General features: G+C 26.8%; 12 protein-coding genes across 20 annotated transcripts; 7 read left to right on the top strand and 5 right to left on the bottom strand.

The window, feature by feature from the left end:
- The first annotated feature begins 742 nt into the window (after positions 1-742).
- On the top strand, positions 743-7,084 carry LOC127289717 (gustatory receptor for sugar taste 43a-like). The gene is made up of 8 exons (XM_051317825.1): positions 743-827; positions 1,386-1,590; positions 1,903-2,119; positions 2,359-2,674; positions 2,929-3,030; positions 3,349-3,626; positions 5,300-5,458; positions 5,572-7,084. Exons 1-8 carry the CDS (start codon positions 743-745, stop codon positions 5,713-5,715), a joined length of 1,506 nt encoding a protein of 501 aa, XP_051173782.1. The 3' UTR covers positions 5,716-7,084.
- LOC127289737 (vigilin) lies at positions 6,109-20,942 on the bottom strand. 2 transcript variants are annotated; one of them, XM_051317852.1, is made up of 23 exons: positions 20,865-20,942; positions 20,581-20,650; positions 17,604-17,809; positions 17,298-17,513; positions 17,018-17,224; positions 15,864-16,079; positions 15,595-15,778; positions 15,178-15,492; positions 14,945-15,054; positions 14,678-14,834; positions 14,386-14,561; positions 14,163-14,294; positions 13,949-14,095; positions 12,666-12,824; positions 12,444-12,578; positions 12,108-12,326; positions 11,896-12,031; positions 11,611-11,759; positions 11,405-11,533; positions 11,202-11,312; positions 10,847-11,044; positions 10,541-10,759; positions 6,109-8,234 (listed from the first exon to the last, which is right to left on the bottom strand). In XM_051317852.1, the coding sequence occupies exons 3-23, from the start codon at positions 17,766-17,768 to the stop codon at positions 8,007-8,009; spliced, it is 3,708 nt and encodes a 1,235-aa protein (XP_051173809.1). In that variant the 5' UTR covers positions 17,769-17,809; positions 20,581-20,650; positions 20,865-20,942; the 3' UTR covers positions 6,109-8,006. The 2 variants fall into 2 exon arrangements, with proteins under 2 accessions (XP_051173809.1, XP_051173808.1); XM_051317851.1 differs by having other exon boundaries at positions 11,611-11,762; positions 20,865-20,941.
- A 1,276-nt stretch (positions 20,943-22,218) lies between these two features.
- On the top strand, positions 22,219-27,732 carry LOC127289738 (translocation protein SEC62). The gene is made up of 5 exons (XM_051317853.1): positions 22,219-22,367; positions 24,652-25,158; positions 26,522-26,869; positions 26,992-27,095; positions 27,167-27,732. Exons 1-5 carry the CDS (start codon positions 22,332-22,334, stop codon positions 27,330-27,332), a joined length of 1,161 nt encoding a protein of 386 aa, XP_051173810.1. The 5' UTR covers positions 22,219-22,331; the 3' UTR covers positions 27,333-27,732.
- A 7,167-nt stretch (positions 27,733-34,899) lies between these two features.
- On the top strand, positions 34,900-50,397 carry LOC127289741 (uncharacterized). 5 transcript variants are annotated; one of them, XM_051317857.1, is made up of 8 exons: positions 34,901-35,154; positions 36,901-37,099; positions 39,574-40,150; positions 44,124-44,357; positions 46,677-46,834; positions 47,258-47,670; positions 49,026-49,103; positions 50,115-50,397. In XM_051317857.1, exons 3-8 carry the CDS (start codon positions 39,695-39,697, stop codon positions 50,252-50,254), a joined length of 1,479 nt encoding a protein of 492 aa, XP_051173814.1. In that variant the 5' UTR covers positions 34,901-35,154; positions 36,901-37,099; positions 39,574-39,694; the 3' UTR covers positions 50,255-50,397. The 5 variants fall into 5 exon arrangements, with proteins under 5 accessions (XP_051173818.1, XP_051173814.1, XP_051173813.1 ...); XM_051317856.1 differs by lacking the exon at positions 36,901-37,099; XM_051317858.1 differs by lacking the exons at positions 34,901-35,154; positions 36,901-37,099 and adding an exon at positions 37,438-37,457.
- Positions 50,278-55,352, bottom strand: LOC127289742 (prohibitin-2). 2 transcript variants are annotated; one of them, XM_051317862.1, is made up of 6 exons: positions 55,061-55,352; positions 53,692-53,954; positions 53,235-53,552; positions 51,385-51,462; positions 51,173-51,269; positions 50,278-50,696 (listed from the first exon to the last, which is right to left on the bottom strand). In XM_051317862.1, the coding sequence occupies exons 1-6, from the start codon at positions 55,188-55,190 to the stop codon at positions 50,566-50,568; spliced, it is 1,017 nt and encodes a 338-aa protein (XP_051173819.1). In that variant the 5' UTR covers positions 55,191-55,352; the 3' UTR covers positions 50,278-50,565. The 2 variants fall into 2 exon arrangements, with proteins under 2 accessions (XP_051173819.1, XP_051173820.1); XM_051317863.1 differs by having other exon boundaries at positions 50,278-50,791.
- Positions 55,353-55,559: 207 nt separating this feature from the next.
- On the top strand, positions 55,560-63,678 carry LOC127289743 (zinc finger protein 567-like). Its single transcript, XM_051317864.1, has 7 exons — positions 55,560-55,680; positions 56,703-56,790; positions 56,865-56,978; positions 57,829-57,945; positions 58,099-58,216; positions 58,327-60,641; positions 62,653-63,678. The coding sequence occupies exons 2-7, from the start codon at positions 56,713-56,715 to the stop codon at positions 63,322-63,324; spliced, it is 3,414 nt and encodes a 1,137-aa protein (XP_051173821.1). The 5' UTR covers positions 55,560-55,680; positions 56,703-56,712; the 3' UTR covers positions 63,325-63,678.
- A 3,699-nt stretch (positions 63,679-67,377) lies between these two features.
- On the top strand, positions 67,378-67,883 carry LOC127289719 (odorant receptor Or1-like). The gene is made up of 3 exons (XM_051317826.1): positions 67,378-67,526; positions 67,598-67,753; positions 67,827-67,883. The coding sequence occupies exons 1-3, from the start codon at positions 67,458-67,460 to the stop codon at positions 67,881-67,883; spliced, it is 282 nt and encodes a 93-aa protein (XP_051173783.1). The 5' UTR covers positions 67,378-67,457.
- Positions 67,884-68,127: 244 nt separating this feature from the next.
- LOC127289744 (AP-1 complex subunit mu-1-like) lies at positions 68,128-73,421 on the top strand. Its single transcript, XM_051317865.1, has 2 exons — positions 68,128-68,294; positions 72,060-73,421. Exon 2 carries the CDS (start codon positions 72,078-72,080, stop codon positions 73,344-73,346), a length of 1,269 nt encoding a protein of 422 aa, XP_051173822.1. The 5' UTR covers positions 68,128-68,294; positions 72,060-72,077; the 3' UTR covers positions 73,347-73,421.
- A 2,491-nt stretch (positions 73,422-75,912) lies between these two features.
- LOC127289691 (NADH dehydrogenase [ubiquinone] 1 alpha subcomplex subunit 8) lies at positions 75,913-78,889 on the bottom strand. Its single transcript, XM_051317786.1, has 3 exons — positions 78,623-78,889; positions 77,987-78,165; positions 75,913-76,314 (listed from the first exon to the last, which is right to left on the bottom strand). The coding sequence occupies exons 1-3, from the start codon at positions 78,749-78,751 to the stop codon at positions 76,098-76,100; spliced, it is 525 nt and encodes a 174-aa protein (XP_051173743.1). The 5' UTR covers positions 78,752-78,889; the 3' UTR covers positions 75,913-76,097.
- Positions 78,890-79,526: 637 nt separating this feature from the next.
- LOC127289677 (alpha-1,3-mannosyl-glycoprotein 2-beta-N-acetylglucosaminyltransferase) lies at positions 79,527-86,146 on the bottom strand. 2 transcript variants are annotated; one of them, XM_051317762.1, is made up of 9 exons: positions 85,866-86,146; positions 84,864-84,991; positions 82,478-82,669; positions 82,031-82,388; positions 81,732-81,960; positions 81,563-81,667; positions 81,382-81,472; positions 81,129-81,299; positions 79,527-80,843 (listed from the first exon to the last, which is right to left on the bottom strand). In XM_051317762.1, the coding sequence occupies exons 2-9, from the start codon at positions 84,966-84,968 to the stop codon at positions 80,730-80,732; spliced, it is 1,365 nt and encodes a 454-aa protein (XP_051173719.1). In that variant the 5' UTR covers positions 84,969-84,991; positions 85,866-86,146; the 3' UTR covers positions 79,527-80,729. The 2 variants fall into 2 exon arrangements, with proteins under 2 accessions (XP_051173719.1, XP_051173721.1); XM_051317764.1 differs by lacking the exon at positions 85,866-86,146 and adding an exon at positions 85,471-85,578.
- Positions 86,147-86,644: 498 nt separating this feature from the next.
- On the top strand, positions 86,645-92,540 carry LOC127289679 (inositol polyphosphate 5-phosphatase K-like). Of its 2 annotated transcripts, none has more exons than XM_051317767.1 (9): positions 86,645-87,046; positions 87,847-87,960; positions 88,045-88,122; positions 88,259-88,406; positions 89,924-90,099; positions 90,215-90,439; positions 90,517-90,670; positions 90,778-90,973; positions 91,863-92,540. In XM_051317767.1, the coding sequence occupies exons 1-9, from the start codon at positions 87,021-87,023 to the stop codon at positions 92,033-92,035; spliced, it is 1,290 nt and encodes a 429-aa protein (XP_051173724.1). In that variant the 5' UTR covers positions 86,645-87,020; the 3' UTR covers positions 92,036-92,540. The 2 variants fall into 2 exon arrangements, with proteins under 2 accessions (XP_051173724.1, XP_051173723.1); XM_051317766.1 differs by having other exon boundaries at positions 86,646-87,046; positions 91,860-92,540.
- An 84-nt stretch (positions 92,541-92,624) lies between these two features.
- LOC127289678 (G-protein coupled receptor Mth2-like) lies at positions 92,625-102,127 on the bottom strand. The gene is made up of 6 exons (XM_051317765.1): positions 101,847-102,127; positions 97,727-98,058; positions 96,811-96,977; positions 94,889-95,122; positions 94,449-94,709; positions 92,625-93,148 (listed from the first exon to the last, which is right to left on the bottom strand). Exons 1-6 carry the CDS (start codon positions 101,952-101,954, stop codon positions 92,643-92,645), a joined length of 1,608 nt encoding a protein of 535 aa, XP_051173722.1. The 5' UTR covers positions 101,955-102,127; the 3' UTR covers positions 92,625-92,642.
- Between the last annotated feature and the right edge of the window lie 41,152 nt (positions 102,128-143,279).

Genomic DNA, 143,279 nt, shown 5'->3' on the forward strand with positions numbered 1-143,279 from the left:
ATTAATTTTTAATATTTTTTTTTTGTAAAAACAAAATTTTATTTATTATTATTATTATTTATTTAAAACTATATTTTAATTAGTTAATCATTTAATTAATTTTTTTTATTTATATATTTACACATAAATAGGTATATTAGTAAAAATAAAAATATTAAAAAAAAAATTTCAATGTAAAAATAAAGAATGAAAAATACAAGTATTCCAATTTTGTAACAAAAGAGAAAAATTGTTTTTTAACAAATATGCAAAAAAAAAAAAAAAAATGAGAAAAAAAAGTTCAAGTGCTTCTTGTAAAATGATTTCTCGTTTTTTTTTTTAATTAAGGATAATAATCAGTGAAATTATTGGAATATATTGTCAACATCTATAATTTTCTCTCTTATCTGACGGGGACAAATGGATTTTCAACCCTTTCCATATATATATATATATATATATATATATATATATATATATTGTAAATAAAACACGACAATGTTGAGACTTGCAGTTACTCTATAGCCTTTTTATAGGTAACAACCACTTTTAAAATTATTCTCAATTATAGAAAATTTTCAAAAAAAAACTTTGAAAAATTATTTTTTTATATTTCTATAAATTTTTTGATTTATAATAAGAAAAAAAAATTAATATTACGTTTAAAAAAGAAATCGATTATCATTTTTTTTCGAAAAAAAATTATTGTAAATTTTTTTCCTACTAATATTAAATTAAATAATTAAAAAAAAAAATTAAAATTATGTATCCATTATCGGAATATATTGGTGATGTTCCATATAAATTACGAAGAATTTCCGATACAAAATCAGCATCATTGGAAAAAAGTAAGTGTTGAGTCTATTTTTTTCTATTAATACAGATCCCTACTTTACCTACAGTCGGTAAATTAACACAGATAGCAAAACAGTTCGCTGATTTAGTGATCTAGCAATCCCTACTTTATCGACAGTTGGTAGTGATGAAATCTACATTGTCTGCAGTTGGTAATGTAGGGATCTGTATTACCGATTATATAAAACAGTTCACTGCTTTACTTGATCTAGTGGAAAATCATATTAGATCCCTACCTTACCGACAGTTGGCAGTGAAGGAATCTACATTACATGCAGTCGATAATGTAGCGATCTGTATTACCGATTGTATACACTTAAAAATTAGTCCCCTGCTCGAAACCCAATTGTAAAACCAAAAACTTAACAAGAAAACCCCTTTATTTTTTTTTTTTCCTTTTTACATTGTATTTGTTCGAAATCAGTTGGAAATTTTGTGTATTTTCTCTTTATTATATTTTACAAGGAAAATTTAATGCTATTTTTATATTTTTATCATTCAAAAACGATAAATAATAAAAATTCACAATAAAAATGTTTTTTTTTTTGCAGAAAATTTCAATATACGAACAATTAATGTAAAAGATAAAAATCAAAATTACAATCAAAATATCAGTGGAATAAAATCTGATATTTATCTAGCGCTTATGCCACTTTATTATGTGGCAAAGATATGTGGCCTTTATCCAGTTGAGATAAAATCACGTGGGGGTGGAATTTATACGTCAAAATTATACAAACCTGCTGTTATTTATGGGTAAAATTTTTCAACAAAAAAAATTACCATTTGTCGGTAATATAGATTTCTAATTTACCTCAAAATCTAAATTCACAGTTTATCTTCAAATCAATCTATCTGTTTAAAATTCTTACTTTACCGACCAAGGATAAATCATTATCATAGGTCGGTAATGTAGTTTTCTATTTTACCGATTATCGGTAATTAATCAGTTTTGTTTTTTTAAATAGTATATACTTTACCATTGTCATTACCATTGGTCGGTAATGTAGTTTTCTAGTTTACCGATTATCGATAATTAATAACTTTTGTATTTAAAAAAAAAAATAGTGTATCATTAGCGGCAGCTTTTATAGCATCTCAAGCATGGGGACTATGGCGAGATTTGAGAAATGGTTGGAAAAATAGTACAAGACTATCGTCACAAACTGCATTAACTGTAACATGTACCGATGTAACGGCAATCGTTACTGTTATGATTACTGCAATTTCAAATGCACCCTTTCGATGGAATTATTTGCAAAAAGCAATAAAAATATTGGCAGAGGTATATATATTTTTTTTTTAATTTTTACTAGAAATAAAAAAAAACAAACCTCATTACAAGGACACCCATCGAAGTAACAAACCTGAAAGTTGTTGCTTAACCTAAATCTATTAAATTAATAAAAATAATATAAAATAATAATTAAATATTAAATTATTATTTTATAATAATAATAATAATAATAATAATTTAATATTAAAAAGAAAATAATTGAATATAAAAAATAATATTTTTTTCAGATTGATGAAAAAATTGGAAATTTAGAAATGAAAAGACTTCAACGTATTACAATAATGTTAATATTTTGTCCATTAATTTATTTAATAGTTATTTCCGTTTTGGATTTTAAAGCATGGAAATTGTCTGATAGCAGAAAACCCCAGTTACTACCGGATAAAGGACAAATAAATTATTTACCACTTTATTTTATGTACATTATAATAACAGTGTTTGAAGCTCAATACGCCTTAATTACATTCAATGTGGGCGAACGATTTTCACGACTTAATCGATTTAGTAGAAAAATATTAAAATGTAACAAAATTCTTGAAGTAGGTGTGTATAATTGTTTATTATTTAATTATATATTAATTTTCTTTACAATTTTTTTTTTCACATTTTTCCTAACAAGTTTTAAAATTAATTTTTTTCATAATTTCTCATAGAAAAAATTTTTTTTTTTTTTTTTCAATATTAAATTTCCAACAATTTGAAAAATAGGATATTCATTTTTCTACAAGTCTTAAGTATAAAATATTTATTTCTCAATGTGTTTTCTACTCGTTAAAATTGAAAAAAAAAATATTTAGCTACAGAATTTAAGCAGCAAGAGCATCTTATAACAATTCCTACAATTTCGTCTGATTTAAGTCGTACCAAAAAAATAAAAACACACGAGGGAATTGCTGCAGGTAATATGTGTAAATAATAACAATAACAATAACAATAACAAAAACAATAACAATAATAATAATAATGCAATATACACCCAAAAAAAAGATTTTTTTGATTCAAAGAAATCAGTTTCATTAATTCAAAGATATCAATTTTTTTGATTCAATGAAACCAATTTCTTCGACAAATTTTTCTTTGATACAAAGAAAATTTATTTGTTTCAAACAAATTATTTTTGATTCAAAAAAAAAAATTATCTTCGTTTCAAAGTAATTTTTTAATTATGATTTCTTTAAAGCAAAGAAATCTTTTTTTAAAGTTAATGAATATTTTAGGAAATCATGCATTAATTGATTCAATATCGACACTAACGACATTACATGGAAATCTTTGTGATTCAACATCATTGATTAATATTGCATTTGGAATTCCATTGCTTACCTGCGTTTTGGGTTGTATGCTGCATTTAATTAATACCTGCTATTTTTTGTATACTGAAATAAAAGAGGAGGATTACAGTGGATATTTCCTTATAACACAACCGTTATGGGTCATTTTTCACATTGTGATGCTATTTCTTCTTGTTCAACCTTGTTACATGGCAATAGTGAAGGTTTATTTAATTAAAAAAAAAAAAAAAAAAAATTTCACTCATAGGGTCACTAATTTTGCGGAATCCGTGATTTAGTTTCGCAGAATTATTAAAGTAATTTTTCTGAATCCGCGATCTAATTTTACTAAATTCGTAATTTATTTCCAAATCCGTGATTTTAATTTACTAAATCCGTGACCTAGTTGCGTGGAATCCGTAATTGAATTTTGCTGAATCCGTGACTTAGTTACATGGAATCCGTGATATGGTTTTGCTAAATCCGTGAGCTAGCTTCGTAGAATCCGTGACTTAGTTGCGTGGAATACGCGATTTAATTTTGATAAATCCGTGACTCAATTACGTGGAATCCGTAATTTAATTTAACTAAATCCGTGAATTAGTTTTGCGGAATTCGTGATCTAATTGTGCTAGATACATGATCCAGTTTTGTAAAATCCGCGTTCTAATTTTTCTGAATCCGTGACTTAGTTATAAGGAATCCGTGATCTAGTTTTTCTAAATCCCTAACCTAGTTTCATAGAATCCGTGAATTAATTACGCGAAATCAGCGAATTTAATTTTACTAAATCCGTGACTCCATTAAGTGGAGATCCGCGATTTTATTTTGCTGAATTCGTGATTTTATTTCTCTTAATCCGTGAACTAGTTTCGCAGAATCCGTGAGTTAATTTCTTTAATTCCGTGAACTAATTTCGTTGAATCCGTGATCTAATTTTACTAAATTCGTGGTTCAGTTATGTGGTATCCGTGAATTTGTTTTGTTAAATCCGCGATCTAATATTACTAAATTCGAAACCTAATTTTTCTAAATCCGTGACTTTGTTAAGTGGAATCAGTAATATAATTTCACTGAATCCCTGACATAATTTCGTTAAATCCGTGAACTAGTATTCCGGAATGCGTGATCTAATTTTGCTAAATCCGTGACCCAGTCTCGTAGAATGCGTGACTCAGTTGCATGGAATACGCGATTTTATTTTGATAAATCCGTGACTCAATTACGTGGAATCCGTGATTTAATTTTACTAAATCCGTGAACTAGTATTCCGGAATCCGTGATCTAATTTTGCTAAATCCGTGACCTAGTCTCGTAGGATGCGTGACTTAGTTGCATGGAATACGCGATTTAATTTTGATAAATCCGTGACTCAATTACGTGGAATCCGTGATTTAATTTTACTAAATCCGTGAACTAGTATTCCGGAATCCGTGATCTAATTTTGCTAAATCCGTGACCTAGTCTCGTAGGATGCGTGACTTAGTTGCGTGGAATACGCGATTTAATTTTGATAAATCCGTGACTCAATTACGTGGAATCCGTGATTTAATTTTACTAAATCCGTGAACTAGTTGTGCGAAATCCGTGATCTAATTTTGCCAGATCAATGACCCAATTTCGTGAAATCTGCGATTTAATTTTGCTGAATTCGTGATTTTATTTCTCTTAATCCGTGAACTAGTTTCGCAGAATCCGTGAGTTAATTTCTTTAATTCCGTGAACTAATTTCGCTGAATCCGTGATCTAATTTTGCTAAATCCATTACCATACTTTCGCGGAATCCGTGACTTTGTTTAGTGGAATTTTTGATCTAATTTCGTGGAATCAGTGAAGAAATTTTGTGGAATCCATGATCTAATTTTTTCTCTTCTTTTTGTTTTTTTTTTTTTAACAGTCCAGAGAAACAACATTGCTAGTCAGTCAATTATTGACACTAAAATGGGATCCAGACGTGCAAAAACAATTGGAAATATTTTCCCTTCAATTGCTTCATCGTCCATTAAATTTCTCAGCGTGTGGATTATTTTCAATAGATCGTGGTTTAGTCACATCGGTAAATTTTTTTTTTTTTTCAATTCTAACTTCTATCAAAAAAAAAAATATTAATTTTTTAATAAATAAATAAACGATTTTTTTTGAATTACAAAAAAAAATATTATTTTACAGATTGCAGGTGCTGTGGCAACTTATCTCGTGATACTTGTACAATTTCAAAATGAAAACGATTGTTCTCAAGGGACAAAGGATTTAAAAAATGCGACGGATATTATTTTTAAAAATTTATCATTAGCTAAAATTCCAAAAACATAATTACTTTGTTTAAAAAAAAAAATCTTTGTTTTTTTTTTTTTTTTGAAAGAAATGTTTCGATTTTTTTTTTTTTTTTTTTTTTTTTTTTTTTTGATAAAATTTCTGTATTATGACAGTGTTTCACTTATTGTGTACAGAGAATATTACTTGGTAATTACAGTTGTAATAGTATGTATAATATTTCAATAATAATATAATAATAATAATAATATATAGTTATATATATAATAATATATCTATATAACTCATTTTGAAAAAAAGATAATAATATTCATCATGCATAGCTTCTATCAAACTCTTGGCCGAGACTAAGCGCGTTAAAAGTTTCATGTATAATCAGGTTTATTCCTGTTTTATTTTTTTTATTTTTCATTTTTTTTTTTTTTATAATCAAAAAAAAAAAAAATTCTAAAGCCAAAAAAATAAAAACAAGCGATTGGATTAGACGTATATAATATCGTCACCACCAACTAGATTTTATAAAAAATTGCTGGTAATCTAAAAAATATAAGTGGATTTTTTTTTCTCTATATTTATATATGTATCCGATGACAAAAAACATTTTTCGGACTCATTCTCACTTTTTTTCAGTCATTCCGACAATATTTTTTTTTTTTTAAATTCTTTCACTCCTTTAACTTTTTTCTCTCACTCATCATTTCCATAATTTTTTTTTTTTTTTATAACATAACCAGTTGATTTTACATTTGTTCCTTTACTTTTTATGGCGACATTTTTTTTCAGCAACAAATTAGCAGTCTCTACCATTTTTTTTTTTTTTTTAAATTCAAACACAATTAATTATTATTTTCGATAATATTATTATCATCATTATCATCATCAGTATCATACAAATAATTCTAATATTCGCATTCCTCCAACAATTGAAAATGAGCTGTCTTGAAGAAAATAGACAAGGCACTTGAACCGAATAAGTTTTCTTTTTCTTTTTCTCATCATCATTTTTCAATCTTATCTAGTTGGCCTCGGAAAATTTTTATATAAATAAAGTGATGTTGGTGGTAGGTGAAGGGGAGTTTTTTTTTAATTTTTAAACGAGAAAAAAAATTGCTTAAAATTATATTATTTCGCAAAAAGGAGAGTTTATTTTCTCTAAATATTCTCAAACTTAAAAAAAAATTTTACCAAAAAAAACACAAAATCATTTTTTTTTTTCGAGAAACATTTTTGTAACTCAATTTTATTCACAATAGTAAAAAGAAAAAAAATTTCAAAACAAAATTTACAATTTTTTTTTAATTTTTTAAAAAGTGTCCAAGAAACAATTGTAAAATTTTATAATAAAAGGACAAACAAAAAAAATCCGAAAAACACGACTTTGAAAGTCAATTGATTGTTTTTTTTTTTTTTTGAAAAAAAATATTCTCCCCTCAAAAAAAAGAAAACGGAGATTAAAAAAAAAAAGTTTTTCTTTTTCCCTCTCCTTTTGAAGATTTATCATTTATGAACAACACCGGGTCGCTCAATTATTCAACAACAATAAAAGGAAAAAAAATGCAATTTATGTACAAAAATATAAATAAATTAACAAAACAAAAAAAAAAACATTGAAACGAGAAAGCAAAAGGCAAAAAAAAAGTGACATAGACAAAAAAAGAGAGAGATATATATATATATAATATATGTAAAAAAAAAGGTGAATATTATGCCGGGCTAATTATATTATTATTGTATTAATAATAAAAATAATATATAGATAAAAAGTTCAGCTTTGTTTGCGACTCATAATTTCAAATTTAGAGCGCGTAATTAAATATATACCCTATAATAATGAAGCCACAGTCTTTTTTAAGTACAACACATATATCTGAATCTAAGACTATTATTTTTGTTTTAGATCCAGATATTGGGGTACGTGATGTAAACTGTAAATATAAACATCGTCGTCGTCGTCTTCGTCATCTTCATTTTTTTTTTTACTTCTTCTTCTTCTTCTTTTTCTTCTTAACTCTGTGTAGCAAAACCATTGTCAAAGTCCGAGAGAATTGGCCAAGTCGTATTGCAGCAGCTTTCAGTAATGGAGGAGGGAAAAGGGAAATCACTTTTATTAGCAGCAAAAGTGCGATTACCCATATTTTTATATATTTATATTAAAAAATTGATCATTTCTTATTCTTTTTCATTTTTTCTTTGTTCTTGTTAGAGGAAAGTTTCTTTTTTTCATTTTTTTTTCATATATTTTTTGTGAAATTTCTTTTTTTTTTCATGGAGAAGAAAACAAAAATTCTTTTCTTTTGTCTCTCGATTATTTTACTTTTTTGCATTTTTTTTTAACGTTTTCCCCAGGCACCATCGGGAACAGTGGCAGGAACATGAGTGAAACCACCAAATTGGGGAAATTCTTCGACACTTGCGGTATTTGGAGCACTTTGCTGTTGTTGTTCCCATGGACCGCCTTTTACAATAAATCCTGAATCATTTTCACTGCCACTACCTTCGTCACGTTGTGGTGTTCTTAGACTATTGGTGTATTCATAGGTGTGTGATACCTCTTGCATCTTTTTTTTTTTTTTTGAAGAGAAAGAAAAAAGGAAGAAAAATTTTTTATATTAGAAATATTTAAATTACCAAAAAATGAATAATTAGCTATTGGTTTGAATAGATATTTAAATTAAGGTTGTCCAGCAACTTCGGAAGCAAAAAAAAAAAAATTTCAGGGTCTAAAATAATTTTTTATTAAGTTCACCTTTAACTTATTAATTATTATTTAACGAATAATAATTCTATTTTTTTGTTATATAAATAAACAATTACTTTTTAATACTTATATAAATTAAATTATTTAAATATTTTTCAATTAAAATTCTTCCAAAAAAATTTAATTATTAAAATTTCAATCAAATTTTACAAAATTACTATATTTAAAATTCTGTTATTTAAAATATCATCGAAAATTGAATTATTTCCAAAATTTTGACTTTAAATGTTTTAAAATTTAAAATAAAAGAAAAATTTACGAGTAAAAATTGAGAATTTGAGGTCAGTTTTTAAAAGTAAGTTTACAAATTACCGGGGCGCATGATTATCTCATAAAAAACATTAGTTAAAAATATTATTTATTTATTTTTTTTTAAAACAAACTTTTACGCAACAGAATTCTTATCCATCGAATTTTTATTGTACATAATTCTTAAAACGCCGATTTTTTATTTTTCCGAAATTACAAATGGCCGACAAAACAAACAATTTGTTCGGAGAAATAAAAGTTCGGCGTTTTAAAAATTTTACTAAATAAAAATTCGTTGGCTAAAAATTCTGTTAATTGAAAATTCTTTTAAAAAAGAAATTCTGACAAATGTTAATTCGAAAAATGAAAATTTGTCTAAAAAATAATTATATCTAACAAAGAAATTCTGACAAATGTTAATTCGAAAAATGAAAATTTGTCTAAAAAATAATTATATCTAATAAAGAAATTCTGACAAATGTTAATTCGAAAAATCAAAATTCGTCTAAAAACTAATTATATCTAATAAAATTGTTGAAAATGGAAATTCTAACTAATGATTTTTATGGGATAAACATGTGCCCTGAAATTACCAAAAAAAAAGATAATTTGAACAGAAATATTTAAATAATTTAAATTTACAATTTAAAAAGCCAAAAACCCTTGGGTTATTATTGGATTCACTGAATAGGTCCCTACAATAACGGCATTACTATTTGCCTGCTTGAATATCAGTCTGACACTAGATCATTTTTATCACAGCTCGTAGTTTTTGTTTTTTTTTAGAATGGGTATATTTCTTTCTAGCTGCATGGCAGTCTTTTTTTAAGACAAGCCACTGTATTGTTTCACCAGTACAGAGATCATTTCCTAGTTTTTCTTTTCTGCCGACGAGGCATGAAGTGGTTGCAAAGCATCCACAATTACACGCCTCGCCTCCCACACCCTATTAAAGAAACTGGCGTCGTCACATAATTGAGTTTGTGGATAAACCGCGACTCTTTTAGAAACTCAGCCAGTTTCTCCTCATATTTAGTCTTCTGAGGTTCCAGGAGGAACTATTACTATTACAATTGAGAGTCTCGATCAAAGAACCGGTTATAAATTTTAAAAACTCGAAATCGTTTGCCCTTGAATTAAAAAAAAGTTTAAAATTTTAGTTTTCTGCAATTATTTATTTTTATAAAAAATATGTGAAATTACCTGACAGAAAAAAGGATTTAAAATCTTAATTTACGTGATTTTTAGTTTAAGAAATTATAACTGTTTCTTTGATCGGGACTCTACAAAATAATGGCATTAACTATTTGCCTACTTGAAGATTAGTCTGACACTATGTCATTTTTATCACAGTTCGTAGATTTTGTATTTTTTAGAATGGGTATATTTCTTTCTAGCTGCATGGCAGTCTTTTTTGAAGACAAGCCACTATATTGTTTCACCAGTACAGAGATCATTTTCTAGTTTTTCTTTTCTGCCGACGAGGCATGAAGTGGTTGCAAAGCATCCACAATTACACGCCTCACCTCCCACACCCTATTTAAGAAACTGGCGTCGTCACCGAATTGAGTTCGTGGATAAACCGCGACTCTTTTTAGAAACTCAGCCAGTTTCTCCCTTTATTTAGTCTTCTGAGGTTCCAGGAGGAACTATTATTGTTCTTTTCAAATTTTTTTCTAGAAAAATTTTAATCAAATTGATTTTAATTGTTTTAAAGGCAAAAAAAAAAATTCAAGTCGCTGGACATCCTGTAACTAAATTTGTGCATTTTTTTTTAAATAAATGAATTTTAAATATGATTAACATAAAAATTAAATTTAAAGTTTCTTTTGAATTTTCGAGATTTTTTATACTTACATATTCCTCCTCCAATTTAAGAAGATAATCCTTGGCATCGAGAACATTATCTTCATTACCAATAATAGTGACCATTTCTGGATCGGGATCAGTTTTACGTGGAATTTTAATGTCAACTTTATAGTCATCCATTATTTTCCTTATATTACGTCCCTTTGATCCTATCAGTCTCGAGTGTACTGCCGAACTTATGCGAATTTCTTCCTTCATTAATCCATCCTAAAATTTATAATAATTTACATTAAAATAATAAATGTAATAATTATTTTTACTGTTATTTTTAATTTAATTAAGTAAATTTCATACTAATTCATTGACAATCTTGAGAATATCATCTCGAGCGTCGTAAGTGTTTGCCTCGTATCCAGTGATGGTAATAATTCTCTCATCAGTTTCGCCTTTACGACGGAAATTAATTTGCACATCGTGATCGGTGCGAATTTTTGTTATTACCGCTCCCTTTCGACCAATTATTTTTGGATGATACTCGGGATCGACTTCAATCTTTAATTTAATGAAATTTATTTAACGAAAATTTTAAATAAATAAAATATAATTATTTGGTTTGCGAAAAAAAAAGAGTTAATAATGTAAACCAAAAATTATATTTTTACTGAAACAAAAAAAAATGTATGTAAGGTAGTACAAAGAAAAAAATTACCTTTAATTCAAATGATTTCAATATTTTATCCTCTTTCTCGGCTTTGAGAATTTCACATTTTTCCAAAATCGCCTGTTTCGCACTCTCAACATTAGCTGGAGTGCCACAAATCTGTAATTTAAAATAGAAATTTTTGATTTCATCAATATTTAAAATGTTTTTTTTTTACGGAAATAGAAAAAAAAATATTTTTTAGTTTCTACCTCGATATAGTCGAGTCTCTCCTCGGCCGGTGAAAGTTTAATGTGAACATCGTAAGTTTCCATCAATTCTCGAACGTCCTTTCCTTTTTGTCCAATAATTGAACGATGAAAATCGAATGGAACCTCAACCTGTAAAAAAAGAAATTTTTTATTAAAATTTTTCTTAGGAAAATTAACAAAATTTTTATCAAATTAAATAAACTTACTTCAATTATTGTTGGCACGAGATCAAGAAGAGCTTGTTTTGCATTTGCAGCATTTTCCGGCAAACCAGTAATTCGAATAATATCGCCTGGTGAAACAACTGGTGCTTCATCGCCATTCTCTCCATTAACTTGTTCCACTGGTTTATCATCTACTGTAAATCGAAAACAATTTTTTCTAATTCTTAATCACTAAGGTAGGTATTTTTAAATATTATTTTTCCAAAATTTATGAAAAGTAATTTTTACTCTTTTGATAATTTTTTAATTTTAATATATTTTTCTTACCATATGTATCACGATCGGGAATTTTAATTTGCACATCATATTCAGCTGTGACGCTTTGTATTTTGCAACCTTTGGCACCCATTACAGTTCGATGATATTTTCTCGGAATAATGCATTCAATTGTGATCATTGATTCCTAAAACAGTTTTAAAATCTTTTAAAACTGTATTTTGGAAGAAAAAAAAAATGTAGAAAATTGTACAAATTTTTACCAGATTTTCAACGATTTCTCGCATGCGTTGTTTCGCTGCTTCAATACACTCGTGAGAGCCTTTAAGAGTGACGCGATTACTCTCGACACCGGGTCGTGGAAATGAAATTTGCACACCACCAAATTCATCGGCAATTTTATGCAATACTCCACCTCTCCTTGCAACAAAATGTCGATGATGTTTCAAATCAATGAGAATTTCGCCCTCAATTATATTGTCCTAAAGAAGAGAAAGCAAAAAATAATCTTTATTTTTAAATTTAAATTAAAATTCAAAAGTTGAATTCAAAATAAAGAAAATTTTTTTTTTGTTAAGAGGTAAAAAAAATTAATTTACTATTTCACTGATGCAGGCCTCCAATTCAGCTTTTGCCTTTTCGACAGCTTCTTTTTTACCCATAATTGTAATCATTTCTTTATCTTCATCTTTATCAGTCGGGAAGATAATTCGAACTCCTGTGGATTCTCGAATCTACAAAAGTTTTGTTCTTCTAGTATTTTTTCATAGTTAAAAAACGTTTGGAAAACAAAATTTTTATATATAAAAATAAAATTTTACCCTTTTGATATTAGCACCGTTTTTTCCTATAATAAATTTATGGTGTTGAGCCTTGGCATGTATTTCTACAGTATAACTCGAGAGCAATTTTTCATTTGTCAACTCTAAAAGTTGTTGTTTTGCTTTCTCGACATCCTCTTTTGGTCCTCTAATGCTTACCTATTTTAAAAAAAAAAAAGATAAATTTTATTCTAATTTATCCCTACTCAGCTGAACTTAATTCTCCTACTTCCCACGAGGTGTCCAAATTGACGCTATTTAACGATAACTAGTTTTGCACAACAGTGAATTAATCTACTAACAATATATATTTTTTTTATTTCAGATGATCCTGTCTACGTCTACAAAAAATCACTATTTATAATGACTCGAAAAATAATTGTTTGCAACATCAATAGCAATTATTTTTAAATACGAAAATATAAATTATTCTTCAAAGGATAAAAAAATTTTTTTTTGAAAACCTTAAAAGACAATTTAACAATTTTACCATTTAAAAAAATGGTAATTCAACGGAACTACTGGTGCCATTAAAAAAAAAAAACTGGGATCAGTAGCCAAGTGATTTTTAGAAAACCTCAAAAGACAATTTTTAAAAAGTGGATTAAAAAAATTTGACTTATGATTTTTTAGTGTTTAATTAACATTTTTTTAGTTTTAGTAATTTTCTTGTTTGTTGAGTTGCTACAGTTGCTAAACCTTTTTTTATTTTTTTCACGCATAAAATCATCAAAATCTCTTTCAGTTTTATTTAAAATTTCTATATCTTTTTTACTTAATTCACAATCTTCTTATTCGTAATCTGTTACCTCTATTTTAGTTTCATCAAAAATATCCATAAACCCCCAATTTTTCTTTTTAATTTTAGATTTATCTATATTCTTGTTCTAATTCGCATAAAATCATCAAAATCTCTTTTAGTTTTATTTAAAATTTCTCTATCTTCTTCACTTAATTCACAATCTTCTTCTTCTTCGTAATCTGTTACTTCTATTTCAGTTTCATCAAAAATATCCATAAAACCCCAATTTTTTTTTTTTTAATTTCAAATTTATTTTTTATTTATTCTAATTTTTCCCCCATCTTTATTTTTATCATGCAAATAAAGAAGGGGAAATTCAAATTAGAAATTTCCCTGTTTTCCTTATCGTCATGAGAGTTATTTTATGAAATGCTTTATAATATTAGACACATTGTGTAATTTTACACCATCGTAATTTTTCTTCTTATCTTTATGTAACAAAAAACGTCCATTAAATTGATAAAATAAAATAAATATTTACCTTATCACTTTTACTATCCGAAGATGGGAATTTAATAGTAACACCTCCGCAGTCTTCCATTATCGATTGAATTAATTTGCCACCTGTTCCAATAAGCGTATTATAAAATTTCGGCGGAATTGATATTTCATCGGTAACTGTTGCAGTCTGTAAAAAAATATATATTTTTTAATAATTTCAATTACCATTTAAAAATAAAAAAAAAAATTCTTACCATTTCGTTCTGAATTTTTTGAATTTTATCCCTAGCCTCTTCGACATTTTCCTTTTTACCGGTAATTGTAATTACATCACTTTTCTCACCTTCCGCTGGTAAATCAATTTTCGTCTGTGTCTCTTCGCGAATCTAAAAAAAAAAATTTTTAATAAAAATTATTAGAAAATAAAATTAAAGAAACGTTTGCATTAAATATTAAAAAAAATAAATAAATAATTACCTTACGAATGTTGACGCCACCTTTGCCAATGATAAATTTATGAAATTGCTTAAAAATTGGCACCTCAAGAACATAACTATTTTCACGCATTTCCTTAACAAGTTTCATTAAATATTTTTGACATTTGTCAACGTCTTGTTTTGGGCCGCGAATTTTCACAGCGCCGGCCTTATCTCCTGAAAGAAATTTTCAAAAACTCTAGTAAATCCAAAAAAAAAAACTAACAAAAAAAATTTTTATTTTCAATTAGAAACAAAAAATAAATACGTAAAATTAAAATTTTTAAATGTACCTTGTCCAGGAATGATGATTTGCACTTGATTGAATTTATCTCGTATTTCCTTAATATTATCACCTTTAGAGCCAATTATTTTACGATAGAAACGCGGCTCAATTGCAACATCTTTTTCAACTTCATTCTCCAATTTGTCCACCATTTCCAATAATTCCTGAAAAAAAAATTTTTTAAAGAAAATTCGAAATTCAAAAAAAAAAAAAAATAGAAATGGAAATAATTTGAAAGAAATGCAACAAAAAAAAATAATTTTAGAAAATTTACCTTCTCGGCCTCTTGAACTCCATTATGATTGCCCTCAATTCGTATCAAATTGACACCGGCATTCTCGGAAATTGTAATAACAACTCCCATTTCAGTCTTCAAACGATTTACTGTAATTAAAAAAAAAGAAAAAAATATTTACCTACTTTTTCTTATTTATTAACTATAATTATTATTATAATAATTATTATAATTTTATAATTTAAAATAATTAAAATTTAATTTTCAATTACCATTTGCACCATTTTTGCCAATGATATGCTTATAATATTTTGGATGTATATTGAGTTCCCTGAATGTTAATTTGGCAACAAAATCTTCAACCATTGAATGAATTGTTTTTTTAACTCTTTCAACCTCCTCTGGTGGGCCTTCAATTTTAATACGACTTTCTTTATCGTTAAATTCAACATTCACTTTACCCATGTCCTGAGTTATTTTTTTGATATTTGCTCCTTTAGGTCCAATAATATATTTATGTATCCATGCCGGTGCATCAACAGCATCATTACACATACTATTTGCTTTCTCATAGACTTTACTCAATGCTAATTGAAAAAAAAAAAAAAAAGAAAATAAATTACTTTCCCCACGAAATATTTCACAAATGAAAAATTAGAGAAAATTAAAATTATTATTAATTTTCTCACCAACTCCAAGTTTATCCTGAGGGCCACGAAGAGTAATTGTTCCCACTGAGGAATCGGCCGCAGGTATTTCAACACTAACTCCAGTTAATTGAAGAATTTCATTAATGGTACTTCCCTTGGGACCAAGTACATATTTATGTTGAGATTTGGGAACTTCAACGGAAACTGATGCGCATCGTTTCTCCTTTAGGAAAAATGAGAATTTTACGGTATAGAATGGTAAAAAAACAAAAAATTAAAAATTTTGTAAGGTGAAGAATTTTAAATACCATATCAGCAAAAATTGCCTCAATTCTCTCTCTGGCAAGTGCAACACCTTCGGTTTCGCCTGCAATTGTGATTTCATCTTTTTGAACCGACGGCGGTGGAACATTGATGAGAGCTCCAGTTTCCGCGATGAGCTTCGTTAAATTTTCATTGTGAGCACCCACAACAAAGGGATGATACATTTTTGGCACTGATACTCTAACAAATGCTTTCCTTGACTGAAGCAAAAAAAAAAAGGAAAAATAAATTTAAAAGAAAATTTAATACTTTCTATAAGCCAACGTTTATAAAAAGTAATTTTTATATTCCAGACAAGCTAAAACATTTTACTCTCATTTTTTCATTCTATAAACAAAAATATTTTTTTTTAATTTTTAGAGGGTCTGGATTATACAAATCACATTTAAAAAAACGCAGAAGTTAGATCTATTTACTTGATTTTTAAACATTATATTTTGTTGTAGAATTGAATTTTAATTTTTTTTGACACAACTTTTACGGTCTTCAATACGCTAAGAAAGAATGTGATCAGTAATTGTTTTAAATAATTTGAATTGTATAACAAAATATCATTCCAATGAATCCAAGAACGTTAAAAAATATTAATTTTTGCCAAAGAAATAAAAAAAAAAATAGTAAAAACATTGAAAATTAGGTTCTTTTTAGATATCTAATTGAAAAATTAATATATTCTCTTTGTCAAGGTGTCATTTCTTTCAGAATTTTACTAGCTTTTAGAAAATAAGAAAAAAAATTTGTATTAATATTTTTGAAGATTTAAACCATTTTATAGTCATCGAAAAAGCAGATGTCGCATAATTTCCCATCGGTAGTGTAATTCAGTTTTAAATTAAGTTGTAATTAATTTCAAATTTTCTATATATATATATGTCCTGTTTACGCAACGGATAACGAATCATCGTATCCAATTTCTTTTTTTGTCAAGAAATATTTTTTGGGCGCCTTATATATGCGAGATATAATTCTCACAACATATTTATCAGCAAAAAGAAGAAGATAAACTCAAGGTCTATCAAAAAAAAAAAAAAATGTCCTGTTAACGCAACGGATAACGAATCTAGTTCGTAGTCCAATAAAATTGCATTTTCTCTCATTTGCAAAAAAATTCTTTCATTATCATCTTTCTCCCCCTCACCTGCTCATCGGAAATAACACGAATATCATGTTCGGCTTTTTCAATTCCCTCTTTTGTTCCCGTAATCGTGACAACGTCCGATTGATCTTGATATGCAGGAACAGTAATTTTTGTCGACGTTACTTTTTCCAAGTCCTTTAGTCTCTGTCTCTGTTTACCAAGAATCCATCGATGATGCTCTTTTGGAATATTAATTTGCTTCGTTGACTGCGATAAATGAAAATATATTATAAAATCATTTCAAATAATTCAAAATCAATTTAAATTTTACTCTTCTCACCTGAGTTTGGAAATTGGTCAAAATTCGACGTCTCGCTTCTTGGACCTGAGATTGTTTGCCAGTCACTAAAAAAGTTAATGACTGATCCTTGGACGATGCAATTTCAATATGAGCACCCGATTCCTTGGTGATTAATTGGCAAGTGCGAACGGATTCACCTTCTCCAAATTTATCGCTATGATCAAATTTTCTCTCCTCGATTGGCACACGAAAAACCTAGAACACCCCCCCAAAATAAAAAAGAAACCGAATAAAAATTTGCGATTCGAAAAGAGAAAAGAGAAATGATTTGCAACTAATATTTACGTGAGTAACAACTGAACACTCGACACGCATTCGATTGTTGCCTTGTGGCGGGGGTTTTGGGCTGCTTGTTGTTGATCCTGTTGATTCCGGGAGTTCAGGGAAAGTCTCGTCATAAGTTGGAGGCTCATAGGCCGGTCCCTCTTCCATTACTGATGGCTGCTGCATTTTCGGATTGTCCTTTGTCGTGCCAAGTCCTTACAGTAGCACTATTTAAAAAAAAAAAAATTATTTTCTCTTTACCCCCATTATTAGAACAATAAATTATAATTTTATCCTATTTTTATTTAAAAATTTATTAAATATTAAAATAAATATTAAATAAAAAATATTTAATAATCAAAATTAATTAAATGAATTATAAATAAACAATTAAAATTAAAAAAAAAAATATTTTCGTGTCTTGATTAAAAAAAATAATAATCGTCTCAATTTACACTTTAAAATTAGAATATAATAACAATCATTGACGAAAAATTTTTCTTATCTCGCGAAATTAAGGATAAATTCTTTTGGATATTTAGTTTCGGTAAAAGGTCAAAGGTGTTGGATTCGCATTAAAAAAAGAAATAAAAAAAAAAAAAGTTACAAAACGCAATCTAATCGTCGTCACCCGACCGATAACAAATTAAATTCACTCGTTTGAAGAGAGAAAAAGGGGGGGTGGGGCAAAAAAAGTGTATTTTAAATTTATTTTAATGATCTTGATAATTTTAAGGTCTTTAAAAAAGTAAATTACATTTAAATCTTTATTTTTACTATTTTATCGAATAAAAAATAGAAAATTATGTTATTTTCACATAATTATCATGACTTGCGTTGTTATTTAAAGATACGTAAAATTTAATCTAGATTTAAATATAATGATTTGCTTTTTTTTAAAGTTCTCAATGGTGATATGAAATTTTAATTTAAAAATTTTCAATGAAAATTATTTAAAAAATTTTCTATTATAATTTTAAATATTTAATTACTTAAATTTTAATACAACTTTTAAAATTTTAATTAAAATTATTTAAAAATTTTGCTTATATAATTATTAAATAAATTTTAATTAAAATTTGAAGTATTTAAAATTTTTTCAAAATTTTTTAATTAAAAATTTCTAATTCTGATAAAAACCTAATACACCCAGAGAAATGTTTTATTTGAATCAAATACAATATATTTGAATTAAATAAACGTGTATTTGTCTCAGAGCCTATTAGGCCATTTATTTGGGGTAAATAAAATTTTCTATTTAAATCAAATGAATATTTTTAATTGATTTAAATAAATTTTCTATTTAAATTAAATAATTATTTATTTAAATTAAATGGAAATTTATTTAAATCAATTAAAAATTTATTAAAATTAAATAAAAATTCATATTTAAATCAAATAAAAATTCATATTTAAATCAAATAAATATTTATTTGGCTCTGAGATAAATATATCATTTCTCTGGGTGTAAGTTGTTTTTCCGTAAGGGTGAAAATCGTTAGATCAGATCCATCGACTTTCAAACTTATGGAAAAGCGACATACTAGGTTTTTACTTTGAACAGAGCAGAATTAAAAAATTTAAAAAAAATTTTTAAATAAAATTTGAAGTATTAAAATTTTTTTTTTTAAATTTTCAATTAAAAATTTCCAATTAAAAAGCAAAAAAAAAACCATTTTAATTAAAATTTTTTATTCTAGAATTGGGTATATTTCTTTCTAGCCGCATGTTATTCTCTGAAAAAAAAATTTCAATTAAAAATTTTTAAATATTTAAATAGAAAAAAAAATTTCAATGAAACATTTAAATTCTTACATTTTTTAAAGAAAATTTTAAATAAATTTATTTATTTATTTATTTCAATTTAGACGGGTAGTAATTACACTGCCCATTAGTACAGAGTACTGAATATTACAGAAAAAGAAATACAGTAATTATTGTGTGGCCGCACTAGCATTATTATTATCGTGGTATATCAAGTATTGTAACTCTCGGACGAAGGTGTTGATTGAAACACCGAAAAAATTAAGGTTACTATTATGTTGATATTATTATACTATTATGTTAAATTAAAATGTTATTGAAAAAAAAACAAAAAAAAAGTTAATTAAAAATAAAATTTTTAAACGGTAATTATATTTTTCACCAAAAAAAAAAATTCAATTTACCGAAAAAAGTTCAAAATAATTAACATTATAATTATAACAAATGGGATGAAAAAAAAATTTACATTTTTTCTCAAAATTGAAAAAAAAATCTAAATAAATCAACATTTAATTTACATGAAGAAATTTTGAATTTAAAATTTTCGAAAACAAAAAAAAAAAAAACCGAATTAAAATTTTCCACGAGAAAAAAAAAGTGACCCTCCCAAAAATAAAATCTGATGAACCTTCCCCTTCTCTAAATTTTTTTTTTTTTCCGAGTAGATAAGTAAAAAGAAAAATGGCCAAATAACGGAAAATTTACATTATTTCTTTTTATGGAATATTTGAAAAAATACGATTTAAAGAAAGGAAAAAAAACACATATATGTATATATGCACATGAAGAATAATGTTTAATTAATCATATTCAATAATCGAATAAAATGCCAGCATGTCAATGACCAATGGTTGGAGAGGAGACAAGACAAGTAACCACCATATGGAATGGAATGTGTGTTTCACTTGGTTCTCTTTGACACGTCACGAGATCGCTAACCTCTTTTTTCTCATCCCAAAAAAAAAAAAAAAAAAAAAAAAAAATTTCCCCCTTTTTTCCCTTCAACAATTGAAAAATCTCTCCATTCTTAATTTTCACGATTCATTCACAACGTAATAAAAATTTTGCTCAATAATAATAAAATCATTCTGTCAATTTTCAAGGCGATGTACATGTGTATATATATATATATATGTGTGTGTGTGTGTGTAGTGACCTTACCGAGGGGCAGGGAAAGAACGAGAAAAAAAAATGCAGTAATAAAAAAAATAGACGAAAAAAAATTAATACTTACTGTACCGTAATACTAGAATCCGGCCAAGAAATAAACTTCTATCACGTCGCCAGTTTCCTTAATAATCCACCTGAAACATGTTAACGAGAAAAAAAAAAAATTCAACTATTAATTGAGAAAAAAAAATCACTGACTAATAACACACAGTGAGCACTAATTTAATTTTATTAATTATAAAGCGGAAAAAAAGGGGGAAAAAAAAAGACCGAGAGAAAAGACACTCGAATAATTTTTCTTTTTTTTTTTTTTTACCAATGAAAATTTAAGACTACGACTTCACTTACCGGTAACGCAAAGTGAAATGAGGCAAATTTAGCGGATTGGTCAGATTGGTCTCAATTTTTTGGGGAAAAAATAGTAGTCACTATAATTCTCCTCTTATCCTTAAGTTTAGGGGAAAAGAGATGGGTTGGTGATTTTAATCTTTCAACTGTTCTCTCACTTCTCTTTCATTTGATTGGTTGTTATATTAAAGGCCAACGGACAATATAGTTTCGCATGCTTTAGAAAAGGACAGAGAGATTTGTGTCATTTTCTATCTTATTTCACGAAACTATTGTGCGTTGACTTTTATTAAGGCTGAGATATCACACGAAAATTGGCAATTATTTCACTAATTTTAATTTTACTACTACTAATTTTTGTTCACAAATTTTCAAATTTTTTCTTTACAGTTTGACGCCATTTTGAAAATGCCAAAACGCCATACAAAATAATTTTATTAATTCGTGGCATAAACTAATAAGATTATTATAGAAATTTCACGACTTTTTCAAAATGTCGTCAAACCGGAAGGAGAGCATTATTATTAAAATAAATTTTAGATAAATTTATTGGTTATAGGAATTATTATTGTTAAAATATTAAATTTTTGGGTTATGTTATAAATTTATAAATCTTTATACTTTATATATTAGAGATAATCACTCAATGCCTTAATTTTTTATTTTGCTTCACCATAATTATTGGTTTTTTGCTTTTTTTAATTATTATTCATCATTAATATAAAACAACCTTTTTGTAACGGTCCGTTACATTTTCTTACATCTTCTTCCGTCTGCATCTGAAACAAAAAAAATGAAACAATTATTATTATTATTAAAATAATAAATTTTAGATTATGTTATTATCAATTTTAGGTTAATTTATTAGTTATGAATGGGGATTATTATTATTATTAAAATATTAAATATTTGGTTATTTTATTTTATTACTTTAAACTTTATATATCAAAGGTAACCATTCAATTCCTTAATTTTCTATTTTTTTCACCATAATTATTGGTTTTTTGTTTTTTATATTTATTATTCATCATTAATATAAAACAATCTTTTTGTAACGGCCCGTTACTTTTTTTGACATCCTATTCCATGTGCATCTGTAACAAAAAAAAGGAACAATTTTTATTATTAAAATAATAAATTTTAGGTTATAATTTATTGGTTGTGGATGGAAATTATTATTATTATTATTATTATTTAAATAATAAATGCATCGCTCGCCAAAAACCAAAAAGGTATGTAAGCACCTTAAATATGAAATTGTCCTCCAACAAGCAGCCATATTGGATTCCCTCCCCAAACACCTAATTTTCTAGCAGACAACAATTTTGCAACTTTCATTTCCAACCCTGAACTACACAGTTATTTTCTAATCCACCTAACGGAACATTGAGCAACTAGTACATAAATTTTCTCATGTTGGAAATAAAACTGAAAATCGCATGCGTGAAGTTCAGTTAAATTTACAACATGGTGGAACGTAGGAAAAACAGAAAACGTAAAGACGTGAGTATTAATAACGACATATGGAATTAAAAAAATACATTGAAATTTTTTAATAATCATCCGAATTATAAATGAATTAATAATTTTTTTCATTTAAATTTTATTTTTTTATAATTTTCTACAATTGTCGTTTTAAGTTTTATGATTATAAAAAAAAGACTGTTGTCATTCTCGAACTAAAGGAGAAAAATTGACAGATCTCTTTCTCTCTCTCTCTCTCTCTACTCTCATTCTAGTTTTGGGAATTTTTATGATGACGTAGACAAAAAATTGATTCTTAATAGATTTTTTTTTCTATTCTTAATCGAAACAATATTTGGAAGTATATTAATAAAAAAAAATTTATCGTTTAATGTCATTCTCGTTACGTAGTAATTTTTATTTTCTTTACTTTTTTTTCTCCCCGTAACATAAAGAGAGATAGCAAATAGTAAAAAAAAAAAAAAAAAAAAAAGAAAACACCTGTTCCTGTTTATTTTCCACGTTTATAATATGTAATTAAAAAAAAATTATTATTTAATTGTTGGAAATTTTTGTAAAATTAAAAAATTTAATTTAAGAATCAAAAATTAATTTTGCGATATATATATTTTTTTTTTAAATAAATGTTATTGATGAGTATAATAGAAAAACGGTTTTTTTTTAAATGTTAGTCACATTTGTTTTGAAGATTTAATTGCAAAGAGCAAATTTTTTTATTTGTTATTTTTTTTTATTGCGGAAAAACGTGACAAACATCAAGGTTGAACTAATAATTTTTTTTCGATCGTAAATTTTACTTATTGTAATGGAACATATTGTATTTTTTTTCTGTTTCTAATTTATTAATTATTCATTTATTGATTTGATTATTTTTTAATGCTGATTTTATTAATAATTTTTGTGTATTTTTATTTGCCAATAATTATCAAATTAATGAAATGTAATTTTTTTTTTTCAAATAAAATTTTAATTTTTTTAAAAAAAAATTTATAGAAAAATTATTAATTTTAATTAAAATTTATATAAAAATTATTTATTTTAATTAAAATTTATAGAAAAATTATTAATTTTAATTAAAATTTATAGAAAAATTATTAATTTTAATTAAAATAAAAATGTTTAAAGAAAATTTTAAATATATTTTTTCTTTAAATAAATAAATTTTAAATTTTCTATAAATTAAAATTTCTATATTTAAAATTTTCCAATAATAATAAAAATAAAAATTTTTTAATAATTTTTAAAATTAATTGAAAAAAATTTGTTTGTAGGTAAATAAAATTGAAAATTTTAATAATAAAATGTTTTAAAAAATTATTAATTTTAATTAAAATAAAATTTTTCAAATAAATTTAAAATTTACTTTTAAATAAATTTTCTATTTTATTTAAAATTAATGTTTTTTTTTTCTTAATTTTATATAAAAAATTTTCAATTTTTAATTGCAATAAATTTTTTAAAAGTATTTTTGAAAATTATATTCAAAAAATTTTTATTTTTATAATTATTGAAAATTTGAAATATAGAAATTTTAATTATAGAAATTTAAAAATTTATTTATTTATTTCTATAAAAAAAATATTTTGAAATTTTATTACAAAATTTTAAAATAAAAATGTTTGAATGTAAATTTTAAAATTAATTAAAAATTTTTTAAAAATTTTATTTACAAAATTTACAATTAAAAAAATATTTCTATTTTAATTAAAATTGAAAATTTTGTAAATAAAATTTTTAAAAATTTATTAATTTTAATTGAAATTAAAAAAAAATTTAATTAATTTTAAAATTTACAATCAAACATTTTTATTTTAATTAAAATTAATGAATTTTTTAAAAATTTTATTACTAAAATTTTAATTAAAATAAAAATGTTTAAATAAAATTTAAAATGTTTTTTTTTTATAAAAATAAGTAAATAAATTTTAAATTTTCTATAAATTAAAATTTCTGTATTTAAAATTTTCCAATAATAATAAAAATTAAAATTTTTTAATAATTTTTAAAATTAATTGAAAAACATTTGTTTGTAGGTAATTAAAATTGAAAATTTTAATAATAAAATGTTTTAAAAAATTATTAATTTTGATTGAAATTATAAAAAAAATTTTTAAATTTATTCAAACTTTTTTTATTTTAATTAAAATTGATGAATTTTTTAAAAATTTTATTATTAAAATTTTTAATTCAAGTAATAATAATAATAATAATAATAATAATAATAATAATTTTAAATAAATTTAAAAAAAACAAATATTTAAATCCAACAAGTGTTAATATAACGGTAACTGTTTCCCCACAGGATGGAAGTAATCCAGAGTCAACGGTACCGGAAAAAGCATCTAAAGAAGAATACGCAGTGGCAAAATGGATACGCAACAATGTACCATCGAAAAAAACAAAATTTGATCGCAATCATATTGTTGAATATTTCACTGGTGCACGCGCTGTTGATGCATTACTTGACAATTCACCATGGAGTAAAACATTATTTGAAAATCGTCAACAAGTCGTTGATTTTCTTGATTTAATGTTAAGACACAAATTTTTTCATCGTGCGAAAAAAGTCATTATCACCGAGGATGAACTTTGTAAAATTCGTGGTATTAAAAAAAAATCAAAAGAAACAAAAGATGATAAAAAATCATTAGATAAAGAAAAGGAGAAGGAAAAAGAAAAGGAAAAAGATAAGGAAAAGGAGAAAGATAAGGAAAAAGATTTGGAAAAAGAAAAGACTAAAGATGATAAAGATGAAAAGGAGACAAAGGACATTGAAGAAAAACCCGAGGAGAAAAAAAAGAAACCGAAGGTATATATTTTTATAAAATATAATATTCCTTCGGTAAAAAAAAAAAATGTGGTTTTCGAAATTTTTTGGGGTAAAAAAAATAAAGGGTACAGGTGGTTAAGTATGCAAAAGTAAAAAAAAAAAAACCTCTTTGATATTTGGTTCATATTCGTCAAATACTGAATTTTAGGGCCCATTTTCATCGTGTGGATAAATTTTTAATGTTCCGATAGGTTAAAGGCAGTTTAATTCTGCGTCTGCGCAGAATGTTCGTTTCTGCGTAGACGCAGAATAACTGCCTTTAACTTCTCGGAAGATTAAAAATTTATCCACACGATGAAGAAAGGTGTTAATTAACTAAAACTGGTTTTAATAGACGAATAATTGCACTGGGTTACAAAAAAAATGGTCATGTTGTGTTTAATGAATATTTGGGTGTCAATGAACAAAAAAATACAAAAACAAATTTTTTAATTTGTTCAGTTTCCTAAAAAATGGGGGGTTCAAAAAATGGCCTTTTTGACACTTTTTGAAGTACTGTAAAAACGTGAGGGCATAGAAAGCTTTAATAGATCTCAAAAGAAAGCTTAAACCTTCAACTTTATGACCCAAAACTGAAATTTCTTATTTAACGCATAACTCCTAATGTATCATTCAAAACTATTAACTTAGAAAAGTTTTTTGAAATGCTGATTACAAATTTGAGGTTAGATTTTAAAAATTCAATGTGGCGGACGAATTTTCAAATTCTTTCTTTACAGTTTGACGCCATTTTGAAAATGCCAAAACGCCATATACAAAATAATTTTATTAATTCGTGGCATAAACTAATAAGATTATTATAGAAATTTCACGACTTTTCAAAATGTCGTCAAACCGGAAGGAGAGCATTATTATTAAAATAAATTTTAGGTAAATTTATTGGTTATAGGAATTATTATTGTTAAAATATTAAATTTTTGGGTTATGTTATAAATTTATAAATCTTTATACTTTATATATTAGAGATAATCACTTAATGCCTTCATTTTTTATTTTGCTTCACCATAATTATTGGTTTTTTGCTTTTTTTTAATTATTATTCATCATTAATATAAAACAAACTTTTTGTAACGGTCCGTTACATTTTCTTACATCTTCTTCCGTCTGCATCTGAAACAAAAAAAAATGAAACAATTATTACCTATTATTAAAATAATAAATTTTAGATTATGTTATTATCAATTTTAGGTTAATTTATTGGTTATGAATAGGGATTATTATTATTATTATTATTATTATTATTGTTAAAATATCAGCAATCGAAAAAACTTTTCTATGGTATAATTAATACCATTCAATTTACAGTGTTGCTGTAAATTTTCGTATTTTTTTTTTTTTTAAGGTTCGTCTTGAAATGCACATGAATCAATATTTTGCTGATTGTTGCGATGCCTATGTTTGGATTTATGAACCAATACCAGTTTATTATTGGTTCTTTGGTACACTTTTGGTACTTGGTGCAATAGGGGTTTGTCTATTTCCATTGTGGCCACTAACAGTGCGTCATGGAGTATGGTATTTAAGTATAGCGGCAGCTGGATTTTTGGTATTTATTTTGGCGCTAATGGTATTACGTATAATGGTCTTTTGTCTTCTTTGGCTACTCACATTTGGCAGGCATCATCTTTGGCTATTGCCAAATCTCGTTGAGGACGTTGGCTTCTTTGCCTCGTTCTGGCCTCTCTATCAGGTAAAATTTAGTTGAAAAATAAAAATTGTCAAATTCAATTTTAATCGTAGCTTAAATCTGTTTTTTTTTTGAATCTGTACTGATTTTTTTTAAATTATCAAAATTTTTGTAAAATTTTTCAGTATGAATACTGTGGTCCATCGAATGCTGATAAAAAATCGTATAAAAAGAAAAAAAAGAAGAAAGACAAGGATTCTGATAGTGAGGATACTCCTTTAATGCAAGCGTAAGTTTCTTTTTACTAAATTATTTTCATTTAAAAAAAAATGCAAAATTAATTTTCCCTACTACTTACAGAGAGGAAAAATCGGAATCATCGGATTCAGCAAAAGAAGTGGAATTAATGCAACAAGAGTCAAATGAAAGCACTCAAGGAATTGAAACAATAGTAAGCCAAGAGGGTAGTGAAGAAGGTTCCGAAAGTGATAAATCCAATTCAGGCGGAGATTTTGTAATGCTTTGAGATTAGTGCCTAATTGACAGAGAAAAAAAAAAAAATTTTTTTTCTTTTTTTTTTAAATAAATTAGTTATTTATCTCTCTTTTAATGCCCAAATGCCAATAACGCCAACAAGTCCAAGAAACAAATTATGAACGCATAAAATATATTTTTTATCAAGTCGTAAATTTTCTTTTTTTATCAATTTTTTTTGAGATCTTGTTGCAAAAAAAGGGAAAAGAGGAAAGTGGAGAAAAAAAAAAAATACAAAAGTCTGTGACAGTAGAAAAAAAAATTTCGAAAGTACGATGTGTACAATTTAGTGAAAAAAAAACTCATATCTACGGCCGTCGTGTTAAGAATCGCGACAAATCTATTTTTCCGTCCCCACACATCTCCTCCTTTCCTGGAAAAAACTATTTTTCTGACAAATAAAATTTTTTTTTTATTTATTTTAAAGACAAAAATATATATTTAATTTAAAAAATCGTTATTGCATTAATTTAATTTTTTATGACGGTTTTTATCCATGTTTTCCGATGAAGAAATATATATTAAAAAAAAAAAAAATATTTAAATTCCATATTTATAGTCTTCTTTGGAGAATCATTGGACAACGACGGCCACAGATTTTTACTACATGTTTTTTTTTTTTTTTTTATATAGTACAATATAGTTTTGATTATTTATATTTTTACTGCGAGAATTATGAAAAAGAGACAATTATGTTATTTGCAAAAATTGTCAAAAATAAAAAAAAAATAAAAAATTTGCAAAAAAAAACCTTACATTGATTCATATACAGTGTAATAAAGAATATATGTATAAAAAAAAAAATAAAGTTTTCTCAAATATCGTTTTATTTTTGGTAAAGAAAATAAGAAATTGAAGAGAGATTTAAAAAGAAAAAAATTTTTTTTTTAAATATGTCTTCAAAAAAAAAAAAAAAAAAAAATTTTCTGCACCTTCCTTTTCCTTACAACTAATTTAAAAACCTGCGAGTACGGGTTTCAGATATCTGACTTGGAAGTATATATAATGAATTTTTAACATTGTTCAGGAGTTCTTATTGAGGTGCTCTAAGCGCAAATAAAGACTGAAACGATGACAAAAACAAATTTTTGAGATAATCAATTACTGTGCTGGCCGCAACGTGAAGTTGGCAAAAAGGTATATACCTAAGCTCCCAAAAATTTTAGGTTATGTTTAGCAGCAGTTTTAATATACTCCTAGTTTTTTTTTTAAATTTGATGACAAAATCAAAAATTTATTGAATATTTTGGATTTAAAACATTAATAGTTTGTATAAAAAGTTTTATTTTCATTTAAAAAATCAAAAATATAACCTCTCTAAAATTTTTTGGAGATTATACCCACATAGCACACGACTTCTTGCTGTGAAGTTACTGTAAGGATATCTGTAGGGTTTGTAAGGTTACCGTGTAAGTCTACAGTAAACTTGAGGTCATCTTAAAACTCCCGCCATTACAGTAAGCTTACACAGTAAGGTTGTGGTAAGCTTACATGGTAAGGTTGTTGTAAGGTTGCTGTAAGGTTACTGTAAAAATAGAGTAATATGGAAATATATTAAAAACAATTATATTATAATATATATTATATTATACATTTTTTTTATAAAAAATTATATATTTCGTAAAGTACTTCATGAACCCCAATATAGTTTGTTAAATAAAATTTACTGCGCAGCCGTATGTGCCATAGAAAACTACTGCGCATAAATATTAATAAAATGTATTTATTAATAACGTTCTATGTTTACAGTAACCTTACGGGAAGCTTACAACAACCTTACCGTGTAAGCTTACCACAACCTTACCATGTAAACTTACCACGACCTTACTGTGTAAGCTTATAGCTTTACTGCGTGTAAGCTTACAGTAACCGCACAGCAAGAAGTTGTGTGCTATGTGGGTAGGTTGTACCTTTTATGTCATCACAAAAAAAAAAAAATTATGAATAATCAGGATTTACCCAAGAAGCACGTAATATAACCTCAATATCAAAGTAATATTACATGTAAGATTCGTAATATAACGTTGTAATATTACAGTAATCTTAAAATGTCCGCCTCAAGGTAATATTACCGGTAATGTTACTGTAATATTACGTGCTAATATTAAGGTAATATTGCAGTAATATTATACCGTAATATTAAGGTAATATTACAAGAGAATATTACAGTAATATTATGGGAACATTTCTTTACGAAAAAAATCTACCCATCCAGGGAATCGAACCCCGAACTCAAAGCACACGAGTCCAGAGTTTTACCAACAAGCCAAATTGACTTATAATATATATTTACGTTTTTTATGCTTTATGAATAACTCAAATCAGTCTGTAATATTACCGTTAATATTACTGTAATATTACCGTTAATATTACAGTAATATTCCCGGTAATATTACCTTGAGGCGGACATTTTAAGATCACTGTAAGATTACTGTAATATTACAGCGTTATATTACGAATCTCACGTGTAATATTACCTTGATATTGAGGATATATTAATAGGTATACGTATTACTTAGGAACATAACCTATAAAAAAAAATTTTACATACGTATTAACACAAAAATTTCTTTTTATAGGTTATGTAATTTTTTTTCCTTTCTAACAGAGGTAAAATTTAAAAATATATGACTTTTGTAATCTTTCGCGTGTCCAATGATAATTTTTTTTTTTTTTTGTTTTCATTTTAAATATTGTTACGACTAACATTGTTGGAGGCCCTTCCCCCCCCCACCCCTTTCAAGATATGACGTTGAAAATCCTCTTTGAGGAACCCAAGAGGGTTAGAATCGCATACGAAGCAAAAGTTAACTGCCCATATTTCATCTGAGACGTACAATAAATATTGTTCTCTCTCCGCCAAGGGCACGGATATGCGTTTTACGTGCCAATGTATATATATATATATATATAAAATTCTTTTTTCATTATTTTATATATATATATATATATATATACTCACAAATACCAACGCATTATATATATTTCCTTGTGGGTAATAACAATATCGACCAAGAATTTGAAACAAGCGTATTACCTCGCGGGGCTTCGCGCCGCTCGCGGTTCAAGAAAAGATCCTCTCCTCATGATAAATTACAAATTTTCCTCGCATTTTATATCCTGTTTGTATATATATACATATATGTATAGAATGTTTAGCACACTCGCGAATTGAAGTTGGAAAAAAAAATTTTTTTTTTATTAATTTTTAAATTTCTTTTTTTTTGGAAATAATTTTTATTTTAAAAAACGCCTGTAAAAATTTCACCCCCTGCAGAGAAAATTTTTTTTTTTGTTTTAAATTTATAAAATTTTCTATATTAATGCTAAATTTTTTTTTTCAAAAACATTTATTTTTATTGAAAATAATTTTCTTCGATATATATATATATATATATATATATATAAGCAAAAATAAAAACCCGTTTGGGAGAATTGAATTAATATTTACTCCTCCCACATATATGTATACATATATCAAAGCTGAGAAAACCGTTAAGTAATAAAAAGGAAGAAAAAAATTGGTTATTTTTAAAGAATATTTTTTTAAAGTTTTAAAAAAGTTGAAAAAAGTTGAAAAAAAAATAAATTAAAAATAAAGGTAATTTAATACAGAGGTAATATTTTGGAAACTTTTGTTTATAATTTATAATGAAAACAAAAAAAAAAAAATTATAAACAAAAGTTTCCAAAATATTACCTTTGTATTTAAATTAACTTTATTTTTTATTTTTTTGAAACTTTTTTCAACTTTTTTAAAACTAAAAAAATATTCTTTAAAAATAACCAATTTTTTTTGTAATAACAAATATATATAATAAAGAGGGAGGGATATATATATATATATATATATATATATATATATATATATATATATATATATAATGAAGGGGAGGGGGAAAGCCGAAAATAAGGAAAAAAAAGCCCGACAAATTTCGATGAGTGTGGTTTGTGGCTTCAACGAAGAGATTTGCAAAAAAAAAAACATGTCCTCCCTCTCCCCCCACCCTCTTCTTCTTCGTCTTCATCTTCTTCTTCTTCTTACTCCACGTCGTTTATTTATTCTTATTTTTTCTTTCTTTTATTTATTTATTTTTTTTTTTTTTTGAGACCTGCAAAGTTTCGTTCCCTTTTCATCCTCAGAATTATCCTCTAACCGCTTATTTCAAACTAAAATAGCTTTTTTGCCCACAGGACATTTAAGACTGTTATTAACATTTTCTAAATGATTTCTTTTTTTTCTTCTATTCGAAATATCTAATTATTTTACAAGAGTTAAATTTTTAAGATTTTAGTTTTTTATTTCATGATTTTTAGAAATTTCAATTGAATATTCAATAGAAATTTTAATGGAATATTCCATAGGAATTTTAATGAAATATTCCGCATAGGAATTTTAATGGAATATTCAATAGAAATTTTAATAGAATATTCCATAGGAATTTTAATGAAATATTCCATAGGAATTTTAATAAAATACTCCAAAGAAATTGAAATGAAATATTTTTAGAAAAAAAGATCCGTAAGAATTGAAACATAATTATTAAGAAGGAAATATTCCGTAGGCATTAAAAAAAAATGAAATATTACAAGAGAATATTCCAAAGGAATTACTATAGAATATTCCAAAATTAAAACTAAAGAATATTCCAATGAAGTTACTAAAGAATATTTAATCACAAATATTCCATAGATATATAAGTCAGTAAAATGGAATATTTTGTCAGGAATGTGATTCAAATAATATTTAAAGAAAAATTAATATTGAAATATTTCAAATGAATATTTCATTGGAATTTTAAAATGTAATATTATAAAGAAATATTCCATGGAAATTAAATTATATTATATACCCTAGGAATAAAAAAACAAAATATTTTAATGAAATATTTTATTAAAATTTGTAATATTTTAAGTAAATATATTCCCATAGGAATTAAAAGGGAATATTTATTAAAAAAATATTCCATAGGAATTAAATGGGAATATTTTTTAAAAAAATATTCCAAGTTAAAATAAAGTACAAGAAGTATAACAAAAAATTATAGTGGAATATTTAAATTAATATAATAAAGAGATTGGAATATTCGTAATAAAATTTATTGAAATATTTCAAAGGTAATATTCTATAGGAATTTAATTGGAATATTTCAGAAAAAATTCTATAGAGAAATTTAATTGGAATATTTGTCAGGAATGTGAATGGAAGTATTTCAAAAGAATATATCTTTAAATGAAATATTGCGATAGAATATAAATTGTATATTCCAAAGGGAATATTCCATAGAAATTAAAATAAAATATTCCAAAGGAATATCTAATTAAAATATTACGAAAGAATATAATTCGTATATTTCGAAATGGAATACATATATTTCATAGAAATTAAAATGAAATATTCCAAAGGAATATCCAAATGGAATATTACGAAAGGATATAATTTTGAATATTCCAAAAGGAATATATTAATGGGAATATTTCATATAGGGAATTAAAATGAAAAATAATGTCATTGGAATATTACAATGGAATATTTTTTTTTTTTTAATTTTTTTTTTTGTTAAAGGGAATTTTTATTTTATTGCATGATATTGGATTTTTGAGTTTTAAAAGAGAGCCCTTTAAAAGAGATTCTTGTCTTAGGCACTGAAAATTCTGCAGCCGGCTCTGTTATGAGGGGCAAGTGGGGTTGCGGGGTAAGGTGCGCCGAAGACCGGACCCGGCAACGCATTTACATAACGAGACGTATGTATGTTGTACAATAAACCCGAAAAAAAAAATTCTGAACAATGGTTCGTCGTACGAAAAGTCACCATCGAGTATATTCGAACCGATAATGTTTATAATAATGTTATTCTTCTTTAAATTTATTTTTTTAAATAATAATAATAATAATAATAATATATCCTCAAAAAAAATTTAAAAAAAAAAATTTTTTTTTAACATAGTAAAATTTTTGTAATATCCTTTAAAACTATTAAACATTATTAATATTTTTAAAATATTATTGAAATATTCTTAGATATTAGGAAAGTATTTAGGAAACATTTTTTTTTAGGATATTCTTGGATATTACGAATATATTTTATAATATTATTAGGATATTCTTAGATATTACAAACATAATTTGTAATATTATTGGAATATCTTTAGGTATTTGTAAAACAACTTGAAAACTAAATTTTGTACATGATATTAAAAAAATATATCTTATTATATCTTTAGATATTACCAAATATTTAAAAAAAAAATTCTTGTAGTATTCTTAGATATTACATTTAATATTTTTGCAACTATAGTATCCTTAGGGATTATCTAATTTCATAAATAAAGTTTAATGTCGTAAAATATCGTAATTTTTTTTTGTATTATCTATAGATATTACCTAATATTTAATGATATTACTTAATATCTAAGAATGTTACCTAATATTTAATGATATTACCTAATATCGAAAGGTATTGAATATTACCCAAATAATTTTATAATACAATTTACAATGATATTTTAGAAATTTGATGGAATATCCTTAAATATCACTAAATAGTTTTGAATATTATGAAAACATCCATAGATATTATCGAATAGCCTTGAATATTATTAAAAATATCCTAAGATACTCTAAAATAAACCTTCGATATTGATGAAATATTCTTTTCGAGAAAAAAAATTTCATAAATATTCTGGAATATTCTTAGATATTCCAAGAATACCTTTGAATATTATCGAAATATCCTTCAGATATTACTAAATAACATTAAATATTATTTAAGTATTCCTAGATATTACTAAAAAAAAATTAAATATTCCAGAATATTCTTAGATATTCCCAAAATAACTAAATATTATTGAAATATCCTTCGATATTATAAAATAGTATTAAATAATAATAGTTTTAAATATTGTTTTTAAATTATCTTCGCAGATATTACATTCAGATATTCAAATATTTTTGGAATATCCTTAGATATTACCAAAATATCTAAATATGGAAATATTCTTTTTTTTAAATTTCATAAATATTTCGCAATATTCTCAAATATTCTCGGAATATCAACAAATATTACAAGAATAATTTTGAATATTATTTTGGAATATTCATAACTATTATGGAATATCCTCAAATATTACAAGAATAATTTTGAATATTATTTTGGAATATTCATAACTATTATGGAATATCCTCAAATATTACAAGAATAATTTTGAATATAATTGTAATATCCATAAAAAAAAAAATTGCAAAAAAATATTTTGGAATATTAATAGTTATTAAAAAAAAAATAATTTTGGGGGAATAAAATAATTAAAATGAGGGGGGGGAGTAAAATTTTTTTTACGTGAATTTTTTTTTTTTATATACCCTTATGGTTTTTTGGATAAGGTGAACCGTCCCTGTGTTAACCGGTGGTCCTCTCTCGATGGTCCACACTCTTAAGAAGTCCCTCCTCCGTAACCGCTTTTCCCCTTTTGACGTCACTCCCACCTTCGTAGAGTGTCTTGTTCGTTCTTTAAGGGGGGCTTTTGCTTCTTGAGTTCTGCACATAAGATAAAACTGAACTCTTCAGTTTACTGCAAACCGTTGCTTTTAACTTGTTTCTCTGTATCCGTGCTGAGAGTTTTATTCATTATTTTTATTATTATTATTATTATTATTATTATTATTATTATACTTTCACGGGGCTAGTAGTTCTTATAGACAAGTAATTTTTTTTCTCTCTCCTTAAAGTGACTATTACATGACAAAAAAAAAAAATTTTTACAAAGTGATTATTATATGTGTCTTCATTTTTTTTTGGTTCTATAAATAAATGGTACGTGTTTTTTTTTTAAAATGGAATTTTGAAAATAAATTTTTTATTAATATATTTTAATAGAAAAGAAAAAAAAAATTTTTTTTTGAAAATTTAAATATTAGAAATCAATTTTTTTTTTTTGAAATTTATTTGTATATAGATAGGAAATATTTCATATATGTATATTCTGTGAATATTCCAGGAATATCTGGTGAATATTATAGTGGTAATATCCTGTAAATATTTTACGAATATCATTTTAAATATTTCCAAAAAATAACTCTTAAATATTCCAAGATAATATCTCGATAATATTTACTGGTAATATCTTATAAATATTACAGTAATATCTTGTAAATATTTCAAGGTAATATCTTAAAAATAATCCAAGTATATTTTTTAAATATTTCAAAATAATATCTCGATAATATTCCAAGGAAATATATAAATATTACAACACTATATATCTCGTAAATATTTAATGGTAATATCAGAAAATATTTCAGGAAAATCTATTAAATTTTTCAAGGTAATATCTTATAAATATATCAAGGTAATATCTTACAAATAATACAGGTAATATCCTGTAAATATTTTCCGGTAATATCCTCTAAATATTCCTTTAATAACTTATTAATATTTCAAGATATTATTTAAAAGTAATATCCGTATAAATATTACAGTAATATCTTGTAAATAATTAAAAGGTAATATCATATACATATTTCATTAATATCTGAGAAAAAATTTTAAGGTAATATCTAGGTTATATCCTAAAAATTTCAAACGAAATATTATATATAAATTATTCAAAATAGTATCAGAATATTAACAGTATATTATAACAAAAGAATATTCCAAATTGAAATTCCAAATTCAATGCAATATTTTAATATTACTTTTTTAAAAATTAGTCGTTGCCTTCCAAAAGGAATATTTAAAAAAAATACTCCAAAAAAAATAGTACAAATATTCCACGATATTTTAAATATTCTTCGAAAATATTACAATTATTATTATTCAAGGATATTCGAAATATTCCACAGGGATATTCCATATGGAATATCAATTTTTTTTAAATGACCTGATTACAAATATTAAAAAGGGATATTACAATTATTCTACAAGAATATCCTCAAATACTCCACAAGGATATTCCAAATGGAATATCAATTTTTAATTTACAAAAGAATATTACAAGTAATAAAAAGGGATATTACAATTATTCTACAAGAATATTCCCAAATACTCTACAAGGATATTCCAAATATTCCGAAATGAATATTCCAAATGGAATATCAATTTTTTAATTTACAGAAGAATATTACATATAATAAAAAGGGATATTAGAATTATTCTTTAAAAATATTACCAAAATACTTAACAAGGATATTCCAAATATTCACAATGGAATATCAATTTTTTTAATTTACAGAAGAAAATTACAAATATTAAAAAGGGATATATTAGAATTATTCTTCAAGAATACTATCAAAATACTCCACAAGGATATTCCAAATATTCCACAATGAATATTCCAAATTGAATATCAAATAATTTTTTTCCAATTTTTTTTAATGTAGAATTATTATAGAATAATGAAAAAGAACGTAAACATTCCTATAGAATATTTCTTATTATTATTATCATTATTTTTTTTCCAAGAATGCAATGACGATCTAAGAATGATAAAATTATATACATTACAATTATTATTATTATTATTATCGTAGTATATAATAATATTTTGTATATATTAAATAGACAAACATACATACATACATAGACGTGATCTCTTGGGTGGATACTCGCGACGATTCACATGAGAAAGTCTCTCCCCATAGAAGCAGATTCACTGTTCGTTGACCATCAGGATAATTCTCGAGACATAATCACACTCGCCAGGAAATCCGTTCGCTCTAAAAGAAGATCTTGATGAAGGAGTTTTCAGTGACACTATATAGTAAAGTACCAAAGGAAACTTCTTATCTTGTATATATATATATTTACTTTTAGAAAAATGCCTCCTCGCTGTGTGCATACAAAAATTTACAATATATATATATACATTGTACAAGAAAAAACAAAACTAACAGGATATTTAATTTTTTTACAGTGAAAATATCAACAAAAAAAACCGGAAGAGTAAAAATAAAAAATAATTTCATAAATTTTCAAAAAAAAACAAAAAAATTGAATAGAAATTTGAAAATTTTTCAATATTATGTGGAATATTTTAGTGACATTCCATGGAATATTCTATTTTTTGAGGAGCGTGGAAACCACATTTTAACGGAAAAAATTGTGTCTCTAGTAGCAGGGTATATTTTAATAACATTCCTGAAATATTCCTTTGGAATATTAGGAATATTCCATTGGAATATTAGGAATATTCCAAATAAATATTAGGAATATTCCAAAATAATATTAGGAATATTACGTCCATATCCCGGGAATATAAAAATGTCTATCTTTTAGAAATTTTATTTTGGAATATTCCAAAAGAATATTAGGAATATTCCAAAGGAATATTACGTCCATATCCCGGGAATATAAAAATGTCTATCTTTTAGAAATTTTATTTTGGAATATTCCTTTGGAATATTGTAGGAATACTGTATGAATATTCCTTTAGAATATTGTAGGAATACTGTATAAATATTCCTTTGGAATATTAAAAAAAAGATTCCTAGGAATGTTGTATGATTATTGTATTAATATGCCTTTATATTAATGAAGGAATATTCCTTCGGAATATTGTAAGAACATTATTTGGAGTATTGTAGGAATATTTCTTCGGAATATTATAAAAAAAAATTTTTGGAATATTTTAGGAATACTATATAAACATTACTTTTGTATTAATGTAGAAATATTCTTTTGGAATATTAAAAAAACATTTCTCGGAATATTTCATGATTATTGTTCGAATATTCCTCGAAATATATTATAATTATTGTATAAATATTCCATTGGAATAATGTAGGAATATTTTTTGGAATATTTCAACAGAATTATTTAATTATTTTTATTATTATTATTATTATTATTACTATGAATATGGGACAATCTCAAGTGATACATTAGGGTCGATATCAAAGGACATTTTTTGTGGTTTCTTCAGAAACGTCAAATCACTTTTTATTCTCAACTTCAATGGGGTAAACAGGTAAATAGACTGCTTATTATCGTCACGTAAGATGTAACGCGTTCCAGGCACGCGCACTCGGAAGAAAATATTTTATCAGATATATAAATTCGCATATAATATGTGTAAAAAAATATTTTTAATAAATTTTCATCCCCCTTTTTTCTGTATAAATTTTTTTCTTCTATTAATTAATTAAGGAACAATAAAAAATATAATAATAATAATAATAATTAAATATTATTAAATTATTTCAGTGGAATATTTTCTACGATATTAATAAATTATTCTAATGTAACATTATCTGTGATATTACCAAAATATTCCAAAGGAATATTAGTAAAATATTCCCCACGATATTAATAAAATATTCCACCAAAATATTCCTTACTATATTACCAAAATATTCCAAAGGAATATTAGTAAGATATTCCCTATATTAGTGAAATATTCCACCGAAATATTTCCTGGAATATTACCAAAATATTCCTTACTATATTACCAAAAATAATCCAAAGGAATATTAGTAAAATATTCCCTGCGATATTACCAAAATATTCCAAAGGAATATTAGTAAAATATTCCTTATGATATTACGAAAATAATCTAAAGGAATATTAGGAAAATATTCCTTACGATATTACCAAAATAATCCAAAACAATATTAGTAAATTATTCCAACGAAATATTCCCTGCGATATTACCAAAATATTCCAAAGGAATATTAGTAAAATATTCCTCACGATATTAATAAAATATTACACCGAAATATTCCCTGCAATATTAGCAAAATATTCCATACTATATTACCAAAATATTCCCTATATTACTAAAATATTCCACCGAACTATTTTCTGGAATATTGCTAAAATATTCCTTACTATATTACTAAAATAATCCAAAGGAATATTAGTAACATATTTTTTACGATATTACCAAAATAATCCAAAAGAATATTAGTAAATTATTCCAACGAAATATTCTAAAGGAATATTAGTAAAATATTCCTTAAGATATTACCAAAATAATATTATTTAGTAGAGAATATTAGTTAATATTCCCTACGATAATACTAATATATTCCAACGAAACATTTCCTGCGCGATATTACCAAAATTTTCTAAAAGTATATTAATAAAATATTACAATGGGATATTACTAGAAATATTCTAATGGAATATTTCCAACGATATTCCAAAATAAATTTCCCTACCGATATTTTAATATTCCTGTAATATTATAAATTATTATTATATAAATCTTTAATTTTTCTTTTTTTTCTCTTTCAGAAAATTTGCAATTTTGATGATTGCGATTAAGGAGAATGCGACAACGAAAACGAAAGCACAAATTAAAAGTGGGCTAATTTTTTAAAAAGCAAAGAAAAAAATAATTTAAAAAAAAAAAAAAATGAGGCTAAGCCCAATTGTAATATCGGCAGCGACTGCATGGGCTGGTCAAACATCGGGTTTACAACATCACGAGCAACGTCGTGGTGTGGCTAATGGTGATTACTATTATCATCATCAACAACAAAAAATGGCATATTTTTCTGGATATCGTCCTGAATTGTCGACAGAATTTTTTTTGGTACCAGTGAACATTGGTGGTGATCGTGTTAGTGGTGATCGTGGCGATGCAAGTGTCGCTAGTGTTGTCAGTGTACCAGCACCAAATCATACAATATCAATATATCGTGGTCCAGGTGGTCATCGTTCAACATCAACAATTGATACGACAAAATTAAATAGTGCCACGAGACTTTGGCCATTAATAAGGCCACATCCATGGGCACTACCACTTGTTGCATTTAGTGCTGTGACAATGTTTTTAATGGCGAGTTTTGAAATTTTTGTCCTCTGCAAAGTACGTTATTTACTATATATTTTATTTCAAAAAAAAAATTCCTTTTTTTTCTCGTAGTATCCAAAATATTTCAATATTACAAAAATATTTTTTGATAGTCATATTTAGAAGTAATATCCCTGAGATATTCCACTGATATTACAATATTATACATTTATACCAATAATATTTTTCGTTTTTTTGAAAAATTTGATTTTTTTATTTTGGTAATATCCGAGATATTCCATTGATATTACGATATTATACATTTATACCAATAATATTTTTCGTTTTTTTTGAAAAATTTGATTTCTTTATTTTGGTAATATCCGAGATATTCCATTGATATTACGATATTATACATTTATACCAATAATATTTTTCGTTTTTTTGAAAATTTTGATTTTTTTATTTTGGTAATATCCGAGATATTCCATTGATATTACGATATTCTTTCAATATCTAAAGTATCTCCTTGTATTTCCTGGAAATAATTCGGGATATTCTATGGATATTAAAAATACTAAAGAATATTCCACTGATACTATAATATCCTTGAGATATTCCATTGACATTACAAAATTAGACATTTCTTTTTAATTTTTTTTTAACTTTAAAGAAAATTTATTCTATTTTTTTGGTAATATCCGAGATATTCCATTGATATTACGATATTCTATCCATATCTGAAGTATCTCCTTACATTCCTTGATAATAATTCGGGATATTCTGCAGATATTACAAATACTATTTTAAAAATATTCCACTGATATTAGAATATCCTTGTGATATTCCATTGACATTACAATATTCGTTTTTTGGTAATATCCGAGATATTCCATTGATATTATGATATTCTTTCTATTCCTAAAATATCTCCTGATATTCCGTGATAATCGTAATATTCCGTAGATATTAAAAATATTACTTTGAGGATATTCCATTGTTATTAGAATATCCTTGAGATATTCCACTGACATTACAAAATTACAACTTTATACTACTCTTTACATTTTTTTTAGAAAAAAAAATTTTATTCCATTTTTTAGAATATCCGAGATATTACATTGATATTACAATAGTACATTATTCCTAGGATATTATTCTAATAAATTACAATCTAAAACATTATTTTTGTAATGATTAAAATAATTTTTAACCTTTTCTCTCATTTTTTTTTTCTAAAATGCCTTCAATTAATAAAATGTTTAACCTGTTTTGTAACTAATAAAGCAACTTTCCAATATTAACGAAATCCAAATAACACGGAAATAGAAACGATTTTCATTTTTAGAGTAAATTTAAAATAGCTTTCATTTTAAATTGGAAATTTTAATTAATCGATCGACATCTTTAATAGACCGAACAAAAATTCCTTTTTTTTTCTCTTTTTTAAATACAACAAAAGATGAATTAATTTTATTCGTTAATTTAAGAAAAATTTTATTCTAAATAAATGAAAAACATTAAATTTTAATAAATAATATTCCAGGAATATTATTAGTGGAATATTTTTAAAAATATTAATTAAATACTCCAGAAATATTGTATATTATTTTAGGGGAAAATATTAAGAATATTTAGGTAATATCGAAATTTCGGTAACATCATTCGAATATTATGAGAATATTACTATGTATCCTATGATATTATGTAATATCTATAGGAATATCCTATTATATTACGAAATATCGATAAGAATATCATATGATATTATGTAATATCTATAGGAATATCCTATTATATTATGTAATATCGATAGGAATATCCTATTATATTACGTAATATCGATAGGAATATCTTATGGAAATAGTATTTTATTTTCAATGTGAAATATTCAAAATATTTTGGTAATATCGCTGGAATATTTCACGAATATTACTGCAGTATCATTGGAATATTTTATGAATATTACTGAGTAATATCAATTGACTTTTTTCTCAGTAATATTTTTTAAATATTACATATTTTTAAATTTATTTAATATCCTTAAATATTCTAAATTTTAATTTTTATAAAATTACGTAATATCTATAAATATTTTTAAGATATATACATATATGTAATATCAAATGGAATATTCTCCAAAAAGGGATATATATATATATATATATATATATATATATATATATATATAATATAATATAAATTAATTATTTCTAAATTATTATATTTAATATTAATAATTTAAAGAAAAACTAAAATTATCTATAATTTAATTGAAATTAAATTTAATGTTAAAAAAAATAGAGGAGTTGGGGATAAGGAGTGATAAAGAAAATAATATGTAATTGATATCAATAATAATAAAAAAAAGGAAGTGGCTATAGAAATTCCTATAATAAACACAAAAGTGCTATATAGAAGAGCGCGAGTCACCGAGTAATTAGAGTAATAGTAATTTGAATGCCTGGCCACTCGGGGAGAAATTAAACAGAGCCAGAAGAAAACGACGCTCAAACGATTATACATATATATACATAGTATATATACCTACCTCACACAATCTTAATGCAAAAATTGTTTTCATTTCGTTCTCGGACAAGCTCCAATAATTTTTATATTTATAATCGTGCGGCGCGGATCATTTCACGACTTCCCGATAATCGCAAGGGGGGATATAATGGCAAGGCCTAGTTTCCGCTTCAATCATTCGTTAACTCATCCTTAATCGTAGATTTCAAATATATATATATATATAACAAATAAAAAATTTTACGCTTCATCAAATAAGAATATTGTTAAAAAATATAATTAAATTTAGTTCTGTTTTTTATTTAAGTTAAAAAATCCCTTACAATAATATAATAATTTTTGTAATAAATAAATTTAAAATATTGCATATTAAAAATTAATTAATGTTATTATTATTATTATTATTATTATTATGACGAAAATTATTTAAATTCCAATCGTTTCTAAGGAAACTATTACCAATAGCAACCGTTGCTATGGCAACTGATTTTTAGTAACTGTTGACATAGTAAATGTTGCCATAGAAACCAACTGTTACCATAGTAACGGTTGCCATAGAAACCAACTTTTGCCTTAGAAACCAACTGTTACCATAGTAACTGTTGCCATAGAAACCAACTGTTACCAAAGTAACTGTTGCCATAGAAACCAACTGTTACTAAAGTAATTGTTGCCTTAGAAACCAACTGTTACCATAGAAACCAACTTTTGCCGTAGAAACCAACTGTTACCATAGTAACTGTTGCCATAGAAACCAACTGTTACCAATGTAACTGTTGCCATAGAAACCAACTGTTACCATAGAAACCAACTGTTACTAAAGTAATTGTTGCCTTAGAAACCAACTGTTACCATAGAAACCAACTTTTGCCGTAGAAACCAACTGTTACCAATGTAACTGTTGCCATAGAAACCAACTGTTACCAAAGTAACTGTTGCCATAGAAACCAACTGTTACTAAAGTAATTGTTGCCTTAGAAACCAACTGTTACCATAGAAACCAACTTTTGCCGTAGAAACCAACTGTTACCATAGTAACTGTTGCCATAGAAATCAACTGTTACCAATGTAACTGTTGCCATAGAAACCAACTGTTACCAAAGTACCTGTTGCCATAGAAACCAACTGTTACTAAAGTAACTATTGTCTTAGAAACCAACTGTTAGCATACACAGTAAAAACAAAGTCTTAAACCGTTTACACCTTAAATTAAGCCCATATATTTTGCATAAGTCTGTCCTTTTTTAATTGGTCTGACTCCGTTTACACCTTAAATTCACCCTCAAAAATAGGCTGAAATCAAGATTTCTTTTTTAGTGTGTAGTAACTGTTGCCATTTTAACTGTTGCCTTAGAAACCAACTGTTACCATAGTAACTGTTGCAATAGAAACCAACTGTTACCATAGTAACGGTTGCAATAGAAACTGTTGCCATAGTAACGGTTGCTATGGTAATTGTTTCAATAGAAACGAGGCGGGTTTTAAAAAATTAAAAAAAAATTTTTTTTTCTGTTTTAAGGCAAGAACCACAGCTCCAAGTAGACGGCATTTGTTCTTGGGTCAAGCACTTTTATTGGGTCTTTTTTTCTTAGCTGGCCTCTCAGCCGCAGCATCAATCACACCAAATCTTTTATCGTGTGCGGCTTTCAGACTCGTTGGACTGCCGGCAGCTCTTGTTTTCGCTGCCCTCCTTGTCAAATGCGTTTTTTTACTTTCACTAAACAGTGGCGTTTATCTACCAGCGCCTTATCAGGTAAAAACAATATATAAAATATATTTACCTTATATATTTTATAATATTATATTATATTTTTTTATTTATTAAAAATAAATTAAATAATTTTTTTTCTCATTCTTAAATTTTTACAAAATTATAGAAATATATAAAATACAGAATATTCTTTATGTGTGGTTTTTTTTAGAAAAAACTACTTTTTGAGGTTATGTTCAACTTTTGACCTTTAAAAATAAAAATTTCTCTATCTTTTTGTTTTTTTTTTTTTTTATCTGTAAAATTAGAAACTAAACTGTCGAAGGTTACACGTGAAAGAAAAATGAGAGTTTGTTACATTCTATTCTATTTTTTTTTTTCTATATTATTTCCGCGGTTGCCAGGGAATTGATGAAGATCTTAGATAACGTGTCGCAAAAATATATATATAATGAATATATTGTTTTGTTTTGACTTCTATATATGAATTTTTCTCAAGTTTCTATATGAAGCTTTCTCTCAAATGGGAAAAAGGAAAAAAAAAATAGAAACGCGCGCGAAACAAGTTATAAAAAGTATAATATAATATAATATAATTCTGTGAAAACAATTATCTCACGTGCATCTCAATTTTTTTAGCATAAAAATACAGGAATTCCATTGCAAAAAAAAAAAATTAACATCAAACAATGTGTTATTTATAATTATTATTTTTTCTTCAATGACTTTGAAAACACTTGGAATCAACCATGCAAGACGCATATATATATAAACGCGTGTAATATGTATTATATATATATATGTATAGCAATAAATTTTTTATAACTATATATTTAATATAAATAATTAGAATTGGAAATAACTAATTAAAATATTTCCTCTTTCTATTATTTATTTTTTATAAGTTTCAAAAAAATATTATTGTATATTAAATAATTGCAAAATTTTGACCTAGTTTACCTTTTGAATCTATTTCACCGACTGCAGATAAGGCAGATTTCTGTACTACCTACAGTCGGTAAAAAAGAACTCAATCATTACATGCACTGCGGTACTAAAAATAATTATTATTGTACAATAGTTAAAAATGTGCCCTTTCAATCTATTACACCGACTATAGATAAGGCAGGTTTCTGTTTTATCTTCAGTTGGTAATAAATAAAATCATTACTGGCATTGGTACTAAAAATAATTATTGTATATTAAATGGTTGAAAATTTTTCTGCAATTGTGCCCTTTGAATCTACTTTTCTGACTGTAGATAAGGCAGATTTCTACATTATCTGCAGTCAGTAAAAATGTAAGCAATCACCTAATGCACTGCGGTACTAAAAGTAATAATTATTTTCTAATAGTTGGCAATTTTGTACACTTGTGCTGTTTAAATCTACTTTATCGACTGCGGATAAGGCAGATTTCTACATTATCCACAGTCGATAAAATTAAGGGGTTATACCTGTTTCGAGGCTTAAAAAAAGGATGTTTTTAAAGACTTTTTCGTGAATACAGTTTTAAATAATCGTTGGCAACTAATATACCACTTAATTAAGCAACTTTTAAATAATGAGAAAAAATTTTATTACGAATTTATTTTACAAATTGTCGGCTGTATGGTTGCATAAAAAGTGCAATGTATTTTTGCAGTCCTCCGCGGCGAGCAGTTGAAGTCCCCTGGATCGTCATCTAGAAGCACAAAAAATTTTTTTTCATAAACTACATAAGATTATCTAGTGAAGTACACATGATCATAATTTTAGAATTTTTTTTGTAGAATTGTGAGAATTATAAAAATAAATCGCATTTTTGACCCAAAAAAATCGATTTTAATTGTTTATAAAAAAAAATTCTCTTCATCAATTTTAAAAATCGTGTGTACTTCACTAGATAATTTAACTAAGAAGCTACAGTTAAATTTTTAGCTCAATCGGACAATAACTCTTCGAGTTCTACTGCTCGCCGATTTGTAAAATATGGTTTCGAGAAAAACGCGTTTGAAGTTTCACAACACTATAATTTTTAATAATCTCATGCATTTGGTTAATAAATTTTTTTTACCTTCACTCTGCTATCCCAGCACCATATAATTGTCCCTCAGTGGCCGTATTTGTCTCTTCCAGCTCCTTTCTCACTGAAGTTATGCTCCGTCGAGCATTTTTTTTCGGAAAAATTAAAATTATGCATTATGGCGCTTCCGAAATGCTCCAGAAAAAATAATTTTAACAACATTTCCAAGTTGTTTTCGTGCAAGGACGTCATTGATTATTAATCTAGGAATGTTATAGTCTATTTTAAGCAAAAAAAAAAAAAATCGAAAAAAAAATTTTTCAGGCAGGTATAACCCCTTAAAATCAATCATTACAGGCATTGGTACTGATCTTTGCTGTTCTCGTGCAAGTAGCAATTAACGCACAATGGTTCTATGGTGAACCACCAGCTGTAATTTCAAATCAAAACGCAAGTCGTACCTCATTTGGATCAGCGTGCAAAACACCCGTCAGCCATACTCTCGCTTCTCTAGGGTAAGCAATTAATTTATATCGCTTTAATATTTATATCACTATTACTTTCTCACTTTGACACCTGCCTTACCGACTGTAAGTAAAAAAATTTCTACCTTTATCTACTGTAATTAAAAAAGGTACTGCCTTTACCAACAGCCGACAAAGGTCATAATATATGAAGCAGTTTTTTATTACCGACTGCAGATAAGTTAGTTTTCTTTCTTACCGACTGTAGGTAAAAAAAACTTTCGCTTTTATCTACTGTAGGTAAAGAAGGTACTAACAGCAAGGTCATAACATATAAAACAGTTTTCTTCATTACCAACTGCAGATAAGTTAGTTTCCTACTTTACCGACTGTAGGTAAAGAAGAAAACTATCTTATAGGCAGTCGGTAATAAAGAAAATAAGACATATTTTAGTAACATAAAATTAATTTTAGATATCCAAGTACGTTACTTGTTGCTGTTACGTGTCTGGCGGTAAGAGCACGTGGTGTACGTGATAATCATAGAGAGGCGGCATTTATTGGTCTTGCTGTTGGTCTCTCACTACCAACATGGATTGCAACGGCAATTGGTGCACTAACTGCACCGGAAGATGTTCGTGAAGCATGGGTCGCCTTTGGATTATTGTCAACGTCATTTCTTGTTTTTTTGACAATGTTTCTGCCAAAGGGACGTCAACTTGCCGCACTTGGTAGGGAAAATTCGGCAGCAATAACTGCCGCAATGCGTGATCGTGAGGAACAACTAAGTTGCAGTTCACTACCAGGCAGTGGTTATTCGCCATCATTTTTTCATTTTAAACCCGCTGACACGAGTTTAAAACGAAAAGTCGACTATCACAGTACTGGTAAGTTTGTTATCACTCAATGCCTTAAACGTTTTTTTTATTTTTCTCAACCATAATTATTGGTTTTTTGCTTTTTAAATTTATTATTCATCATTAATATAAAACAACCTTTTTTTGTAACGGTCCGTTACTTTTTCTGATATCCTCTTCCGTGTCGATCCTGAAACAAAAAAAAGGAAAAATTATTATTATTATTTTTCCAATTTATGTACTATCGGTATAGTAGATAAATTAGTAATCTGCTTTATCGACTGTAGATAAAAAAATTTTTTTATTTAAAAAAATTAATAAATTCTTTTTTTTATCGAATGCAATTTAGATATTTTCTATTTACGTCATTAATTTGTGATGAATCTATTGCGTCTAGAAAGCTAATCGTAACAATTACCAGATAAATTCGAGAAGCGTTACTAATGAGTTACTCAATTCACTTACGAAATTGTGCAAAAAAAAAATTTGAATTTCTAACGAAAGCTCATTGCAATTTTCATATAAATATATAAATATATATAAAATTATAATGCGAAGATTTAACATTTCAAGGTTACATTATTTTAATTGAAACAAATATTTTGATAATTTGACTCCCAATTATTAATTTCCGCTTCTACGATCATTTTAATGACTCGACTGCATTTTTTTTTCTTCTCTCTATCTTATCTTTTTAATCAATCGACGGGCAATTAATCGCTCATTAATATCCACGAAACTCGGGTAAATTTAAATTAACCTTTATATATATTTTTTTTAAATTGTATTTTTAAATAATTAATTTTTCATTTTGTTGTTACTAATAGTTTAATTAATTGTTGTTAATGGTAATAATAATAATATTTTTATCCAATTTAATTATTTTATTTAAAAATTTATTTTACGCATTAAAATAGAACTTTTGTTAAAATCTAGTACGAAACTTTTAACGATAGTATAATTATATGAAATTATAATTATAGTCGTATATTACTTTTGTGAGTTATTATAGTGAAAAGTGGCACTCTTCATCTTTAAAGATTTTCTCTTGCAATTCACGCAAGGTCGATTATTTAAGATTTTCTCCTTAAAAGAGGGAAAACACCGGAAATTCCGCCTTTATTTTTACACTAGTTCCGTTTTGTCTTTTTTTTTGTTTTTTTTTTTTTAAAAAAAAATTGAAAAATAAATTGCAAAAAACGATTTCAGTGAAATTTCTTGTAATTTGGTAGTTTTGTAGATTTTTTAAAACATTTTTTTGTTTTGTTTTGTTTTGACAATCAAAAACTACAAAATTTATTTAACTGCATTGGAAATTATATAAAAAATTAAATAATAATTAGAAAAAAATATATATAAATACCAAAATAACTCGATGTTTTCAGATCGTGTGGCATTGGTCTCTTCCGGTATTCCTCGATGCAATGCATGTAGACACGGAAGCAGTCCAATTTACTCTGACGGTGAATAGAAAATATATTTTTCACACTTTTTTTTCTATATATAAAAAAAAAACTTTTTTACTTTGAAAATAAAAATTCCACTTTGAAAATTCATTTCCTGTAAAAAAAATGTGTTTAAAAACAAACAAAAATTTAAAAATATAAAATTTTGAATTAAAAAATATTTTGTAAAAAAAAATGTTGTCAAAGCTACTAACAAGAAAAAAAAAGATGTGAAATTATTTTTCCCAGAGAAAAAATTTTAAATTTAATTCATTCCATGTGCATCAAACTGTGACCTTGTAATCAAGATTAACTTCTGAATTTATGGTGTTTTTTTTTTGTTGTTGTTCCTTCTCAGTTTACGCGATTTTTCATTGTATGCTTATTAGTACAAATTTATATGGGTCACATTCTTTTTTTTTCATTTCAAGGACGTGTTAAAAAAAAGACTTTCATCTTATTAAGAAAATCTACAGAAAAAGAAAGGAATTTAAAATGACTTCTTGAAAAATATTTTCACTTTTTTTCAAGTATTTCTTTTTTTTAAATAAAATATTAAAATATTTTTTTAAAATATTAAAATTTTTTACCTTCTGTCGGTAAAACAGAAGGACAGAACATTTTTTCCAACTCGGGAAAAAATTGAGCGGGAAATTAAAAAATTTTTTACACGTTCTCTTCTAGTTGTAAAAAAATTCCAAGTGCCATTTTTTTATCTACTTTACCGACTGTAGATAAAGGATAAAAGCCACATTAAGTTTTAGAAAAATATATATTTTTTTGAAATAAAAATAGTAATTTAAAATCTTTGCCTATTTTCTCCGAGTTGCAAAAAAAGTTCAAGGTGCCATTTTCTCGATCTACTTTACCGACAGTAGGTAAAGGATAAAAGCCCCTTATTTCCAGTTTTTAAAGAAATTATATTTTTTAAATATAAAAATTTTAAAAAAAATAAAAACTAAAACATTTTTTAATGAAAATGGAAAAAAATCTTCTTCTTTTAATAGATGGAAAAAATTTTGGTTTCAGATGTACATGGAGGAATGGATCCTTTTGTAATGTCACATGGGGTTTATTTAAGGCCCGAGGACGTTGGTAATCTTTACACAACGCTTTCAACCAATCCGAATGTTTTTTTCCAAAGGGCACATCCGGGAATGATGTATTAGTGGAGAAAAAAAAGAAATACTCATTAAATTTTTATAAACTGTACATATATATAATAATGCATTTTTTTATATTTTCAAAAAATAAAAAAAAAAGAAACTACTTTATAACTGTAAAATGAAAAATATAAACATTTCGACGAATACTTCCCGCACATTTTTTTTTTAGAACCCTGCTAATATTTTTTTGACAAATATAAATTTTTTATTGTCTTAGATTTTTTTTTTAATTTAAATTTTTTGCTCTACTTTACCGACGTGCATATGGAATTTTTTTTTTCAAAAGGAATTAATCAGTGTTCTTTTTTGATAATTCACGATACAATTATTTTGGCTCCGTGTTCCGCCGATTCCATGAGAAGGGAAGCGGATTCCTTTAACTGCTTTTCAATTTTAGAATTAACCGTCTCCATTCTCGGCCTCAAATTCTTTATTCTTCCGGAACCTGAAAGAAAAACGTTCTCGAGATTCACAAACGAGCGCAATTCTTTCATTTTCCGTCAAATTTCTTCTTTTTCAAAAATTAATCTTCTTCATTTGCTAAACAAAAAAAAAAAACAAAAAAAAATTTTATCTTCCAAAAATTTTTTTTTTTTAAATTTTTGTTCTCTTAATTTTATAGTAAAATAAAATTAGAAAAAAAAACTCAAAAATGGGATTTTAGATGGAAATTTTCGCTCTTTGAGGAATAATATAATAAATGACAAAGGACAAGTGAATATTGAGAAAATTGACTATAAAGACCTGCACTCTCTTATTACAACAAAATCTACATTAACAATGAAATAATGATAATAGGCAAAAAAAAAAAAAAGTCGACAAATATTAAATTAAATCGACTGTTTTTCACCAACTCGTTAGAAATAAATGCATTTTATGTTTTACAATGGTTTTTGTTTTTGTTTTTTTTTTACTTCTTACTTTTGAGTTTCTCGGATAGATCGTCAAACGCTGGATCCTGAATGTTCAACATCAATGCACTGCCATTGAGATAAACGCGATTCGCTGAATTTGAAACCTACAGGAGAGCAACAAAAAAAAAAATGTGCTTAATAAGCTTCATTTTTTTCCCCTTTTTTTTTAATTACTAGATATTTGAAAAAAAAAAATCTAAATAATTAAATTTTTATTACCGTGCGTGAAATTGTCTGTGCGGCGCGAAGTTTTCGCAATTTGAGATAACCAGGATTTTGGCTGACTGCTAGACCCAAGTGCTGAGTGGTTAAGGAAAAAATTTTTCTTTGGTTTTTTTTCGAGAAACAGAGTTTTAGAAATTTGAGTTAATTTAAAAAAAAAATAACTATGAAAATTCGAAATTAAATTAATTTATAAAAGAAAATAGGAAAATTCGAAATAAAATTAATTTAAAAAAAAAACTAGAGAAATTTGAAATTAAAATTAATTTAAACTAGGGAAAATCGAACTTAAATTAATTTAAAAAAAAAAACTAGAAAAATTCGAAAATAAAATTAATTTAAACTAGGGAAAATCGAACTTAAATTAATTTAAAAAAAAAAAACTAGAAAAATTCGAAAATAAAATTAATTTAAAATACGGAAAATCGAAATTAAAATTAATTAAAACTAGGGAAAAACAAAATTAAATTAATTTATAATAGAAAATTCGAAATTAAAATTAATTTTCAAAAAAAAAAAACGGGAAAATTCAAAATTTAAATTAGGGAAAATCGAAATTAAATTAATTTAAAAAACTAGGATTAATTTTAATAAAACTAGGAAAATTTGAAATTAAAATTAATTGAAACTAGGGAAAATCGAAATTAAATTAATTTTTTAAAAAAACTATGAAAATTAGAAATTAAAATTAATTTTAAAAAACGATAAAATTTACAATTGACAAAAAAAAAAGAAAAATACATCAATTTTAGAATTTCTAAGGCGAATTTCCGGAAATAGAAAGACAATTTAGAATAGAAAAAATTGAATGAATTTTAATACTAAAATTTTACGAATTAAAAAAACGAGAATTTAAGATAGAAAAATCGAAAATTTTCCCCGATTTGTAAAAATAAAGTAAGAAATTCACGAAAAACGATTTTATAAAAATAGATTTTGAAGAAAAAACTTATTGACCAGAAATTAAAGAAAATTTAAAAAAAAAACTTCCCTAACCATTTAATCGAGGGGCCACATGCAAGAACGGACGAGGCGCTCGGACAAAACCCCGAGCGCCTCGTCTGTTCTTGCATGTGGCCCCTTAATTATTATTAATTAATTCCGATTTTCCTGATCGTTATTGTACTACTAAAAAAAATAAAATTACAAAACGCAATTCTTAACCTAATAATCATGCAACGCAGTGTATTTCGTTTCCAGTTTCTTTTGTCCATTTTGACTTTGTGATTTTTTTTACGTTTCCAGTTTCTTTTGCCCATTTTGACTTTGTCATTTTATTTTTACGTTTCCAGTTTCTTTTGCCCATTTTGACTTCGTCTTTTTTTTTTATCCCCCCAAATACATTCTCTACTCATCGATACTATACATCTTTTTCATCTCTCTTTCTCTTTGACAGTTTTTTCAAATATTTTAAGAACATTTTTGGAACGAACATGGTTTTTTGCCCACTGGGCTCTAATTAACAGTGAAAGTCACTGATTTAAATTAAGAGAGTTTAGTCGTAGATTAAAAAAAAAAATTTACTAAAATCTGAATCTTGTTAGGGAACCTTTTTTGGGGTATTTTCCACTGATTACGAATCTGAAGTCAGATTTTAAAAATTCAAAATTCTCTAGCAAAAGGATCAAAGATAACTCTAATCATGAATTATTTTGAAATGAAAATAAATGAAAAGCTGCAAAGAAAGAAAAATTACCAAGATTTTTATTAATTAACAAATAAATAAAATTTATTTATTAATTAATAAAAAGAAAACTAAAAGAATGAAAAAATTCATTGAAGAAACAATTTTTCTTCTTTCTTCAGTGAATTTTTTCTGTTTTTTTTTTTTTTTCAAAAAAGGATATCATTTTTGCTGCTTCAGCTTCACCCTCGGCTTGAACAATTTTTTGTTGTCGTTCTTGTTTTGCTCTCTCGACAACAAATGCAGCACGTTGCGCCTCTTGTTGTGCAACTTGTTTAGCTTCAACGGCGGCCGTATATTCTTTGCCAAAACTAAGTTCAGTGATCGAGACATCGTCAAGAATAATATTAAAATCACGTGCACGATCAGTTAATTCTTTGCGAATTAAATTCGACACTTGCTGCCGTTGTGTTATTAATTGTGAGGCATTAAATTTGGCAACAACGGATTTTAAAACCTCATTGCAGATACTTGGTAATACCTGGAAAGAAAAATGGAATTTTAAATTTAAAAAAGTAGTTTTAAAAATTTTTTTAAAGTATTTTCAAAAATATTTTTAAGTATTTTTTATAAATTTTTAAATAAATATACTTTTTTTAATTTTTTTTTTTTTTTATTACCCTTTCGTCGTAATCGAGACCAAGTTGACGATACATTGAGGGCAATGTGATGGCGTCAGGACGTGATAGAACACGAAGTGAAATATTCACCATTTGTAAATCTTTTGATCCAGTTGGTGAGGAAATTTTTCTCGGTCTACTTCTAATGTCATAAATAATTGGATATTGAAACCAGGGAATTCGAAAATGTAAACCCTCAGCGAAAATATCCTTTTGCACGCCATTTAATCGGGAAAACATTATACCACGATGTCCACCCTCAACTAAATTTACAAAAAAAAAAAAATTATCGTTTTATTCAATACGAAATCTTGTTATTAAAAAAAAAAAAAAAAAGGTTAAAAAATATTTTTATTTTATTAAATAACTTTTATATTTAATAAAATCAAGACCAAAATTTTGAATTTTGTAAAAAAAAGTAAGATAATTTTTGAGAATAAAAAATTTTAATTAATTTTCACATTGATTTAAATTCAAATATTATTTTAAATTAATAAATTATATTAATTATTACATTAATTATTTTTGCATTATTTATTTATTTAAAATGATAATTAAATTTTAAATAAATGTAAAAAATTCGAAAAAATGTTCTTTAAATTTTTTTGTTCTCAAAAATCTTTCAATAAATGTTTGTAAATAATTTATTTAAATTTAATTATCATTTGAATTAATTATAATTAATTAATTATTCGAATTATAATAATTAATTATTTGAATTTTAATAATTAATTAATTATAATTAATTCGAATGATAATTAAATTTAAATAAATTATTTAACATTCATTTGAAAATCGATTTTTTTTGCATTTTTTATTCTTAAAAATTATTATTTTAAATACCTAATTCATTTAAATTTATTCATTATTTTAATTAATTATTATAATTAATTAAAATAATAAATAAATTATTTATTTTATTTATTTTATTCTATTTATTTTAAATTATTTATTATTTCAATTAATTATAATAATTAATTAATATAATAAAAAAAAATTTTTTTTTATAATTTTCGAGAATAAAAAATTAAATTTTTTATTCTCGAAAATGTTTTTTTGTTTTAAATTTATTATTTTAATTATTAATTATATTAATTAAAATAATAATTAAGTTTAAATAATATTAAAAAATGTCCGTTAAAATAGATATTAAAAAAAAAAATTCGACCTATGAACTCTCTCTGTTCCTCTGTTTCATAAGATTTCTAAATTAATTGAAAAATTCTAACCTCAAAAAAAGGCGGATATTATATAAATAGAAAATGACAAAAAAAAAGGGGAATTTATTATTTAGCTACTGTAAATAGAAAAGAAAATAGTTAATTATTATTATTTTTTTTTGTAATAAATAAATAAATGAAATAAAAACCTGTGAACATTGATTGTGAAATTCCGTAGATTGCGGCGCCGAGTCCAATGAGTGCTGTTGCACCTAAATTTACTCCCGGTGGTAATTTGCCAAGTTTTTTCATATTAAAATCCATTTTACTTTGTGCCATTTTTTTTTTTAAACTTTAACTTTATAAAACTTTTTTAATACTCAACAAAAAGCGAAAAAAAAAATTGATGAAAATAAAAATTTGACAAAAAATGATGATGAAACTATTTTTCATTCGCCTCACTATGCGAAATAACCACGAGCACCACAAGGCCGGGAGAAATTTCTAGGTTAGAAGTTAAAGCAGATTGACCAACGTAAAAACAGGAAATTTACTTTAAACGCAAGGTTGGGATATTCGACAATACTTTCTTTGAATAGTTTTTTTAATTTTCCGCATTAACATTATATATTTTGTATTAAATACTTTATTAATAATTTATTTCAAGAAATTATTTAATTTAATTAATGTAAGGCCGTGGTTTTTTTAAAGTTAACACTAAAAAAAAACATTGTGAAGACAGCCTAAGAGCAAATTTTTAAAAAATCGATCTACCCAACCCTGATATACGTTTAGAAATGTTGCGGCCGGAAATTTGCGCCTAATTATTGTAAGTAAAAAAAAAAACAATTTAATATTTATTATTGTAAATAATTCAATATTTTTTTTTTTTATTCAAATTCAATATTTCGTTAAATTGTATAAATTTTATTAAAATTGAAATAAGAGAAAATGAATTTTTCCCGAAAACGTATATATATCGAAACTAAATGCAATTTAAATATTTATTTATAAATACAATATATGTATATGTAAATAAATTTTTAAATTGGTATTTTAGTTACGTAACTTATAATTCGTTCTCTTTTAATTCCCATTGTTTTTCTTTTGTAAAATTTTCCATTTATCTTACGAACCTAACCTCAAATTTTTTGATACGAAAATAAAATTTCTCAATAATGGGGCATTCTGTGAGAAAAGAACCAATACAAATTTTAAATTATTGAATTTTTTTTTAAATTTTGGTAAATTATTGTTCTATATGATAGTAATAAATCCGTTAAATATTAACTAAAAAAAAAAAAATTGTAAAAATAATAAATTCGTAAAATATTAACTCAAAAATTTTTTTAAAAAAGTAGAAATAATAATAAATTTGTAAAATATTAGCTCAAAAAAAAAAAAAATTGAAATATCCAAAGACAAAAATGTGTTTTTTTTTTTTAATTAATTTTAACACCATTTTTTCAAAATTAATTCTAATTTTTTCCCCCTTTAATTTTTTTTTCATTTTCATTGAAAAGCTGAAATTTTTTTTTCAATTAACAAAATAAATATAAAAATAAAACAACAATAGATTTACGAAAAAAATGTGAAAAAAAAATTATTTTTTTTTTAATTTCTCGTAAATTTATTCTTGTCCCATTTAATACTTATACAGTTTTTTGCAAAAAAAAAAAAAATATCAGCTTTTCAATGAAAAAAAAAAAAAAAAAAATTAAAAGGTGGAAAAAAATAAGGATTAATTTTGAAAAAATCGAATAAAAAAGTTTTCAATTTTTCTAGAATTTTTCAAAAGTTTTCTTAATTAAAATTTAAAATTAATTAATCAATTTTAAATTCTATTTTTAGAAAATTCACCATGGAGGTGACATTAAAACGTTTAACTGCTGATGGTAATTTTGCAAATGAAGTTTTATTTTTAAATCAGCAAAAATCGGTGAGTTAAGAAGTAAAAAAAAAAAAAAATTACTATTAGATAAATTAAAATTAATAAAAAAATTTTCTTTTCAGTATTCATTTGGACGAATGTCAAAAAATGATGTTGTCCTATTTGCACCAACAGTATCAAATCATCATTGTATTTTTCATCACAATTCAAATGGTTTCTTTGTTGAAGTATTGGAGGTAAATTTTTTTTTTCTGATGAAGAAAAGAAAAAAGACTTAAAATTATTATTCATTTTATTTCGAAAACAAAAAATAACGCCAAGCTGAAAATTTCAGAAAGTCTTCATTACATTATCAAACTATTCATGAATTCTTATAAGAATTTAACAACGATTTTCAAACGATTTTCATACGAAAATGATAAAAAATTTAAACATTGGGGAATTGGGAAAAGAAGGTTTAAGAATGATTGGAAAAAGAGACTGTGATTGTATGATATGTTACTATGGTCGATGTTGAGTTATGGTGTGAAATTATGGGGATGGATGGAAATGGAAAAAGTGGAAAATATGCATGAGAAATATTTAAGATGGGTTATGGGTGTTAGTTGGAATTGCCCAGGTTATATGTTAAGAGAGAAGATCGAAAGAGAAAAAATGAGAGTAATTCAATACAAATTCATAAAAAAAAATATTATAGAAAGATATCGAAAAATAATTTTTTAAATTTTAATTTATTTTTTAAATAATTTTATTTTACTTTCACAAAAATATTATTAATAAACATTTAAAAAATTTTAACTTCTACAATTTTAGCATTCAGCAAAGTAAAAATTATTAATTATTATTTATCTAGTAAAATATATTTCTTTTAAATAATTTTTTCTTCAATTTAATTATCGTCAAATAAATAGAACAAAAATTTCAAAATATTAATTGTAAATTTAAATTCATAAAAAAAAAAATTAATTATTATATTTCGATATAGCTGTTTCTATGGTCTCGATTTCGAAAAAATTAGCGCTTTTCCCCTTTTGTCATTTTACAATTCAAATTAATTTTTCAAAAAAATAATATTTATTTCGACAGAGTTGGGCGGGTGTTATTGTTAATGGGACAAAACATACAAATGGTTCGACGGTTCATTTAAAAAATGACGATGTCATCTCAATTGGACCTTTATTTAAATACAAAATTGAAATTAAGGTAAATATTTTTTTTTTTAGAAGAGAATTTTTCATTTTCTTTCTTATATTCGTAATTAAAAATTTATTTACATAAAATTTACGTAAAAATTTAAGTATTTATTTTAAAATTCAAAATTTATATTTATAATTAAAAATTAATTATTTTCCCCAGCCACAAACTGTAAACAATGAAATTGAACAACATTTTACATCCGATTTTGAAACCGATTACGAAAGTATCAAAGAAGAAGATACAGAAAATGAGGACACAGATTGTGAAGAAGCTCAAAGTAAATTTTTTTTTTATTTATTAAAAACTAATTCTTTATTTTACATTCAATAAATGTAATTAATTTTTTTTTAACATTCATTGATAACAAAACAAATCATTTTTCCTCAGATTTCGAGTTGGAAACATCGGATGAAATAAAAGAGGAATTAAACGAAAGCGAAAGAGAGGAAATTACATCGCAACAAATTCATTCAGCAATGGAAATATCATTTGAAGAAGATGAAGATAAACCATTGTTAATGAATTTAACGATTGACAATTCATTGCAATCAAAAATTATCGACGACAATAATGATTCTTTGAAAAAAGGAGAAAATTCCAATTTAGAGAAAAAAATCTCACAATCCATTAATCGTCGACGTGTGTCAATGGAAAAATTATCATCAACAAAAAACAAATTTTTCAATAATTTGAAAAATAATAAAATTTCATCACCAAATAAAGAGAAAAATGAAATTTCCAAAGAAACAAAAATTTCCCAAGAAAATGAAATTACTGAAATAAATGAATGTGCCAAAGAAAATCAAATTTTCGAAAAAAACAATGAAACTTCTACAAATGAAAATGAAATTTTCCCAAATAATGACGAATTAACAATTCATGAAAATCAAATACCAAAAAAAATCCCACAAAATCAAATTCCATTCATAGATAAAAATTTACAAGAAAAACCAAAAACAAATAATAAAAATAAAAATTCCCCAACAACAAAAAATGAATCGAATAAAGAAAATAATTTTCAATTAAAAGAAAATCTTGAAAAGTCACCGGAAAATTCCAATGAAACATCATTTCAACCATTTATAAATCTCGAACGTTATAATTTAAAAAATAAAAATGAATCCCCTTTAAAAAAATTAAAAGCGCGTACAAAACGTAAAAAAGACTTATTACAACAACAAAGTATTCGTAAATGGGTGAGAAATCCATTTGCACAAAAAAAAATTAATTTTCGTGAAGTTAAAATTGTTCTCGAACGTTTAACAATTGACACGCAAAATTTGTCCTCCATTGAAATGGGGGAAAAAAATACACCACCGCCGACAATAAAGAAAGATGAAAAATTGGAAAATTCCCCTAAAATCGAATTGAAAAAAAAAACTAATGAAGAAAAAGTGGAATCAGAAAAATTCATTGAAAAAAGAGAAAAAAAAGAGAAAAATTTTAATAGAAAAAAAATAAAAGAAGTGAAAAATTTGAATATAAATTTTGAAAAAAAAATTGAATTAAAAAAGAAAGGAGAAAAATTAGAGAAGAATAAAAATAATTTGAATTTATTGGAAAAACAACTTCGTGTTTCGTTAACGGATATAATGAAAGATTTAACTTCAATGAAAATATCTCCTTCGAATAATAATAATAATAATTTATCGCAAACAATTAATATCTCGTCATTTGATACATTTCTTTCGGATAATTTAACAAAAAAATTATCATCTACAAAAAAAATTTCCCCAATGAAGAAACATTCCTCTTTGACAATAAAAAAATTGCAAAATCAAATTCCAACGAGAAATAATTTATTAACGAAATATTTTCCCGTCTCGCCGTTAAAGAAACTTTCTACCTTATCTTCTGATGGTAAAAAAAATGGTAACGATAATGATGATGATGATAATGATAATGATAAAGATTATGATTATAATGAAGATAATGATACTGATAATGATAGTGAAAATAGTAATGTAAATGCTGAACCAAAAGTAATTGAAAAAACCCCATCAGGAAGATTAAAATGTCCAAAATGTCCAAAATCATCAATAGGTCCAAGACAATATGAACGACATTTATTAACACATGAAGAAAAACGTTTTAAATGTTCATATTGTGATAAAAAAATTGCAAGTAAATCATATTTACAGGAACATGAAAAATCACATCGCAATGAACGTCCATTTAAATGTAAAAAATGTAATAAAAGTTATGTGGTAGAACGTAATTTAAAATCACATCAATTATCACATTTAAAAGAACGTAAATTTATATGTGATATTTGTAAACATACATTTAGATCAAAAAAAGATATTGCCGCACATATAAGAATACATTTGGGCACTAAAAGAATGCAATGTAAAATATGTAAAAAAATATTGGCACACAAACATTCTTATCAATATCATATGCAAACACATAATAATAAAGAAAAAACAGTTGCATGTATATATAAGGATTGTAAAAAATTATTTACAAGACAAATTGATATGCAACATCATCTTAAATCACATGAAAATCTTAAGGAATTTAAATGTTCATATTGTGAGAATTGTTATAATTATCGTAGTGCACTTGATCGACATGTTAAATTAACTCATACATTTGTTGGAATTTATCAATGTAATTATTGTGATAAAAAATTTCCCTCTAAGTCAATTTTGGAGATACATTTGAGAATGCATACTGGAGAACGACCATTTCCTTGTCAGGTTTGTTATTTTTTTATTTTTAATTCTATTTTTCAGGTGAAAAAAAAAAAAAAAAAAAAAAAAAAACTATTTCCCTACATGCATTTGAAATGGTATTTCAATAGTCAAAAATTTAATTATAAAATTATTAGAAAATTATTAGAAAAAAATTAAGAAATATTAAATATAAAATAATATCGAGAAATAAATTTAAAACTAGATAAATTGAATTTCTGGAAATAATAGAAAGAGAGAGAGAAGATATCTATAGATAACACTCGTACAAATCATTTTCACTTGGGGGAAGGGGGGGGGGGGGGGGGTGAGAAATATATTTTTCACATATGCCTTATATTTAATCACAATATTAAAGAAAAATATAGCACTGAATTTTTTTTTTTATAATCATTTTTGATAATTTTTATTGATTTTTGAAGAAAAAAAAAATTCGAAAAATTCTAAATCAATTATTTTTGAAAAGAAAATTATTTTTTACAGCGAAATTTCGGAAATATGAAAATTCTGTATTCACAGATTTCAATTCTTAACTACATTTGTTTATTTAAAAAAAAATAGGGCTTATAAAAATATGATGAAAAATAAACATTAAGAAATATTAAATTATTATTAAAAAATTAAAAAAATATCATTAAAATTATCATTATTATCATTAAAACTAATTTTATCTTACATAAAAAAATAAAGTAAAATAAAAATAAATAAATATTAAAATTTTAATTTATTAATATTAAATATTATAATAATCATCAAATACAACAAAAAATAATTATAAAATTAATTTAAATAAATAAAAATTTAATAATATAAAAATTAAAAAGTTATAAAATTTGCGTAAAATAATTATTCAACAAAAAAAAATTTAATCATTGACAAATAAATAGAAGAAAAATTTCAAAATATTAATCGTTAATTCAAAATTCATAAAAAATTAATTATAGAAAGATATCGTAAAATAAAAATGTCAATAATTACATAAAATAATAAATTACAATTCTAATAAATAAAGAAGTATTTAAAAAATCTATACTGAAAAAAATTCTATTAATAAAAAAAAAGCCTTTTATTTTACTTTCAAAAATATTAATAAACATTTTAAAAATTTAAATTTCTACAATTTTAGCATTCAGCAAAGTAAAAATTATTAATTATTATTTATCTAGTAAAATATAATAATTCTTTTAAATAATTTTTTCTTCAATTCATAATTAAAACAACTCAAAATTATTATAAAATACAATAATATTCTAACAATATTCGAAAAAAATATATAAAAAATGAAATTCTGTAATATGATAATTCTTGCTTATAAATTTTGGGACAAGGGGGGAAATAAGTCATGCAGTAAGTGTCACTAGTTTATAAATAAATTTTTTCTTTAGTATACAAATAAATAGATTATTGATTTGAATTTTTTTTTTAAGATTATACATTATGAAGATTTCAATATCTTTCTATGGAACACTTTAGTTATTTTTAAAAATTTTTGTCAACTTTTCCCCCATTATATATATAGTAAATGGTTCTTGATAATTATCTAGGGTAAGTGTACCAATTACGGCGCGTTTATAAAAAAATAACAAAACAAAACAAAACAAAATTACAAAATTATTAAAAGAAATTATTTTAATTTTTTTTTATACAATTACTAATCGCCCTTTCGATTGGTGATATATGCAAAAGTGGAACAAATTTTAATAAACTCTGGAAATCGCGATTTTTATTGATCGGATTTGGTAAAACGTAAAGTAATTGTTATTTTTCACGTCACTTGACAAATTTTCATTTTTTAAATAAGTTTAGTGAATATTAAATTAAATTAATTTTTTAAAACAACTCATTATTATTAGTTAGAATAAATTATTATTTATTTTATGAAAAGTTTTAAAAATATGATCAGATTCGATAAATTGTAAAATAATCGCGCAGTAATTAGTACATTTACCCTATACTTATAGGCACAAAATGTAAAAAAAAAAAAAAAAAAAAAACAAAATTAATTTTTTTTTTCAAGGTATGCGATAAAAAGCTGAGAGACGAAAAAACATTACAAGTACACATGAAATCGCATAAAAAAAAATTGACCTGCAACGAATGCAATGAAATGTTTACTGGTAAATTTTCATTGAGACGTCATTTAAGAATACATTTTCCAAAAGAAAAAAATTTATGTCCCTATTGTCAATGGGAATTTAAAAAGCCATCGGCATTAATTAATCATATACGCACTCATACTGGTGAAAAACCATTTCATTGTAATATTTGTGATAAAAAATATGCAATTAAAGGTGATCTTACATGTCACATGTATATGCATACTGGTAATTATCCATATAAATGTAAAAAATGTCATAAGGGCTATGAAAAGGAAAGACTACTTAAAATGCATTATCGTAAACATACTGGTAAAATGCCATTTAATTGTTTATTATGTCAATTTTCATTTAGATATAAAGCATCATTGACAATTCATTATTCAAAACATTTATCAAATGTAAGAAAATGTGATATTTGTAAATTAGATTTTCGTGCTAAAATAACATTTAATCGTCATTTAAAATTACATAAACAATTAAAGGGCATCTATAATTGTACTGTTTGTGAAAAGAAATTTAAATTACAAAATGATCTTGTTGAACATTCGAAGAAAATGATTGAAAGACTCGGTAAATGTTCAAGTAAATGAGAAATTTTATTTTTTTTTTTAAATATTTTTTTAGAGAGTTTATTTTTTAGTTTTCTCCACATTTTGTGTGGAGCGGCCGTAAGAAAAATAAGTGTACAAGTTTCCAAATTAAGTACTATTTTTTATATTTTATATAGAATTATATATCTTTTTCTTTACTGATCACATTTACGAACGTCAGTACTTGTGATTTAGATAAATAGTTTTTTTTTATAGTTGATTATATACAAAATATTTTGGCATTTTATTTTTTGTGACTTTAGTTTATTTCATAAATTTTTATAGATAATAATTTTATTTTTTGATTGCAAATTTTTGAATAATTTTTCGCACTGTATAAATATTAAGAAAAAAAAAGTACGATAAATTATTATTATAATAAGAAAATCGACATTATTTTTGTATTAAAAAAAAAAAAACATAAATTATGTTTAATTATTATGTAAATTGTGAAAAATTAAAAAGTATTCTATTTTGCAAGTGTATTTGATTTATGTGCCTCAAAATTTTATTATTATTATAATTATTATTATTATTATAATTATTATTATTATTATTATTTATTATAATTATTTAATAATAATAATAATAATAATAATAATAATATAATAATAGTAGTTTTAATAATTTCCCACTTGGAAAGATTCCCCGGAAAGTGCCCCCTGGAGGTCGAAACTCCGTCGGAATCCTATCGGAAATTCTTTGGAACTCCGATGGGATTTCGACGGAATTTAATGCTAAATTTTATCTCTGAAATAACTATTATTAATTTTTTTTTGTAAATTAACTATTAGAAATTTAAAAAAAAATAAAATATTGCAATTATTTTTGAATAGAATGAAAAAAAAATTTCATTCAAATTTTTACGTGTGAGGAAAATTAACAAAAAAAAATGTATAAAGCCGAATTTTCATTAAAAAGTGTCCCCCCCCCTTAACTTTTACAGTTTTGAAGCTCAAATTTGGTATACATACGTATTTTTGCAAGTAGATTAAAGGAAAATTATAGCGAACCCGATTGGAATTGAATTTAATATAGTTATAGTACAAAAACTCGAAATTTCGAAAAAAACGTATCCTTCCGCGCATTAATTTTGACACCGCAATTGACCATTATTTCTATGACTTGACATATGTTTCTTATTTGACTCCCTGAAGAGAAAATCATTTAGATTTCGAAACGTTGGAGTAAACCTTTATTAAAACAACAATGGTCCGAATGTTATCGTTTTATTCATACGAAACCTTCTAATTAATATATTTCTCGGACGTTAAACTATTTAAATTTTTACCAGTTTTGGAGCTAAAAAGCTGCAACTTATGGTACACATATTATTAATTTCATGTTGGAAATTTCACGTAAAATATAGCCAACTCCTTTTAAAATATTATATTTAAATATTTAAATTTAAATAATCGTGAACGGAATCCTAGGTAAGCGAATGTAACTCGTACTTGACGAATTTTTTATTTATTTAATTTGCAAAAACCCCGCACCATATTTAAATGGTAAGTCCAATTTTCTACAACTTTGTAATTTTTTAGTTTTTGACCTCCTGAACAAAAAATGTAAATGGCAAAATTCCAAAAAAATGGATAGATTTTTTAAAAATTGAGGTTTAAATTTAAAAAATAGTGTGTTAAAAGCGAAAAAAAAATTCAAAAATGAGTTATAAACCAAAAGAACTAAATAAACTTTCTTAAAACTCGTTACGGAGTCGCTGATTACGAATTCGATGTCAATTTTTGAAAATCCAAAATGGCGGATTCAAAATGTCCGACCTTTTTTTTTTTTAAAAAAAATATCGAATTCACTTGAATCTCGTTACTCGGGCGCTTTTTGGGGTTCGCTGATTACGAATTTGATAACAGTTTTTGAAAATCCAAAATACCAGATGCAAAAAAATAATTTTTAATTTTTTTTTCTAGAATTTTATTTTTAATTTACTTTTAAAATTTTAAAAATTTTAAAATAAAATTTTTTTTTTCGAACACGATGTAAATAGATTTTTAAGAACATCTTATGCGCAGCTTATACAATTTTTACTTCAAAATCATTTCACTTTAAATAAAATTACACGAATGTGTAAAATGAATTCATTGCAATTTGCAAAGGGATGAAATTATTGAAATTTTATAAAATAGAAATATCTTGACAATTTACCGATATGTGAAAAGAGGGAGATACAATATGAATTTATAATGAATTCAATGAAGGGTTGAAAATATACGACTATAATATATATATATGACTTTTAACTACGCCACGGGAATATAAATAAATAATTATAGCTTAGATATGCAAAACATTGAAAACGCGACTTTATATATATATGAAATTACATTCATTTCCAATGTAACATATGTCATATTATTCACTTAAAAATTTTATAACATAGGGTGAATATGAAATAATAGAGACGCGGTTTTCATATACACTTCTCAGCAAATTTAGTCTATAAAATTTTTTTCTAACAAATAATTTCTAATTGAAAATTTTTCTATTCTAAAATATAATTTTTTTTTTATTTTTAATTATAGAAAATTAAATGAAAAATTACTAAATTTTAATAACTTTTTTTTTGACCATAAAAAAAATAATTCACATAGAGAGGGGAATTGAAAAAAAAATGTATAAAGCCGAGTTTTCAATAAAGCTTCTTACAATTGCCGGTGCTTATAGACCAAAAATTTGCTCATCATTCATAACAAAGACATTGTATTATATTTTCTCAGCTTTTGTGATTATTCTTTTATATTTTTCTAATATTTCATTATTCATGTATCTTCCTTTTTGTTATTCATTAAATAATATTGACGATTTAGCTGAATCTTTATGTTGGTCACTTGCATTTTTTGTTATTTGTGTTATAATGATAAATTTTTTAATACGACGTGAAGATATTATAAAATTAATAAATATTTTAAATGAAGATTGTTTAAATACACGTGACAATGAAGAGAAAATTATGCAAGATAAATGTGATTTTACTGCTAGGTTAGTATTATATAGTGAAAATTTTTTTTTTCACTTTTTAGGGCACGTTTACAATATCTAGCGAATTTAGAAGCATTTTCATGAAATCTAGGGAAAATATAGTTTATTTTCTAGTAACTTTTTGGGAAAAGCCTTATAACTAGAAATTAAATTTTCGATTGGTTTCCATTGTACCCAACTACCGCACCCTGATCTAGTAAAAATATAGTAACTTTATTGTTCAAAATTAAGTTACTATAAAGTTAGTAAATTTTTACTAGACCAGGGTGCGATAGTTGACGAAATGGCTAGTGGGGGGGGGGACAATGGAAACCAAAATATATAATTTAAGCTGTGTTTACAATAACCTACTTATAATTTTACAGAAGGAACACAAAATATTATTTTATAACAGGTTATGTCACAACTTTAATATTAATATTTGAAGGATTGGCAAAGGGAAAAAATTCTATTAATCTACCATTAAAAGCATCATTTCCCTATGATTATAATCAAAAATTAGCATTTTGTTTAACATACATTTTTCAATCGGCATTCATTCATTTTTCTGCTCTTATTAGCTTAGCATGCGCAACATTTGTAATGACAATGTTAATTCAAATTTGTTCTCAACTCGATTTATTATATTATCGTCTACAAAATTTATCATATTTATATAGAAATAATATAAAATCAATTATTTTTAATGAAACAGAAGAAATGAAAATTATCAAAAATTGTATTCTTCATCATAATTACGTCTATATGTGGGATTTTTTTTTTTTTTTATTTATGACATAAATTCCCACTCGTCAAAAAATTTTCGTCAACTATCGCACCCTGCTCTAGTAAAAATCTAGTGACTTTATTTTCAAAAATTAAAAGTTACTAAATTTTTACTAAAGCAGGTTGCGGTAGCTGACGAGAATTATGACAAATTGCAAATAGGGATTTTTGCGAGTGGGAACAATGGAAACAAAAAAAAAAAAATAAAGCGGAAATAAAAATATTTAAATTACAGGTTTAGTAGTAAATTAAAAGATATTTTTAGCATTGTATTTGGTATTCAATTTTTTGTATCAATTGTCAATATTTGTACACTCGTATTCAGTTTATCAAACAAAAGGGAAATTAACGATAGATTTTTTATTCAAATTATGGAACTAGCTGGTTTTTTATTTCAAATATTTCTTTACTGTCATTTTGGAAATGAAGTTATGTTAAAAGTAAGTTTTAAATTTTTGCATTTAAATAGTAATAATTTGATTTTGAATTTAAATTTTTCAATAAATCGCAGAGTTTGAAATTATCAAATGTTATAAGTATGATGGATTGGACAGATTTAACAAAAAACACAAAACAAGGACTTCTTTTAATTGGTGTACGCGCTAGTAATCCAATAATTATAACAAGTGGTTCAATTATACCAATGAATTATGAAACATTTTTCAAAGTAATTTTTAAATAGTTTTTCAAAATTATTTTTTAAAATAATTATTTTTTTATTAATAAAAAATTTTTAACAGATTTTAAGAGCATCTTACGCAGCTTATAATTTACTTCAAAAGGCAAACGACGAGTAATATATATTTTATGTAAAAATAATGTTTATAAATTTATATTGCAAAAAAATTTTAATTTAACGATAAAAGAATCAACGATTTTTACACGAATTAAAATTGCTCTTTTTCTTTTTTTACCTTTTTCTTTATATTTACGTTTTATTGGATTTAAAAGGTTTTAAATAAGCGCGCCTTTTTCGACCAATAAGAGAACTTAAGTTGGCGTAAACGCAAAAAAGAGTTGCGCATTGGTGTGAGAATCATTGACAAATGACAACTCTCTAATGCCTCACCTGTTGTTTCTTAACTATAATGCCACACTGTCATTTTCGATGATAAATAAAGAAAAGTATTCTAAAAAAAAAAAAATAATTTTTATAAATTAATTAAAAATACGAATTACTTCTAAAGTTATTATCATCCAAAGTTGCTGTAAGTGATAAAAATTTTAATACTTTTTTCTATTTTTCCTCTTTTAAATTTAATGAAAAAAAAAAAATTTATTTCTATTTTTAATACCATTTTTCTTAATTTGAATACAGAAGTTTATATTTGTTATTTTTCCTAACGGTTCTTAATTTATCGAATTTTTACAAAAAAAAAAAAAAATTTAACCCGAATTAACTTTCTTGCCTTAGAGAGCCATTTTAGAACATAACCTCAAAATTCTCTTTTCATTAGAAAATGGAAGGGGGAAGACCTAGATATTTTATTTTGACATCAATTTCAATAAAAAGTTTTATATAATTCAATTTACAAATTCTAATTTATATATATATAATGAAAAATGCTCTAAAATTCATTTTTCATTTACTTTTCAAAAAAATTTAACTTTTTTTTACAAAATGAAATCTTAATTTTTACTTTTTTTTCTTGAATGTTTATTCGAAAACTGATTTTACATTTATAAGCCTAAAAAAAGGGTTATTTTGCAATTTTAAGCAATTTTTTTCGAATTTTTGGATATATATATATACCTATAAAAATACTCTGCTTTTAAAAAGTTACTCAAAAACAATTTTTTAATATTTTTTACCTATAATAATAATATTGTACACCTAATTTTTTAATGTCATTGAAATCAATTGTTTTTAACTTAAAAATTTTATCATTTCTTTCTTTAAACTTAAACATCTTCTATTATATTAAGTTAACAAATTTCCAATAGCGACCCTAAAAAAAGGGGTTATTTTGCAATTTTAAATAATTTTTTTTTTCGAATTTTTGGATATGTATCTATAAAAATATTCTGTTTTTAAAAAGTTACTCAAAAACAATTTTTTTTTCAATTTTTTAAATATTTTTTACGGGTAAGTTCCACGTCAGAAATATCAGAATCTGCAAGTGGTTCTTCGATTTTAATGATACTTGGTAAAATTATAGCTTTATATAAGAGCAATATGTAAGTAAAAGGAATTTTTAAAATATCTAAAATTTTACGAGTTATATCACTTTTAATTTTGATACTGCATTTTTTTCATTCCTTTATATCTCGGTCAATTTTCAATCGATTTTGATGAATCAAAAACGATTTTTTTCAGAAAATTACGTATTTTCGGAAAATTTTAAAATAAAAATAAAATTTTCTTATTTAAATAGAAAAAATCATTTAGATTTCGAAACGTTGGAGTAAACCTTTATTAAAACAACAATGGTCCGAATGTTATCGTTTTATTCATACGAAACCTTCTAATTAGTAAAAAACAAAATTTCTTTTAGATTTTTTTTCAATTTCGACCTCTTTTTTTAAATTTTTAATTTTTTAATAATATTCCTTTTTATTTTATCTTTAATTTAAAAAAAAAATTCATCCTGGAGACTTTTTTTAGATCTCGTGATATCGTTCTTTAAGTATTATAAGTCTTCATCAATTTGAAAACCGTAGGACTTGCTTCTATCATTACTTTCATTTGTTTGTTGAAATTTTTTATGATTATGAATAACTATTTGTTTTAGAATCCTCTAAAAAAAGCGCTAAAAACTTCAGCTACAATTTCAGGTTGCATTGTTAAGGTTTCATTACAATTTCACAGAAAATTAAAAGGCATTAAAATAAGCTGCAACGCTCATTATTTTAATCCAATTTTGCTTATTTTAATACGAAAATGGATTAAAATAAGTAAAATTAGATTAAAATAAGAAGCATTGCAGCTTATTTTAATGCCTTTTAATTTTCTGTGTTATTTTAAATTATAAATATTGCAAAAAATAAAAACTTTGCTTCAAATCTATTAGTAAAATATTGATTTGCTTGAATTTTCACTTGTTTTAGTCAAGTAATTTAAAAATAAAAACATTATTACGCGAAAGTTTCTAGTTTGTAACAGTAATATTATAAAACAAATGAAAGTAGAAACACAAATCTGGATCCTAGTTTTCTTGAGATGTGGATATTTAAAGAACGATATCGCGAGATCTAAAAAAGTCTCCAGGATGAATTTTTTTTAAATTAAAGATAAAATAAAAAGGAATATTATTAAAAAATTAAAAATTAAAAAAAAGAGGTCGAAATTGAAAAAAAATCTAAAAGAAATTTTGTTTTTTACTTTTTTCTATTTAAATAAGAAAATTTTATTTTTATTTTAAAATTTTCTGAAAATACGTAATTTTCTGAAAACAATCGTTTTTGATTCATCAAAATTGGTTGAAAATTGACCGAGATATAAAGGAAAGAAAGAAATGCAGTATCAAAATTAAAAGTTAAACTCCTACAATTTTAGATATTTTAAAAATTCCTTTTACTCACACATTGCTCTTATATAAAGCTATAATTTTACCAAGCATCATTAAAATCGAAGAACCACTTGCAGATTCTGATATTTCTGGTGTGGACTTACCCTTACCTTTTTTTTTAATTGTTTATTTATTATTTCCTGTTGTTTTGCAAATTATTGGTTAACATGTTTTTATAATTTTAACCCGAAAAAGGGTTATTTTGCAATTTTAAGCAATTTTAACCCAAAAATGGGTTATTTTGCAATTTTAAGTAATTTTTTTTTCGAATTTTTGGATATATACCTATAAAAATACTCTCCTTTTAAAAAGTTACTCAAAAACAATTTTGTTCAATTTTTTAATTTTTTTTTTTTTTATTATTTATTGTTGTTTTTTGCAAATTTTCGATTAGGAACCTATAATATTGTACCGAATTTTAAATGTCATTCAAATTAATTGTTTTTAACTTAAAAATTTTAACATTTATTTTATATTGTAAAATATATAGTATCAGTTGGGGAAATGGGGACAAAATTGCTATTTTTCTCAAATTAAGTAAGTTTCTTCCTTTAAAAGATAATATTTGCTGGTTTATTTTTTTTTTTTTAAGTTGTAATTTACATTCCCAGGATTAATTTTATGCAGTAGAAAAAAATTTAGATAAGCATTAAACGCATGAAACTGACTGTGTCCCCATTTACCCCAAAAATTTAGAAAATTTCATAAAATTCGAGATAAATGGGGACAGTATAGTTTCTAAGAAAGTTTTAAGAAAAAAGTTTCCTTAAGTATATTACTGTATTAAGGGATGAAAAAACTTGAAATTTTTTTTTTAGTAGATATATATAATAGTTGAACTAATTGAAATTTTTTTATTTTTTTTTTTATTTCAGTATTTTGTCTCGCATTTCAAAGAAAACAGACTTAAAATTCATACCAAATTTTTTTCTTATTCCTTATGACTCCCATAACAGAAATTCACTTGAATTTTTGATTTTTGTTAAATCTGATTAATAATTACAAGCTGTCCCCATTTACCGCAAAAATTTTGAAAACTCATGGTAAATGGAGACAGCTTGTTATTATTAACCAAATTGACAAAAATCAAAAATTCAAGTGAATTTCTTTTATAGAAGTCATAAGGAATAAGAAAAAAAAATTGATATGATTTTTAAGTCTGTATTCTTTGAAATGCGAGACAAAATACTGAAACTGACTTTGATTTTCAAGTTTTTATGCATTGAGCGATAACTTTTTTTTATCTTGCTGCGAATTGTCAAGATAAAAGCTTGTCAATACTCTAAACCTCTTGCAAGTGATCTGAGGTTAAAATATTGACGTTGAAGTTAATTTTAAAACTGTAAATTAAGCTCTAAAATCTCTTGTCCCCATTTACCCCGCAATTGATCCCTATTACTTATATATAATTTTTTACAACAAAATAAATTCTAAGAAAAATTTTGTTTTTCTGCCCATCTCTAGATAAACAATAATGCCGAGATGTCCACTTCGGCAATAAATATTCTCGATGTAAAGGGAAAAGTTCTTATTTCAAGAAATTATCGCGGTGACATTGAATCGGGTTTAATTGATAAATTTATGCCATTGGTATTGGAACGTGAAGAAGAGGGTAATTTAACGCCAATAATACAAACAGATGATTGCACATATTCCTATATAAAATACAATAATCTTTATATTGTATCGACAACAAAAAAAAATGCCAACATATCATTGGTATTTGTATTTTTACATAAAATAGTACAAGTAATGAGTGAATATTTTAAAGAATTAGAAGAGGAAAGTATTAGGGATAATTTTATAGTTATTTATGAATTACTTGATGAATTACTTGATTTTGGTTATCCACAAACAACAGATAGTAAAATACTTCAGGAATATATAACACAAGAGGGACATAAATTAGAGATACAACCACGTATACCAATGGCAGTTACAAATGCAGTATCATGGCGTTCTGAGGGTATAAAATATCGTAAAAATGAAGTATTTTTAGATGTAATTGAATCAGTGAATTTATTAGCAAATGCAAATGGAAATGTATTAAGTTCAGAAATTGTTGGTGCAATTAAAATGCGTGTCTATCTATCTGGTATGCCTGAATTACGTTTGGGATTAAATGATAAAGTATTATTTGAATCAACAGGACGTGGTAAATCAAAATCAGTTGAACTTGAAGATGTTAAATTTCATCAATGTGTACGTTTATCAAGATTTGAAAATGATCGAACAATATCATTTATACCGCCTGATGGTGATTTTGAATTAATGTCATATCGTTTAAATACCCATGTGAAACCATTAATTTGGATTGAATCATTAATTGAAAGACATGCACATAGTCGCGTTGAATATATGATAAAAGCACGTTCACAATTTAAAAGACGTTCAACTGCTAATAATGTGGAAATTGTTATACCAGTGCCAAATGATGCTGATTCACCAAAATTTAAAACAACAATTGGTAATGTTAAATATTCACCTGAACAAAGTGCAATAACATGGACAATTAAATCATTTCCGGGTGGTAAGGAATTTTTAATGAGAGCACACTTTGGTTTACCATCGGTTGTCAGTGAAGATGTTGAGGGTAAACCACCAATACAAGTGAAATTTGAAATACCATATTTTACAACATCAGGTATTCAAGTTAGATATTTGAAAATTATTGAAAAAAGCGGTTATCAAGCATTACCCTGGGTACGTTATATTACACAAAATGGTGACTATCAACTGAGAACAAATTAAAATTAAAAAAAAAATTCTTACAGCCATTCCATATTTAAAATTTGGAATTTTTTTCAACTTTTCAAATTTTTTTTTTTTTAAATAAATTTAAAAACAAAATATTGTCGTTAAAAGAAAATTTTTCATGAGAAATTAATTTATAATTGTATATATATATATAGAAATTTATTTGATTGTAGAAATTTTTAATTTTATTTAAATTACAAAAAAAAAGACTGTGCAGTTTCACGACGAGAATTTTTACGACTTTGTTTTTGTGATTAGAGGTTTTTATTGTAAAAAAAAAAAACAAAAAATCATTAGGTATTTATAGTGGTTAATTATAATTCAAAGCAGCAAAAATAGTATTAAATTTTAAAACTATAAATAAATGTGTATTTATTTATTATATATTTCCTTTTTTCTATATTTATAAATCCGTTACTTTATTCACGTAACGGTAGGTATTTTGCGTTACTTTTTTTTTAAAGTAACGTCTTACAGTTACCATTAGTAAAAAAAGTAACGCCTTACAATTACCGTTATTAAAGTAGTAATGGTAATTGTAAAACGTTACTTTTTTTATAATTACCGTTACTAAAAGTAGTAACTGTAATTAAAAAATGTTACTTTTTTAAAAATACCGTTATTAAAAGTAGTAACCATGACTTAAAGTAACGGTATTACTAGTAACCGTTACTAAAAGTAACCGTATAACTAGTAATCGTTACTAAAAGTAACCGTATAACTACTAACCGTTACTAAAAGTAACCGTATTACTAGTAACCGTATTACAAGTAACCGTATTACTAGTAACCGTATTACTAGTAACCGTATTACTAGTAACCGTTACTAAAAGTAACCGTATTACTAGTAACCGTTACTAAAAGTAACCGTATAACTAGTAACCGTATTACTAGTAACCGTTACTAAAAGTAACCGTATAACTAGTAACCGTTACTAAAAGTAACCGTATAACAAGTAACCGTTACTAAAAGTAACCGTATAACTAGTAACCGTTACTAAAAGTAACCGTATTACTAGTAACCGTATAACTAATAACCGTTACTAAAAGTAACCGTATTACTAGTAACCGTTACTAAAAGTAACCGTATAACTAGTAACCGTATTACTAGTAACCGTTACTAAAAGTAACCGTATAACTAGTAACCGTATTACTAGTAACCGTTACTAAAAGTAACCGTATAACAAGTAACCGTTACTAAAAGTAACCGTATAACTAGTAACCGTTACTAAAAGTAACCGTATTACTAGTAACCGTATAACTAATAACCGTTACTAAAAGTAACCGTATTACTAGTAACCGTTACTAAAAGTAATCGACTTACTAGTAACCGTTACTAAAAGTAACCGTATTACTAGTAACCGTTACTAAAAGTAACCGTTACTAAAAGTACCCGTATTACTAGTAACCGTATTACTAGTAACCGTTACTAAAAGTAACCGTATAACCAGTAACCGTTACTAAAAGTATCCGTATTACTAGTAACCAGTACTAAAAGTAACCGTATTACTAGTAACCGTTACTAAAAGTAACCGTATAACTAGTAACCGTATTACTAGTAACCGTTACTAAAAGTAACCGTATAACAAGTAACCGTTACTAAAAGTAACCGTATAACTAGTAACCGTTACTAAAAGTAACCGTATAACTAGTAACCGTTACTAAAAGTAACCGTATAACTAGTAACCGTTACTAAAAGTAACCGTATTACTAGTAACCGTTACTAAAAGTAATCGACTTACTAGTAACCGTTACTAAAAGTAACCGTATTACTAGTAACCGTTACTAAAAGTAACCGTTACTAAAAGTACCCGTATTACTAGTAACCGTATTACTAGTAACCGTTACTAAAAGTAACCGTATAACCAGTAACCGTTACTAAAAGTATCCGTATTACTAGTAACCATTACTAAAAGTAACCGTATTACTAGTAACCGTTACTAAAAGTAACCGTATAACTAGTAACCGTATTACTAGTAACCGTTACTAAAAGTAACCGTATAACAAGTAACCGTTACTAAAAGTAACCGTATAACTAGTAACCGTTACTAAAAGTAACCGTATAACTAGTAACCGTTACTAAAAGTAACCGTATTACTAGTAACCGTTACTAAAAGTAATCGACTTACTAGTAACCGTTACTAAAAGTAATCGTATTACAAGTAACCGCGTTACTATTAACCATTACTAAAAGTAGTAACGGTAATTGTATAAAATGTTACTTTTTTTACAATTACCGTTACGAAAAGTATTACCGTTACTATAAGTAGTAACCGAAATTAAGAAACGTTACTTTTTTACAATTACCGTTACTAAAATTCGTGACGGTAATTGTAAAACAATTTTTAAAAGTTACCGTTACTAAAAATGTAACGCTTTACAGTTAACGTTCCCCCTTTATTTTTGTCAGTAACGGTAACAATAACGCGTTACTTTTTTTTATCCAACAAAAGTAACGCGTTACGTATATGTTATTTATTAGTCTCTGTGTTAATTCTGTTGTTAGTACTTTATTAGTATGTTATTAGTATTGTCGATTTGAAATAATTTAAACAGAAAAAATTTTAGAATTAATTTTCATTTTATTAAATATTTTTCAGCTGAGAAAAAAATTATGCCATTTTTGCATATATATTTTTAGTGTCTATTTTTATTGTTTTTATTTTCTTTACACATTTAATAATAATAATAATAATAATAAATCGTTTTTCATTACTATGACTAATAAAAACCAGAATTAGAGAAATTTAAATCATACGACGATACGGATATGATGATTCTGGTTGTGGTGCATCGTCCGATAAACCTGGTGTTGCATCGGGAAATTTAAGCTTAGGTTCCTTTGGTGGCGGTGGTCTCTTGCTATCGACAATTTTTGGCGACACATAATATTGAATATAAGGACGTTCAATATTCATATTTGCCATAACACAATTGTCCAATACCTTTTGTGTTTTGCGACATCTAAAATCAATTTTTCAATATTTTCGTGTGAATATTATCACAATTTAAAAGGGGCAATATTGCTATGTTATATTGGGGTAATATTATCACAAATTAAAGGGGTAATATTAAAACAAATTAAGGGATAATATTACCACAAAGTAAGGGGTTAGCAAACTAAGGCGTTACCACAAACTAAGGGATAATATTACCTTAAAATAAGGGGCAATATTACCTTTTAAATAAGGGTCAATATTGATATGTAATATTGGGGTAATATTGCCCTCTAGTTTCAGGTAACATTACCCCAATATATATGTCAATATTGCCCCTTAAATTAGGGGAGTAATATTACCTTAACTTAAGGGGCAATATTGACATGTATGTTGCGATTTACCTCAAACTAAGAGGTATTATTACAATATTGCCCCTTAATTTTAGGTAATATTACCCCAACATGTGTCAATATTGCCTCTTAGTGTCAGGTAACATTGCCCCAATATTGCATAGCGATATTGCCTCTTCATTTGAGGTAAACCCCAACGTACATGTGAGTATTGATCCTTAAATTGGGATAATATTACATCAACTTAAGGGGCAATACTGACATGTACATTGGGGTTCACGTCAAATTAAGGGGCAATATCGATATGTATTATTGGGGTAATGTTACCTAAAATTAAGGGGTAATATTGTATTTCTAAGCTAAATATTGTATTTCTAAGCTAAAAACTATTATTGGGGTAATGTTACCTAAAAATAAGGGGTAATATTGTATTTCTAAGCTGAAAACTATTATTGGGGTACTGTTACCTAAAATTAAGGGGTAATATTGTATTTCTAAGGTAAATATTGTATTTCTAAGCTAAAAACTATTATTGGGATAATGTTACCTAAAATTAAGGGGTAATGTTGTATTTCTAAGCTAAAAACTATTATTGGGGTAATGTTACCCAAACTTAAGGGGTAATATTGTATTTCTGAGTTAAATATTGTATTTCTAAGCTAAATATTGTATTTCTAAGCTAAAAACTATTATTGGGGTAATGTTACCTAAAATTAAGGGGTAATATAGTATTTCTAAGCTAAATATTGTATTTCTAAGCCAAATACTATTATTGGGGTAATGTTACCTAAAATTAAGGGGTAATATTGTATTTCTAAGCTAAAAACTATTATTGGGGTAATGTTACCCAAACTTAAGGGGTAATATTGTATTTCTGAGTTAAATATTGTATTTCTAAGCTAAATATTGTATTTCTAAGCTAAAAACTATTATTGGGGTAATATTACCCAAAATTAAGGGGTAATATTGTATTTCTAAGCTAAATATTGTATTTCTAAGCTAAAAACTATTATTGGGGTAATGTTACCTAAAATTAAGGGGTAATATTGTATTTCTAAGCTAAAAACTATTATTGGGGTAATGTTACCCAAAATTAAGGGGTAATATTGTATTTCTGAGCTAAATATTGTATTTCTAAGCTAAAAACTATTATTGGGGTAATGTTACCTAAACTTAAGGGGTAATATTGTATTTCTAAGCTAAAAACTATTATTGGGGTAATGTTACCTAAAATTAAGGGGTAATATTGTATTTCTAAGCTAAATATTGTATTTCTAAGCTAAAAACGGTTATGCTTGCAAAATGACATTTATTTTTTTTATTTTTTTTTTTTTTTGTTTTACTTACGGAGAAAATGAACAATCGCCGCTCGATCTTTCAAGGCATGTCACATATTGTTGAAATTCATCTAGGCAGGATTTCTTTAATTTTCTAAAAAATTCTAAAGTACAGGATGTGACATCCTTTCCATAATCTATACATTTACGACAATCGTTTGGATATTCTGCTCGACATAGCATAAACTCCTAAAAAAAATTTTTTCACATTTTTTTTTAAAATAATTTTTTAATAATTTTTTTTTTTATTAATTCTTTGTAGGATTTTGTATAGAATAATTTGTGAATAATAATAATAATAATAATAATAATAATAATAATAATTTATTACAGTAATAAAATATTATTGTTGTTATTATTCTTATAATTATTAATAATTATTATTATTAACAAATTAACCTATAAAGATTAATTTTTTTTCTATTTTTTACGAAAAAAAAATTTTTTTTTTTGTCCAAATTTCTAGGTTATGTCGGCTATATAGATTCTTTTAAAAGATATACATATTATTATGTAATCAAAAAAATTACTATTTTGATGAAAAATTCCTACCACCTCACGAAAAAATTTAAAAAATCATTAAAAAATTTTATTAATTAATTTTTAATGTAAATTTTTTAATAGAAAAAAAAAAGAAATTACTTACATTGTTTTGAGGCTCACAATATTTTCCAAGATGAAATGCAGCACCATGAAGTGTTGAATAACTCAATTTAACTTCTTCGACAGTTAATTCTTCATTAGTTGGAAGACGATGAGCATCTGTTATAACCATTATTTTTATATCTAGTTTTCTTTTTTTTTTTAATATAAATAAAATATCGAAATTTTATTATTATTTTTTATCCAGAGACACGAATTTGTAGTTTAACCTAACATAACCTCTCTCTCTCTCTCACTGTATTAATAATTGTCAAAAAAATTTTGTTACTAGATTGTTCGATTTAGTGATTTTATTATTATTACTAGATTGAATTCTATTTCTAACTAGATTTCTTGATATTTGGTTGCGTATAGAGATTTTATTATTGTCACTAGATTCTTGTCGCACATGGTTGGGAAGTAATGGTCTAAATTATGGTGCATTCACACCTCGATTTGGAAGAAATTTTCAAAATGAAAAAATTGATTTTTTCAATAGAATATTTTTTTATTCTATTTGAATTCGAATAAAAGAAAAAATAAAAAAAACCAATAAATTTTATTTAAAAAATTTTGTCGGGAAGTGAAATCTTCATAGATTTTACTATTATAATTAAAACGACGTTTCGATAATTGAAAGGCGCATTCATAATTTTTGTCCAAAACATTGTTGAACTGTACCTTAATTTTTTAAAATACGAGGGCGGGAAATTTAAAATTAAATTACAATTTTGTTTTCTCCCAGCACAGGAATTTATGTAATTAATATTTTTTCAAAAAAAAATTTAGTAACTTTTTTTAAAAATAAAAGAAGAAGAATATGCAATTAAAAATTTATAATTTTTTTTTTAATTTAAAAAGAATTTACAAATTTATAAAAAAAAATGAAATTAAATAATAACAAAGAGTTTTAAAAGAAAACAAATTTGTATTTTATGTATTTTTTTTTTAATTTATCAATTTTTTTTTCAACATTCTTCGACACATACACGTGTAAAGCTGTGATCGACGAATTTTCAAACTACACAAAAATTGGACAGAAATAAAGCGTTTTAAATATTTTTTTGCGCTAATTTTTATATACAGTTTTTTTTTTATTTTTTATTTAGCTAGCGGAGGGAATATTTTTGGTTTCCTTTTTTTTTTCTTTTTAATACAGAGAGAAAATTTTCATATAATATTGCGATGGAAAAGTTTTTTTTTTTTTTTTTTATAAGGAAGACGAATTTTAAAGAAACACTACTATAATACATGTATATAGAGGAACGCTTTTTTTTTTACAAATAGCATTATTTCATTCTTTAAAAAGTGTCAATTCTAACGATAATCGATAAATTCTTTCTCACCTTTACGGAGATTGTTAATAATATATATATATATATTTTTTTTAAATTTCTATTTAACGATAAATTTTACGTTTTACATTATTTACAAATAATTATTTACACAGTCCCAGAAACTCGCGTTTTTTTTTTTAAGTGAAAAAAAAATAGAAAAATAGAAAAAAGCGGAAGAATGTGAAGCAAAAAAAAAAAATACAAACTTTTAAATTGTAATTTCTATAAATTATTAAATAACTGCAATAAAAAAAAAATTTTAATTTAAAAAATGATTTTTAAATACAAATTTGAAAAATAAATTACTGGAAATAAAAATAATTATATTAATCTAAAAAATGGCTTATTTACATATATATGAGAAATCGAAAGATCGTTGCAGGCACTCATTGTATTATTATTTTTTAAAAATAATAATTATAAATATTAAAAACAAAGTAGAAAAAAATATTTTGAATTTTTTTTTTTCTTTTTTTTCTTAATGAGTCAAGTTTGCCACGATTTTCACGTTATCTTTGGTTTTTTAGTTTCTAAAACTGTACTTCGATATTAATTATAAATTACCCTTTTTCATTTAGACAAAAAAAACCAAAACAAATATTAAAATGAAACAAATTCAAAATAAAAAAAAAATCTCTGAATGCAGCAAAAAAAAATTTTTTGCACCTTTTTTTTGCATTAATTTGGGAAAGAAAAAAATTTTTACAATAATAATAATGAAAAAAAAAAAATAGAATCATGCTAAAGATCGCGAGCGTAACGACGAATTATGTGTTAGCTCCAGGCGATGTCGTAGCCATTCCAATTGTAACCGGGCGCTAAATATACTCGTAATTTATTATAAAAAAATGTCACTATTCCCCTATAACCGGTCCTCGGAACACCGCTCTAAAAAATTTTTAAATATTTTTTAAAAAATCCCATTTTTTTTCTCCAAAAAAAAAAGAGAGAAGAAAGAAATTTTTCTTTCTAAATTTGTTTATTAGAAAGAAAATAAAATTTTTAAATTTAAATGTAAATTTAATTTAAAATTAATTTTGGAAATTAATTTTTTTTTTAAATTTACATAAAATTTTGATTTAAAATTAATTTTATAATTAATTTTTTTTAAATTTTAAATTAAAATTAAATTGAAAATTAAAATTTTGAAGAGAATAGTTTTTTTTTTCTCACCTTAAAATCGTCCATTAAGCCAAGTTTTTTTGCCGTCAATTTATATTCTATTGGATTATGATAGCGAATTCTAACAGGACCAGGTGGACTAATTTTTCCACTCTTCAATACTGAACTGTTTATCACTCTCGATTGATATACTTCATTCACAAAGCTAATATCATAATTGTCCTATTTAAAAACAAAAAAAAAAATTCAAAAATTTTTTTTGCAATAACAATAAACAAAAAAAATAGTGAAGAAATATACTCACTTTTAGCAAATAAGTTAAATTCCTTTTTGTGAAAGGCACAAATTTCTGATTTAATTTGATGTATTTAAGATGCTTCTCATAGAAAAGTCCACTAGAAGATAAATTTTATAAAAATTAAATATACATTACATAAAAAAAAAAATTTAGTGTAATTTAAAAATTAATTTTTTGCCCTCCTTACTTGCTAACACCTATTTTCCCAAATGTTCTTGTTCTTGACAATTCAGGTCGAATGCAAGCACGATTTTTTCTCTGCTCTGGATGACGAATCCAATCGTCCCAATAACTGTGAAAAATTATTATATAAATACTAATCAAAAAATTTAATTTTTTTTTTATTTTATGCTTACGCTCGGGGCCATTTGGGGCCCAATTCAAGCCAAAGATCACGTGTCAACATCCAACCAAGACCCGGGAAAAAATCAGTACGATAAAGTAAATGTGGCGCTTGTTCATCAACAAGAGTTTCTTTTCCATTATCATTCCAAGCGGAAACACACCACAATGATTTATCACTCACCAATAGTGGATAAGTGCCCAGAAAATATTCAAAAAAATCTGACGAAATGTCAAGATCATCTACGAAATAAAAAAAAAAATTAATTTTTTAATTTAATTTCAAATTTTTAATTAAATTTTTTTTTTCTACCTTCAACAACAATTGCTGTTTGATATCCAAATAGAAGAAATACTTGATTCAATGCCCAACCATAGTGACGGGCAATTTTGAAATAACCTTTAAATTTCTTTTCCCTTAGGGGAATTTCAATGTCCGATTGATCTGGTTGTCTAATGTGAAGCAATTGATCTTTGTAACTTTTAATAACATCGGCCGTTGGTTGATCGTCACAATCTTGTGAGACAATTATTGGAAATTGATCGGCACTTGGTCTTAAATTTATTAATTGATCGAGACATCGTTTAACACCTACACGATTGCAAGAAAATACTAAAACCGCTATTATCGGTGAGCCATCAGGTAATGTTTTTTTACCAAGGGAAATTCCCTAAAAAAAAATATATAATTTTTCAATAAAAATTAAATTAATTTTTGAAATTTTAAAAATTCAATAATAATACTAATATTTAAACTCACTGATCGAAATACATTTGTATTTTGTATTTCTTTTTTTGTTGGTTCCACAATTTTTTCATTTTCAACAACATTATCATTTTCGGAATATTTATTTTTACGTTGCTCATTGAGCTGTGTCAATAATTCTTTATTGAGGGCAATTTCAGATTCGACGGCTCTTTCTAGTTTCATTAATTCATTATTAAAATTGTCCTGTAATCAATTATAAAATGATGTATTTTATCGAAAAAGAAAATTTGATATATTTAAGTTTAGTTACTCTCATTTATTTCAAGAAGGATTCGAGTGGGGAAATAAAAATTTTTATTTTATAGTAAATAGAAAAATGAAATTCTAAAGGCAAACATACAATGAATTAATGTAAGGATATATTACAAAAATTTCGATTCCAGTTTCATTTGGCCTTTTTGGCTTTAAATAACAAAATTCATTCACTTCTTCCATAATTCTTCGGTTTCCAATTTAGCGATTCTCAAATCGAAATTTAAACCAATACTCCAAATAAAAAAATTCATTTATTTCTTTCACAATCCTTTTCCCTCCAATTTCCCAATCGTAATGGTTACTAAATTTCCCTTTTCCCAAATTCAAACCAATACTACAAATAACAAAATTCACTAACTTCTTCCACAATTCTTTCCTTTTCTATTTCCCAATTTTAAACCAATATTAATTACAAATAACAAAATTCAATTACTTCTTCCACAATATATTCCCTTCCAATATCCCAAATAACAAAATTCATCCACTTCTTCCACAATCCTTTTCCCTCCAATTTTCCAAATTCACAAATTTAAACCAAATAACAAAATTCAATTACTTCTTCCACAATATATTCCTTTCCAATATCCCAAATAACAAAATTCATCCACTTCTTCCACAATCCTTTACCCTCCAATTTCCCAAATCCAATGAAACCCAAAGTAAAACCAATACTCCAAATAACAAAATTCATTTACTTCTTCCACAATCCTTTACCCTCCGATTTCCCAATTCCCAAATTAAAAAAAATTATATTTAGATTAATATAAATCCCAAATTTCTCAAATTTAAACCAATACTCCAAATAACAAAATTCAATCACTTCTTCCACAATTCTTTTCTTTCTCCAATTTTTCAATTTCCAAATTCAATGGATCTCAACTTGAAACCAATACTCCAAATAACAAAATTCATTTACTTCTTCCACAGTCCTTTCTCCTCCAATTTCCAAATTCCGAAATCCAATGGATCTCGAATTTTCCAAAAATTTAAACCAATATTCCAAATAACAAAATTCATTTACTTCTTCCACAATCCTTTCCCCTCCAATTTCCCAATTCCCAAATTAAAACAAATTATATTTATATTAAAATAAATCCCAAATTTCTCAAATTTAAACCAATACTCCAAATAACAAAATTCATTTACTTCTTTTATAATCCTTTCCCCTTCAATTTCCCAATTCACAATTTAAAATAAATCCCGTATTTCCTGTTTTCCAAATCGTAAACCAATACTCTAAATAACAAAATTCATTCACTTCTTCCACAATTCTTTTCCCTTCAAGTTTCCAAATCCAATGGATCCCAAATTATAAATCAATACTCCAAATAACAAAATTCAATCACTTCTTCCACAATTCTTTTCTTTCTCCAATTTTTCAATTTCCAAATTCAATGGATCCGAAATTATAAACCAATACTCCAAATAACAAAATTCAATCACTTCTTCCACAATTCTTTTCGTTCTCCAATTTTTCAATTTCCATATTCAATGGATCTCAAATTGAAACCAATACTCCAAATAACAAAATTCATTTACTTCTTCCACAATCCTTTCCCCTCCGATTTCCCAATTCCCAAATTAAAAAAAATTATATTTATATTAAAATAAATCCCAAATTTCTCAAATTTAAACCAATACTCCAAATAACAAAATTCATTTACTTCTTTTATAATCCTTTCCCCTTCAATTTCCCAATTCAGAATTTAAAATAAATCCCGTATTCCCCGTTTTCCAAATCGTAAACCAATACTCCAAATAACAAAATTCATTCACTTCTTCCACAATTCTTTTCCCTTCAAGTTTCCAAATCCAATGGATCCCAAATTATAAATCAATACTCCAAATAACAAAATTCAATCACTTCTTCCACAATTCTTTTCGTTCTCCAATTTTTCAATTTCCAAATTCAATGGATCTCAAATTGAAACCAATACTCCAAATAACAAAATTCATTTATTTCTTCCACAGTTCTTTCTCCTCCAATTTCCAAATTCCGAAATCTAATGGATCTCGAATTTTCCAAAAATTTAAACCAATATTCCAAATAACAAAATTCTATAATTTTTTTTTAAATAAAAATTAATATTGTTCTTAAGTTTGCAAATTATTTTTTTTATACCTTGCCAATGTCATTGCCAATTGGTCGATCAAGAAATAAAAAATAGGTGATAATACCCCATACAATTAGTAGAATGAGTACAAAAGCTATTGATTTGTTTCGCATGGCAGAACCAAACGTCACCTCATCTAAAAAAAAGAAAAAAATTATTAGAAAATTTTATTATTAATTAACAAACATTTATATTTGAATTTTATTTGTTATTTAATATCTTTAAATTTATTATTATTTAATTAAGAAATTAATTCAAAAATTAATTTAAAAATTAATTAAGAATTTATTTAATTTATTTAGAATTTATTTAATTTTGCTATTCTTTTTTTTTTTATCAAATTTTATCATTTTTTTGAAATTTATTTTCAGTTTTATTTATATTAACCTATATTGTGTTAAAAAAAGAAAAATTTTTACACTTCTATAAATTTTAAAAAAGCTTTATATATATTTTTAACTTAAATCGAAACAAATTAATTATTTAAAAGTACAGAATCCAATACTGATTTATTTATAGTTTAAAAAATAATTTTTCTTTAAATAAGAAAGTAGAATAAAATATAATTCTGTAAATTATTATTATTATTAATAACAAGGAAATAATTGAACTTACAGAATCTAAAAAATTTCAAAACTGTTTCAAATAAAAAAGAAATTTTCACACATTTTATCGTAAAGAAAAAAAAGAGTTAATGTGAAAAAATAACATTGCCACGTATTCGTTTAAACTTCTGTTTATAACTCACTAAAAAAAAAATTATTATCAGTAAGAATGAAAATATTTAAATTTCATTGTTTGTAAGATAACAAAAAAAAATTATATACCTGAAAAAATAATGATAACAATTGTTTCTGAAAGAAATTTTCTCACAAGGAACAGTAAAAGAAAAAGAAAAAAAAAAATTCTATAACCATTGAGATAAAAAATATTAATTTAATCTAGATTCACTAATTTCGAAACAAAATAGAATATTGACAAATATTGAGGTTATAAATGTAAATACTTACCATTCTGTCATATTCCAAGTCTACTCTTAACATCTGGTTTATTTTATATACTGAAATCTATATATCTATATATATCTCTAAAAAAAAAACCCCCCAGTCAATTAAAAACTTTCCGACAATTTTCTATTAAATTTTCACCTTTATTTATATCGTTACGCTATTATGTTAATAAAAAAAAAAATTCCCCCTTTGAAAATTATCAATTATTTAAAATTATATTTTTGTTAAAAAAAGGCGAAACGCGAAACGTTATTGAGAAAATATAATATATATAAGACAAACGGTAAAAACTTGAAGTTTGTCACATATATTTATCAAAACAGAATGGTAAACGGAAGGCGATTAAAATTCCACTGTTGCCAATGGTTTTTTTTTTTAAATACAAAATATCACTATATTTTCAAAATTTTTTTAATAAATTCTCCCAATTAATAAAATTTGATTAAAATTTATTATTTAAAATTAGCATTAAAATAATTACTATATAAAAATAATAGTATTCAAATTTATTATTATTTAGAAAAAAAAATTAATTTGAAAATTTCCCGCCTTGAGAAAACAGAAAAAAAGAATATTTTCTCAAGTTGATAAAAAAAAAAAATAATAATAATTAGTACTTTTTTCTTACATTAATGTTAACTATTTATTTTTAAAGAATTTTTTTTAAAAAGATAATTTATTTTCACAAAATTAAATCGCAGCAATGTGAAGTTGGTTCTAGAGAGAAATCGCGTCGCCATTTTGAATTTAACGTCATTTTATCATTTGCCTCTCTGTCAAACTGTCATTGTGACAGTTATTATTCGCGTAATGTAATTCAAATTTCTTTTTTCTTTTTTATTTACAAAACAATGCAAAATTATTATATCAAAATAAATGGTGTTTTTTTGCTTTTATTTTATTTGTAAATAGTCGTCAAAAACAATGAAAGCAAAATAAAAAAAAAAAATGAAAATATAAAAAAAAGTGAGGTTAAAATTAATATAAACTCGCGTATTGTATAATTATTATTGAAACGTAATTTATTGATTTTGCTACGTCATTAAAACAATTGACACTTGTCATATAAATAAACAGGTTTTAATTTTTAACAAAAAGTTATTATATTATTTATAGAAAGTGAAAAGTGCATTTTTTTTTTTCATTAACAGTGAAATGATGCCAGGAACGGAAATAATAAGGTTAGAAATATTTTTATTTATTTCTGTTTACATTTACATTTTTTTCTTTTATTTATATTTAAGAATATAATTATATTTAATTTTTATATATTTAAGGTTTTTTTATATACAAATATTTGTATTAATTATTTTTGTTAATAGAAATAATTTTTGAAAAAAAATTTTTTGTTTTTATTTAAATATGATTAATACTCGTGACCTTGAAACACTTTTTTTTCTTGAATTATAATAATTCTTGGAGGAACTTTTTAGTACTTTCGAATTTCCGTGAAAGAATCCTTTAACTTTCTATGTTCTACTTTATTAATTGTCGGATATTTATTATTTTTATGAAATTTGTTCCATTTTTTTTTTTTTATTAATTCTTTATGCATCATTTTTATAAATTTATAATTTTAAAATAATTTTTATCTACTTATAATTTTATAAATTTATAAATTAAAATTGTATAATTTTTTAAAATTATAAATTAAAATTTTATAATTTTTTAAAATTATAAATTAAAATTTTATAATTTTATAAATTTATAAATTAAAATTTTATAATTTTATAAATTTATAAATTAAAATTGTATAATTTTATAAATTTATAAATTTTTTAATTTTAAACTAATTTTTATCCACTTATAATTTTATAAATTTTTATTTTATAAAATTGTTATTATTTATTTACTGTAATAAACTTGCTTAATTTTTTTTTTAAATATAATTTTTAAATTTTATAAATTTTTTATTTATATTTTTATAAATTAAAAATTGATGTCAAAAATAAATAAAATAAAATAAAAAAATCTTTTGCAGATTATATTTTATAACATGGAATGTAGCGACAAAATATCCCGAAGAAGATCTTCACGATTTACTTAAACTTAAAAATCCAGTTGAACATGATCCGCCGGATTTTTATATAATTGGGTATTTAGTAGAATATTTAGTAGAAAAATTTAAATATTTAAAAAAAAAAAAAATTAATTACAATTTAAATAATTATTATTTTAGATTACAAGAAGTAAAATCACAACCACATGATTTGTTGTACGATGTTTTTTTCGATGATCCATGGACCAAATCATTTAGGTAAGTATAAAAAATAAAATTATTTTTATTATTTCACCAAATATTGCAAATTTTTTTGTTTTTATTGTAAAATATTTGCAAATTTTTTTTTTTTTTTGTTACTATAATATAATAATTAAAATAATTTTTCTTTTAGAGATATTTTAAAGGCACACGATTATGTGAAAATAAAAACACAACGATTACAGGGTCTAATGTTAAATATATTTTGTTTGCGTAAGCACATTAGTCAATTGAGATCGATTGAAGCTAAATACACAAAAACTGGTTTTGGTGGCCTATGGGTAAGAAAATAGAAAAAGAAAAATTTTTTTAATTTGAATTTTTCACATTTTTATTTAGAGAAAAATTGCGGAGGCAAAAAGGTAAAAAAAATTTTTTGAGGAGAGATCATCATCGACAATTGAAAAGACAGACATTTGAAATATTGCAAAAAAGAATTTTTTTTTTTTTAAATAATTTTGGCAATGGAAGATTTTTTTAAAAAAGGCGCAGTTACTATTATCGACAGTTGATAAAACAGACATTTGAAAGAAATAATGTGCGAAAAAAAATTGCACACTCAACAACAAAGTTATTCAGAGTCATAAAATAAATTCGATTTGGAGAAAATAAAAAGGAGGGAGATTGGGAAAAGTGGAAAGAATGCATGAGAAATATTAAAAAAAAAAATGAGTTTTAAACTCTCTGGATTTGCTAATTAGCTCTAGAATTATTACAGTTATCCAAGTAAATGTGAACACGATCTAAAGAATCAATTAAAAATAAATATAAAAAATTTTCAAATTTCATAAAGGAATTTTTTAAATTTTTTTTTTGTTGAAATTTTTAGATAAATTATATTTAAAAACAAAGTAGATTTTTGCTTATAATATTAAGACGCCTCCTGAGTTCGATCTTATTTAATATAAATATTGATTGCTTATTTATAAAAAGGAGGGAGATGGGGAAAGTGGAAAGAATGCATGAGAAATGTTTTTTTAAAAAAAACCCCAAAAAATGAGTTAAATTTTGGGTTTGTTTAATTAGCTCTAGAATTATCACAGTTATCCAAGTAAATGTTGACACGATCTAAGGAATCAACTAAAAATTAACGTAAAAAATTTTCAAATTTAAAAAAACAAAGCATGCCTTCGTTCGATTTTAATTACCGTAAAAGTATTTATTTTTTATTTTATATTATTATTATTATTATCAGGGTGTTCAGTGGTCAGGGAAGTCAGGGAACTTTTTAAAAATTTGCCAAAAATTAAACATTTTTACGAATTTTTTTTTTAAATTTTTCGTTGCAAAGTTTATAATGCTAATAAATAAAATATTTTTTATTAACTTAAAAAATCCTTTAATATTTAATACTTTTAATTTTTTTAATATTAAATATTTATTAAAGCAAAATTAGGAAAAAGTCAGGGAATTTTTTTGTACTTGCTGGACATCCTGATGATGATGATTTTTATTATTATTATTATTATTATTAAATTATAATTTTCAATTTTTTTTATTTATTATTTATATTTTTCTTCCATTTTATATTATTTATCTATTTAAATATAATTATTAAAAATAAAAATTAAAAACGGTCAGAAGAAAAATAGAAATTTGGGTAGAAAAAAAATTAATAGCGATATTTGTAGATTTTAAACCAGCCTTTACCTTCTTAAATAGAGGGATTTTTTTTTATGAAGGGCTTTGAGGGAAAAGAGAAATTATAAATGAAACAGAAACAATAAAATAGAGGCTAGTTTAATTTTTTTCCAAAAAAAAAAAAAAAAATTTGCAATTAAAATCAATACTATTTTAGGGAAACAAGGGCGCAGTGAGCGTGAGGCTAAACATCTATGGTGTAAGTTTGTGTTTAATTAACGCACACTTAACAGCACATGATAATTTTCTACCAACGCGAATTTCCGAATACAATATGATTCTTCGTGAGCACATTTACGAGTCTACTGAGACATCAAACATCTTTTACCATGAGTTTGTATAAAACGTATATACATGGCTTTTATTAGAAAGAGAAAAAAAATAATTTTTTCTTTACCTAATTGCGTTAAACTATTATTATTATTATTATTATTTTTACTATCTTTAGCTATGTATTTTGGTTTGGTGATTTAAATTTTCGACTGATGGAAGGTCTCACAGCAACTGACATTGATTTATTAATTAAACAAAAACAATTAAGTGTTCTTCTTGAGAAAGATCAACTCAAAAATGTCATGGCAAATGGAGAAGCATTCGCTGAATTAATTGAGAATAAAATTTCATTTTCACCAACTTATAAATTTCAATTTTCCTCACAGGATTATGATCTCAAGTATGTTATAACAGTTCGAAAAAAAAAAGAAAAAAATTTCTATTTTTCCACGTTTTAATTTTCTTTTTATCCTTTAGACGTCGACCATCATGGACCGATCGAATTTTATATAAAGTCAATGAAAATGTTTATGAAAATATAACACTCAAGGCTGTGCAAAATAGTTACAAAAGCCATTCCAATTATGTTCAATCGGATCATAAACCAGTGACAAGCGAATTTGATATTGTGGTAATATGAAAATTTCATAAAAAAAAAAAATGATTATATTTTAATTTAAATATTTTGAAAAATAAATAAAATTATATTCTTCTTTTTTTTTTAAATGTTTCAAAAAGATTCGTTCAGTTAGTGGAAATCAAGATGTGGAATTTCTTCCAATTTTGGAATGGTTCATAGACGAGACAAATATTGTTTCATATAAAATAAATGGTAATCGAAAATCGGGATTTCGCGATTGGATTGGCCTTTATAAAGATGGATTTTCAAGTGTTGATGATTATATTATTTATGAATATGTCACCACTGATATTGGTAAGTTGACAAAAAGAAACAAAAGAAATTTTTCTTTATAATTTTTTTATTTTTATAATCTGTTTGATAATTTTTACAATTTTTTTTTCTTTTTCATTAAAATTTACAATTTGTTTTGGTAAAATTTACAAAACTGCTTGAAAAAATTTACAATTTGTTTTGGTTAAAAATTAATAATATATTCGGTAATTTTTACCAAACTGTTTGTATAAAATTTACAATCTGTTCGGTAAAAATTACAATCTGTTCGGTAATTCTACCAAACTGTTTGGTAAATTTTACCATATGTTCGTTCTTTCAAATGGTTTGGTAAATTTTACAATATGTTCGGTAAAAAAAGAAAAAAAAACTGTTTGGTTTTTTCAATTTGTTCGTTAAAATTTACAATCTGTTGGTTTTTCCAATTTGTTCGTAAAAAATTTACAATCTGTTGGTTTAAATTTACAATCTATTCGGTAAATTTTTACAATTTATTCGGTAATTTTTACCATACCATTCAGTGAATCTTATATAGTCTAGTCGATAATTTTTTTTTACCATACATTCAGTAAATCTTACATTTATTCTATTCGGTAATTTGTACCATACATTCAGTAAATATTACATAGTCTTCGATAATTTTTCTTTTTTTACATTAAATCTTATACAATATAGTCTATTGAATAATTTTTACCATACATTTGGTAATATTTACAATTGGATAATTTTTACACAATATATAGTAATTTTTTTTTTTTTACAATAGAACATATATTTAAAGAAAAATTATTTTTTAAATATATAAAATATGAAAAAATAAATACTGTATGACAAAATGAGAATTTTTTTTCTTTCGAAGAAAATTTTCAAAAAAAAAAATATGTATATATAAATATAATTTTTTCAGAAGAATCTGACGCACCTAGAGAAGCGTCTGAGGAAACATCTGAAATTAAACATCTATCATTCGTTGTAACGGCTATTAAAACACCTGGAATGTATCGACTCGTTTATTTCACGCAAAATTCGGGTATTTTCGGTATTTTAGGTATGAGTCAAGCATTCGCGGGACATCATAGATAAATTAGAAAAAAAAAAAATTATATTTGACCTCATAAGCAAATCAACATGACTCAAAAAGTGTGTCTATAATTTTTTTGCTTTTGGACAATTTTTTTTGTCCATGTGCACCCAGTTCTTTTTTTTAAATCTAAAAATGAGATTTACATCACGCTTTAATCTCCATTTATGAAATAAAATTGGAATTTTCCTTCAAAAAAAAAAATTTCAACAAAAATTGTTTGTTAGGAATATTTTTGAAAAATCCTCTTTTCGAGACTAAAAAAATAAAAAAAAGAAAATTCCAAAATATATTATTCAACATGGAGACCTATTAATTTAGTACCTGGTTATTTATCTTACGTTTTATCAGCGTATGTTTGTGCAATACTGTTATATATGCGATTTTTGTGAACAAAAAAAAAAACGCATTTGTTATTTTATTTTTCTAAATATAGTTCGCTTTTAAAATAAAAAAAAAAAAGAAAAAGAAAATAAAAAAATATATCACGGTAAGAGGGTAAAAATAGTTTTTTTTTTTTTATTTCCTACCTCCTTTTTTTTAAAAAAAAAACATAAAAAAATTTATTTTAAACTATTTTTTCAAACGCAATAAGAACAATTTTTCGTTTTATAATTGCTCAGTTCGATGATTATTGTTATCAGTCTCATTGTCAATAATGTCATCAAGTGGCAACATTCTTAAATCAATATTAATGACATTTGGTTCATTTTCAATTGGCACACCGCGAAGATATTGTATTCGATACCAAACAATATTTTGTATTGGTTTTCTTAAAACAAAAAGACCAAAAATAATAATTCCCTGTAATGCATTAACCATATCAAATGCAGTCCATGCAATTGTATCACCTTTTGACCACCATGATATCATTTCCATTGCCCAATTCATGCCCATAAAAAAAAATAATCCAATGCATAGAAATAATTTTTTTTGCGTTCTACGTATCATTTTTTGTTCATTGTGATCGGATTCTTGATTTGATGCAATCAAACGTAAATCTAATTCATGTTGATAAATATTAACATCACGGGCAGTTAAGGCAAAAAAAATTAGGTTCATTATAATGAGAACACCAACTGGAATATAGAAATAGGGCATTGCATTTTTGTCAGCTGAAAGGAGAAGAGAAAAATTATTTATTTTTATTTATTTTTTTTTTTAAAGAGACAGAAAAAGATTGAAAGAAATTGAGAAAGATCGAAAAGAACAGAAAAAGACAGAAATAAATTTAAAAAAAGACAGAAATGACAGAAATAAATTAAAAGAGACAGAAAAAGAATAATACAGACAGAAAGAGACAGAAATAAATAAAAAAAAAACAGAAAAAGAATAATACAGACAGAAAAAGATAGAAAAAAACAGAAATAAATTAATACAGACAGAAAAAGAATAATACAGACAGAAAGAGACAGAAAAAACGGAAATAAATAAAAAAAAAAGACAGAAAAAGAATAATACAGACAGAAAGGGACAGAAAAGGGCAGAAAAACAGAAATAAATAAAAAGAGACAGAAAAAGAATAATACAAACAGAAAGAGACAGAAAACACAGAAACAAATAAAAAGAGACAGAAAAAGAATAATACAGACAGAAAGAGACAGAAAAAGACAGAAAAAACAGAAACAAATAAAAAGAGACAGAAAAAGGATAATACAGACAGAAAAAATAGAAAAAACAGAAATAAATTAAAAGATACAGAAGAAGAATAATACAGACAGAAATAAATAAAAAGAGACAGAAAAGAATAATACAGGCAGAAATAAATAAAAAGAGACAGAAAGAAATATAAAGAGATAAAAAGAAATGGAAAGAGATAGATTAGGATCGAAAGAAACAAAAAGAGGTTGAATAATATAGTAAAAAAGAAAGAGACAGAAAGAGAGTAATGGAGACAGAAAGAGGCAAAAAGAAATAAAAAGAGACAGAAAAATACAGAAAAAAGAGACAGATAATGGCAGAAATAAATAGATAGAGACGAAAAAATATAGAAAAATAGTGACAGAAAATGGCAGAAGTAAATTGGAAGTGATAGAAAAAGCCCGAAATAAATAGAAAGAGACAGAATGAGATAGACATAGACAGAAAAAAGAGACAGAAAATGGCAGAATTAAATAGAAAGAGACAGAAAGAGATAGACATAGGCAGAAAAAAGAGACAGAAAATGGCAGAAATAAATGGAAAGAGACAGAAAAATATAGAAAAAAGAGACAGAAAACTGGCAGAAATAAATAGAAAAAGACAGAAAAAGACAGAAAAAGATTTTTTATTTTTTTCTGTCTCTTTGTATCCCTTTCCGTCTTTTTCTATTTTTGAATAGAATTAAAATTATTAATAGTATTAATATAATAATACTAATAATAATAATAATAATAATAATAATAATAATAATAATTATAATAAAAGTATACATACATTCAAACCAACAGCTGGCGGTTCCAAAATTTGGTTTAACATATGTACTCGGTACCGTTGGATGTAGATCCAATATCATTGAAATAATAATAAGTATCGACGGTGGTAGCCAGCCCCAAATTGAATAATAGAAAAATAATTTTTTTGGTTTCAAATAGCATTGATTACGATATACACGTCGATGAATCAATAGCCATGTCTCAATGCACATGACATTTAACCAAAAGAAACATGCCACAAATGAAAATTGAATTATAAAAGCTGCAAAGAAAAAAAAACACATTTTTTTTTTTAAATTATTATTATAATAAATTTAAAAATAAATCTTTTTTTGTATTAAAAAAAAAAAAAAATTTCATATATAGAAATATTAAATTTTTTTGTTTTAAATTTCATAAAATAGTTAAAAATTATTATCAAAAATATTGAAAATAAAATACCTATGGAAATGCAAAAATCATCGCTGATACTGTCATTGGCAAGTTGAACAAGTGCCAATGTTGTAAATGCAACAACTAAACAGCCACAATAATTACAAAGTGCTTTACCATGTGCATCTCTTAATATTGGCGTTATACAATAGGCAATTATTGTTAATAATAAAAATGGCACCGATATTAATAATCCAGATGCATAAAATATTAATCGATAATCAATTTTTACTTCATGATCTTCTGTTGGAGGAAAGAAATGAAAAATTTAAAATTTAATTTCAAATAGTAGAAACAAATATTGACGGAAAGAGAAAGAAAGAGTAAAAAAGAAAGAGACATAAAGTGACAAAAAAGAAGGAAAAAGACAGAAAGTGACAAAAAGAAAGAGGAAGATAAAAAAGGGACAGAAAAAAGAAGAAAAAGACAGAAAGAGACAGAAAGAGACAGAAAATAACAAAAAGAGATAGAAAAAGTCAGAAAAAGACAGAAAAAGACAGAAAGTGGAAAACATAAACAGAAATAGACAAAAAGAAAGGGACAGAACGTTACAGAAGGAGATAAAAAAGAGGAAAAGAAAAAGAAAGAAAGAGACAGAAAATGACAGAAAGTGACAAAAAGAGACAGAGACAGAATGTTACAATAATGGACAGAAAGAGACAGAAAAGGGTAGGAGACAGAGAGTAACAAAAAAAATAGGAAAGAGGGACAGAAAGTTACAAAAATGAATAGAAAGAGATATAAAAAAAGTGGAAGACAAAAAGGGACAGAAAAAAGTAAAAAGAGACAGAAAGTGTCAAAAAGTGATAGAAAGAGAAAGAAAGGGACAGAAAGTGAGAAAAACAAAGAGGCGGAAAATAAAAAAAAGAGAAAATAAGAGTTAGAAAGTGACAAAAAAGAGGCAGAAAATAAAAAAAAGAGAAAGTAAGAGACAGAAAATGACAGAAAGTGACAAAAAGAGACAGAAATATACAAAAAGAGATAGAAAAAGGACAGAGACAGACGGTTACAAAAAGGGACAGAAAGAGACAGATAAGGGTAGAAGAAGACAGAAATTATTTAAAAGATATAGAAAAGAGGGACAGAAAGTTACAAAAAGGAATAGAAAGAAATATAAAAAAAGGAAAACAAAAAAAGGGACAGAAAAAAGTAGAAAGAGACAGAAAGTGTCAAAAAGTGATAGAAAGAGAAAGAAAGGGACAGAATGTGAGAAAAAGAAATAGAAAAAGAAAGAGGATGATAAAAAGGGACAGAAAGAGAAAGAAAATGCCAGAAAGTGACAAAAAGAGACAGAAATAGACAAAAAGAGATAAAAAAAAGGCGTAGACAGAATGTTACAATAAGGGACAGAAAGAGACAGAAAAGGATAGGAGACAGAAAGTAACAAAAAAATATAGGAAAGAGGGACAGACAGTTACAAAAATGGATAGAAAGAGATATAAAAAAAGGAGGAAGACAAAGAGGGACAGAAAAAAGTAGAAAGAGACAGAAAATGTCAAAAAGTTATAGAAAGAGAAATAAAGGGACAGAAAGTGAGAAAAACAAAGAGGCGGAAATAAAAAAAAGAGAAACTAAGAGACAGAAAGTGATATAAAACAAAGAGGCAGAAAATAAAAAAAAGAGAAACTAAGAGACAGAAAGTTAAAAACAAAGAGGCAGAAAATAAAAAAAAAGAAAGTAGGAGACAGAATGTGAGAATAACAAAGAGACAGAAAATAACAAAAAGAGATAGAAAGAGACAGAAATAGACAGAAAGTTAGAAAAAGAAATATAAAGAGATGTAATAATAAAGAGTAAGATAAAAAAGAGGTCAGAAAAAGGAAGAAAGAGACAGAATGTAACAAAAAGAGACAGAATGTAACAAAAAGAGACAGAAATAGACAAAAAGAGATAAAAATTTTTTTTTTCTTTAATTAAATAATTTAAGAAACCTTTTGTTGAACAAACAAGTGTTTGAAGTCCCATATCTTCCAATATTTCCATACAATAATCAATTCCCGGTGATAATAATGGTGGATGTTCATAAGTGTAATAAATTGAGCCATTTTCCAATAAATAAGATTCATCTAGCAATGTTTCTTTTGGTTGTAATAAGTATCTGAAAGAAATTTTTTTTTTAATTTAAATTTTTTTCCATTTCTTTTATTAATATCACAGCCACACAAAAAAAAATTTGTGTTCTGACCCAAAGGTCTCACTATGTGTACGTTATGTTTTTGAGGTCGCTGAATCCGAATCCGAGGTCCATTTAACCCCATCAGTTCAGGGTTTTGATATAACCCCAGAAAACCAATATGGCGGACACCTTTTGGAAAAATTCATCGGATTCGCTTGAAACTCGTTACTCGGGGGTTTTAAGGGTCGCCGATTACGAATTTGATGTCAGTTTTCAAAAATTCAATATGGCGGACAATTTTTTGTAAAATTCATCGGATTCGCTTGAAAATCGTTACTCAGGGGTTTTAGGGTTCGCTGAACCCGAATTCGAGGTCTATTTAACTCCATTAAAATCAGAAATTTTTTCTAACCTCAAAAAATGACTTTATTATTACATTCATTTAATTAAGACCAATTTTCTAAATCCTTGTACCGTCGGCATTGGCATTACTGGATGTAACGGGTAACGATTTTCAAGCGAATCCGATGAATTTTACAAAAAAGTGTCCGCCATATTGGATCCGCCATTTTGAATTTTTGAAAACTGACCCCAAAAACATAACGTACACATAGTGAGACCTTTGGGTCAGAACACAAATTTTTTTTTGTGTGGCTGTGTATTTAAATTTAAAAAAATTTTTTTTCTTTTTTTTTTAATTTGAATTTTTTAAATAATTTTTTTTTAAATACCTTACATAGGGACAGGGATCGCCAATATATGCGACAAATTCTTTTTTTCGTTTGCCTGGAACTACTAATGCACTTTCATTGTGTTCGCAAAAGAATGGTGAAAATATATTATTTTTCGATGGAAATTCTGTTGTTGAATTTTTATTAATAAAATTATTATTATTATTATTATTATTATTATTATTATTCTTATAATTATTATTTTTGTTATTAGTTTTAATTTTTGTACAAATAGCTTTTTCGTTGATATCGTTTGATAATAACATTTCTCCCAATGGACAACATTTTCCCACAAGTGGTAAATTTTTCAATTCCTCCGGCACTGAAGTGTTCTAAAACAAATAAAATGTTTATATTTTTATAATATAATAGAAAAAAAATAACATAACCTTAAAATTTAGATAATTTTAGGGTATTTTTTGAATGGAAAGAGAACTCCTGGACATAACCTCCAAAATTTAGATTATTCTAAGATATTTTCACAATAGAAAGAAGGGAAAATAATTTTTAAATTTAGGTTATTTTAAGGTATTTCCACAATAGAAAAAAGGAAAAATAATTTTTAAATTTAGATAATTTTAAGGTATTTCCACAATGGAAAGAGGAATGGACATAATCTCCAAATTTAGGTCATTTTAGGGTGTTTAAACAATGAAAAAAGGGCAAAATAACCTCCAAATTCTGATAGCTTCAGGGTATATCCACAATGGAGAGAGGACAACATAACCTTCAAATTTAGATCAGTTAAGGGTATTTCTACAATGGAGAGAGGACAACATAACCTCCAAATTTAGATCAGTTTAGGGTATTTCTACAATGGAGAGAGGACAAAATAACATCCAAATTTAGATCAGTTTAGGGCATTTCTACAATTAAAACAGGAATTGACATAAAATAACCTCCAAATTTTAATAATTTTAAGGTATTTCTACAATTGGAAAGAGAAATAAACATCACCTTCAAATTCAGATTATTTTAGGGTTACAAAAATTACAAAAATTCGACATCCGAATCAGCCCAGTTCGAATGTCGAAATCCGACATTCGAGTCAGGGTCATTAAAAACTGAACAAAATTCGATTCGATTCGAACATTGCACAGCTCTAGTGTATTCACAATGGAAAGAGGTGAATATAACCTCAAAATTGAGTTCAATTGCACAGAACGTAAGGCGAATATATAACCTCAAAATCAAGTTCGAAATTTGTATATACGTCAAAAATCGAACACAACTTCAAACCTAGTAAAAAAAAAAATTGCATATTGAATACAATTTTAGAAACATATATATTCCAATAATGCACTTGGGGCTTAGACAAATCAATAATGGGGGTAGCTCTAAAAATAATTTCACTGCAATAAGGACTGGTTGAATGACGCGATTGTTTTCCGACACAATATATATATATATATATATATATATATATATATATATATATATATATATATATATAGTGAAGGCAAATATTTTCCTTGGAAAATAGTTTATAATTGATGCCCCAGTTATTTTGTGAAGATTTTATCAAAAAGATAGTAAAACTTGTTTTAAATTTTTTTTTTAAGTAGAAAAAAAGATTAAAATATGTTTTTTGAAGTTGAACAAAAAATTTTTGAATTTATTTTTATAATGATAAAAGCAATTTTTATTGTTTATATATATATATATATATATATATGTGTATATACAGGAAATAATTAATTATAAAAGTTGTATATCCGCGCACTTGGAGGGGCCTACTTATCCTCTTACATAAAAGATCTATGAGCATCTCTCTCTATATGTAATTTATAATCTACGATTATAACAAATATATAAATAATTAACATTGATAAAAGTTTTTTCTTTTAAAAATCGATAAGAATTATTTATTATTAACAAAAAGGTCATTTTTTAATTAAAGAATTAATTTTTTAATTGAAAAATAATTTTTTAAATTAAATAATTAATTTTTTTTTCCTTTTTATTAAATCTACAAAGATTATTTATTATTAAAAAAATGGACATTATTTAATTTAGGAAAAAAAAATTTCTGATTAAAAAAAAAGCACTATTTTAATTTAATTTAATTTTTAATATTTTTTTTTTTTTTTTTTTTAAATTTTTTTTAACATTTTTTTTTTTTAATAATTTAGTAGTGAAAAATGAATGTTATATCAAAAGAAAATTTTTTTTTTTTAATTTTGTACGTTGCGATTTTTTTTTTTTTTTTTTAAATTTAAAGAGAATGAAAATAATTTTTCTTTTTTCTTCCAGTAATTTAGTAAATTAATAGTGGGCGTCAATGTTAGAAGAGATTGGAATTTATGACAACAATGTATTAAAAGGTTCATATCATTTTCTCTGATAAGAAGGCCACGCCAATTATTATACATCATCAACGCTTTTAACCTACTTGATACCTTTTTTTAAAAATTTAAATATATATATATATATATATATATAAATAAAAAAAAATAAAAAAATTTTATAAACAAATCAAATTTTTTATTAATTAAACATTTTTATTTTCTTTTTCATTATATTTTCATTATTATTATTATTATTATTATTATTTTAATTATTATTATTATTTTTTCTTGATAGTTAAAAAAAATCATTTTTCTTTTAAAGTAAAAAAAAATTTTTTTTTTTATTTTTATTTTCAGACAAATATTTTTTATGTAATGAAATAAAAATAAATTATTTTTTATTTGTCAATAAGGGATTATACTACATATATATATATTTTTTTTTGTGGAATTCCCAAGTCTAAAATATTTAAATCGTATTTTATGTTTCGGGAGTCAAAAAAAAAAAAAAAAAAAAAAAAAATTATTAGACCTTTATACTAATACAACTAAGATTAGGCATTTCGTAGAAAAATCGTTAATTACTTAATAATATAAATAAAAAAGAAATGTTAAAATAATTTCATAAAAGTTAAAAAGACAAATTTTTGGTTTTTAAATAATAATTATACCGAATGAAAATTTTTAAATAAATAATAATAATATATAATAATAATAATAATAATAATTCTCAAAATTTGGTATCTAATTATCCAAAAACAAATAATTTAAATAATTTAATTAAAAAATACGAATAAATTAAAATTTCTAATTTTTTTTTCTTATTCTGTTTTACAATTTATTCATATATATTATAAAATTTCCCTTTTTGTGAAATAACTCTCTATAGATTATAATTTTAAATCAAAATTTTGAAATTTTGTTAGATCTAGATAATTTTTTTTTAATTACAAGTTTCGTGAAGATAAAAAAAAATTTTATTACAAAATAAAGAAAAAATTTTCTCATATTATAGATTTAATTTTCATTTATACATAATATATATATATATACATAGAAAATTCTAATTATAAATCTGGATAATTTGGTCCGAATTAAAAATTACAATACAATATAAATTAATAATTTATTCAATTTATTTATATTCGTAATTTGTCTATTATTATTTGATTATTATTAATTTTTTTAAAAATTTTTTTTAAATTTTAAATATTTTAAAAAAATTTTTCACATTTAAAAAATTTTTTTTTAATATTAGTAACAAAATTGTAAATATATTACCAAACTGTATATTTAATAAATAACAAAAAATAGTATTTTAAAAAAATTATAATAAAAAATAATTGTAAAGATTATACAACAATATGGTAAATTTTACAATATGGGCATAATGTAAAATATTACCAAAACTGTATTTAATGGATAATAGTAAATAGTATTGTAAAAATTACTAAAATGAAAAATCGTTAAGGTTACTCAATAGTCTGGTAAATTTTACTATATATATATATATATATATATATATATTATATTGTAAATATTACCAAACTAAATATATTTAATAAATAATGACAAATAGTATTGTAAAAATTACTGAAAAAAAAGAATTGTAAAACTTTATTCAATAGTATATATAGTAAATTTTACAAAATAACATTTTTATTATATTTTCAATAATAATTTTTTTTTTTTAATTTTTGTAATTGAATAAAATAAGATATAAATAAAAAATTCTATTTTTTAAAAATATATATTCTTTTTTTTTCTTTTTTTTTTTGCTTGAAAAAATATATATGACGAAAAGAATAAAAGTAAAAAAAATTTTAACTCACCATAAAAACTTGATGTATCTTTGGGACAATCACATTTCCATGAATAAATTTTTTTGACTGATTGATATTGAAGACAAGAAAGATAACAAATAAAAATTTACGAGACATTGCAAATATTTTTTTTTTGTTTTCAATATTACTTTTTTTTATTTCCTCTTTTTTAGTTAAAAATTTTTTTTTCTTTAAATATTGATAATAACAATAGTAATAATAATAAAATAATAAAATAATAATAATAATAAAAATAAGAATAATTATTTATTTATTTATTTATTTACATGTAAACGGGCTTACAAAGAAAGAAAAATTAGCCCTTTCGTACCGAAGTACTAAGAATAATGAAACATAAAATAATAATAAAAATAATAAATAATAATAATAATAATAAAAATAATAAAAATAATAATAAAATTATAAAAAGAAAATTTTTACTTTATTTCGAATTTTTTATTTGCGTAAAAAATTTATTTTTATATTTCATATATTAAGAAAAATTCTTTCAATATATATATTTTTTTTTATATTTTTTTATCATCATGTAAGTAAAACAAAAAAATGTTCACTATTTATTTATATTATTTATCGTTAGAGAAAATTTTTAGAATTTTTTTGTTTTAATATTTGAATGTTTTTTTTTTATGAAAAAATTTTTTTTTTTTTTTTTTTTTTATATTAAAAATATATAATTTTAATATTTTATTTATTTAAATAATTTTAATAATCAAAAAAATTTATTGTCAAATTCCTTAAAAAAAAAAAAATAATAACAAAATTTTTTTTATAAAAATATTATCATATTTAATTATTTTTCGAATTTTTACTGTTTTTTTTTTTTTTTTTTGAATCCTATCTAAAATAATTTGACCGTTTTTTTTTCATTGTCACTCACAAATACACATACACACACACATATATATATATATTGTTTCACATAAACAAAATAATAATAATCACGTAATTTCGAAGATTATTCTTTTTTTTAAATTCATTATTAATAAAAAAAAAAAAAAAACACAAAGAGAGAAAATTTATTTTCACTTTGAAAAAAAAATTCAATTTTTTCTTAAAAGTAAATTTTTAATTAAAAAAAAAAATTTTTTATCGTTCCTTTTTTTTTAAATTAATAAAATAATATTTTTTGCAATGAGAAGGAAAATTTTTTTTTTTTTATTTCATTTTTTCAGGAGGAGGAAAAAAAAGCACGTGGACTTTTTGGTGAAAATTTGTTATTGAATGAAAAATTAAAACAATAATAATAATAATAATAATAATTGTAATATATCCGCTTGGTGGGAACTAAAGTTTTGCACTGACCAACTCTGTCTACTAAACAACACTGCGAGTATTACCTCCTCCACTCCAGGTAGATTATATTCCGTCGTGACTTCTAAGAATTTATCGGCGAGCGACTGAGAAAAAAGTAAGAGAGAAAAAGAATAAAAAAAAAAAAAAAAAGAAAAAAAAATGTTGAATCGATTTGAGTGAACACTCATTAGCAGCTTCTCTTTCTATTTCACACACACACACAGAATTTCAAAATTCAAAATAATTAAAAACTAATTTTCATTTTTTCTTTCTTTTTTTTTGGAAAAAAAAAATTTCAAAATTCAAAATAATTAAAAAACTAATTTTCATTTTTTCTTTCTTTTTTTTTGAAATACAAAATTTCAAAATTCAAAATAATTAAAAAACTAATTTTCATTTTTTTTTAAATAGAAAAAAATTTTTTTTTTAATTAATACATTTTTTTCAAAAAAAAAATACAAAAATTTATTTATTTAAATAAAACAATTTTTCTTTTTTAATAAATAAATATTTTTTTAATAACCTCAAAAAAAAATTATTTTTAAATAAAAAAAATATTTTTTAAATAATTTTTTTTTTTCAAATAAAAAAATAAAAAAGTAATATTAATTGTACTTGTAAATAATTAATTGAAATTAATATTAATTAACAAAGAATTAATTGAAAGTAATATAAATTAGTATCTAATATATTAAATTAACATTAATTTAGTAACTAATTATATTTAATAACTATTTAATTGAAATAAATTGTTTTAACAACTAATTAATTATTAGCAATATTAATTATTAGCTAAAATTAATTGAAACTGAAATTAATTATTAACTAACCAATCATTGGCAATACTAAATAGTAATTAATTAATTTTTGGCATTACTAATTGGTAACTAATTAGTTATTAGCAATACTAATTGGTAACTAATTAGTTATTAGCAATACTAATTGGTAACTAATTAGTTATTAGCAATACTAATTAGGTAACTAATTAATTATTAGCAATACAAATTAGTAACTAATTAATAAAAAAAATAATTAGTAACTAATTAATTATTAGCAATACTAATTGGTAACTAATTAGTTATTAGCAATACTAATTAAGTAACTAATTAATTATTAGCAATACAAATTAGTAACTAATTAATAAAAAAAATAATTAGTAACTAATTAATTATTAGCAATATTAATTAGTAACTAATTACTTATTTGCAATACAAATTACGAACTAATTAATTTAAAAAAAAATTAGTATCTTATTAATTATTAGCAATACAAATTAGTAACTAATTAATCAAAAAAATAATTTGTAACTAATTAATTATTAGCAATACTAATTAGTAACTAATTACTTATTAGCAATACAAATTAAGAACTAATTAATTTTTTAAAAAAAAGTAGTAACTAATTAATTATTAGCAATACTAATTAGTAACTACTTAATTAAAAATAACATGAATTAGTAACTAATTAATTATTACCAATATTAATTAGTAATTAATTAACTAATGAATTATTAATTTAATTTAAAAATTAATTAATTTAAATATTAATAAATTAGTAAAATAAAATTAATTTTTATGATAATTAATTAAAAATATTCACTAAAAAATATTATTTCAATGAAATAAAAAAATTAAATAAATTAAAAAATGAAAATAAAATAAATTACTCTTTTTTTTTTTTGTTTCAAACAAAAATTTTGTTCAGAGAGTGCAAAAAATAGAATAATAATAATAATAATTTTGCAGTTTATCATGTTAAAATTCAAGAAAAGGTCAATTTTAAACCAGAAATAACTTGTTCCAAGGAAATTCTCTATATAGGCATATATAGCTCGAAATTATCGACCGTTTAGGCGCTCTAAAACCTTTCACAGATTAAATTTCTGGGTCTCATTTGGTTATTATATCCGTACCTATTTTCTTTTGCCATTAATAAAAAAAAGAAAGAAAAAATATGAATAAAAAGAAAAAAAAAATTTGTGTCAATATTTTAAATTAACTTTCTTTAATATAAATTTTATCATGAAAGCCTTTTTTTAATTCAGGATCTTTATTTATTAAATATACATATATATATCAACGGAAAGAAAGGAATAGAAAAATATTTATAATAATTTTATAATAATTATAATTTACTAATAATATAATTATTAATTATATATTAATTAATTGTTAATTATTATAATTTATTTCTATAATTTTTAAAAAAGAGAGACAAAAAAAAATATTATAATTACTGTTATTATAAATAATTTAGTAATTAATAATAAAATTATAAAATTAAATTATAAAATTACATATTATAATATTAATTTATATAATTTCTCTTCAAAATTGATATGGGAGGAAAAAAGTAATAGTTTCCTTATAAAATTTTATATAGGAAACACTTTTTATGACGTTAGTATATTAATTTTCCCCCAAAAAATTGTTTGATATAATAAAAAAATTTTGATACATATATATTTTTAGACAGAAATTTTATTCAATTTGTAATTAAAAAATTTCGCCCTTCAACTTTCCGCATAGTGATGCGTGAATTGTGTAATATATTTTTCTATGACACAAACGAAGTGGTTTTTCCGCTTAAAAATATGTATATACCTAAAAATATGTTATTGAAAAATTAGAATATGCATGATATTTTAATATATATACTATATATGAAAGAAAATTATAAATTATTTTTAATCCCTAAAGAACCTTGACATATTCTTCAAAAAAAAAAAAAAAGAGAAATTAATAAATAAATTATCGTTATAGAATTTCAATTTTATGGATATTCATTTTGCAGAATTTTCATTTAAAACCAATTTTTTCTTTATTATAAAGAATTTTTCAAATAAACATAAATTAACTACACACAATTTTTATTTATTTGAAAAATTTTATTTGTCAGAATTTTTATTTACACGAATTTTCATTATTAAAATAATTAGGCACATTTTAAAGAATTTTTATTTTCTCTATATAGAATAATAATAATTTATCGCATTGTATAGAATTTTCATATTTTATTCTTTTAGATGAATTTTTTCATTTATTTGAATTATTATTTTTAATTGAATTAACGCATAAAAATTTGATTTTTCTGCAAAATTTTTTACATAACCGAAAAATTATTTTAAAAACAATTTTATAAATAATTTTTAATTTGTTGATTGTATAATGAAATAAAAGCGTTAAATTTTTGATAAAGAAAATAAATGAAAATTTTTTAGACGTTTCTGATAAATCAATGATTCATTTTATGTACCTAGATATATATATAGCATCATTTCCTCTGACTCAAATAATATTTCAAAAAAATTACAATTTTTATCAATGTAAATTCTTTTTTGGAAATGTATGACTATATTTATTGTCTACAAATTGTTATAGTGATAAAATTAATGATAAATCAATCCAAAAATTATGAGAGTCATTATACTGAAGAAATTTTTCATCTCAGTATTTTAAAATCTATAGAATTTTTTGATAATAATATTAATAATAATAATAATAATAATAATAATAATAATAATAGTATAATAATAATAATAATAATAAAAATAATAATAATAATAATAATAATAATAATAATAATAGTATAATTATTATTATTATTATTATTATTATTATTATAAATAATATTTAAAAAAATATTCCTATAAAGTCACGTCTTTACACGACGTGAAAATAGATATCTGTCTAAAGTCAGGTCATTTCACGGCGTGAAAATAGACATTTGGCTAATATCACGTCTTTTCATGATGAGAAAACAGACATTTGACTAATTTAACGTCATTTTGCGCCGTGAAAATAGATAATTGGCTAAAGTCACGTCGTCTTACAAATTGAAAATATAAATTTTACTCAAGTCACGTTTTGTTTCGACGTGAAAATAGATATTTGGCTAAAGTCACGTCTTTTTATGGCGTTAAAATAGACAATTGGCTTAAATCACGTCTTCTCACTACGTGATTATAGACAATCGGCTAAAGACACGGCATTTTACGGCGTGAAAATAGATATTTGGCTAAAGTCACGTCGTCTTACAAATTGAAAATATAAATTTTACTCAAGTCACGTTTTGTTTCGACGTGAAAATAGATATTTGGCTAAAGTCACGTCTTTTTATGGCGTTAAAATAGACAATTGGCTTAAATCACGTCTTCTCACTACGTGATTATAGACAATCGGCTAAAGACACGGCATTTTACGGCGTGAAAATAGATATTTGGCTAAAGTCAGCGTGAAAAAAAATAATTGGCTATTGGTCCCGTTCTCACACGACGTGAAAATAAACAATTGAATTAAGTCACGTCATCATAGGGCTTGAAAATAAACAATTGGCTAATGTCACGTCTTTTCATGATGAGAAAACAGACATTTGACTAATTTAACGTCATTTTGCGCCGTGAAAATAGACATTTCGCTAAATTCACGTCGTTTTAAGGCGTGACAATAGACAGTCGGCTAATGTCACGTCTTTTCATGGAGAGAAAACGGAGATTTGGCTAATTTAGCGTCATTTTGCGGCGTGCAAATAGACATTTAGCTAAAGTCACGCCTGCTCAGGACGTGAAAATAGACATTTGGCTAAATTCACGTCGTATTATGCCGTGAAAATAGACATTTGGTTAAAGTCACCTCATTTTTCGGCGTGAAAATAGATATTTGGTTAAAATTCAGGGACACGAACATTAGAAAAAAAATCGGCTACATTCACGCCGTTCTTGCATAGACGTGAACTTAGCTAAAAGTCGGCTTATTATTATTATAATTATTATTATTACTATTATTATTATTACTATTATTATTACTATTATTATTATTATTATTATTATTACTATTATTATTATTCTATTATTATTATTATTATATTATTATATTATTATTATGTTATTTATAACTAAATTTAAAAAACGAAACAAAAATTTCTTCAAATTTCATATTATGGTGAACATTAGTATTAGATATTATTTATAAACTATGTCATAGAGAAAGATTATAAAATTCCCTCGACGCACTTTGTGATATGCGTAAAAACCAGAAATTCCTCTTGGTGAATCTTCCGTGTCAATAATTCGTTCAATTGTGACAAATATTTATGGCACGTGTAAATACACTACTCACACACACACACACATACACACGTGTATATTATATGCATTTAAAAAAAACGTCAATTTTTTCGATTGTCGATTCTTAAATTCCAATCTAAACACGCAAGTATTTATTATTATTATATAGAGAACGATTTGTTTATGAATATTTTCACGTTCATACACTTACGAAATAATAAATATATATATTACGTATATATATGTATATATTTAATAATTTGAAAAATTAATTAATTTTAAATTAAATTTAAAAAAAAAATTTAGATTTTAATTTAATTAATTACAAAATTTTTGTAATTAAATTTTAAATTAATATAATTTTTTGATAATCGCTTTTTTTATTTTTTTATATTGAAGGGTAATAATAAATAATAATAAATAAATAGATTTATAATTAATAAAATGCTGTTAATAAACTATCTTTTGACCTTAATTTTGAGGTTATATTAGGCATATAAACTTTTAAAAGCCTAATATACAACAGTAGAAATAAATTTTTGAGGTTATGTTCGTCTTTTGTACCTGAGTTTTAAGGTTAAATTTAAATTTGGAACAGCAATATATATATATATATATATATATATACAAGAAAATTTTTAAGTTATAATTAAAAGCAGTTGCCATTTTTGTACTATCTGCATTTTATTATCTATGAATGGCAAAGTAGGTCACGATACTAAAAACTGAGAAAAATAAAAAAGTCATATAACTCCATTTGATTAGTTTTATTACTACTTTCAAAGCTTTTGTTAAAACTACACGCAAATATAATGATATAATGAATGATATAATAATAAAAAAATTAGTATAGTCAAAGATCCAAGGCAATGGGCGAATATAACCTCATAAAATTCAAAATTGAATGTATTTCATATTCGAATTTTTGAGAGGTTATGTTCTTTTATTCGTTAAACTGAAATATTGGTCAAAAAATATATTATTTTATCATAAAATTAATATTTTAATCAAAAATATTGATTTAAGGATATATGGGAACCTCCCACGTAACCTAGTATAGGAAAATGTATTTTGGTAGTATACATTTCACTCTAAAATGAAAAAAGATTTTTGTCTACAATTTTGAGGGACGATAGATTATAGGGTACAAGGAATCTCGCTGTTCTCCGAAAAATCAATAATTTTGAGTCAAATTATTAAAAAATCATGTTCAAAAGTGACATTTTTAAACGAAAATGAAAACAAAGATAAAGGCCCATACACAGACGTTGCTTGAATGTATTAGTGCTCCAGTAAACAGCGCCAATTCGAGCAAGTGGCCACTTAATGAACAACGATTAAATACATTATTTTACTATTTATTGCTTTATAACTATTATTTTGGCGTTAAGTTATAGTAAATGAGAAGAACAGCGAGATTTCTTGTACCAATTAAAATCAAAAAGTGCGCCATACATTTTTTGTTCGAGACTTTTTGCTCAATTTTTTGGCATTATTACCGAGTCATTATCTGGCAAATTTTTTTTTTCGAAAATTTTTCCAAAATCTTTTTGAGTGTAGCTCAGCATCCGCAGGACCAATCAAAAAGTGCGCCATACATTTTTTGTTCGAGACTTTTTGCTCAATTTTTTGGCATTATTCCCGAGTCATTATCTGGCAAATTTTTTTTTTCGAAAATTTTTCCAAAATCTTTTTGAGTGTAGCTCAGCATCCGCTGGACCAATCAAAAAGTGCGCCATACATTTTTTGTTCAAAACTTTTTCCCTATTTTATTGGCGGTATTCCGGAGCAGTTATCTCGCAAATTTAATTTTTCGAAAATTTTTCCAAAATCTTTTTGAGTGTAGCTCAGCATCCGCTGGACCAATCAAAATGTGCGCCATACATTTTTTGTTCGAAACTTTTTCCCTTTTTTATTGGCGGTATTCCGGATCAGTTATCTCGCAAATTTTTTTTTTCGAAAATTTTATCCCAGTTTTAGTGAGTGTAGCTCAGTATCCGCTGGACCAATCAAAAAGTGCGCCATACATTTTTTGTTCGAGACTTTTTGCTCAATTTTTTGGCATTATTCCCGAGTCATTATCTGGCAAATTTTTTTTTTCGAAAATTTTTCCAAAATCTTTTTGAGTGTAGCTCAGCATCCGCTGGACCAATCAAAAAGTGCGCCATACATTTTTTGTTCGAGACTTTTTGCTCAATTTTTTGGCATTATTCCCGAGTCATTATCTGGCAAATTTTTTTTTTCGAAAATTTTTCCAAAATCTTTTTGAGTGTAGCTCAGCATCCGCTGGACCAATCAAAAAGTGCGCCATACATTTTTTGTTCGAGACTTTTTGCTCAATTTTTTGGCATTATTCCCGAGCCATTATCTGGCAAATTTTTTTTTTCGAAAATTTTTCCAAAATCTTTTTGAGTGTAGCTCAGCATCCGCTGGACCAATCAAAAAGTGCGCCAAACATTTTTTGTTCAGAACTTTCTTCTAATCACTATGGCGGTATTCCGGAGCAGTTATCTCGCAAATTTATTTTTTCAAAAATTTTTCCAAAATCTTTTTGAGTGTAGCTCAGCATCCGCTGGACCAATCAAAATGTGCGCCATACATTTTTTGTTCGAAACTTTTTCCCTATTTTATTGGCGGTATTCCGGAGCAGTTATCTCGCAAATTTTTTTATTCGAAAATTTTTTCTTAGTTTTAGTGAGTGTACCTCAGCATCCGCTGGACCAATCAAAAAGTGCGCCATACATTTTTTGTTCAAAACTTTTTCCCTATTTTATTGGCGGTATTCCGGAGCAGTTATCTCGAAAATTTTTTTTTTCGAAAATTTTATCCCAGTTTTAGTGAGTGTAGCTCAGCATCCGCTGGACCAATCAAAAAGTGCGCCATACATTTTTTGTTCGAGACTTTTTGCTCAATTTTTTGGCATTATACCGAGTCATTATCTGGCAAATTTTTTTTTTCGAAAATTTTTCCAAAATCTTTTTGAGTGTAGCTCAGCATCCGCTGGACCAATCAAAAAGTGCGCCATACATTTCTTGTTCAGAACTTTCTTCTAATCACTATGGCGGTATTCCGGAGCAGTTATCTCGCAAAATTAATTTTTCAAAAATTTTTCCAAAATCTTTTTGAGTGTAGCTCAGCATCCGCTGGACCAATCAAAAAGTGCGCCATACATTTTTTGTTCGAAACTTTTTCCCTATTTTATTGGCGGTATTCCGGAGCAGTTATCTCGCAAATTTAATTTTTCGAAAATTTTTCCAAAATCTTTTTGAGTGTAGCTCAGCATCCGCTGGACCAATCAAAAAGTGCGCCATACATTTTTTGTTCAGAACTTTCTTCTAATCACTATGGCGGTATTCCGGAGCAGTCATCTCGCAAATTTAATTTTTCGAAAATATTTCCAAAATCTTTTTGAGTGTAGCTCAGCATCCGCTGGACCAATCAAAAAGTGCGCCATACATTTTTTGTTCGAGACTTTTTGCTCAATTTTTTGGCATTATTCCCGAGTCATTATCTGGCAAATTTTTTTTTTCGAAAATTTTTCCAAAATCTTTTTGAGTGTAGCTCAGCATCCGCTGGACCAATCAAAAAGTGCGCCATACATTTTTTGTTCAGAACTTCCTTCTAATCACTATGGCGGTATTCCGGAGCAGTTATCTCGCAAATTTAATTTTTCGAAAATATTTCCAAAATCTTTTTGAGTGTAGCTCAGCATCCGCTGGACCAATCAAAAAGTGCGCTATACATTTTTTGTTCAGAACTTTCTTCTAATCACTATGGCGGTATTCCGGAGCAGTTATCTCGCAAATTTAATTTTTCGAAAATATTTCCAAAATCTTTTTGAGTGTAGCTCAGCATCCGCTGGACCAATCAAAATGTGCGCCATACATTTTTTGTTCGAAACTTTTTCCCTATTTTATTGGCGGTATTCCGGAGCAGTTATCTCGCAAATTTAATTTTTCGAAAATTTTTCCAAAATCTTTTTGAGTGTAGCTCAGCATCCGCTGGACCAATCAAAAAGTGCGCCATACATTTTTTGTTCAGAACTTTCTTCTAATCACTATGGCGGTATTCCGGAGCATTTATCTCGCAAATTTAATTTTTCGAAAATATTTCCAAAATCTTTTTGAGTGTAGCTCAGCATCCGCTGGACCAATCAAAATGTGCGCCATACATTTTTTGTTCGAAACTTTTTCCCTATTTTATTGGCGGTATTCCGGAGCAGTTATCTCGCAAATTTTTTTTTTCGAAAATTTTTTCCCAGTTTTAGTGAGTGTAGTTCAGCATCCGCTGGACCAATCAAAAAGTGCGCCATACATTTTTTGTTCGAGACTTTTTGCTCAATTTTTTGGCATTATTCCCGAGCCATTATCTGGCAAATTTTTTTTTTCGAAAATTTTTCCAAAATCTTTTTGAGTGTAGCTCAGCATCCGCTGGACCAATCAAAATGTGCGCCATACATTTTTTGTTCGAAACTTTTTCCCTATTTTATTGGCGGTATTCTGGAGCAGTTATCTCGCAAATTTTTTTTTTCGAAAATTTTTTCCCAGTTTTAGTGAGTGTAGTTCAGCATCCGCTGGACCAATCAAAAAGTGCGCCATACATTTTTTGTTCGAGACTTTTTGCTCAATTTTTTGGCATTATTCCCGAGCCATTATCTGGCAAATTTTTTTTTTCGAAAATTTTTCCAAAATCTTTTTGAGTATAGCTCAGCATCCGCTGGACCAATCAAAAAGTGCGCCATACATTTCTTGTTCAGAACTTTCTTCTAATCACTATGGCGGTATTCCGGAGCAGTTATCTCGCAAAATGAATTTTTCAAAAATTTTTCCAAAATCTTTTTGAGTGTAGCTCAGCATCCGCTGGACCAATCAAAAAGTGCGCCATACATTTTTTGTTCGAGACTTTTTGCTCAATTTTTTGGCATTATTCCGAGTCATTATCTGGCAAATTTTTTTTTTCGAAAATTTTTCCAAAATCTTTTTGAGTGTAGCTCAGCATCCGCTGGACCAATCAAAAAGTGCGCCATACATTTCTTGTTCAGAACTTTCTTCTAATCACTATGGCGGTATTCCGGAGCAGTTATCTCGCAAAATTAATTTTTCAAAAATTTTTCCAAAATCTTTTTGAGTGTAGCTCAGCATCCGCTGGACCAATCAAAAAGTGCGCCATACATTTTTTGTTCGAAACTTTTTCCCTATTTTATTGGCGGTATTCCGGAGCAGTTATCTCGCAAATTTAATTTTTCGAAAATTTTTCCAAAATCTTTTTGAGTGTAGCTCAGCATCCGCTGGACCAATCAAAAAGTGCGCCATACATTTTTTGTTCAGAACTTTCTTCTAATCACTATGGCGGTATTCCGGAGCAGTCATCTCGCAAATTTAATTTTTCGAAAATATTTCCAAAATCTTTTTGAGTGTAGCTCAGCATCCGCTGGACCAATCAAAAAGTGCGCCATACATTTTTTGTTCGAGACTTTTTGCTCAATTTTTTGGCATTATTCCCGAGTCATTATCTGGCAAATTTTTTTTTTCGAAAATTTTTCCAAAATCTTTTTGAGTGTAGCTCAGCATCCGCTGGACCAATCAAAAAGTGCGCCATACATTTTTTGTTCGAAACTTTTTCCCTATTTTATTGGCGGTATTCCGGAGCAGTTATCTCGCAAATTTTTTTTTTCGAAAATTTTTCCAAAATCTTTTTGAGTGTAGCTCAGCATCCGCTGGACCAATCAAAAAGTGCGCCATACATTTCTTGTTCAGAACTTTCTTCTAATCACTATGGCGGTATTCCGGAGCAGTTATCTCGCAAATTTAATTTTTCGAAAATATTTCCAAAATCTTTTTGAGTGTAGCTCAGCATCCGCTGGACCAATCAAAAAGTGCGCCATACATTTTTTGTTCGAGACTTTTTGCTCAATTTTTTGGCATTATTCCCGAGTCATTATCTGGCAAATTTTTTTTTTCGAAAATTTTTCCAAAATCTTTTTGAGTGTAGCTCAGCATCCGCTGGACCAATCAAAATGTGCGCCATACATTTTTTGTTCGAAACTTTTTCCCTATTTTATTGGCGGTATTCCGGAGCAGTTATCTCGCAAATTTAATTTTTCGAAAATTTTTCCAAAATCTTTTTGAGTGTAGCTCAGCATCCGCTGGACCAATCAAAAAGTGCGCCATACATTTTTTGTTCAGAACTTTCTTCTAATCACTATGGCGGTATTCCGGAGCATTTATCTCGCAAATTTAATTTTTCGAAAATATTTCCAAAATCTTTTTGAGTGTAGCTCAGCATCCGCTGGACCAATCAAAATGTGCGCCATACATTTTTTGTTCGAAACTTTTTCCCTATTTTATTGGCGGTATTCCGGAGCAGTTATCTCGCAAATTTTTTTTTTCGAAAATTTTTTCCCAGTTTTAGTGAGTGTAGCTCAGCATCCGCTGGACCAATCAAAAAGTGCGCCATACATTTTTTGTTCGAGACTTTTTGCTCAATTTTTTGGCATTATTCCCGAGCCATTATCTGGCAAATTTTTTTTTTCGAAAATTTTTCCAAAATCTTTTTGAGTGTAGCTCAGCATCCGCTGGACCAATCAAAATGTGCGCCATACATTTTTTGTTCGAAACTTTTTCCCTATTTTATTGGCGGTATTCCGGAGCAGTTATCTCGCAAATTTTTTTTTTCGAAAATTTTTTCCCAGTTTTAGTGAGTGTAGCTCAGCATCCGCTGGACCAATCAAAAAGTGCGCCATACATTTTTTGTTCGAGACTTTTTGCTCAATTTTTTGGCATTATTCCCGAGCCATTATCTGGCAAATTTTTTTTTTCGAAAATTTTTCCAAAATCTTTTTGAGTGTAGCTCAGCATCCGCTGGACCAATCAAAAAGTGCGCCATACATTTCTTGTTCAGAACTTTCTTCTAATCACTATGGCGGTATTCCGGAGCAGTTATCTCGCAAAATTAATTTTTCGAAAATTTTTCCAAAATCTTTTTGAGTGTAGCTCAGCATCCGCTGGACCAATCAAAAAGTGCGCCATACATTTTTTGTTCGAGACTTTTTGCTCAATTTTTTGGCATTATACCGAGTCATTATCTGGCAAATTTTTTTTTTCGAAAATTTTTCCAAAATCTTTTTGAGTGTAGCTCAGCATCCGCTGGACCAATCAAAAAGTGCGCCATACATTTCTTGTTCAGAACTTTCTTCTAATCACTATGGCGGTATTCCGGAGCAGTTATCTCGCAAATTTAATTTTTCAAAAATTTTTCCAAAATCTTTTTGAGTGTAGCTCAGCATCCGCTGGACCAATCAAAAAGTGCGCCATACATTTTTTGTTCGAAACTTTTTCCCTATTTTATTGGCGGTATTCCGGAGCAGTTATCTCGCAAATTTAATTTTTCGAAAATTTTTCCAAAATCTTTTTGAGTGTAGCTCAGCATCCGCTGGACCAATCAAAAAGTGCGCCATACATTTTTTGTTCAGAACTTTCTTCTAATCACTATGGCGGTATTCCGGAGCAGTTATCTCGCAAATTTAATTTTTCGAAAATATTTCCAAAATCTTTTTGAGTGTAGCTCAGCATCCGCTGGACCAATCAAAAAGTGCGCCATACATTTTTTGTTCGAGACTTTTTGCTCAATTTTTTGGCATTATTCCCGAGTCATTATCTGGCAAATTTTTTTTTTCGAAAATTTTTCCAAAATCTTTTTGAGTGTAGCTCAGCATCCGCTGGACCAATCAAAAAGTGCGCCATACATTTTTTGTTCGAAACTTTTTCCCTATTTTATTGGCGGTATTCCGGAGCAGTTATCTCGCAAATTTTTTTTTTCGAAAATTTTTCCAAAATCTTTTTGAGTGTAGCTCAGCATCCGCTGGACCAATCAAAAAGTGCGCCATACATTTTTTGTTCAGAACTTTCTTCTAATCACTATGGCGGTATTCCGGAGCAGTTATCTCGCAAATTTAATTTTTCGAAAATATTTCCAAAATCTTTTTGAGTGTAGCTCAGCATCCGCTGGACCAATCAAAAAGTGCGCCATACATTTTTTGTTCGAGACTTTTTGCTCAATTTTTTGGCATTATTCCCGAGTCATTATCTGGCAAATTTTTTTTTTCGAAAATTTTTCCAAAATCTTTTTGAGTGTAGCTCAGCATCCGCTGGACCAATCAAAAAGTGCGCCATACATTTTTTGTTCAGAACTTTCTTCTAATCACTATGGCGGTATTCCGGAGCAGTTATCTCGCAAATTTAATTTTTCGAAAATATTTCCAAAATCTTTTTGAGTGTAGCTCAGCATCCGCTGGACCAATCAAAATGTGCGCCATACATTTTTTGTTCGAAACTTTTTCCCTTTTTTATTGGCGGTATTCCGGATCAGTTATCTCGCAAATTTTTTTTTTCGAAAATTTTATCCCAGTTTTAGTGAGTGTAGCTCAGCATCCGCTGGACCAATCAAAAAGTGCGCCATACATTTCTTGTTCAGAACTTTCTTCTAATCACTATGGCGGTATTCCGGAGCAGTTATCTCGCAAATTTAATTTTTCGAAAATATTTCCAAAATCTTTTTGAGTGTAGCTCAGCATCCGCTGGACCAATCAAAAAGTGCGCCATACATTTTTTGTTCGAGACTTTTTGCTCAATTTTTTGGCATTATTCCCGAGCCATTATCTGGCAAATTTTTTTTTTCGAAAATTTTTCCAAAATCTTTTTGAGTGTAGCTCAGCATCCGCTGGACCAATCAAAATGTGCGCCATACATTTTTTGTTCGAAACTTTTTCCCTATTTTATTGGCGGTATTCTGGAGCAGTTATCTCGCAAATTTTTTTTTTCGAAAATTTTTTCCCAGTTTTAGTGAGTGTAGCTCAGCATCCGCTGGACCAATCAAAAAGTGCGCCATACATTTTTTGTTCGAGACTTTTTGCTCAATTTTTTGGCATTATTCCCGAGTCATTATCTGGCAAATTTTTTTTTTCGAAAATTTTTCCAAAATCTTTTTGAGTGTAGCTCAGCATCCGCTGGACCAATTAAAAAGTGCGCCATACATTTTTTGTTCAGAACTTTCTTCTAATCACTATGGCGGTATTCCGGAGCAGTTATCTCGCAAATTTAATTTTTCGAAAATTTTTCCAAAGTCTTTTTGAGTGTAGCTCAGCATCCGCTGGACCAATCAAAAAGTGCGCCATACATTTCTTGTTCAGAACTTTCTTCTAATCACTATGGCGGTATTCCGGAGCAGTTATCTCGCAAATTTAATTTTTCGAAAATATTTCCAAAATCTTTTTGAGTGTAGCTCAGCATCCGCTGGACCAATCAAAAAGTGCGCCATACATTTTTTGTTCGAGAATTTTTCCCTATTTTATTGGCGGTATTCCGGAGCAGTTATCTCGAAAATTTTTTTTTTCGAAAATTTTATCCCAGTTTTAGTGAGTGTAGCTCAGCATCCGCTGGACCAATCAAAAAGTGCGCCATACATTTTTTGTTCGAGGCTTTTTGCTCAATTTTTTGGCATTATTCCCGAGTCATTATCTGGCAAATTTTTTTTTTCGAAAATTTTTCCAAAATCTTTTTGAGTATAGCTCAGCATCCGCTGGACCAATCGAAAAGTGCGCCATACATTTCTTGTTCAGAACTTTCTTCTAATCACTATGGCGGTATTCCGGAGCAGTTATCTCGCAAAATTAATTTTTCCAAAATTTTTCCAAAATCTTTTTGAGTGTAGCTCAGCATCCGCTGGACCAATCAAAAAGTGCGCTATACATTTTTTGTTCAGAACTTTCTTCTAATCACTATGGCGGTATTCCGGAGCAGTTATCTCGCAAATTTAATTTTTCGAAAATATTTCCAAAATCTTTTTGAGTGTAGCTCAGCATCCGCTGGACCAATCAAAATGTGCGCCATCCATTTTTTGTTCGAAACTTTTTCCCTATTTTATTGGCGGTATTCCGGAGCAGTTATCTCGCAAATTTTTTTTTTCGAAAATTTTATCTCAGTTTTAGTGAGTGTAGCTCAGCATCCGCTGGACCAATCAAAAAGTGCGCCATACATTTTTTGTTCGAGACTTTTTGCTCAATTTTTTGGCATTATTCCCGAGTCATTATCTGGCAAATTTTTTTTTTCGAAAATTTTTCCAAAATCTTTTTGAGTGTAGCTCAGCATCCGCTGGACCAATCAAAAAGTGCGCCATACATTTTTTGTTCAGAACTTTCTTCTAATCACTATGGCGGTATTCCGGAGCAGTTATCTCGCAAATTTAATTTTACGAAAATATTTCCAAAATCTTTTTGAGTGTAGCTCAGCATCCGCTGGACCAATCAAAAAGTGCGCCATACATTTTTTGTTCGAGACTTTTTGCTCAATTTTTTGGCATTATTCCCGAGTCATTATCTGGCAAATTTTTTTTTTCGAAAATTTTTCCAAAATCTTTTTGAGTGTAGCTCAGCATCCGCTGGACCAATCAAAAAGTGCGCCATACATTTTTTGTTCAGAACTTTCTTCTAATCACTATGGCGGTATTCCGGAGCAGTTATCTCGCAAATTTAATTTTTCGAAAATATTTCCAAAATCTTTTTGAGTGTAGCTCAGCATCCGCTGGACCAATCAAAATGTGCGCCATACATTTTTTGTTCGAAACTTTTTCCCTTTTTTATTGGCGGTATTCCGGATCAGTTATCTCGCAAATTTTTTTTTTCGAAAATTTTATCCCAGTTTTAGTGAGTGTAGCTCAGCATCCGCTGGACCAATCAAAAAGTGCGCCATACATTTCTTGTTCAGAACTTTCTTCTAATCACTATGGCGGTATTCCGGAGCAGTTATCTCGCAAATTTAATTTTTCGAAAATATTTCCAAAATCTTTTTGAGTGTAGCTCAGCATCCGCTGGACCAATCAAAAAGTACGCCATACATTTTTTGTTCGAAACTTTTTCCCTATTTTATTGGCGGTATTCCGGAGCAGTTATCTCGCAAATTTAATTTTTCGAAAATTTTTCCAAAATCTTTTTGAGTGTAGCTCAGCATCCGCTGGACCAATCAAAAAGTGCGCCATACATTTTTTGTTCGAGACTTTTTGCTCAATTTTTTGGCATTATTCCCGAGCCATTATCTGGCAAATTTTTTTTTTCGAAAATTTTTCCAAAATCTTTTTGAGTGTAGCTCAGCATCCGCTGGACAAATCAAAATGTGCGCCATACATTTTTTGTTCGAAACTTTTTCCCTATTTTATTGGCGGTATTCCGGAGCAGTTATCTCGCAAATTTTTTTTTTCGAAAATTTTTTCCCAGTTTTAGTGAGTGTAGTTCAGCATCCGCTGGACCAATCAAAAAGTGCGCCATACATTTTTTGTTCGAGACTTTTTGCTCAATTTTTTGGCATTATTCCCGAGCCATTATCTGGCAAATTTTTTTTTTCGAAAATTTTTCCAAAATCTTTTTGAGTGTAGCTCAGCATCCGCTGGACCAATCAAAATGTGCGCCATACATTTTTTGTTCGAAACTTTTTCCCTATTTTATTGGCGGTATTCCGGAGCAGTTATCTCGCAAATTTAATTTTTCGAAAATTTTTCCAAAATCTTTTTGAGTGTAGCTCAGCATCCGCTGGACCAATCAAAAAGTGCGCCATACATTTTTTGTTCAGAACTTTCTTCTAATCACTATGGCGGTATTCCGGAGCAGTCATCTCGCAAATTTAATTTTTCGAAAATATTTCCAAAATCTTTTTGAGTGTAGCTCAGCATCCGCTGGACCAATCAAAAAGTGCGCCATACATTTTTTGTTCGAGACTTTTTGCTCAATTTTTTGGCATTATTCCCGAGTCATTATCTGGCAAATTTTTTTTTTCGAAAATTTTTCCAAAATCTTTTTGAGTGTAGCTCAGCATCCGCTGGACCAATCAAAAAGTGCGCCATACATTTTTTGTTCAGAACTTTTTCTAATCTTTATGGCGGTATTCCGGAGCAGTTATCTCGCAAATTTAATTTTTCGAAAATTTTTCCAAAATCTTTTTGAGTGTAGCTCAGCATCCGCTGGACCAATCAAAATGTGCGCCATACATTTTTTGTTCGAAACTTTTTCCCTTTTTTATTGGCGGTATTCCGGAGCAGTTATCTCGCAAATTTTTTTTTTCGAAAATTTTTCCCAGTTTTAGTGAGTGTAGCTCAGCATCCGCTGGACCAATCAAAAAGTGCGCCATACATTTCTTGTTCAGAACTTTCTTCTAATCACTATGGCGGTATTCCGGAGCAGTTATCTCGCAAATTTAATTTTTCGAAAATATTTCCAAAATCTTTTTGAGTGTAGCTCAGCATCCGCTGGACCAATCAAAAAGTGCGCCATACATTTTTTGTTCGAGACTTTTTGCTCAATTTTTTGGCATTATTCCCGAGCCATTATCTGGCAAATTTTTTTTTTCGAAAATTTTTCCAAAATCTTTTTGAGTGTAGCTCAGCATCCGCTGGACCAATCAAAATGTGCGCCATACATTTTTTGTTCGAAACTTTTTCCCTATTTTATTGGCGGTATTCTGGAGCAGTTATCTCGCAAATTTTTTTTTTCGAAAATTTTTTCCCAGTTTTAGTGAGTGTAGCTCAGCATCCGCTGGACCAATCAAAAAGTGCGCCATACATTTTTTGTTCGAGACTTTTTGCTCAATTTTTTGGCATTATTCCCGAGTCATTATCTGGCAAATTTTTTTTTTCGAAAATTTTTCCAAAATCTTTTTGAGTGTAGCTCAGCATCCGCTGGACCAATCAAAAAGTGCGCCATACATTTTTTGTTCAGAACTTTCTTCTAATCACTATGGCGGTATTCCGGAGCAGTTATCTCGCAAATTTAATTTTTCGAAAATTTTTCCAAAGTCTTTTTGAGTGTAGCTCAGCATCCGCTGGACCAATCAAAAAGTGCGCCATACATTTCTTGTTCAGAACTTTCTTCTAATCACTATGGCGGTATTCCGGAGCAGTTATCTCGCAAATTTAATTTTTCGAAAATATTTCCAAAATCTTTTTGAGTGTAGCTCAGCATCCGCTGGACCAATCAAAAAGTGCGCCATACATTTTTTGTTCGAGAATTTTTCCCTATTTTATTGGCGGTATTCCGGAGCAGTTATCTCGAAAATTTTTTTTTTCGAAAATTTTATCCCAGTTTTAGTGAGTGTAGCTCAGCATCCGCTGGACCAATCAAAAAGTGCGCCATACATTTTTTGTTCGAGGCTTTTTGCTCAATTTTTTGGCATTATTCCCGAGTCATTATCTGGCAAATTTTTTTTTTCGAAAATTTTTCCAAAATCTTTTTGAGTATAGCTCAGCATCCGCTGGACCAATCAAAAAGTGCGCCATACATTTCTTGTTCAGAACTTTCTTCTAATCACTATGGCGGTATTCCGGAGCAGTTATCTCGCAAAATTAATTTTTCCAAAATTTTTCCAAAATCTTTTTGAGTGTAGCTCAGCATCCGCTGGACCAATCAAAAAGTGCGCTATACATTTTTTGTTCAGAACTTTCTTCTAATCACTATGGCGGTATTCCGGAGCAGTTATCTCGCAAATTTAATTTTTCGAAAATATTTCCAAAATCTTTTTGAGTGTAGCTCAGCATCCGCTGGACCAATCAAAATGTGCGCCATACATTTTTTGTTCGAAACTTTTTCCCTATTTTATTGGCGGTATTCCGGAGCAGTTATCTCGCAAATTTTTTTTTTCGAAAATTTTATCTCAGTTTTAGTGAGTGTAGCTCAGCATCCGCTGGACCAATCAAAAAGTGCGCCATACATTTTTTGTTCGAGACTTTTTGCTCAATTTTTTGGCATTATTCCCGAGTCATTATCTGGCAAATTTTTTTTTTCGAAAATTTTTCCAAAATCTTTTTGAGTGTAGCTCAGCATCCGCTGGACCAATCAAAAAGTGCGCCATACATTTTTTGTTCAGAACTTTCTTCTAATCACTATGGCGGTATTCCGGAGCAGTTATCTCGCAAATTTAATTTTTCGAAAATATTTCCAAAATCTTTTTGAGTGTAGCTCAGCATCCGCTGGACCAATCAAAAAGTGCGCCATACATTTTTTGTTCGAGACTTTTTGCTCAATTTTTTGGCATTATTCCCGAGTCATTATCTGGCAAATTTTTTTTTTCGAAAATTTTTCCAAAATCTTTTTGAGTGTAGCTCAGCATCCGCTGGACCAATCAAAAAGTGCGCCATACATTTTTTGTTCAGAACTTTCTTCTAATCACTATGGCGGTATTCCGGAGCAGTTATCTCGCAAATTTAATTTTTCGAAAATATTTCCAAAATCTTTTTGAGTGTAGCTCAGCATCCGCTGGACCAATCAAAATGTGCGCCATACATTTTTTGTTCGAAACTTTTTCCCTTTTTTATTGGCGGTATTCCGGATCAGTTATCTCGCAAATTTTTTTTTTCGAAAATTTTATCCCAGTTTTAGTGAGTGTAGCTCAGCATCCGCTGGACCAATCAAAAAGTGCGCCATACATTTCTTGTTCAGAACTTTCTTCTAATCACTATGGCGGTATTCCGGAGCAGTTATCTCGCAAATTTAATTTTTCGAAAATATTTCCAAAATCTTTTTGAGTGTAGCTCAGCATCCGCTGGACCAATCAAAAAGTGCGCCATACATTTTTTGTTCGAAACTTTTTCCCTATTTTATTGGCGGTATTCCGGAGCAGTTATCTCGCAAATTTAATTTTTCGAAAATTTTTCCAAAATCTTTTTGAGTGTAGCTCAGCATCCGCTGGACCAATCAAAAAGTGCGCCATACATTTTTTGTTCGAGACTTTTTGCTCAATTTTTTGGCATTATTCCCGAGCCATTATCTGGCAAATTTTTTTTTTCGAAAATTTTTCCAAAATCTTTTTGAGTGTAGCTCAGCATCCGCTGGACCAATCAAAATGTGCGCCATACATTTTTTGTTCGAAACTTTTTCCCTATTTTATTGGCGGTATTCCGGAGCAGTTATCTCGCAAATTTTTTTTTTCGAAAATTTTTTCCCAGTTTTAGTGAGTGTAGCTCAGCATCCGCTGGACCAATCAAAAAGTGCGCCATACATTTTTTGTTCGAGACTTTTTGCTCAATTTTTTGGCATTATTCCCGAGCCATTATCTGGCAAATTTTTTTTTTCGAAAATTTTTCCAAAATCTTTTTGAGTGTAGCTCAGCATCCGCTGGACCAATCAAAATGTGCGCCATACATTTTTTGTTCGAAACTTTTTCCCTATTTTATTGGCGGTATTCCGGAGCAGTTATCTCGCAAATTTTTTTTTTCGAAAATTTTTCCCAGTTTTAGTGAGTGTAGCTCAGCATCCGCTGGACCAATCAAAAAGTGCGCCATACATTTTTTGTTCGAGACTTTTTGCTCAATTTTTTGGCATTATTCCCGAGTCATTATCTGGCAAATTTTTTTTTTCGAAAATTTTTCCAAAATCTTTTTGAGTGTAGCTCAGCATCCGCTGGACCAATCAAAAAGTGCGCCATACATTTTTTGTTCGAAACTTTTTCCCTATTTTATTGGCGGTATTCCGGAGCAGTTATCTCGCAAATTTAATTTTTCGAAAATTTTTCCAAAATCTTTTTGAGTGTAGCTCAGCATCCGCTGGACCAATCAAAAAGTGCGCCATACATTTTTTGTTCGAGACTTTTTGCTCAATTTTTTGGCATTATTCCCGAGCCATTATCTGGCAAATTTTTTTTTTCGAAAATTTTTCCAAAATCTTTTTGAGTGTAGCTCAGCATCCGCTGGACCAATCAAAATGTGCGCCATACATTTTTTGTTCGAAACTTTTTCCCTATTTTATTGGCGGTATTCCGGAGCAGTTATCTCGCAAATTTTTTTTTTCGAAAATTTTTTCCCAGTTTTAGTGAGTGTAGCTCAGCATCCGCTGGACCAATCAAAAAGTGCGCCATACATTTTTTGTTCGAGACTTTTTGCTCAATTTTTTGGCATTATTCCCGAGCCATTATCTGGCAAATTTTTTTTTTCGAAAATTTTTCCAAAATCTTTTTGAGTGTAGCTCAGCATCCGCTGGACCAATCAAAATGTGCGCCATACATTTTTTGTTCGAAACTTTTTCCCTATTTTATTGGCGGTATTCTGGAGCAGTTATCTCGCAAATTTTTTTTTTCGAAAATTTTTTCCCAGTTTTAGTGAGTGTAGCTCAGCATCCGCTGGACCAATCAAAAAGTGCGCCATACATTTTTTGTTCGAGACTTTTTGCTCAATTTTTTGGCATTATTCCCGAGTCATTATCTGGCAAATTTTTTTTTTCGAAAATTTTTCCAAAATCTTTTTGAGTGTAGCTCAGCATCCGCTGGACCAATCAAAAAGTGCGCCATACATTTTTTGTTCAGAACTTTCTTCTAATCACTATGGCGGTATTCCGGAGCAGTTATCTCGCAAATTTAATTTTTCGAAAATTTTTCCAAAGTCTTTTTGAGTGTAGCTCAGCATCCGCTGGACCAATCAAAAAGTGCGCCATACATTTTTTGTTCAGAACTTTTTTCTAATCACTATGGCGGTATTCCGGAGCAGTTATCTCGCAAATTTAATTTTTCGAAAATATTTCCAAAATCTTTTTGAGTGTAGCTCAGCATCCGCTGGACCAATCAAAAAGTGCGCCATACATTTTTTGTTCGAGAATTTTTCCCTATTTTATTGGCGGTATTCCGGAGCAGTTATCTCGAAAATTTTTTTTTTCGAAAATTTTATCCCAGTTTTAGTGAGTGTAGCTCAGCATCCGCTGGACCAATCAAAAAGTGCGCCATACATTTTTTGTTCGAGGCTTTTTGCTCAATTTTTTGGCATTATTCCCGAGTCATTATCTGGCAAATTTTTTTTTTCGAAAATTTTTCCAAAATCTTTTTGAGTGTAGCTCAGCATCCGCTGGACCAATCAAAAAGTGCGCCATACATTTCTTGTTCAGAACTTTCTTCTAATCACTATGGCGGTATTCCGGAGCAGTTATCTCGCAAAATTAATTTTTCCAAAATTTTTCCAAAATCTTTTTGAGTGTAGCTCAGCATCCGCTGGACCAATCAAAAAGTGCGCCATACATTTTTTGTTCAGAACTTTCTTCTAATCACTATGGCGGTATTCCGGAGCAGTTATCTCGCAAATTTAATTTTTCGAAAATATTTCCAAAATCTTTTTGAGTGTAGCTCAGCATCCGCTGGACCAATCAAAATGTGCGCCATACATTTTTTGTTCGAAACTTTTTCCCTATTTTATTGGCGGTATTCCGGAGCAGTTATCTCGCAAATTTTTTTTTTCGAAAATTTTATCTCAGTTTTAGTGAGTGTAGCTCAGCATCCGCTGGACCAATCAAAAAGTGCGCCATACATTTTTTGTTCGAGACTTTTTGCTCAATTTTTTGGCATTATTCCCGAGTCATTATCTGGCAAATTTTTTTTTTCGAAAATTTTTCCAAAATCTTTTTGAGTGTAGCTCAGCATCCGCTGGACCAATCAAAAAGTGCGCCATACATTTTTTGTTCACAACTTTTTCTAATCACTATGGCGGTATTCCGGAGCAGTTATCTCGCAAAATTAATTTTTCGAAAATTTTTCCAAAATCTTTTTGAGTGTAGCTCAGCATCCGCTGGACCAATCAAAAAGTGCGCCATACATTTTTTGTTCAGAACTTTCTTCTAATCACTATGGCGGTATTCCGGAGCAGTTATCTCGCAAATTTAATTTTTCGAAAATTTTTCCAAAATCTTTTTGAGTGTAGCTCAGCATCCGCTGGACCAATCAAAATGTGCGCCATACATTTTTTGTTCGAGACTTTTTGCTCAATTTTTTGGCATTATTCCCGAGTCATTATCTGGCAAATTTTTTTTTTCGAAAATTTTTCCAAAATCTTTTTGAGTGTAGCTCAGCATCCGCTGGACCAATCAAAAAGTGCGCCATACATTTTTTGTTCAAAACTTTTTCCCTATTTTATTGGCGGTATTCCGGAGCAGTTATCTCGCAAATTTTTTTTTTCGAAAATTTTTCCAAAATCTTTTTGAGTGTAGCTCAGCATCCGCTGGACCAATCAAAAAGTGCGCCATACATTTTTTGTTCAGAACTTTCTTCTAATCACTATGGCGGTATTCCGGAGTAGTTATCTCGCAAATTTAATTTTTCGAAAATTTTTCCAAAATCTTTTTGAGTGTAGCTCAGCATCCGCTGGACCAATCAAAAAGTGCGCCATACATTTTTTGTTCAGAACTTTCTTCTAATCACTATGGCGGTATTCCGGAGCAGTTATCTCGCAAATTTAATTTTTCGAAAATTTTTCCAAAATCTTTTTGAGTGTAGCTCAGCATCCGCTGGACCAATCAAAAAGTGCGCCATACATTTTTTGTTCGAGACTTTTTGCTCAATTTTTTGGCATTATTCCCGAGTCATTATCTGGCAAATTTTTTTTTTCGAAAATTTTTCCAAAATCTTTTTGAGTGTAGCTCAGCATCCGCTGGACCAATCAAAAAGTGCGCCATACATTTTTTGTTCAAAACTTTTTCCCTATTTTATTGGCGGTATTCCGGAGCAGTTATCTCGCAAATTTAATTTTTCGAAAATTTTTCCAAAATCTTTTTGAGTGTAGCTCAGCATCCGCTGGACCAATCAAAAAGTGCGCCATACATTTTTTGTTCGAGACTTTTTGCTCAATTTTTTGGCATTATTCCCGAGCCATTATCTGGCAAATTTTTTTTTTCGAAAATTTTTCCAAAATCTTTTTGAGTGTAGCTCAGCATCCGCTGGACCAATCAAAATGTGCGCCATACATTTTTTGTTCGAAACTTTTTCCCTATTTTATTGGCGGTATTCCGGAGCAGTTATCTCGCAAATTTTTTTTTTCGAAAATTTTTTCCCAGTTTTAGTGAGTGTAGTTCAGCATCCGCTGGACCAATCAAAAAGTGCGCCATACATTTTTTGTTCGAGACTTTTTGCTCAATTTTTTGGCATTATTCCCGAGCCATTATCTGGCAAATTTTTTTTTTCGAAAATTTTTCCAAAATCTTTTTGAGTGTAGCTCAGCATCCGCTGGACCAATCAAAATGTGCGCCATACATTTTTTGTTCGAAACTTTTTCCCTATTTTATTGGCGGTATTCCGGAGCAGTTATCTCGCAAATTTTTTTTTTCGAAAATTTTTTCCCAGTTTTAGTGAGTGTAGCTCAGCATCCGCTGGACCAATCAAAAAGTGCGCCATACATTTTTTGTTCGAGACTTTTTGCTCAATTTTTTGGCATTATTCCCGAGTCATTATCTGGCAAATTTTTTTTTTCGAAAATTTTTCCAAAATCTTTTTGAGTGTAGCTCAGCATCCGCTGGACCAATCAAAAAGTGCGCCATACATTTTTTGTTCAGAACTTTCTTCTAATCACTATGGCGGTATTCCGGAGCAGTTATCTCGCAAATTTAATTTTTCGAAAATTTTTCCAAAGTCTTTTTGAGTGTAGCTCAGCATCCGCTGGACCAATCAAAAAGTGCGCCATACATTTTTTGTTCAGAACTTTCTTCTAATCACTATGGCGGTATTCCGGAGCAGTTATCTCGCAAATTTAATTTTTCGAAAATATTTCCAAAATCTTTTTGAGTGTAGCTCAGCATCCGCTGGACCAATCAAAAAGTGCGCCATACATTTTTTGTTCGAGAATTTTTCCCTATTTTATTGGCGGTATTCCGGAGCAGTTATCTCGCAAATTTTTTTTTTCGAAAATTTTATCCCAGTTTTAGTGAGTGTAGCTCAGCATCCGCTGGACCAATCAAAAAGTGCGCCATACATTTTTTGTTCGAGACTTTTTGCTCAATTTTTTGGCATTATTCCCGAGTCATTATCTGGCAAATTTTTTTTTTCGAAAATTTTTCCAAAATCTTTTTGAGTGTAGCTCAGCATCCGCTGGACCAATCAAAAAGTGCGCCATACATTTTTTGTTCAGAACTTTCTTCTAATCACTATGGCGGTATTCCGGAGCAGTTATCTCGCAAATTTAATTTTTCGAAAATTTTTCCAAAATCTTTTTGAGTGTAGCTCAGCATCCGCTGGACCAATCAAAAAGTGCGCCATACATTTTTTGTTCAGAACTTTCTTCTAATCACTATGGCGGTATTCCGGAGCAGTTATCTCGCAAATTTAATTTTTCGAAAATATTTCCAAAATCTTTTTGAGTGTAGCTCAGCATCCGCTGGACCAATCAAAATGTGCGCCATACATTTTTTGTTCGAAACTTTTTCCCTATTTTATTGGCGGTATTCCGGAGCAGTTATCTCGCAAATTTTTTTTTTCGAAAATTTTATCTCAGTTTTAGTGAGTGTAGCTCAGCATCCGCTGGACCAATCAAAAAGTGCGCCATACATTTTTTGTTCGAGACTTTTTGCTCAATTTTTTGGCATTATTACCGAGTCATTATCTGGCAAATTTTTTTTTTCGAAAATTTTTCCAAAATCTTTTTGAGTGTAGCTCAGCATCCGCAGGACCAATCAAAAAGTGCGCCATACATTTTTTGTTCGAGACTTTTTGCTCAATTTTTTGGCATTATTCCCGAGTCATTATCTGGCAAATTTTTTTTTTCGAAAATTTTTCCAAAATCTTTTTGAGTGTAGCTCAGCATCCGCTGGACCAATCAAAAAGTGCGCCATACATTTTTTGTTCAAAACTTTTTCCCTATTTTATTGGCGGTATTCCGGAGCAGTTATCTCGAAAATTTTTTTTTTCGAAAATTTTATCCCAGTTTTAGTGAGTGTAGCTCAGCATCCGCTGGACCAATCAAAAAGTGCGCCATACATTTTTTGTTCGAGACTTTTTGCTCAATTTTTTGGCATTATTCCGAGTCATTATCTGGCAAATTTTTTTTTTCGAAAATTTTTCCAAAATCTTTTTGAGTGTAGCTCAGCATCCGCTGGACCAATCAAAAAGTGCGCCATACATTTCTTGTTCAGAACTTTCTTCTAATCACTATGGCGGTATTCCGGAGCAGTTATCTCGCAAAATTAATTTTTCAAAAATTTTTCCAAAATCTTTTTGAGTGTAGCTCAGCATCCGCTGGACCAATCAAAATGTGCGCCATACATTTTTTGTTCGAAACTTTTTCCCTTTTTTATTGGCGGTATTCCGGATCAGTTATCTCGCAAATTTTTTTTTTCGAAAATTTTATCCCAGTTTTAGTGAGTGTAGCTCAGTATCCGCTGGACCAATCAAAAAGTGCGCCATACATTTTTTGTTCGAGACTTTTTGCTCAATTTTTTGGCATTATTCCCGAGCCATTATCTGGCAAATTTTTTTTTTCGAAAATTTTTCCAAAATCTTTTTGAGTGTAGCTCAGCATCCGCTGGACCAATCAAAATGTGCGCCATACATTTTTTGTTCGAAACTTTTTCCCTATTTTATTGGCGGTATTCCGGAGCAGTTATCTCGCAAATTTTTTTATTCGAAAATTTTTTCTTAGTTTTAGTGAGTGTACCTCAGCATCCGCTGGACCAATCAAAAAGTGCGCCATACATTTTTTGTTCAAAACTTTTTCCCTATTTTATTGGCGGTATTCCGGAGCAGTTATCTCGAAAATTTTTTTTTTCGAAAATTTTATCCCAGTTTTAGTGAGTGTAGCTCAGCATCCGCTGGACCAATCAAAAAGTGCGCCATACATTTTTTGTTCGAGACTTTTTGCTCAATTTTTTGGCATTATTCCGAGTCATTATCTGGCAAATTTTTTTTTTCGAAAATTTTTCCAAAATCTTTTTGAGTGTAGCTCAGCATCCGCTGGACCAATCAAAAAGTGCGCCATACATTTCTTGTTCAGAACTTTCTTCTAATCACTATGGCGGTATTCCGGAGCAGTTATCTCGCAAATTTAATTTTTCGAAAATTTTTCCAAAATCTTTTTGAGTGTAGCTCAGCATCCGCTGGACCAATCAAAAAGTGCGCCATACATTTTTTGTTCGAAACTTTTTCCCTATTTTATTGGCGGTATTCCGGAGCAGTTATCTCGCAAATTTAATTTTTCGAAAATTTTTCCAAAATCTTTTTGAGTGTAGCTCAGCATCCGCTGGACCAATCAAAAAGTGCGCCATACATTTTTTGTTCAGAACTTTCTTCTAATCACTATGGCGGTATTCCGGAGCAGTCATCTCGCAAATTTAATTTTTCGAAAATATTTCCAAAATCTTTTTGAGTGTAGCTCAGCATCCGCTGGACCAATCAAAAAGTGCGCCATACATTTTTTGTTCAGAACTTTCTTCTAATCACTATGGCGGTATTCCGGAGCAGTCATCTCGCAAATTTAATTTTTCGAAAATATTTCCAAAATCTTTTTGAGTGTAGCTCAGCATCCGCTGGACCAATCAAAATGTGCGCCATACATTTTTTGTTCGAAACTTTTTCCCTATTTTATTGGCGGTATTCCGGAGCAGTTATCTCGCAAATTTAATTTTTCGAAAATTTTTCCAAAATCTTTTTGAGTGTAGCTCAGCATCCGCTGGACCAATCAAAAAGTGCGCCATACATTTTTTGTTCAGAACTTTCTTCTAATCACTATGGCGGTATTCCGGAGCAGTTATCTCGCAAATTTAATTTTTCGAAAATATTTCCAAAATCTTTTTGAGTGTAGCTCAGCATCCGCTGGACCAATCAAAATGTGCGCCATACATTTTTTGTTCGAAACTTTTTCCCTATTTTATTGGCGGTATTCCGGAGCAGTTATCTCGCAAATTTTTTTTTTCGAAAATTTTTTCCCAGTTTTAGTGAGTGTAGCTCAGCATCCGCTGGACCAATCAAAAAGTGCGCCATACATTTTTTGTTCGAGACTTTTTGCTCAATTTTTTGGCATTATTCCCGAGCCATTATCTGGCAAATTTTTTTTTTCGAAAATTTTTCCAAAATCTTTTTGAGTGTAGCTCAGCATCCGCTGGACCAATCAAAATGTGCGCCATACATTTTTTGTTCGAAACTTTTTCCCTATTTTATTGGCGGTATTCCGGAGCAGTTATCTCGCAAATTTTTTTTTTCGAAAATTTTTTCCCAGTTTTAGTGAGTGTAGCTCAGCATCCGCTGGACCAATCAAAAAGTGCGCCATACATTTTTTGTTCGAGACTTTTTGCTCAATTTTTTGGCATTATTCCCGAGCCATTATCTGGCAAATTTTTTTTTTCGAAAATTTTTCCAAAATCTTTTTGAGTATAGCTCAGCATCCGCTGGACCAATCAAAAAGTGCGCCATACATTTTTTGTTCAGAACTTTCTTCTAATCACTATGGCGGTATTCCGGAGCAGTTATCTCGCAAATTTAATTTTTCGAAAATTTTTCCAAAATCTTTTTGAGTGTAGCTCAGCATCCGCTGGACCAATCAAAAAGTGCGCCATACATTTTTTGTTCGAGACTTTTTGCTCAATTTTTTGGCATTATTCCCGAGTCATTATCTGGCAAATTTTTTTTTTCGAAAATTTTTCCAAAATCTTTTTGAGTGTAGCTCAGCATCCGCTGGACCAATCAAAAAGTGCGCCATACATTTTTTGTTCGAAACTTTTTCCCTATTTTATTGGCGGTATTCCGGAGCAGTTATCTCGCAAATTTTTTTTTTCGAAAATTTTTCCAAAATCTTTTTGAGTGTAGCTCAGCATCCGCTGGACCAATCAAAAAGTGCGCCATACATTTTTTGTTCAGAACTTTCTTCTAATCACTATGGCGGTATTCCGGAGCAGTTATCTCGCAAATTTAATTTTTCGAAAATATTTCCAAAATCTTTTTGAGTGTAGCTCAGCATCCGCTGGACCAATCAAAATGTGCGCCATACATTTTTTGTTCGAAACTTTTTCCCTTTTTTATTGGCGGTATTCCGGATCAGTTATCTCGCAAATTTTTTTTTTCGAAAATTTTATCCCAGTTTTAGTGAGTGTAGCTCAGCATCCGCTGGACCAATCAAAAAGTGCGCCATACATTTCTTGTTCAGAACTTTCTTCTAATCACTATGGCGGTATTCCGGAGCAGTTATCTCGCAAATTTAATTTTTCGAAAATATTTCCAAAATCTTTTTGAGTGTAACTCAGCATCCGCTGGACCAATCAAAAAGTACGCCATACATTTTTTGTTCGAAACTTTTTCCCTATTTTATTGGCGGTATTCCGGAGCAGTTATCTCGCAAATTTAATTTTTCGAAAATTTTTCCAAAATCTTTTTGAGTGTAGCTCAGCATCCGCTGGACCAATCAAAAAGTGCGCCATACATTTCTTGTTCAGAACTTTCTTCTAATCACTATGGCGGTATTCCGGAGCAGTTATCTCGCAAATTTAATTTTTCGAAAATATTTCCAAAATCTTTTTGAGTGTAGCTCAGCATCCGCTGGACCAATCAAAATGTGCGCCATACATTTTTTGTTCGAAACTTTTTCCCTATTTTATTGGCGGTATTCCGGAGCAGGTATCTCGCAAATTTTTTTTTTCGAAAATTTTTTCCCAGTTTTAGTGAGTGTAGTTCAGCATCCGCTGGACCAATCAAAAAGTGCGCCATACATTTTTTGTTCGAGACTTTTTGCTCAATTTTTTGGCATTATTCCCGAGCCATTATCTGGCAAATTTTTTTTTTCGAAAATTTTTCCAAAATCTTTTTGAGTGTAGCTCAGCATCCGCTGGACCAATCAAAATGTGCGCCATACATTTTTTGTTCGAAACTTTTTCCCTATTTTATTGGCGGTATTCTGGAGCAGTTATCTCGCAAATTTTTTTTTTCGAAAATTTTTTCCCAGTTTTAGTGAGTGTAGCTCAGCATCCGCTGGACCAATCAAAAAGTGCGCCATACATTTTTTGTTCGAGACTTTTTGCTCAATTTTTTGGCATTATTCCCGAGTCATTATCTGGCAAATTTTTTTTTTCGAAAATTTTTCCAAAATCTTTTTGAGTGTAGCTCAGCATCCGCTGGACCAATCAAAAAGTGCGCCATACATTTTTTGTTCAGAACTTTCTTCTAATCACTATGGCGGTATTCCGGAGCAGTTATCTCGCAAATTTAATTTTTCGAAAATTTTTCCAAAGTCTTTTTGAGTGTAGCTCAGCATCCGCTGGACCAATCAAAAAGTGCGCCATACATTTCTTGTTCAGAACTTTCTTCTAATCACTATGGCGGTATTCCGGAGCAGTTATCTCGCAAATTTAATTTTTCGAAAATATTTCCAAAATCTTTTTGAGTGTAGCTCAGCATCCGCTGGACCAATCAAAAAGTGCGCCATACATTTTTTGTTCGAGAATTTTTCCCTATTTTATTGGCGGTATTCCGGAGCAGTTATCTCGAAAATTTTTTTTTTCGAAAATTTTATCCCAGTTTTAGTGAGTGTAGCTCAGCATCCGCTGGACCAATCAAAAAGTGCGCCATACATTTTTTGTTCGAGGCTTTTTGCTCAATTTTTTGGCATTATTCCCGAGTCATTATCTGGCAAATTTTTTTTTTCGAAAATTTTTCCAAAATCTTTTTGAGTATAGCTCAGCATCCGCTGGACCAATCAAAAAGTGCGCCATACATTTCTTGTTCAGAACTTTCTTCTAATCACTATGGCGGTATTCCGGAGCAGTTATCTCGCAAAATTAATTTTTCCAAAATTTTTCCAAAATCTTTTTGAGTGTAGCTCAGCATCCGCTGGACCAATCAAAAAGTGCGCTATACATTTTTTGTTCAGAACTTTCTTCTAATCACTATGGCGGTATTCCGGAGCAGTTATCTCGCAAATTTAATTTTTCGAAAATATTTCCAAAATCTTTTTGAGTGTAGCTCAGCATCCGCTGGACCAATCAAAATGTGCGCCATACATTTTTTGTTCGAAACTTTTTCCCTATTTTATTGGCGGTATTCCGGAGCAGTTATCTCGCAAATTTTTTTTTTCGAAAATTTTATCTCAGTTTTAGTGAGTGTAGCTCAGCATCCGCTGGACCAATCAAAAAGTGCGCCATACATTTTTTGTTCGAGACTTTTTGCTCAATTTTTTGGCATTATTCCCGAGTCATTATCTGGCAAATTTTTTTTTTCGAAAATTTTTCCAAAATCTTTTTGAGTGTAGCTCAGCATCCGCTGGACCAATCAAAAAGTGCGCCATACATTTCTTGTTCACAACTTTGTTCTAATCACTATGGCGGTATTCCGGAGCAGTTATCTCGCAAAATTAATTTTTCAAAAATTTTTCCAAAATCTTTTTGAGTGTAGCTCAGCATCCGCTGGACCAATCAAAAAGTGCGCCATACATTTTTTGTTCAGAACTTTCTTCTAATCACTATGGCGGTATTCCGGAGCAGTTATCTCGCAAATTTAATTTTTCGAAAATATTTCCAAAATCTTTTTGAGTGTAGCTCAGCATCCGCTGGACCAATCAAAATGTGCGCCATACATTTTTTGTTCGAGACTTTTTGCTCAATTTTTTGGCATTATTCCCGAGTCATTATCTGGCAAATTTTTTTTTTCGAAAATTTTTCCAAAATCTTTTTGTGTGTAGCTCAGCATCCGCTGGACCAATCAAAAAGTGCGCCATACATTTTTTGTTCAAAACTTTTTCCCTATTTTATTGGCGGTATTCCGGAGCAGTTATCTCGCAAATTTTTTTTTTCGAAAATTTTTCCAAAATCTTTTTGAGTGTAGCTCAGCATCCGCTGGACCAATCAAAAAGTGCGCCATACATTTTTTGTTCAGAACTTTCTTCTAATCACTATGGCGGAATTCCGGAGTAGTTATCTCGCAAATTTAATTTTTCGAAAATTTTTCCAAAATCTTTTTGAGTGTAGCTCAGCATCCGCTGGACCAATCAAAAAGTGCGCCATACATTTCTTGTTCAGAACTTTCTTCTAATCACTATGGCGGTATTCCGGAGCAGTTATCTCGCAAATTTAATTTTTCGAAAATTTTTTCCCAGTTTTAGTGAGTGTAGCTCAGCATCCGCTGGACCAATCAAAAAGTGCGCCATACATTTCTTGTTCAGAACTTTCTTCTAATCACTATGGCGGTATTCCGGAGCAGTTATGTCGCAAATTTAATTTTTCGAAAATATTTCCAAAATCTTTTTGAGTGTAGCTCAGCATCCGCTGGACCAATCAAAATGTGCGCCATACATTTTTTGTTCCAAACTTTTTCCCTATTTTATTGGCGGTATTCCGGAGCAGTTATCTCGCAAATTTTTTTTTTCGAAAATTTTATCCCAGTTTTAGTGAGTGTAGCTCAGCATCCGCTGGACCAATCAAAAAGTGCGCCATACATTTTTTGTTCAAAACTTTTTCCCTATTTTATTGGCGGTATTCCCGAACGATTATCTGGCAAATTTTTTTTTTCGAAAATTTTTCCAAAATCTTTTTGAGTGTAGCTCAGCATCCCCTGGACCAATCAAAAAGTGCGCCATACATTTTTTGTTCGAGACTTTTTCCCTATTTTATTGGCGGTATTCCGGAACAGTTATCTCGCAAATTTTTTTTTTCGAAAATTTTATCCCAGTTTTAGTGAGTGTAGCTCAGCATCCGCTGGACCAATCAAAAAGTGCGCCATACATTTTTTGTTCGAGACTTTTTGCTCAATTTTTTGGCATTATTCCCGAGTCATTATCTGGCAAATTTTTTTTTTCGAAAATTTTTTTAAAATCTTTTTGAGTGTAGCTCAGCATCCGCTGGACCAATAAAAAAGTGCGCCATACATTTCTTGTTCAGAACTTTCTTCTAATCACTATGGCGGTATTCCGGAGCAGTTATCTCGCAAAATTAATTTTTCGAAAATTTTTCCAAAATCTTTTTGAGTGTAGCTCAGCATCCGCTGGACCAATCAAAAAGTGCGCCATACATTTTTTGTTCGAGACTTTTTGCTCAATTTTTTGGCATTATTCCCGAGCCATTATCTGGCAAATTTTTTTTTTCGAAAATTTTTCCAAAATCTTTTTGAGTGTAGCTCAGCATCCGCTGGACCAATCAAAATGTGCGCCATACATTTTTTGTTCGAAACTTTTTCCCTATTTTATTGGCGGTATTCTGGAGCAGTTATCTCGCAAATTTTTTTTTTCGAAAATTTTTTCCCTGTTTTAGTGAGTGTAGCTCAGCATCCGCTGGACCAATCAAAAAGTACGCCATACATTTTTTGTTCGAGACTTTTTGCTCAATTTTTTGGCATTATTCCCGAGTCATTATCTGGCAAATTTTTTTTTTCGAAAATTTTTCCAAAATCTTTTTGAGTGTAGCTCAGCATCTGCTGGACCAATCAAAAAGTGCGTCATACATTTTTTGTTCAAAACTTTTTCCCTATTTTATTGGCGGTATTCCGGAGCAGTTATCTCGAAAATTTTTTTTTTCGAAAATTTTATCCCAGTTTTAGTGAGTGTAGCTCAGCATCCGCTGGACCAATCAAAAAGTGCGCCATACATTTTTTGTTCAGAACTTTCTTCTAATCACTATAGCGGTATTCCCGAACGCTTATCTGGCAAATTTTTTTTTTCGAAAATTTTTCCAAAATCTTTTTGAGTGTAGCTGAGCATCCGCTGGACCAATCAAAAAGTGCGTCATACATTTTTTGTTCAAAACTTTTTCCCTATTTTATTGGCGGTATTCCGGAGCAGTTATCTCGAAAATTTTTTTTTTCGAAAATTTTATCCCAGTTTTAGTGAGTGTAGCTCAGCATCCGCTGGACCAATCAAAAAGTGCGCCATACATTTTTTGTTCGAGACTTTTTGCTCAATTTTTTGGCATTATTCCCGCGTCATTATCTGGCAAATTTTTTATTTCGAAAATTTTTCCAAAATCTTTTTGAGTGTAGCTAAGCATCCGCTGGACCAATCAAAAAGTGCGACATACATTTTTTGTTCAGAACTTTCTTCTAATCACTATGGCGGTATTCCGGAGCAGTTATCTCGCAAATTTAATTTTTCAAAAATTTTTCCAAAATCTTTTTGAGTGTAGCTCAGCATCCGCTGGACCAATCAAAAAGTGCGCCATACATTTTTTGTTCGAAACTTTTTCCCTTTTTTTTTGGCGGTATTTCGAAGCAGTAGACTAAGAATAATCAATTTTATTCCATTTTTGTGGATAGAATGTTTTCCTGGAAAATGAAAAAATTCCTTACAAATTCAAATAAAATTAATCAGCACGTCTCTATTTTTTTTCCTTTCCAAAAAAAGTGCTGCCAACTTCTTTCTAAAAATCGCGGCTCTATTGATTTTATATCGAAAAATGTTAATAATAAACTGTAATAGATTGTAATTAATAATAACATTAAATTTTTATAATTATTTAACAATAATCATCATAAAAAATATAAATCTTATTTTTTCAATTATTTAGCTATCCCAAGTAGAAATATCCGTAGCTCGCCGTAATTAAACACCGGCATGGTACTGATCCAATACTGGCTGTCGGTATTGACTTTCAGTACTGGCAGTGTACTGACTAATACACCGAATCAGTACTATGTCGGAGGTAAAAAAATATTAAAACCAGTACTGGCAGTACACTGTCATTCACACCGAATCAGTACTATGTCGGTGATAAAAAACATTAAATGAAAAAGTCTTTAAATTATTCCAATAGGTAGAAAACGATGATTTTTTATTTAAAAAAATGTATATTAATTTCTTTCGAATACTTTCCCTCAAAATTTTGGATGTAATTGTAATGTATTATTATATACCTATATAAAATATATTTATGTTTTTTTAGTTATTTTAGTACTCATTGAAATATGTGCATTAAGTTATTTATCATGCATACAATAACAATAAGTTGAGAATTTTTTTCTAATAGTTTTAAAAATAAAGCAAATGTAATTTTTTCACTGTAATTTTTAAATATTATTAATAATTAAATATTAAATTTAAAAATTTTTTTACCATTCATATTTTACAGTCGTCTTTTATTAACTTATTTTTAATTATGTAATTCATCAATCATTTTTGTCTGTTTTAATATTATTTACGGTAAAAATAATTTATTAAAAATATTTAACTGAAATTGATATCCAGTTTTATTTCATTAAATCTTTGTAAAAATTGAAAAAATTTTGTGAGTTTAAAAAATTTAAGAATAAATTCATTTTATTTTCGTGATCAATAGATAATACAAACTTTGAAATCAAAACTTTTGTATTAGGTGAACTACTTCAAGTCAGCACTTCAAGCCAGCGCGACTGTGAGGCGCGCACACTAGCCGATTTGTGTCGACCGACAAAAAGTCGGCCGATTTTCTGTCGGCGAATCTGGCAACGCACACTAGACGATTTTTGTCGGCCGACCTGTAGTTAAGCGTCTACATTCAATTATGTATATTAATTTTAATTTATTAAGTAATTAATTAACAAATTAAATAATAGTTATATATGATATAACTTATCGTGAGCAACGATTTTACTAATAATTAGTTATATTTAACTAATTCCAATTTAGAGAGTAAATTTTATTTTCAAAATTTTTATTTATTAATTAATCACCAAATTAATTGACAGTTATTTAATAATAATTATTATTATTATCATACATTTTATATATATATATAGCTATTAATTAATTCTATTATTACTTATATAACCATAATTTTTAAATTATTTTATTAATAAAATCAACTTAATTGATATAAATTAATATTATTGTTTAAATATAATCCAATTTAAAAAGGATTAATATTAAACTATAATTGTTGTAGTTTATAAGTAAATCGCATAAGTACGTTCAGTTAAAGAAAATGAATCCCGGTACAGAGAAAATCTACCTGAAACCTAGATAAACGGCCGACAAATTGTCGTCTAGTGTGCGCTCATACATTGGTTTCCATAAGCGACTGCTTCGCCGACAGTCGGTTGTCGAGTCGATTTCGCCGACAGCACGCCGACACTTTTGTCGTGTCGGTGGAAAATCGTCTAGTGTGCGCTCGCCTATGCTTTTCTTCAGTCGACGGGGGCAATTTTGTCGACCGACTTTTTGTCGGTCGACACAAATCGGCTAGTGTGCGCCGGGCCTAAGGGTTTAGGGTTCGATCCCCCATGCGTGCGAGATTTTTCGTTCTTAGTTTTAAGTGTTATAAGTACAATGTTTGTTCATGTGTAATATCAATTATTAAATAATTATTAAATTAAGTATAAGTGCAAAGTAAAAAAAATTGAATATTATGAATTTAAAAAAATAAAAAAATTTATAACACAAATTATTTTTTGTAAAATAATTTATTAAAAATAAAATAATTTAATTAATATAAATGATAATTATTATTTTAATTATTTATTGTTAATAATATTTTATATATTCTAAATAACATTAACTATTATTGGCTTCACATTACCTGTTCGTGGTAAAAATGGGAGTAATAAGCTAATAAGGATGAAATTTGCATTGGAAAGCGTGTTTTAGCATTTTGTAAAAAAGTGAGATTTTAAGTCCGGATGAGTACTTTGCCAGTATTATGCCAGTATTATTCTAGTACTACGTTAGTACTGGTGAGCGGGACAAAATCAGTACTGGACAGCGTTACCAGCCAGGGTTGGTCCACTACTGGCCCAGTACGGCAGTCAGTACCGTTATACTGACTGGCAGTGTTGGGTCAGTACTATGCCAGTGGCACATTTCTACTTGGGATATATTTCATCATTTTTTTTTTATATATTTGAGTCAAAATTTCAAAAAAATAAATTGTCTCAAAAAAAATTGAAGTTTATATGTAATATATAAACTGAAAATAAAAGACAGACACGTGTCTTTGACGTAAGCGCAGGCAGGGATCTTTTATATTGGCGTAACCCACTCAAATTACATGGTATGTATAGGAACCAATATCTTTTGCACCCCTGTTTCGTACAAAACACTGCTATTGTCACGTAAATGTTGAAAATGCGATCACTTACTGTCTTCGATTACTGTATATAGATACACATGTATATCAGACTCGAATTACATGTAATTCGGATTTAAGCTATTCACTATATATACACTATGAAATTTTGTCAGAAATATATGTATATCTAAAACTTCTAAATCGGAAAAATTCTACCTCAAAAATAAGGAAAAACTTCTAAATAGGAAAAATTCTATCTCAAAAATAAGGAAAAACATAATAAAATATATTGTAACATATTGTAACATATCCTAACATATTGTAACATATTCTAAAATATTCTAACATATTGTAACATATTCTAACATATTCTAACATATTGTAACATATTGTAACGTCATATTATATTTCAGTATTTTTAAATGTGTTTCATTATGTTACAATATGTTACAGTTTGTTACAGTATATTATAATATGTTAAAATATGTTAAGATATGTTAAAAAATGTTAAAGTATGTTAAAATACGTAACAATATGCTACCATATGTTACAATAGTTTACAATATGATATTATATGTTACAATATGTTACATTATGTTATAGTATGTTAAGATATGTTAAGGTATGTTACAATATCAAACAATTTGTTACATTATGTTATAATACGTTATATTATGTTAAAAATATATTGCATTATGTTACAATATACTAAAATAACTTACTGAAAGATAGTGTAGCATAAAATATTGGCATTAATATAGATTGGGGACGGTTGTAACAAATTGTAACACAACATAAAATATATTGTATCATATATTGCGAAACATAATGCAACATTCAAAAAAGAAATTATATAAAATATTGAAACATATAACTTGGTTAAAATATTTTAGGTATATATATATATATAATAAAAGAAGCGGGCCTGGGTACGGTTGTAACAGATTTGAAATTTCTCTCTAAAATTGTTAATTAGTTTATTGTGTTATATATAAAATATTATTTATATTATTCTCTCTCTCTCTCTCTCTCGCTTTTGTGCAAAGATCGTCGATTGTCCTCAGGATGAAGTGAAATAACAAAACGAATATATATATATATATACTTGAAAATACGTCCCACACACTTGGCTTAATTGATCGTCGACTAAAACATTAATGCGAGAGCGTTAGGATACGTTGCTGGCAATTTGCGATAGTCCCTCTCATATACGCATCTTTCTCTCTCTCTCTCTCTCTCTGTTTTTCTCTGTCTCTCCTCTCTCGCACTCTCTATCTATATCACCCCTTTTCATCCTGTCCGGTCGCCGTTTTCAACAGGAAACTGGCGTCTATTGATTTATGCAACTCTGGGAAATCAACTCGTCTGTTATACTATATATGTATATATATATACCTATCCCGATCAATTCGTATATTATTCCATGACAATATCGACAATTATTCACCATCGTGTCATTCATCTTTTCTTCACATTTTCTATATGTATATATATTATATTATAAAAGGTGCACGCATTGAAGGAAAAAGAAAACCTCACGTTTAACATGTGACTATATGCTATGATATTTTTTTTTTTTTTTTGAAGTTAAATAGTATTTTTAAATGATAGTCACAAAACTGTATGGTAATTATAAAATAATTGTACTTATAGTACAATGGTAGTAATAATAGTAGTACTTATAGTACAATGATAGAAATAATAATAATAATAATAATAATAATAATAATAATAATAATAATAATAGTACCTATAGTACAATGGTAGTTCAAAGTATAGTACAATTACTACTAGAATAGTAGTGAAAATAATAGTGAAAATAATAGTACTTACAGTTCCATAGTAATTTTAAATAGTAGTATTTATAGTAAAATAGTAGGTTTAAATAGTAGTATTTATAGTAAAATAGTAGTTATATTAATAGAACTTATATAGTATAGTACTAATTTTAGAAACAGTAGTACTAAACTACAACGATAGTTTTAAGTAGTAGTATATTTATAGTATCTATAGTAGCTATAATAATAGTATTTATAGTAGAATGATAATAATAATAATTCTGCTTATAGTAAAATTTGTCCTTTCAAATAGTACTTATAGTACAGTATGGTAGTATTGAATATTAGTACTTATAGTACAAAGCTAGTAATTTTTGATGTTAAGTTCACATATTGCCTCCGATCATCGATCTCTAGTTTTGGTTTAAGGTTATGTTCGTTAATTTTAATCACAGCAGTCTGTGTTATTGTAACCTCTATAACTTTAAATTTTGAGGTTATGTTTCAAAAAAAAAAAAATTTTAACTTTCTTAATGGAGGCAAAATTTGGTTAATTTAATATAATATAAAAAAATATTTAAAGGCTTTTATTTAGAAAATGAGAAAAAAAATATATTATATTACTTTTGTCTTATTTTTTCCTATTTACCGCCACTCATTTATCCTTTTATAGCCCTCTTTCTCTCTCTCTCTTAAAAAGCTCTCTCAATTTATAAAAACATGACCATTTGTTTCTTATAATAATTCATCTCATCATCTCTTCATCTCCTTTTATTATTCGATTATATATAATGTTTCATACTCATATATATATATATATATATACCTTCGTCCTTAATTATTATTGTGAATTCTTTCGTGATTCTGCACAGTGTGTCGCTTATTTATATCGTGTTTTGAAATTTTATATAAACGCTGGCGCCATCGATTTTTCATAAATGTTATTATTCTACCCCGTAATAAATGCTCAAAGAGAGAGAGAAAAAGAAAAAAAAGAGAGGGGAAGGGGGCGTAACACGGTCCAATTATAATATAACTATATTATGCAAAATTACCGAAGAGAGAGAGAGAGAGGATGGATGGCATCTTTCAGTCATTCATTTATGTCAATTAAGGCGTTTTAAAGCATCGGACGAGGTATTGGACGTTAAATGGACGTTTTAGAGATTCCAAGGTTAGTAAATTATGTTACAATATTCTGTATATTTTTTCTATATGATACATTATGTTACAATATACTAAAATATGCTAAAATATGTTACAATATGTTACTATATGTTAAAAATAGGTTAAAATATCCTAAAATCCTATAAAATATGCTAAAATATTACAATATGTTACAATATGCTAAAATATGTTAAAATATGTTACAATATGTTGCATTATGATACAATATACTAAAATTATGTTCTAACAGATTATATTGTTTTAATAAATAGTACTGTATTTTATTAGGTTACATTATTTTTTTTTTAAATGTTACGTTATGCTATATTTTGTTACGTTATACAAAATTATATTACAATATGTTACATTACCTTACGTTAGAGAATATTGTGTGTTAC

Source organism: Leptopilina boulardi, unplaced genomic scaffold, assembly GCF_019393585.1.
Source record: "Leptopilina boulardi isolate dan_hultmark-lab unplaced genomic scaffold, ZJU_Lbou_2.1 LbouV2_5, whole genome shotgun sequence".
Taxonomy (NCBI): Eukaryota; Metazoa; Arthropoda; class Insecta; order Hymenoptera; family Figitidae; genus Leptopilina; species Leptopilina boulardi.

What these genes read in the sequence shown, in the direction of transcription:
- LOC127289717 (XM_051317825.1), top strand. Translation starts at nt 743, where the DNA reads ATGTATCCATTATCGGAATATATTGGTGATGTTCCATATAAATTACGA. An exon ending in AAACCTGCTGTTATTTATGG is followed by an intron (nt 1,591 to 1,902) that starts GTAAAATTTTTC and finishes AAAAAAAAATAG; the next exon opens with TGTATCATTAGCGGCAGCTT. An exon ending in TAACAAAATTCTTGAAGTAG is followed by an intron (nt 2,675 to 2,928) that starts GTGTGTATAATT and finishes AAAAATATTTAG; the next exon opens with CTACAGAATTTAAGCAGCAA.
- LOC127289744 (XM_051317865.1), top strand. Translation starts at nt 72,078, where the DNA reads ATGTCCACTTCGGCAATAAATATTCTCGATGTAAAGGGAAAAGTTCTT.
- LOC127289719 (XM_051317826.1), top strand. Translation starts at nt 67,458, where the DNA reads ATGGAACTAGCTGGTTTTTTATTTCAAATATTTCTTTACTGTCATTTT. An exon ending in GAAATGAAGTTATGTTAAAA is followed by an intron (nt 67,527 to 67,597) that starts GTAAGTTTTAAA and finishes AATAAATCGCAG; the next exon opens with AGTTTGAAATTATCAAATGT. An exon ending in ATTATGAAACATTTTTCAAA is followed by an intron (nt 67,754 to 67,826) that starts GTAATTTTTAAA and finishes AATTTTTAACAG; the next exon opens with ATTTTAAGAGCATCTTACGC.
- LOC127289741 (XM_051317857.1), top strand. Translation starts at nt 39,695, where the DNA reads ATGAGGCTAAGCCCAATTGTAATATCGGCAGCGACTGCATGGGCTGGT. An exon ending in AAATTTTTGTCCTCTGCAAA is followed by an intron (nt 40,151 to 44,123) that starts GTACGTTATTTA and finishes TTCTGTTTTAAG; the next exon opens with GCAAGAACCACAGCTCCAAG. An exon ending in ATCTACCAGCGCCTTATCAG is followed by an intron (nt 44,358 to 46,676) that starts GTAAAAACAATA and finishes CAATCATTACAG; the next exon opens with GCATTGGTACTGATCTTTGC.
- LOC127289743 (XM_051317864.1), top strand. Translation starts at nt 56,713, where the DNA reads ATGGAGGTGACATTAAAACGTTTAACTGCTGATGGTAATTTTGCAAAT. An exon ending in TCTTTGTTGAAGTATTGGAG is followed by an intron (nt 56,979 to 57,828) that starts GTAAATTTTTTT and finishes TTATTTCGACAG; the next exon opens with AGTTGGGCGGGTGTTATTGT. An exon ending in AGATTGTGAAGAAGCTCAAA is followed by an intron (nt 58,217 to 58,326) that starts GTAAATTTTTTT and finishes ATTTTTCCTCAG; the next exon opens with ATTTCGAGTTGGAAACATCG.
- LOC127289742 (XM_051317862.1), bottom strand. Translation starts at nt 55,190, where the DNA reads ATGGCACAAAGTAAAATGGATTTTAATATGAAAAAACTTGGCAAATTA. An exon ending in AAGCTGAAGCAGCAAAAATG is followed by an intron (nt 51,463 to 53,234) that starts ATATCCTTTTTT and finishes ACCACTCAGCAC; the next exon opens with TTGGGTCTAGCAGTCAGCCA. An exon ending in CACAGACAATTTCACGCACG is followed by an intron (nt 51,270 to 51,384) that starts GTAATAAAAATT and finishes GCTCTCCTGTAG; the next exon opens with GTTTCAAATTCAGCGAATCG.
- LOC127289691 (XM_051317786.1), bottom strand. Translation starts at nt 78,751, where the DNA reads ATGGTTATAACAGATGCTCATCGTCTTCCAACTAATGAAGAATTAACT. An exon ending in ATTGTGAGCCTCAAAACAAT is followed by an intron (nt 78,166 to 78,622) that starts GTAAGTAATTTC and finishes AATTTTTTTTAG; the next exon opens with GAGTTTATGCTATGTCGAGC. An exon ending in GGCGATTGTTCATTTTCTCC is followed by an intron (nt 76,315 to 77,986) that starts GTAAGTAAAACA and finishes AATTGATTTTAG; the next exon opens with ATGTCGCAAAACACAAAAGG.
- LOC127289679 (XM_051317766.1), top strand. Translation starts at nt 87,021, where the DNA reads ATGATGCCAGGAACGGAAATAATAAG. An exon ending in CTGGTTTTGGTGGCCTATGG is followed by an intron (nt 88,407 to 89,923) that starts GTAAGAAAATAG and finishes ATACTATTTTAG; the next exon opens with GGAAACAAGGGCGCAGTGAG. An exon ending in TCACAGGATTATGATCTCAA is followed by an intron (nt 90,440 to 90,516) that starts GTATGTTATAAC and finishes TTTATCCTTTAG; the next exon opens with ACGTCGACCATCATGGACCG.
- LOC127289737 (XM_051317851.1), bottom strand. Translation starts at nt 17,768, where the DNA reads ATGCAGCAGCCATCAGTAATGGAAGAGGGACCGGCCTATGAGCCTCCA. An exon ending in GTGGCGTCAACATTCGTAAG is followed by an intron (nt 14,295 to 14,385) that starts GTAATTATTTAT and finishes TTTTTTTTTTAG; the next exon opens with ATTCGCGAAGAGACACAGAC. An exon ending in AAAAAATTCAGAACGAAATG is followed by an intron (nt 14,096 to 14,162) that starts GTAAGAATTTTT and finishes ATTTTTTTACAG; the next exon opens with ACTGCAACAGTTACCGATGA.
- LOC127289677 (XM_051317762.1), bottom strand. Translation starts at nt 84,968, where the DNA reads ATGCGAAACAAATCAATAGCTTTTGTACTCATTCTACTAATTGTATGG. An exon ending in TTGGCAATGACATTGGCAAG is followed by an intron (nt 82,670 to 84,863) that starts GTATAAAAAAAA and finishes AATTGATTACAG; the next exon opens with GACAATTTTAATAATGAATT. An exon ending in GGGAAAATAGGTGTTAGCAA is followed by an intron (nt 81,473 to 81,562) that starts GTAAGGAGGGCA and finishes TTTATCTTCTAG; the next exon opens with TGGACTTTTCTATGAGAAGC.
- LOC127289678 (XM_051317765.1), bottom strand. Translation starts at nt 101,954, where the DNA reads ATGTCTCGTAAATTTTTATTTGTTATCTTTCTTGTCTTCAATATCAAT. An exon ending in ACTTGTTTGTTCAACAAAAG is followed by an intron (nt 95,123 to 96,810) that starts GTTTCTTAAATT and finishes TTCCTCCAACAG; the next exon opens with AAGATCATGAAGTAAAAATT. An exon ending in CGCCAGCTGTTGGTTTGAAT is followed by an intron (nt 93,149 to 94,448) that starts GTATGTATACTT and finishes TTCTCCTTTCAG; the next exon opens with CTGACAAAAATGCAATGCCC.
- LOC127289738 (XM_051317853.1), top strand. Translation starts at nt 22,332, where the DNA reads ATGGTGGAACGTAGGAAAAACAGAAAACGTAAAGAC. An exon ending in AAAACAGAAAACGTAAAGAC is followed by an intron (nt 22,368 to 24,651) that starts GTGAGTATTAAT and finishes GTTTCCCCACAG; the next exon opens with GATGGAAGTAATCCAGAGTC. An exon ending in AGAAAAAAAAGAAACCGAAG is followed by an intron (nt 25,159 to 26,521) that starts GTATATATTTTT and finishes TTTTTTTTTAAG; the next exon opens with GTTCGTCTTGAAATGCACAT.